Source organism: Acipenser ruthenus, chromosome 10 (assembly GCF_902713425.1).
Source record: "Acipenser ruthenus chromosome 10, fAciRut3.2 maternal haplotype, whole genome shotgun sequence".
Classification (NCBI taxonomy): domain Eukaryota; kingdom Metazoa; phylum Chordata; class Actinopteri; order Acipenseriformes; family Acipenseridae; genus Acipenser; species Acipenser ruthenus.
This window is the reverse complement of record NC_081198.1, coordinates 164346-305010: the sequence shown is the minus strand read 5'-3', so window position 1 is coordinate 305010 and position 140665 is coordinate 164346. Positions and strand designations below refer to the sequence as shown.

Below are 140665 nucleotides of genomic sequence, written 5' to 3'. Positions count from 1 at the left end.
TGCACTCCTAGCAAGGATCTAGCCCAGCACACTGCGAGGAGGTCATTCACTATACTGTCTAGGGCATAGGAAAGGATCTGGATGTGCGGGATATAAAAGGTGTACTTCAGGAACAGCTGGAATGTTGTAGGGCAGGGATAAGAATCGAGAAGTGCAGTGGAAGTATAAAAAACAGCCCCACCTTCTGGGACTTTTTTTGTTTTGTTTTTTAAGCACAACAGCTGCTGCTCCCAACCCACCCCCGCACTCTGTCACTCTCTCACACACACACACACACAGCTCCAGAGCTCCCACACACACTGCTCCACAGCGCACACACACACTGCTCCAGAGCTCACACACACACTGCTCCACAGCGCACACACACACACTGCTCCAGAGCTCTCCCACACACACACACACACACACTGCTCCAGAGCTCTCCCACACACACACACACACACACTGCTCCAGAGCTCTCCCACACACACACTGCTCCAGAGCTCTCCCACACACACACACACACACTGCTCCAGAGCTCTCCCACACACACACACACACACACACTGCTCCAGAGCTCTCCCACACACACACACACACACACACTGCTCCAGAGCTCTCCCACACACACACTGCTCCAGAGCTCTCCCACACACACACACACACACACACTGCTCCAGAGCTCTCCCACACACACACTGCTCCAGAGCTCTCCCACACACACACACTGCTCCAGAGCTCTCCCACACACACACACTGCTCCAGAGCTCTCCCACACACACACACTGCTCCACAGCTCTCCCACACACACACACTGCTCCACAGCTCTCCCACACACACACACACACACACTGCTCCACAGCTCTCCCACACACACACACACACTGCTCCACAGCTCTCCCACACACACACACACACACTGCTCCACAGCTCTCACACACACACACTGCTCCAGAGCTCCCACACTCACTGGCGTAGTTGTTCAGGTCGAACTGTGACAGCGCGTCCACCTTCTCCTTGAGTTTCTTGGCAGCCGGCTTGGCCTCCTCCTTGTGCCTCCCGGACGGATCCTTCCCGGACCGCTGAGCCGAGCCGGAGTGCTGGTCCAGATGCTGGGATACAGTTCTGCTGGTTGGATCAAGAGCAGTGATTCCCTGAGCGTGCTCTTCGAGCAGCTGAGTTACAAAAGCCAGCCGAGGGAAGCGACAGAATACAGGAAAGCTATCCACCATCCCCCCGACACACACACACACACACACAAACACACACACACACACACCTGCACCCCGGGCAGACTCAGCACATGCAGGGCCAGAAAGAAAGAAAGTCAAAGAACAAGTGCAGGATGCAGAAGCAGAGCATTAAGGTCTCTGATATACTGGTTTGATGGAATCCCAAGCAATTGGAAGGGATGCAGGACAAAAACAAAACACATCACTTAACAAAAGCTACATTTCAAACCAAATCAAAACAAACACACACTGCATAAAACTCTCAAGGTCTGCAGACTCCAGAGTGGCCTCAGTATGCAGACAGGCACCCCTCTCTCCCTCTAGTTACTCACCCTCTGCGCCCTGGCTTGCCCCCGGGTCCTCTGCGCTCTCCCCTTCCCCCGCCATAGCCCCGGGCGGGTTTGGGCCCGCTGTTGCCGCGCCGGTTCTGCCGATCCACTCCGGGGCGCTGGCTGGAGAAGCTCCTCTTGGCTGCCGCGGCAAGGGCCTCTCGCTTGGGTGCGGCCCCCCCCTCGGAGCCCGTGCCCTTGGGCAGGGCCCCCTGAGAGGCCATGGCCGCCTCGCCCTTGCGCTCCTCGCGTTCTCTGCGCTCGTTGAAGTCACTGCTCTCGGAGGCCGTCTCCCACTCCTCGTTGGCCTGGTCGGAGGAGTTCTGATTGGACAGGTCGGGGGACTTACTCCCTGCTGCCTCGGAGACCCCCGCCGCCGCCGCTGTGTAGTCCGGGGGGGCGCTGGGCATGGCCCTGCCGGGCCCCCCCCCTGCCTCGACCGCTGCCGCCTCCCTCTCCTTCAGCCTGCGGAAGCGGGGTGGCTTGTCCTGCCTGGGCGGCCGGGCTGGCCTCTGTCTCCTGGGCCTCTCCCGGCTGGGCTCCGGGTACTTCTTCCCCTCGAACCTGAGTGGCCGTCGTTCCGAGTGCAGCCCCTGGCCGTGCTCCAGCCTCTCCCCCTCTGGCCGGAACGTCTCCATGGGCTTGGAGGGCCACTGGCAATCCTTCAGCCCCGGCCGTCTCATCGGAGCCGACCTGGGCGGACCTCTCTCCCTTCCAGCGGCCCTCCTGTACATCCCTGCTCCCCTGCCCCGCCTGGAGGGCTCCACTTTGGGGAGGAAGCCTGGCTTGAGGCGCCCCCAGTCATCCTCTCGAGGCTCCCTGGAGCCGGGCTGCGCGGTGTGGGGAGGAGAAGGAGGAGGAGGAGGAGGGCGGAAGGAGGCTGCTGCTGCTTTCAACATCCTCCTGGGGTCCTCTCTGCGCAGCGGCCTGGCCTTGCTGCTGCTCTCCCTGTCGGAGGCCCCAGTGTCGCTGGCCGTGTCCCGGGCCTCGCTCTCCGAGTCCGTGTTGGAGCCGCGCCGGCGCCTCCTCTTGGGGATCACCTCGAAGTCGGAGCTCTCGCTGCGCGTCTCGCTCTCTTCCCGTCGCCGGAACGAGGCGGCCGAGCCGGGGGGCAGGTCGGACCGTGGCCGGGGCTCCCTGTAGGGGTACTCCCCTCTGCTCCTGCCCCTGCTAGCCCTCGCCCGGCCGCCGTAGCTGCCCCTGAAATTGCGGCCACGAGAGTAGTACTCCCCTCTGCCGCGGCCCCGAAAGCCTGGCTCTGGGCCCCAGTCTCTATCCCGGTCCCTGTCCCTATCTTGAATCCGGTCCCTGTCCCTACCTTGAACTGGAGCCCGGTCCCTGTCCCTATCTTGAACCCGGTCCCCGTCTTGAACCCGGTCCCTGTCCCTATCTTGAACCCGGTCCCTGTCCCTATCTTGAACCCGGTCCCTGTCCCTATCTTGAACCCGGTCCCTGTCTTGAACCCGGTCCCTCTCCCTATCTTGAACCCGGTCTCGGTCCCTGTCTTCTCTCCGGTAAGCCCTCGGGGGCAGGTTCGATTCTTTTCTGGAGGCTGGCCTGGGTGTCTCGGGGTGGGGTTTCTCAACGGCAGGTGTTGGCTGCTTCTCCTGTTTCTCCTCGGGGGCTGCCTGTCCCAGTGGTGGCCCCAGAGCCCCCCCAGGTTTCCTTGTGCTCGCTGTATCCCAAGTATCAGGGGCCAAGGCTGGGGGCTCCCTCCTCACCCCCTCGCCAGCAGGTGCTTTCTGGTTCTCTGTTTTGGGTCCCTCCTTCCTCCCCCCTCCTCCTCCTCTCTCGTGCCGCTCCTCCTTCTCCTTCCTCAGCTCCCTCTCCTCCTTCATGTCCCGCAGGATCGGCTTCTTGATGGGCCCCGATCTGCGGAGCGGCCTCTCTCCACCGGGCCCCTCCCTCCTGCTGACCCCCGGCCTGGGACCCCAGCGCGTCTCGGATTTCGATTTGGGTGGCTTGTCCGCTTTGGGCAGGCCCTCGGCTGGTGGAGTGGTGCTGCTGCCGCCCAGAGAGAAGGGCTCCTTCCTGGGCTTGTCCTCCGGGCGGTTGGCCGTCTCCTTGGCTTGTGGTTTGGAGGCTGCCTCATTGCTGGGCTCCTCCAGCTTGACAGAGTGGCTGGAGCCCTGAGACACGCTCCTCTTCAGCGCCCGGGGGCTCTCCCCCGGCACACCCAGAACCTCCTCTTCAGGGGCCAGACTCCCTTCCTTGGGCTCAAATCCAGGCACTCTGGGGCCTCTCTCAGCCTGCAGGGGTCCCGCTAGGTCCTCGGGGGCCCGGCTGCTGAAGCTGCGGCCCTCATGCTCCATCGGGTCTCTGAAGCAGTCTGTCTTGGTGCTGGGTTCGAGGGGACTGGTCTCTGTGGGAGTGCTCCTCTCCAACTCAACCCCCACTTCCGGCCTAACAGGAACAGAGCAGACAGGAGCAAGAGTCAGAGGCACGGTTCTCTCTAGCAATGCGACACACAGTATAATATTGAGGTCAGGCCTTTGCATTTAGTGTTAAAGGTTACATGTAACTGAGACCAAAAGTTTGGAAAGGATGACTGTTGCGCATGTCTTAATTTTAACCCTGTAAATCTATGGACATGTGCCATTACAAGACAACCAAATACAGAGTCTACCAACTCATTCTACTGGGCAGAAGTGTTCCTTCATGCGGCACTGTTCACACTCCTTTCATCTCTTCTGTTCCTCCCCTTTCTATTTTATGTTTCAACCCCCCCCCCCCCCCCCCCCCCCCAAGTTCCGTTCATGCACCCCACCAGCACCTCGTACCTGGGCTCCTTGGGATCATCTTGTATTTTGGGGGGTATAGCAGAGGACTGAGGCTCTGTTTGGGGGTACGGCTCAGACCCCCACACCATGCGGGGCTCCACGGGTAGCCCGTGGTCTCTGACAGGCCGTGCCAGGTGATCAAACAAGTCGGACCCAGAGCCTGAGCCCTCCACCTGGTCTCTCCTAAGCAGCTGCTTGTGAGGCATCCTCCCTGAGAGAGAGAGAGAGAGAGAGAGAGAGAGAGAGAGAGAGAGAGAGAGAGAGAGAGAGAGAGAGAGAGAGAGAGAGAGAGAGAGAGAGAGAGAGAGAGAGAGAGAGAGAGAGAGAGAGAAAAGAAAGAAAAAGGATAAGCCTACAAGGTTTTACAAGAAACATACGTTTGTAGGTTATAAAGAGACAGGTCTGTTACAACACTAGTACTTTCAGGACTGCACACCTGAGACCTGCAGAGCAAATGGTAGTGCACACACAGGTGAAGAATGAAGACATCATTGTTAACGACCATCACTGTACAGCACATGGACCGGTGCACCTGCACTGTGTAACTTTACAGAGTCCCCTTCAGTCACTGCCTGTGCAACTGGACCACATTACCTCTCCTATCTAAGATCGATTTCATAATGTAGAGATGGGGTTTTCTTTTTAGTTATGGCAGGGCAGCTTCTCAAACTCCATGGAGTTCACACACCGCGTTGTAAAAGGTCTAAAATGTGTGAAGCGCGCGACCGGAGGGGGTACACAGCTAAGATTCATTGTGATCTTGTCAGCAACGGACACTGTACGCAGTGTTTGGAAGAGGTCCTGTGTGGCTTGTCTGTACCTGGGTGCATGGGGGGCATGTCCATAGCAGGGGGGCGCCCTGACATCATGCGGGGGTCCATGTAGGACTGCATCATGAGCCAGCGGGGGTCGAACCCCATGGAGGCCAGGTGCTGCTGGTGTGGCCCCAGGGGCTGGTAGAGGGAGCGGTGCTGGGGAGGGGGGGCCGGGGCCCCTGGGGAGGGGGGAGCTGCTGACGCTGCCTGCTGCTGCTGCTGCCACTGCTGCTTCATCTGCTCCTGCAGGACACAGACAAACAGACAATGCTGGTTCAGAGTAACACAAGCAGAGGTCAGATGACCTGCACTTACATTCATTTGACTGGTTTACTGTTTCAGCTCATCCAGCTGGACTATTCCAGAGTCGAAGAAATAAACTCAAAAAAAAAAAAAAAAAAAAAGAGGAGCATGACGTTAGAACAATAGGGTTTTATGTTAGGGCTGGGTTTCAGAACGTTACTGAAACCACCAGGATCCAGGGGAGAAATCAGGCCCCTCCTCCATGTGCTCTGAACCGACACGTCTGGTAGGAATTGTTCACGCAGCTATAAAAGGAAGGAACGTTAACGTCAAACATTTGGCTTAAAGTGGGTTGTTCCGAAACCCAAGGCTGGGTGCAAATCTCTGTTCGTTTCAAACTCTAACGTATCGTATTTGAGAATTTCACACATTGCCATACCTGCTGTCTCAGGAAGCGTGGGGGCAGGGACTTCTGGAACTGTTTGGAGTATCCGGAGGGGAGGGCGGGGCGCGAGTGGCCAGACTCCCCCTCCCCACTCTCGGGGGTCAGGGTTGGGGGGTCCAGAGAGGGCAACACAGGGGGATCCTCGGCTGGAAACAAACAAAACTAATAATAAAACTAATAAAACACAACAGCGATATACACAGCTTAGAAAAATAATCCATCTTTTTCAGGATCTTAAGATTTTTTTGGTCATTGAATTTTCAGATTCTTTGTACCTACCCGAGCAAGCGCCTACCTCTTTGTTTAAATACTCTCCTCCCCTCCCTCCCACAGCCTTGCTACCCCTCTCCTCTCCTCTCCCGCACCTACCTCTAGTAGCCTCCTCGCTGTTGAAGCCCTCTCTCTCTGAGGCCGTCTCCTCCGAGGCAGGAGCCTCGCTCTCCACCTGCACCTCCCTGCCTCCTGCCTCTGGCAGTGGGGGTGCAGTCACTATCACCGCCCCCTTCTCCTCCTCCTGCTCTTCAGGCTGGACTCTCTCCTGAGAGCGTGGCCGGGGTGGAGGCTGGGGCTGGGGCTGGGGCTGGACGGCGGTCGCCATCGTCGTCTTCTCCGCGCTCTCTTCCGGAGCGGGCGCTGGTTGTGCCACCGGTGCCTGGCTCTCTGGAGATGCTGCCGTGGTGGTGGGGGTGGCTGGGGTCCCGAATTTCTCGTTGAGCCTCTTGAGTTTCTCCGCGCAGGCTGCCAGCCGCTGCTCCTCCATCCTCCGCTCCTCCTCCTCGCGCCTGCGCCGCGCCCGCTCCACGGCCTCGCTAGACTCTGTCTGCTTCTTGCGCTTCAGCCGCCAGGCCTCCAAGTCCTCAGACTCAGGGGCCCCTGTCACCGGCTGCTGCTTCCCCCGGGACGGTGCTCCGGGTCCTGCTGCTGCTGCTGGGAGGCGGCCTGCAGACTGTGCCTGGGAAGGGGAGAGAGACGGAGAAAGACAGAAGCACTTCATTATTAAAAGAGTAATCTGCTTCATCACTCTACTCAGACCTGGTCACCATGTGACAAAAGCACCTTACTCTTTAAAAACTTTCATTCTAACCCACCTCCTCCTCCAACACAATATAATGAATCTCCATGCCATTCACTTTCATTGGGCCCCCGATTCCTGTTAAACTACACGGCACAGTTTAGAAAGCACAAAACACTTCCCCACCATGAGCTCCGACTGTCTGGTGAGCTGCTGAAGAGGGCAGTGCTGTCTGCCTCCTCTCCTGAAGACCACAGAATAATACAATCTAGTTCCAGCCACAGGCTCAGTCTGTCTTGGACATGGCCTGCCTGCCTGCCTGACACCCATCTCTTGTTCTATCATTCTGGCAAACTGTTTTTATTATTATCCATTTATTGATTAACCTGTGCCTGATGTGACTAACAAGCAAGAAGGAACTATGCAAAAGTTATGAATGTAACCAACAACAGAGGTGTGAGGGGTACTGTGTGTCTCACCTGGTACTCCGGGGGCTGGCTGGTCTTGCTGTGCTGCCCCCTGCTGTTGGGTGAACGGGGTGTGAGAGCAGCACTCTCGCCCCAGGACCCCTCTCCCTCCTTCCACCCCTCGGAGGACTGCGAACTCCGAGCACGCATCCACTCCCTGCAGAGAGAGGAAGAAAGGAAGGGAGAGACGGACAGAGGGGGGAGTTAGAGAGGTACAGTGGACCGTCGCTGACCATGCAGAGAGAGAGAGAGAGAGACACACACAGAGACAGACAGAGAAACAGTGAGAGAGAGAGAGAGAGAGAGAGAGAGAGAGACAGACAGACAGACAGAGAGAGAGAGATGGACTCACCAGTTGTCTCCCTTGTCTTTGTTGGCCTGGTTCTCCTCATCATCGCTGAAGTTGAGCTTCTCTGTGTAATCCACCTCCATCTGGGCTCCTGACCATGCAGCACAAACAAACACATGCCTGATTTAGTCAGGGAGAAAACTCAACTCTGTGCACAACACTGACTGAGTCTGTCAAACTGGGCTGTAAAGACTTGAGTTTATACATACTGCTCCAATACACTGTACAGTACTATATTATTATTATTATTATTTATTTCTTAGCAGACGCCCTTATTCTGGGCGATTTACAATCGTAAGCAAATACTAAATACTAAATACAAAATACTACAGGTTAAACACTTGCAGATTACAGTATTCTGAAGTACAGGATTAAATGCAGTAAAATAGGGGGCAGATAAGAGCAAAATAAAGCACATTTAAATGAAGGGTGTCATTTCTTGTGTCCCAGGATACAAACAGAGGAGTTCTACAGGTGCTGTAGTTCAAATGCAGGAATGGAAATAAGGCAGTGAGTTTAATACGATACCTGACCTTGGTACCCATACACTGGGGTTACATATTAAAACCTGGAACGGTGAAACTGCTGTGCAACAGGAGTCTGTTTCCACCCCTGACTCGCCAAATGCACAAGCAATCAGAAATTGCTGTAAAACCTAATTTTCAAAATGTAAGGCATATCTGTTTAACATGCTTATACGGTTACAATAACCACCACACGCTGCGGGATGCCGCGGCAGGAAGAGAGCTTACAAGAGTAAAGGTGTTGCTGTAGTGTAAGGTAATCAAGACTTAAAAACAATCGGTCCATCACTGAAGGCCCCACGCTTACCAGCCCAGCCCTCGTCCACATCTGTGTCCAGAACGTCCAGCTCCTTGAGCTCCGTGGCACTGATGATGGAGGGCCTGTCCACCCCGTCCTGGGGCCACGACTGTGGGGGCCGACCGGCAGCCCTGGGGCCTCTTCAGATGTGGAGGGAGGGAGAGAATTTTAAAAAATTCAAAAGCGTTCCTTAAAAGGTCCTCAACTCCAGCTGGACCAGAGATGCATGGTTCAGCCACAGAGGGAACATAGAAAGAGAGAACTTACTTCCCAGCTTCTTGTGGAGGGAGCGGGTACCTGCAAGGGCCCTGCATCAGTGGAAATGGCATGCGGGGACAGGCGTGGAACATCTAGGGGTGGAGAGAAAAACAGCTCCATTACTATTTGGCACATTATCTGTATTTAGCATCCGATTTCACCCAAAAGCCCCTCAATTTATTCTGTCTTTCCAAACTCCACCACCACGTTCCAGGGATGGAAATAAGACTCCCATTGCATAGCAGTTTGATCTATTCCTGGTTTTACTAAGAGTTTAATGAGAAACACCCAAGCTTGTTACCTATACACACTGTGGCTACTGAAGCTCATAGTAAAACCTGGAATGGGTGAAACTGCCATGCAATAGGAGTCTTCTTTCCATCCCAGATGTTTAGACCTCCAATGGGCCAGTGTCTTCAAACTACAAGTGTCTACAACTAAAGAAAACAAAAACAAAGAGAAGCCGAGCCATTTAGCTAATCCACCTAACAGAGTAAACGTTTCCTATCACACCTTACAGTACAGTTACTACGACTGGACAAAGGCTCTCATCTATATTCCACGTGAACATTTCTGATAATACTTAGACAATCCTAAACCTTTAACATTTGGAGAACGTCTGAACTCAACGTCCCTATTCACAGGAACTCCAGTAGCGTGTACCCCTGGAAGCCCTAGGTCCCCTCGCTGTACTCACATAGGGGGGCATGATGCCTCTGAACTGGGGGTGGAACTGTGGAGGCACTCCCGACGGCAGCGGCTGTCCCCCGTTGAGTTTGACCTGGCCGAGCCCCTGCGGAGGAGGCTGGGTGCCGTAGGGGAGCCTCTCCCTGCCCTCCCTCTTCCCCTCCCGCTGCTCGCTCGCTACCCTGCAGGGCTCGGTTTGCTCCAGGGGGGGAGAGGGGGTGCTGCTGCCTCCCTCCTCCGCCGAAGGGGCTCCGACATCAGGCTCGGAGCCGGCCATGCTCAGGTTCCTTCCACCGCCCTCCCTCCAGCTGCCAACATCTGCAGAGACAAGAGCAGCAGCAGCAGCAGCAGGGTCAGGGAGGCGCACTGCAAGTACACTGCAAGGGTTGCACAGACAGACAGGCACATACAGAGACAGTGTGCTCCGCAGGAATGCAAGCACCCATTTTAAGCTTCAGAGGTATTTGGCCGGATAGACTGGGAGGGACTGTTTGCATCAGACTGGGAGCAATTAGTTGCTGTTCTCAAGCTCTCTATACAGCAGTGTGGTCACTGAGCTGGCTGTGTGTTCAAGCTCTCTATACAGCAGTGTGGTCACTGAGCTGACTGTGTGTTCAAGCTCTCTATACAGCAGTGTGGTCACTGAGCTGGCTGTGTGTTCAAGCTCTCTATACAGCAGTGTGGTCACTGAGCTGGCTGTGTGTTCAAGCTCTCTATACAGCAGTGTGGTCACTGAGCTGGCTGTGTGTTCAAGCTCTCTATACAGCAGTGTGGTCACTGAGCTGGCTGTGTGTTCAAGCTCTCTATACAGCAGTGTGGTCACTGAGCTGGCTGTGTGTTCAAGCTCTCTAACAGCAGTGTGGTCACTGAGCTGGCTGTGTGTTCAAGCTCTCTATACAGCAGTGTGGTCACTGAGCTGGCTGTGTGTTCAAGCTCTCTATACAGCAGTGTGGTCACTGAGCTGGCTGTGTGTTCAAGCTCTCTATACAGCAGTGTGGTCACTGAGCTGACTGTGTGTTCAAGCTCTCTATACAGCAGTGTGGTCACTGAGCTGGCTGTGTGTTCAAGCTCTCTATACAGCAGTGTGGTCACTGAGCTGGCTGTGTGTTCAAGCTCTCTATACAGCAGTGTGGTCACTGAGCTGGCTGTGTGTTCAAGCTCTCTATACAGCAGTGTGGTCACTGAGCTGGCTGTGTGTTCAAGCTCTCTATACAGCAGTGTGGTCACTGAGCTGGCTGTGTGTTCAAGCTCTCTATACAGCAGTGTGGTCACTGAGCTGGCTGTGTGTTCAAGCTCTCTATACAGCAGTGTGGTCACTGAGACGCACTCTGGGGTCGCAGGCTGGGCCCCGGTCCGTAGGGCTCCTCTGGCTGCTCCTTGTCCGATCCGGGTTTCTCCGGCTCCCCTGCTGCCTGCAGACTGGGAAACTCCTGCTGGAAGTGGCTGTTTATCCGGGGGCCACCTGCAACAGAAAGGTCTAATTCAATTTGTAGTGCCGTAGCAGAGGGGGAGAGGTTTGGTAATAACCTAAACTAACATTTAACTAGTCATTGGGGTGGTTTGGTTTTTGATGAAAGCAGCTTCTGTTGATTGAAACACACTGATTGGTTACATGTTGGTGACTGATCGCTGGCATCCTGTGCACTTCTCAGTCCTGTTTATCGACATTTTCCTTTTTGTTCTGGCTGCTAAAACCTGCTTGGTTTGCTTGAGTCAAAAAGCCACGCTTCTGCTCCTGCTGCTACTACAGTGCTTTGCTGCATGAGAGTTTACAAAAATACACCTCTCTAAACTCCAGGCAGACCATGTGAGGGAACGGACAGAAGAAAGTTAGAAGAAATCATCATTTAGGGATTCTCAATTCCCAAGACAATTTCTCTAATATAATGGAATGTGTTTTAATTAACATATACTTTTATAACTTCGAGCTATACCACTTCCAAGATTATATACAACATATACCTGCACTACACACACACACACACGTCTGTGTGGCGGTTCATTGTATGAAGTAAACTCTGTTACAGTCCTCTTGTAGAGGTATTGCAGGTGCAGCCCCACACTCAGGCTTCACCCTACACTCTGTTCTGTGGTTGCGAGCAGTAACCTACCATCTCCCTGCCCCGCCTGCTTACTGCTGCCCCAGGACCGGCTGGCCCCACTGGCTACCTCCTGGGGGGCTGGGGGCCCTGGTTTGGGAGGGGGTGTGGGTATCTCCGGGGGCCTGGAACACAGACACAACAGCAATAAAATAAGCCTGCTTAGAAAGTGCCACTGTTCAGTGTACACACACGCACACGCACACACACACACACAGGTGTGATGACATTGACACTGCTAAATTAGTTTCATACCCAGTTTAAATATTTAATAAAATATGACTTCATTTATCGGAGATGGCCTGTGCAAATGCTAAGGTGCTGGTCCCTGATAGACACATTGGCAGTGATGGGTGAAGCAGTGAAGGACCCCCAGGACCCCATGCCCCCCTTACCGCTCCTCCCCGGGCTGGTCTTGCCGCGACGCCCAGCCGCTCCCGTCCTTGGGAACGATGTTCACGTTGGGATCGTTCCCCTTGTTCTCAGCTTTCAGGCTCGGCAGGTTGGCTGGAGGTGGCATGCGCCGGTTGGAGGCCACCTTGCCCAGGCTCTGGAGCCCATGCCTGGCAGCCACTGTGAAGAGAGGGGGATCCGAACAGAGTCAGCACAACAAACCTGCCTTTCAATTACTACAAAATTACCTGCAGAACCAACTCTGCATGTACAAAGATGGAAACAAGACCCCTTGCATAGCAGGTTAATCCATTCCTGGTTTTACTGGGAGCTTAATAAGACACAGCTGAGCTTGTTACTGATACACTGGGGCTGATCAAGCTCCTAGTAGAACCTGGAACGGGTGAAACTGCTGTGCAATAGGAGTCTTATTCCCAACACTGCGATCATGAAGACATTCCCTGGGAGAGGACGATCAGTACAGGACAGCACTGGTCAGTAGGATGGCCCCACAGTTAACCTGTGCGGGCCCTGGCCAGTGACCCTCACAGTCAATAGTGTACAGTATATTCCAGCAGAGCAGCGTGTGCAGTACTGACCTGCAGTCTTCTGGGTCTCCAGCGGCTTTCCCTTGTACGTGTTAAAGAGGCTGAGGCTCGCGTACTTGGTCTTCCCATCCTTTGCCTTTGTGCTCTGGCCTGACTTCTCGGACATGTCGATGGCAACTCATTGAGTCTGGTACCTCCGGCCTCACCCGCAGAACCAGCCTCCTGGGAACAGGACAGAGGAGGAAGCAGGGCGGTCAGTCAGGTCAGTCTGTCTACCACGTCACTGCAGCCAGAGAGACAGCAAGCCCTCACTCCTCACTGAAACTTCTCCTCTGCAGCACAGAGACAAGCCCTCACTCCTCACTGAGACCTCTCCTCTGCAGCACAGAGAGACAGCAAGCCCTCACTCCTCACTGAGACCTCTCCTCTACAGCACAGCACACTAAGGGGAGAGGGTTAAGGTTTCTGGAGTCCCTGATGGGGGAGGGAGGAGGAGGAGGGTTAGGGTTTTTGGAGTCCCCGAGGGGGGAGGGTTAGGGTTTCTGGAGTCCCCGAGGGGGGAGGGTTAGGGTTTCTGGAGTCCCCGAGGGGGGAGGGTTAGGGTTTCTGGAGTCCCCGAGGGGGGAGGGTTAGGGTTTCTGGAGTCCCCGAGGGGGGAGGGTTAGGGTTTCTGGAGTCCCCGAGGGGGGAGGGTTAGGGTTTCTGGAGTCCCCGAGGGGGGAGGGTTAGGGTTTCTGGAGTCCCCGAGGGGGGAGGGTTAGGGTTTCTGGAGTCCCCGAGGGGGAGGGTTAGGGTTTCTGGAGTCCCCGAGGGGGGAGGGTTAGGGTTTCTGGAGTCCCCGAGGGGGGAGGGTTAGGGTTTCTGGAGTCCCCGAGGGGGGAGGGTTAGGGTTTCTGGAGTCCCCGAGGGGGGAGGGTTAGGGTTTCTGGAGTCCCCGAGGGGGGAGGGTTAGGGTTTCTGGAGTCCCCGAGGGGGGAGGGTTAGGGTTTCTGGAGTCCCCGAGGGGGGAGGGTTAGGGTTTCTGGAGTCCCCGAGGGGGGAGGGTTAGGGTTTCTGGAGTCCCTGAGGGGGGAGGGTTAGGGTGACGATGTGTGAAAGTAAAGAAGCCCATGTGATGTGATGAAGCCACCCTACATGTGTTTCTAAAGCCAGGTAGGCATGGAAATGCGGGTGTGTTTTTGTATTTATCAATACATCTACACAAGGAAAAGCTGGCATTCGGATAGGGATTACACTGCAGTCTGTCTATGCACATGCATTCCTGTTGTTTCTATTTCACCTTAATAAATGGCAGGTTCTATAAAGTCAACTGTACCGGACCAAAGACATTTGTCCCACATATTAGTACTTCAAAATGTAAAGTACCCTCCCAAAAAAAAAGCAGTTTCCCCACTTACACAGCAGCTCAGCGTCATCCAGTGTGTCTGAAGCAACAGGCTCAGCTGTGTCTTATTAAACTATGCAATGGGATCATTATTATTATTATTATTATTATTATTATTATTATTATTATTTATTTCTGAGCAGACGCCCTTCTCCAGGGCAACTTACAATTGTTACAAGATATCACATTATTTTTACACTTTTTTTTTTTTTTTTTTTTACACACAATTACCCATTTATACAGTTGGGTTTTTACTGGAGCAATCCAAGTAAAGTACCTTGCTCAAGGGTACAGCAGCAGTGTCCTCCACCTGGGATTGAACCCACAACCCTCCGGTCAAGAGTCCAGAGCCCTAACCACTACTCCACACGGCTGCCCCTTATTTCCATGCAACTAAAAGTTATACTTGTTTAAAAGCTTTCTTTCTCAACATAGGAATAATATGCTTATGTACTGTTCTATTCCACATGCCACGCGTTTGAGGAAACGTGTTTGAGAAATGTTGAAGCTGACACCCTGGGATCCTTCAAGAAGCTGCTTGATGAGACTCTGGGATCAATAAGCTACTAACAACCAAACGAGCAAGATGGGCCGAATGGGGCCTCCTCTCATTTGTAAACTTTCTTATGTTCTTATGTCATGGCACGACTGGCCGAGCATAAATCCAGCGTGTGTTACTCACATGGGCTTCGGAACAGTGTAGCGCCGATAACAACATGCTGTAGAGGGACCCACAGCACCGGGATAGTGAAAGTAAAAACTAACACACACACGCACACACACACTCACTCTCACACACAGACACTCTCACTCTCACACACTCACTCTCGCACAGCGGTGCCAGGGTAACGCAGAAATACACCTGCGGCCTGGACTGAAATAAACGCCAGTCGAGGCCGGCCTGTCCAGTTCTCACGACACGCACAGACACACAGTCCGTACTAATACAAGTGAGCATAGTTTAATCATTATTACTCTAGTAGCATCGGGATCAAAAGCGAATAACTACCATTTAACACGCTGATGGTGGCGAGACCAACAAAAAAAAACGATGTATTTGTTCAGGATAAAATACCACTTCAGACAAACGATGCAGTTACCAAGCAAAGACTATTACAAACTCGCCTTTGTGTGCAGCACCGGGCAGGCGGATAGACCAGCGAAGTTCCGCGGCGGTAGCTACCTAGCTATCGGTATAGATAAAGAGATAGATAGATAGATCGAGATAAATAGATAGATAGATAGATAGATAGATAGATAATCACACAGGGCCCCCGTTTTGTGAAGACCAGACGGCGGGTGGGTCACAATAAAAATACCACTAGACAATATGGCCAAGGCCCGGTACCAAACCCACACACCCCAACCCTCCCTTCTGTCGCTCTCTCTAAGCCCGTATCTACCATCTCTCCCGTCCCCAAGCGAAGACAAAGAACACCACGTCCATCCACACGATCCCCCTTCCTCCTCTGCGCAGATAATGGCAAGTCTCCATCCCTGCCTGCCTGCCTCTGTGTGTGTGTGTGTGTGTTGGGGATGGTTTCTCGCGTCTCCCAGCCCTATCCCAGCCCGCTACCTCTCTCTGCCGGTCCCTCTCCTCTTCTTGTCCCGCTCGGCGTGGTGAAGTCTCCCCCAGTCCAGGCAGGTGTCACCCCTCAGTCTGCCTTTGTTTCTTTCTTGTTGTGTTTGGGAGGGAGTGTGAGTGTAGGGGCACGAATTACAAATGTGACTGCAGTGTCTCCTCAGCCGCCCTCTTTATCAATGTCTCCCCCTTCCTCTGTCGAGCTGAAGCGCTCGGTAATCCTCTCCTTCTCGAGACGTGTCTTCGTTTCGTTCTTTTCTTTCCTTCACTTTATTATTATTTCTTTATTTCTTTCTCAGAGACCGAGCGGCTCCCGCTGCGGCCTATAGCAGAATCAAAGATGCCAGGCCGCCAATCCAGAGACGCGCTACGTCATCACGTCACGGCGGCGGCACACGGAAATCCCGCCTTTCGTGCAATCGGATGGGGAAATAATACATTAATAGCGCGTAATGTGACATAGTACCAGTGTTTGGATGGGTTGATTTGCTGGAGATGTGGGCTTGAGGTCGTGCTTCAGCTTTTACAATGCAATACCAGTGTGTTTGCTTTTTAAAACGTAATACCATTAATAAAACACACGCATCTCAAAGCATTTGTACCTCCGTGCTTGTGATACGTTACAACAGTGTTACTACTTCATTGCATTTGACTGAACTTGCAGGACACACTGTATAAGTGCAACAAAGGGCGGGGAGGTGCGGAAATCATACAGCATGAATAGTACAAAAAACAAGAACAGTGTCTTGGTGAATCCAGTGCTTTGTGTGGTTGAGGGAGGATGCACGATTTATAATGTTTAATAATAATAACGAGCACGCGGAAAGGCTGCTGCTGTGTTTCCATGCGCGAGCTAGCAGTCCTCGTGCAGCGGCGGCTTCTTTAACGGTCGCGCGTCAGTTAGTTACCTCAGACTCCGAAACAGCTCAAGACAGTGAAGTCGCCGCCTGAGTTTTAATGAATTAATTTAAAAAAAAAATCTTCAGTTATCAATACCAGCATACCTAGGTAAGTTTAACTTAATTTAATCTTTGGTTTTTGAGGGATAATTTGAGCCTTTTCGTTTCTCTGAATGTAGAAAATAGGGTTCGTGTATATTATGACAACAAACCAAACGAATGTTACCCAATGTAAGACGTTCTCTGCTGTCCACATTCTTCATGGGAGTGAAACTCTGCAGACATCACTGAGAGCGGTGATAGACACTCAGTTTAGGAATCTTTGAGTGAATTGCAACAAACTAAAAGGCTTTCAGCACTTTTATATGATCTCAACTCGGTTAGGGTTTGGGTTTGGGTCTAGGAGAATGGTTTGGGTTTGGGTTCGGGTTCTAGGAGAATGGTTTTGGTTCGGGTTCGGGTCTAGGAGAATGGTTAGGGTTTGGGTTCGGGTTCTAGGAGAATGGTTTGGGTTCGGGTTCTAGGAGAATGGTTAGGGTTTGGGTTCGGGTTCTAGGAGAATGGTTAGGGTTTGTGTTCGGGTTCTAGGAGAATGGTTAGGGTTTGTGTTCGGGTTCGGGTTCTAGGAGAATGGTTAGGGTTTGGGTTCGGGTCTAGGAGAATGGTTAGGGTTTGTGTTCGGGTTCTAGGAGAATGGTTAGGGTTTGTGTTCGGGTTCGGGTTCTAGGAGAATGGTTAGGGTTTGGGTTCGGGTCTAGGAGAATGGTTAGGGTTTGTGTTCGGGTTCTAGGAGAATGGTTTGTGTTCGGGTTCTAGGAGAATGGTTAGGGTTTGTGTTCGGGTTCGGGTTCTAGGAGAATGTTTAGGGTTTGGGTTCGGGTCTAGGAGAATGGTTAGGGTTTGGGTTCGGGTCTAGGAGAATGGTTAGGGTTTGTGTTCGGGTTCTAGGAGAATGGTTAGGGTTTGGGTTTGGGTTCGGGTTCTAGGAGAATGGTTAGGGTTTGGGTTCGGGTCTAGGAGAATGGTTAGGGTTTGTGTTCGGGTTCTAGGAGAATGGTTAGGGTTTGGGTTTGGGTTCGGGTTCTAGGAGAATGGTTAGGGTTTGTGTTCGGGTCTAGGAGTCAGTATTATGGTTGACATTTCATGGCTCCCAGTTACTCATTTGTGCAACTTTGAACTTTTTCTACCTAATAAACTGGGACTGCTTTCAGTGCTATATTTTTTTGTCAGCATGTTTTAAATGACTCAAGGTGATACAAGTGTTCTGTGTATATTTGTTTTAAACAGATTCAGATAGGCCCTAATTGTACACTTATTGTAACTGGCTCTTAGGTATGACTGGGACAGATTTTAAATGTATCACAGCCCACACTTATTGTAACTGGCTCTTAGGTATGACTGGGACAGATCTTAAATGTATCACAGCCCACACTTATTGTAACTGGCTCTTAGGTATGACTGGGACAGATCTTAAATGTATCACAGCCCACACTTATTGTAACTGGCTCCCAGAATGCACCAGATCACTCCACTTTTAAACACATTTTACAACACGTTCTTCAATAAGCCCTCCCTCGCAATGTGTCATTCAAAACAAGGCCAGCAGTTCAGTGTCTCAGAGCCACACTGTGGGTTACCCTAACAGCCCCCTCCCCTCTGTGCAGTCTCGCAGAGATGATCCTGCTTATCAGCGCCGGTCTCGGCAGACTGGAGGCGCCAGGCTCGCCACTAGGTGTCGCTCTCGACTGTATTTATTATAATCTTGTATTCCAGGCATCTAAATTACAATAACCGGCCACTGTAACTAGAAAAATAAAGCGTAGCATGGCGTATTGGCGACTGTCAATCAAAGCAGAAATTCACAAATCAGAGCGAACAGATTGCCTGCCTGTAGGCGGGATGTAAAAGCGAGGGCTCTGACAATAGGGCGGTGTTAAGGTCATGTGATCGCTCTGCAGCGTGTTCAGTATTAATACAATTACAATATGTCCAATCTGCTACCAAAGAATACGTTTTACAAAGTATAAAGAACAAGAGTTTGAATGCATTTGTACCGTGGGCTCAGTTTTCATACTAACTTTTGTACTTGATAAGATTCATTTAAAAATTCAACTGATGCCAATATATGATGAGATTAATGTTTTTGTTACTAAGTAGCTATTAACATTTAAAATGTTGAGTACTTTGGAGTAGTGGTCAGGGCTCTGGACTCTTGACCGGAGGGTCGTGGGTTCAATCCCAGGTGGGGGACACTGCTGCTGTACCCTTGAGCAAGATACTTTACCTAGATTGCTCCAGTAAAAACCCAACTGTATAAATGGGGAATTGTATGTAAAAAAAATGTAATTGTATGTAAAAATAATGTGATATTTTGTAACAATTGTAAGTCGCCGTGGATAAGGGCGTCTGCTAAGAAATAAATAATAATAATGTTTCAATATTAATTAAATCAAGTTATTAATCAAACTGATAAGTCTTGTTACACGCCGGTAATTGATTTATTAAAATGTTTGGATATACTGCTATTTTATTGATTACTGGCTCGTTCACAGTTTTCTTAAAATTACACTAGAATATGTTTGGTTAGAAAATAATAATAAAAAAACCCGTTTTTTGACGGATTCAGTTTTCGTTGCAGATGGATTTATTTTCGTACGTTTTCTTTTTATTAATTAAATAATTTTGCAAGTTGTATTTGGTTGTATTTGGTTGCATTTGGGTGTACAGAGTAGTGGCGGAAAAAGTAACTTATGCAAGGCTCTCGTTTCCTTCTCTATTGTCCGCATTCGTTTTTTGTGCATGACAGTTCAGCGTGAGAGGTAACGTTCAGAAATTAGGATTTAAGAGTTCTGATTTTGTGCACGTTGTACTGGTTTTACTCAGTGTTTTCTCTGCAGGTATTTATGAATGGGAATAATAAGAGACATGCACTTATTTGTTTGATGGCCAAGAAAAATAACTGCATTTCTAAAATGTTCAATTATACAAGGTACCTAATTTAAAGGGTTGATAAAAATTTCTGTTTAGTTTTTGCAATTTATTTTATTTACTCAAATTAAATATATATATATATATATATATATATATATATATATATATATATATTCTCTCAGTGCATATTCATATATATATATATTCTCAGTGCATATTCATATATATATATATATATATATATATATTCATATATATATATTCTCAGTGCATATTCATATATATATATATATATATATATATATATATATTCATATATATATATTCTCAGTGCATATTCATATATATATATATATAAATATATTCTCTCAGTGCATATTCATATATATATATATATATATATATATTCTCTCAGTGCATATTCTATGTGATTTCACAATATTTATTCAAATGAATAAAGCACAGTTTAGATTAGGTATATTTATAATGTTACAAGTTTAAATATATGAAATGTTTTTAATTTGACATTTCCTCAAGGAGTGCTAATAGAGGGCCGCAGTGGCTAATGCAGCCGAACAGGTGGGCCTCAGGTAAAAAAAGTTTGTGAACCCCTGGGCTAAAGTATAAGTGCAATCATATAATTTATGATTATTATATCTTCATTACATTTTTTTAGACACCCTTATCTTATGAATTAATAGAAGTTAGTTTAAAGGGAAGTTTTCCAATTAACCAAACAACAAACTACAGCACAGCAATATGATTGAGGTTAAATTTATTCAATTTTATAACAAAACACCAATTACAAAATGTGACACCTTTTACAACATGTTGTCATGTTGGCAATTTCTCTTTGTTAATTCAAAATACAGCTGATGGTCACCAAAGTCCCGGGTCAGGGCGAGGTAACGGGGACGGTAACTGAAGCAGACAATGGAAAGTTCTGAATTGCATTTTCTGCCTAGCTGGGTAAGAGTCCCCAGATTTCCAAAGCTCAGGACCGGGGCACATAGATTAAGAATAGTTATAAAACGACACTTTTTTAAAGCATGCTTCTTATTTGAATATAGTGCTTTTATCACTGTTACTGTTTTCACATTAAACTAACAAAAAACAACGAGCTCTGTCTGCTGCACAACCACGGCACCTTCCCTTTCCAGCTCCTGGCCATGTTGAACTACATGTTCTAATCATATGGATTGCTGTTTTTACTGCTGCTTTTGCACATTCAGAATTTAGTACACTAACCTATATGAAAAATATTATTCATGACCCATTAATATGATCGCTGATTATTATGTATTTAACAGGAGGAGTTCTATCTAGCTCCTTTGCAAACTGGGACTTTAAGGTTTTGGGAAAAATCTCAGGACATAGGGACATTTGATGGGAAAAGGGGATGGTCTCTGTAAAACCGGGACATCTGGTCACCCTAAGTTGGGTACAAATCTCTGGATAAAGGGGGGAGGGTTCTGGATAAAGGGGGGAGGGTAGCGGTGGATGTAAAGGGAAGCTGCAGTGCACAGCAGGCAGGCAGCAGACAGTTTGAGCAGCAGAGGCACCGCGGAGGGGCGGGGTGTTTCCGGGAGCACACGTGTTCTCAGCGGCTTGGCGACGCGGTCCCACTGCGTGAGGATGGCACGGCGAGCCCCGGCCCACTGCCCTGGCCCACAGAGGCGGTACTGGTATGGGGTGCAGGGTCCCAACAGCAACTGCAGACCCAGCCTCGGGTCCCTGAGCAGCAGCCAGCCCAGCCTGGGGCGCACGCCCAGCTGTGCAGCCAGCTCATCCATGTAGCGGATATAGTCCACCTGGATGGTGTGGCGCTGGGACAGCACGTACCTGCATTGGGGGAGAGAGAGCGTCAGTGCAGCCTCCAGCTTTCACTGTTTTATCCCTCACGAGATGAAATAACACATATATATATATATATATATATATATATATATATATATATCAGATGATATGTTTTTGTATCTTTACCTTTTGGCCATCGCCTTTTTCTTATTCTCAATGTCCTTCAGCATAGTTTTCTCCAGTGGCAGCTTTTGTAATTCTGAGAAGAGGACAGAAGACAGAGACATGGTAAAACAATACCCCCGCGACACCAGCCTGCCGCTGCACACCACCACCACAGCTCTCAGCTACTGTACCGTCTCCCTCCCTCATCAACGTGGCAGCTGTCCTTGTGAAGCAGTCTTCACCAGTAATATTTGTAGAGCTTTTTAACTGAACTTCAGTTCGAATAAATCTTTCTAAGACTAAGGCTTAGAGGGTAGTGGCATTGCCCGCTCCCTCCGAGGGTCTGTGAGAGGTTTGTTCGGGTGAGGAGGAACAGAATTTTTTTTTATTTTTGACTGGCTTTCTTCAGCTCGGCAACTTTTTGGAAGACTAATGCTCAGTCTGGTTTTGGCTTGCCCAATCCAGGCCGAGGGTCTTTCAAGATTTTGTTGACTGTTGAGAGCAGTTTTTTCTTTTTCAGGCGGTTCCAGTTTTTTTCTTTTTCAGGCGGTTCCGGCTTTTCCAGACGTTCCTGGAGTTAGAGAGAAGGAGGACCTACCATCCAGACGACCTTTTAGGACCCTTTGATGACCTAGACGACCTCATCCCCAGCCCTTGATTGTAATCGAGATCCAGACCGAGAGAGCAGCAGGCGCCCAGCAGAGGGCGCCATCTGGGAGGAGCAGAGGGCGGCCCCGGACCCCGAGGAGGCGTCACAGCCACGATTCTTCCTACGTGGTCTCGGTGCCAAGCAGCGCCCCCTACTCCGCCAGGGAAGGACACCGTTCACCTGGGGAGGGGGTCCCTCTTGCGAGGCGACCATCTCCTCAGGGACTAAAGTAATAGTTCCTTCAACTGCCCAGATTTGCTGCTTACGTTGTTTCTTTTCCGTAGAGAGAGACAACCCGGACGTCCAGAGGCTTCTCCCACCCCAATCGGAGGAGCCAGCTGAAGGATGGCGTTCCGGCCAACCCAGGAGACTAGGAGGCACAATGCGGTGCGCTTCACAAGGACCCAGCAAGAGGAAACGGAACCAGGACTGACGAGACTGGAGTTCAGCCGGACCATTCTTCAGAGGGGTATGGGTTTTTCCCCTTCTGACTTGAATTGTTTGGTGAAATTGCCAGGGCTTAAGGAAGTGTTTGAGGTCAGTTTTAGGAACCCCCAAAAGTTACAAGAAATGTGGTCCTTTTGGGGGGAGAATAAATATCTCGCTCCATACAAAGAATTTTGTGTGGATGCACTGACAGACAGAGAAATGAAAGTTGTTACTGTCCAATTTTTCAATGAGGCTGTTAGCGACTATGATATTACAACATGGCTTAACCGCTATGGGAGGGTGTCATCAGAAGGGAGGAAAATTACAGATGAAGATGGGGTTTGGACAGGAGCCAGAAAGTGGCTGGTACGCCTTAATGTTGATCCATCGGGCATTGGAGGCGTCCGCCACATTCCAAACTCCATAGTGTTAGGGCCCAACAGAGGGCTGGTATTCTATAATGGGATGCCAAAACTCTGCAGGAAATGTGGGGAATTAGGACACCTGGCGGCCGCATGTACTGTAGTCAAGTGCAGGAACTGCGGCGCCCCCCACGAGACCAGCCACTGCAGAGAAGAGAGGCAGTGCAATTTGTGTGGAAAGAAGGGGCACCTGTTTAAGGACTGCCCCTCTTCCTATGCCAACATGGCCAGAGCCAGCAAGGCAAATACGAACAAGCCTAGGCCTGAGCAGGAAGAGGGAGCAAGTAACAAAGATCAGTCCACATCACCACCAACAGTATCCAAGACCCAGACTCCAGCACCACCATCATCACCAGCACCCCCCTCACCCCCCCGCCCCCGAGACATGTCCCGTTTTACGAGGACCCCTTCCCCCAGCCCAGAGAGAGAGTACAACAGCTACTCCACTAGCTCCTCCAGTAGCTCCTCTGATGCAGAACACGAGGCAGGGAGGGAGCCCGGACCCAGCAGCGGCCCCCCCCTGAGTAGGGCCCTCTCAGCGCCAGCACTCCCCCTCGGCTCTCGTTATGACGCCATAAGGATTGAGTCCGTGGGGGAGGAAAGCGAAAGCGACAGTGAAAGTGAGAGTGAGAAGGAGGGGAAGGGAGTGAAGAACCTGCAGAGGGTGGGGAAAAGAAAGGGTAGAGACGAGGGGGGGAAAAGAAAGAAGATCAGGATCAAAGACAGCAAGTTGCAGGTGGCCCCCATAGATCCAAAACCAGCTAATGTCCACACAAAGTCCCCAGTCTTGCCCTCGCAGGCAGAGACGGAGGCGAGTGGGACGGCTACACTGCCGCCTAGTGGGCAGGTAGCAGCCAGCCAGGGCATCCCCAGCCAGCCTTCCCAGTCGTTGGCACAAACCCTAGCACACCTCGCAGAAGAGGTGTTCACTAATGCACCGAGGGAGAGGTCGGGGTCAACACCTTCCCTGACCAGCAGTACCTCGGTAGCAATGACCCTCTTCAAGCGAAGGGCCTCCCTTCAAAGCATCCTTGACCCCCTCCCTTGTATGGGCAAAACCAGGGGCCCCCTAGAGGTCCTCCTAGATACAGCACTGGAGGACATGGGAATACCCCTGGACGCGGTAAGCCAGAAGTCTGCTAACAGCTCCAATTCAACAGACGGTAACAGCCAAAGAATGCTGTCTGTCATAACCCCCCCCCAGGACAAAGCTGACCCACACGTTCCGAGGGGCCCTGAGCAAGTTCCACCAGACTTACCTTGTGGGGAGTTGAATAGCCCCAACAACTCCAAGTACTGTGCATATAAAGACGGTGCCTTCTTGGACGAGGCAGCAGTGAGTACCTTCTCAGGGGTGATGGGAGTTGCAAATAAGCCCAAGCCCCCTCGAAGCAAGCGTAGAGCTAAGAGTAGGAAGAGTGTCCCGACCTCCCAATCATAGTCGCTATGGGGTGGACGCAGCGACTCCTTTTCTTGTTAGCTACCCTGATGGCCCTGATATGTGTGTCTGTTAATGTCAGGAGCATCAGGGAGACACAAAAAAGATTTGATGTACTAAACTATCTAGCTAACTTGAAAGCAGATCTCATCTTTCTGCAGGAGTGTGGTATTTCGTCGAGCCCTGATTATAGGGACCTGAAGGAGAGTTGGACCCTGGGGGACTCCTTCTGGTCGGGCTCCAACATAGCCAGAGCCGACGGAGTAGGTATCCTGTTTAAAAACCCATTTATTACCTCCCGCAGCAGCAGGGAGGTAGAACCTGGTAGAATTCTGAGCGTGGATGTGACATACAACAACACTCCCCTCAGACTGGTCAATGTCTACGCACCCACTAACCAAAACGAAAGAGTTCAATTTTTTCCACAGCTGCGTCCACTCCTGCTGGGGAACGTACCCGTCATCGTGTCAGGTGACTTCAATTGTGCTCTGAGGGACGTAGACCGGAGCAGGCCACGCAACGACCGCTCTAGTAGAGTTTTGTCCTCCGTAATATCTGATTTCTCCCTGTGTGATGCAGGTAAGGACCTGGTGCCTCCCTTTACCTGGGTGAGCTCATCTGGGACCTCCTTCTCCCGTATAGATCTCGTCCTGCATACCAGCTCCCTTACGAAGACGGCAGTAGACACCCAGGCCGTCTTCTTCTCTGATCATAGGCTCCTGCAGGTAACATTGCAGGTCCCTCAGACCTCCCAGATGGGGTCAGGGGTCTGGAAATTAAACACCTCCTTACTCGATGACCCCTCCATAGCTGCAGCCTATAAGAGCAGGCTTGTTGAGTGGACCACTTTGCGTGACCTATTCAACTCCCCTATAGAGTGGTGGGAGATGGTCAAAATGAGAACTAAGGGTTATTTCATAGCAGCAGGCAAGAGGAAAGCAAAAGAAAGGAGGGCCAAATATAAATACCTGAATGCTGCCCTCCAGCGTCTGAGCCTGCTTCAGCTTCGGGGGTTCCCTGTAAGCGACGAGATAGCCCAGACCAAGCTAGATCTTTCAGTGCTTTGTAGGGAGGAACAACGAAAGGTCATGCACAATGCAAAAGTGCAAAAAATGGAGGAAGACGAAAAGTGTACTCGCTTCTTCTTCCAGAAAACGAGGGAGAAGCGGCACTTGATGTCCTCCATGCTCGACAGCAGGGGGAGGATAGTAGAGGATAGTGAGGGAGTGAAAAAAGTGGTAGAGAACTTCTATAGGGACCTGTATAACATCAAAGCTACAGATGACACCCTGATAGAGTGGTTCCTGAGCCAGTTGGAGCCTGACTCAGTGCGGGACGAGGAGGAGGAGGAGAAGGACCCAGAACTCACGCTGGAGGAGCTCACCCAGGCGGTTAAGACCATGAACACCGGTAAGACGCCAGGTCCAGATGGCATCCCGGGTGAGTATTACCATCTTTTTTGGGACACGCTAAAAGTCCATTTAGCGGAGGTCTACAGAGCGGTCTACAGGGAGAAGCGGTTGGGCCCTTCTATGCGGGAGAGTGTAATTACTCTCCTTCATAAGAAAGGGGAAGTTAAAGATCTACGGAATTGGCGCCCAATCAGCCTCCTTTGCGTGGATTACAAGATACTAGCCAAAGCTCTGATGCTCCGGCTACAAGTACACCTCCCTTTGGTCATTGGCCCTGACCAGGCTTGTGGCGTCCCAGGGAGGTCCATCACGGATATTTTAATGTTAACAAGGGACATTCTGGCTTATTCTAGAGAACGGAACCATCCCCTCTGCCTGTTCAACCTTGACCAGGAGAAGGCGTTCGATAGGGTAAGCCATGAATATATGTACAAAGTGATGGACCAGATGAAATTCGCTCCTGGACTTAGGGAGTGGGTTAAAACCATATATACAAACATTAGTACCCGAGTCTTGGTGAACAGGCACCTGACTGGTAAAATATCTATCCAGTCAGGGGTCAGACAGGGTTGCCCACTATCCCCACTGCTATATGTCGTGTGCATCGAACCCCTCCTGCAGGCAATTCGTAGGGATACCAATATAACTGGTTTCCAGCTGCCTGGATCCAACGGGGTCCAGGTCAAAACAACAGCATATATGGACGATGTGTCACTCATTTGCACCAACACATCGTCGGTACCTCGGATTAGTAATATCCTTGAGAAGTACTGCACGGCGACCGGGGCAGTGATTAATAAGTCCAAGAGCGAAGTCTACGTGTCTAAAAATTGGCAGGTAGATAGGGAACTGTCGGACATGTACCCTGTCAAAAAGGACAAAATCAAGATTCTGGGCCTCATTTTCGAGAACAATAGCTCGGGGGCCCAGAGCTGGACGGCGGCCATTAACCAGGTCCGTAAAAAGATTGGCGGATGGAGCACAAGATCCTTAACAATGACGGGTAGAGTATTAATAACCAAGTCTATACTGTTCCCCATCCTCTCTTATGTAGGAAAAATCTTTCCCCCAGACAGGACCACCAAAAAAGTGGTGGACCGCATTATCCACCGCTTTATCTGGGGCAGCAAGATGGAGAGGGTAAAGCGAGCCACTCTGAGTAAAGCCGACAAGAAGGGAGGTAAGGGGGTCCCGGACGTTGTGCAGCTCACCCGAGTGCAGGGGCTCACGCAAACTATCAAGAACATCCAGGCCCTGGACAGGAAGGTATGTTACATGAATCGTTTCTATTTTGCCACCTGTCTCAGGGCCTTGGGCCTCTGCACTATTGATAACACCGTGCCGTACTCCTGGGACCCCCCATTGTATTATAGAACCTTAAGGGACACTATATATAAATTGGGCTTAGATAAAGCAAAATTGGCCTCCTGGGAATACAAGGCTGTAACTAAATATCTTGCCGGTTCCCAGGAAATTGAAAAAGTAGCTACTTTCTCCCTCACCCAAAGCCAAAAAATCTGGGAGAATGTGTCTCACAGCTGCCTCAGTAATGTCCAGAAGGATATAGCATGGAACACCGTCCACAGTGCACTCCCCACTCGAGCGTTCATGTTCAGGAGGGGACTAGCCCAAGTAGAAACATGCCCCTATGCAAAGTGCCGCAAGAGAGAAACACCAGCCCATATCTTCTGGGAGTGTGATGTGGCTGGCAGTGTCTGGCTCTCTGTCTCTGTCTTCCTAAACAGGTTTGCTGACACGGCCAAGATGACCGCTGAGACTGTGCTCTATGGGCCTGCGGGAGGAATCACTACCAGCACAGCTAAGTGCGTTTGGCGTGTCATCAATGTTGTCAAGCAGATCCTGTGGGAAGGCCGTAACGTCTGTGTCTATCACAAGCAGGAGCTAGACACTATCACCACGACCAGAAGGGCACAAACTCTTATCAAGGACTTTGTAATTCTGGACATCCGGACCCTCGGGAAGGACAAGGCCTGCGCGGAGTGGAGGATCGCCGGACTTCAGGACGTGAAGATGGAATAAAGGAAAAAACTGGAACCGCTAGCTCCTAGGAGCGGGACTACGGGGCACCGCTAAGCCTTTTATTTATTTTGTCATGCCAGCATTCCGCCCTTTTTAGCTGGCATGACCGTTTTTCAACGGTGCCCTGGTTTTATGTAGTCTTTTTGTTTCAGTTTTATGGACTTTTATTTGATTTATGTTGAATGTTTTATTTGATTTTGTTTTGTTTTGTTTTATGTATCTTTAAGATTTTTAATGTAAACTATTAAAAGTTACATTTTAAGTGTTTTAAAATTTTAGAATTTTAACTCACTGTTCCACACACTGTCCCTTTTCCCCTGTCCCTGTTTTAGTAATATAGTTTTATGTTCACTTTTGAACTTTTAGAGAGCACTCCCCGGCCCTCACAAGCACTGGTTTTTTATAGATGGTTCTTTTTTTCCAGTCACTTTTAAAACAGCACAGGTTTTTTTCATGTTGATTTTAATCTGTGTCTGTTTTAACCATGTACAAAGCACAATTGTCTTGGTGTTTTTAAATGTGTTTTAAATGCTTTTAAAACAAAATGTATGTCTGTATGCATGAATGTCATCTTTAAAAGAAATGTAAAATGAATGAAAAAACGAATGGGTGTAAATGTAAAAAAATGTAAAATCTCAATAAAAGAGTATTTTACAAAAGAAATGTAAAATGAATGAAAAAACGAATGGGTGTAAATGTAAAAAATGTAAAATCTCAATAAAAGAGTATTTTTAACTGAACCAAGACTTTGCACATATACAGCAATGTATCCGGAATACTCTAAATCTTTAAATAAACTTCAAAAGATAGACTGCTCATTTAAAGATAAGAAACAAATGTAATATAATTACGCAGTTCATGTCATGTTAAAAGACAGCAATACGATTTTCTTGTTTCCATTTCGGTATGGCTGCTTTGGACCTTCATTCCAAAACTGTCATATGACTCCACAACTATAAGACAATGACGTGCACAGAAAATCTAAATTCTGTCATGTTAAGTACTTGGACTGACTACACACAATTACATTTCAGGCCAAGACAGATGTAGAAAAAATTCTAATTTTTTAAAAGTGTTCAGTGCATCTGTCATGCCCAAAACCTTTAACCATCTAAACCGCATCTCAACCCCATCCCAGCAATCCACTGTTAATTTGCAAGCTTCAATCACCAGCTCCTACCTGCAAAGACCCGCGTTGCCCACCGCGCCTGCAGCTCCGAGATGGGCATGATGGCTCCTACAGGCTGTATGAGTCCAATGACAGCCAGTGTGGGGCGCTCCAAGGCAGGAGGGAACACGTACTTGTACAGAGACACCTGGTTGTCGGCCACTGCGAGGACAGAGTCGTCGAGGAAGGGGAAGGAGAAGGTGTATCCTGTGGCGAAGACCACCACGTCGATTCTGTCCTCCACGCTCCCGTCCTGGAACACCACGCTCGCACTCCTGAACTCGCTCACGTTGGGTTTGACCTGAACCCTCCCTGAGAGGATGCGGTTTGGGAGATCGTCGTTCACCGTGGGATGCTGGCTGAAGAGCCTGTGAGGGAGGGAGAGGAAACACGTGGTGATCTCTTCAGGGTCTTACTGTTCACCTGGTCCCTTCAGGAGCCATGCCTGGATATTACCTGTGCTCGGGCTGGAGTCCGTACAGGCTGTGGTCAAAGCGGGTGTTGATCTTCCTCTCCCCAATCCAGTTCAGGAGGCTGAAAGGCAGGTATTTCCAAAGCAGGGCCATGACGCGCGTGCCGTACATCATATCGACAGGGAACCCGTTATCTGAGACACGATTCAGCACCCAGGAGCCTCGCCTCGTACTCAAGAACACCTGCAGAGGATTGAGATCCTGACTTACACTCTCTGAACGTTCGTTACTCAGCTGTGTTCTGTCATTAGGCTCACTTTTCTAAAGGGTGCATGAACAGCGTTTGAACCGTGGGCTGGTCATGGTGCTTCTGAACTCTAGCTGAAGAAACAAACTGTCTCTGTTCAGCTGTTTATTTGTGTGCATTGCTGGGGCCCACCTGCTCTGCGACTCCGCTCATCTCCACAGCAATGTCGCTTCCCGAATTCCCAATCCCAATCACCAGGACCCTCTTCCCCTGGAATTCTTGGGGACTCTTGTAATCCCGACTGTGGAAATACTGCCCTCCGAACTTCTCGATCCCTAGAGGGCGTGAAGAAAGCGTGTTTAAATTCAGGTCTCCAGATTGTGGAACTCATTGCCCTTTTCTATTAGAGATGCTGCCTTGGGCAATATTTTTCAGTCAAGATTAAAGACTTACTTTTATAGCCTTTTTAACTTGACTTACAAACATAATTGTTTGTATCTCTTTGATTTATTTATTTTTGTGATTGTTTTGGGTTTTATTGTTCATTCTTATTCATTTCTTGTTTTCTTCAATTGTTTTATTTGTATTTTATTATGGTGGTATGAAAGGTGCTATATAAATGCAAAGCAATAGAATTGAAAGTAAGAGTAAATTGAGAGTAAAAGAGTGACCTGTTGATGTATGCCGGTGGCAGTGTACTGTTGTATTAATGTACATTAACCCCATTATCAATAGACAATGTTGCTGTTAACCCAGAGTCCAGTTCAGCCCCTCAATGTTACCCCTCTTGCACACAGCACTTGTGTGGGAGTCCCTACCTGGGAAGTCGTGCAGAGGCATGTGGGGGTGGGTGTGGTGTCCAGTGCAGACCATCACCCCGTCAAAGGTTTCTGATTGCTCCTGCCCCGCACTGCTCACACTCACCACCTCCCACTGTCCCGAGCGGGAGAAATCCGGACGCTTCTTCACACTGCGCACTGCGGTCTGACACACACACACACACAGGGGAAAGGAAACAGTCAGTAAGCAGATTTACACAGTGCAGTCATTTTCACAGAGTGCGACAGGGCAAGGGAAACGCACACTGACCTGGAAGCGAACGTGGCGCATCAGGTCAAAGTGCTGGGCGTACATGCGGAAGTATTCCAGGATGCGGGAGTTGTGCATGTAGTTGGGAAAGTGATCAGGAACGGGGAAGTCGCTGTAGCACATCATCTCTTTGGAGGTGTTGATGATGACAGAGCGGTAGATACTGGCTCGCTCAGCCTCCGCTTCCTCCTGCAAACGAGAGACACAATTATACAGCTGACTGGAAAGGGTAGTGCAAACTGTGTGCTGTTCACACACTGTACGGTACACTGGGCTCCTAATGAGCTGTGGAATGGATGAAGATTTCTACGTATATATGTTTGTAAAACCCAGATGACTCGTATACTTGTAACATATTGAAATAAAACCTGCCTGTACAATGCTGAACAAAACCAGGACATCTCAACGTGCTTGAGCTTGAAAGATTGGGGGTGGGGGGCTATTAGCAAAGAAATGCTGAAAAGATGCATCGTTTGTGCAAGCCACTTACAATCGAGGCTGAAACTGCTGTGCAATCGGAGGCTTACATTATCCCCTGGCAGCAAGACACTCATATGTACAGGTCATGTTTTTTTGGACTTGATCACTATGAGATTCTTGACACAAAGCATGAAAGCATTTGTGTGTAACAAAGCAGAGGCCGTGCGCGACCCTGTGCACTGCAAGCAAGTGTCTTAACCACAGTGCAAAAGAGCCAGGCTTCTCTGCATGCGTGGCTTTAGAGCTTTTAACCTCCTCTCATCGACGGGACAGAATCTGTAACAGCAGTGCATCACACAACACTGCCTGTTACATGTGGGACAAAGACTCTGCAGAGTTGACGTGAGGTTTTATGATATGGGCTCTCTTTAAAGGAACAAGCAGAATCATTATTAATTAAAAGCACCCCCTCACCTTGAACCTCCAGAGCCCCCCGATGTCCTTGCTGCGTTCGAAGCAGACCGGCTCCAGCCTCTCGTCCAAACAGCTCTTAATGCAGGTGAGCCCCGTGGCTCCGGCCCCGATCACAGCTATCCGCCGCCCCATCTCACTGCCGCTGCCGTGGGGAAGAGGGAGAAGGGGCGCTTACTGCACATTGATATGCACTTCACACATCGACGGCTAACACACACCCTTATCCAATACATCCCACCCGAGAAAACACATAGCAATATTTATATAAACATCAGTAGCAACTTTACTAGTTACAGCACAAGGTTTTTTCAGCTGTCCTTACCTGCTCCGTTTCAGTCTCAATTTGCAAAGCTCTTCCTAGCCAGTCTTAATAAGAAAACACTGACATACACTGGAACACTCCACTGCCAAGAAGGCTAAAAGCTAAAAAACAGAGGCTTTATCAATGTGTGCAAAAACCAAACAGACTTTATCAGTGTGTGCAAAAACCAAACAGAGGCTTTATCAGTGTGTGCTTTGCAGGTATTACTTGGTTTGTTTTTTGTTTGTTTAAACTTTTTTGGCCACCACTAGTTTCAATGCTACATGCTGCCATGTAATGCACAGCTATAGAGCGGGACATTCGTTATCCATTTATTTACTCCAACAAATGAGTTTCTGCCAGCAGCACTGCAAGAGAGGTACAATGGGCTGGGAATTTTTGGCGCACCCTTTATTTGTTCAATATTCTGAACCAAGTTCTAGACAAAGGGACTTTCTACTCTTTATCAGTGTTACTCTTAACATACCTGCAAGACTGTGACCAATCTGAGCTTTCTTTAATCAGGAATGTTTTATTGTTCATAACTACTGTATTGTCTTTTATCTCTCTTATTACATGTTATACAGCAGGTGAGGCAACCTCCACAGATCCAGTCCAGGTCTTTGTTCCAACCAGTTTAACAGCTGACTGAGTCCTAAAGTACTTGACAACTTTTATTTAAGGCCTGCGAGACCTGTAATGGAAACGGCGCTCCGGGAACAAAGTGGTCTGCCCCTGGTTTGGAGAACCAGAGAAGTCACAAAATAAAACAAGTGTTCAACTTATCAACATGTTATATTTATTTAAAAAAATATATAATCACAATAATATAATCACAATATGGCCACATCAGAATAAATCTCAATTTCAAAGAGTCTCATAAGTAATACATGAACACTCTGTATATGCTCTATCTTTATATAGCTGGTGAAGTGACGTGACATGCATTGCAGAGACCTGTACAGCAGTGATATCCACCTGGGCCCCAGTGAGGGTTCCCCAGGGTGCAGCAATGCAGGAACTCCAATAAGGGCTCAAGAGAAGGCTTGTGGAGTTCTCATCCCCTTCGAGGTGTAATTAATGACTTGAGTGGACCAGCATTCAGAAACAACACATTGCTTAAAGGCAGTCTCTGATTCTTACTGGCAGTAAAATAAACAAGTTAGCTTGTTTGATAGAGGGGGAAGAACTTGTACACTCCCTGGCAAATACCTGAGGGCACCAGAGGAGGGCGCCCAGGTGCTTGATAATGCCACCTAGTGAGAGACGAGGGAAGCAAATTACTTTGAGTACAACGGGTATAAACTGAGTGCCAACAATGAAAAAAAAAGCAATACAAAAATAAATGTATGTAACTGATTGAAGCTTTATATGTGTGAATGCCTGTGATGGGCCAGTCAGATGACAAGCAGCAAAAACAGAACCCCATGCACAGTGGCAGGGAAGAGGAATACCCAGCCAGCGCGTATCAATCTGTTTGCTAGCAGAGAGACAGCCCCCGTTATAACCAGGTGAAACCCAGGGAGACATGGCTGTCGTTCAGAGCGGAGACTGGAGCGGGGCTTTCCAGGGCTGGAAATGCTAGTGTGGAGCTCCTGCAGAGCTGCCAGTTTGAACCCTAACCCCAACCCTAAAACACAAGAACATTTCAAAGCATTACACATCTAACCCTAAAACACAAGAACATTTCAGAGCATTACACATCTAACCCTAAAGCACAAGAACATTTCAGAGCATTACACATCTAACCCTAAAACACAAGAACATTTCAAAGCATTACACATCTAACCCTAAAACACAAGAACATTTCAAAGCATTACACATCTAACCCTAAAACACAAGAACATTTCAGAGCATTACACATCTAACCCTAAAACACAAGAACATTTCAGAGCATTACACATCTAACCCTAAAACACAAGAACATTTCAAAGCATTACACATCTAACCCTAAAACACAAGAACATTTCAAAGCATTACACATCTAACCCTAAAACACAAGAACATTTCAGAGCATTACACATCTAACCCTAAAACACAAGAACATTTCAAAGCATTACACATCTAACCCTAAAACACAAGAACATTTCAAAGCATTACACATCTAACCCTAAAACACAAGAACATTTCAGAGCATTACACATCTAACCCTAAAACACAAGAACATTTCAGAGCATTACACATCTAACCCTAAAACACAAGAACATTTCAGAGCATTACACATCTAACCCTAAAACACAAGAACATTTCAGAGCATTACACATCTAACCCTAAAACACAAGAACATTTCAAAGCATTACACATCTAACCCTAAAACACAAGAACATTTCAGAGCATTACACATCTAACCCTAAAACACAAGAACATTTCAGAGCATTACACATCTAACCCTAAAACACAAGAACATTTCAAAGCATTACACATCTAACCCAAAACACAAGAACATTTCAAAGCATTACACATCTAACCCTAAAACACAAGAACATTTCAAAGCATTACACATCTAACCCTAAAACACAAGAACATTTCAGAGCATTACACATCTAACCCTAAAACACAAGAACATTTCAAAGCATTACACATCTAACCCAAAACACAAGAACATTTCAGAGCATTACACATCTAACCCTAAAACACAAGAACATTTCAACAAATTACACGTTATGATTTGACAGCATGACAGATATAGGTATTATTGCTTTTTTCTCTTAATATGACAGTGATAATCAGTTGTTTTATGTGAGTGTTAGTTGTGTTCCCATCCTGCTCTTAACAATGTAAACACATACAAAGCTCTTTTCTATTATTCCCAGGGTGTCCTGCACTCAGCAGGCTTGGGAGGGAGACACTGTGAGCAGGTCCCTGGCGATCGAAGGTCTCATTTCCTGCTAGCCCACACACTTGCTACGATCTCTATAGAGACACTTGAGGTGAGGCACCTTACAGCTCCTCCAGACCATTCCATTGCAGGACCTCCAACCAGGTCCTTCATATTTTAATTGACCCTGCTGCTGAAGGTCAGTGAAAACAGGGGTGTCCAATCCCAGTCCTGGAGGACCGTTCCACTCCAGGTTTGACCAGTAAAATTAGAGAATGAACGACTTCATGGTCTGGATGGGGGTGTAATTGGTTTAATTAAACAATTTAAAACCGAGAAGGACCAAACGTAGACACTCCTGAATTAGAAAGTTATGTTGGATTGGTTGGAACGAAGTCTTGCAATGAAATGGACCTGAACTGGAGGTCTCCCACAACAGCTTTCATCCAGCGCACTCCAGCGAATTTGTTCTGAAGGCAGCTGGTCGTTTAGGACAGGTAGTCTTCTACACAGGTTCTCAGTGCCGTGGATCAGTGGTACTCACCTGTGGCTCTTTCAGTCCATTCAAAACAAGGACCTGCACTGCTAAAATTCAATAAATAAGTACTGGTTTCAACAAGGCCCTGGGCTGGAATGGACTGAAAGAGAAACAAGGTCCTCTCACTTACTGCAAGATGAGAGTTACTCCTCAGAAGCTACCTGCCCATGTATTACGAGGTCAGCATTAGACTCCATGCCTGTCCTACTCTGTCACTGCTCCTCTTCATGAAGGCATGACTGTAGTCTGAAACAATACAGTGAGAGACTTACTGATGAAATAAAATAATTTAAAAAAAGTATCAGTGTTAATGCCTGCCCTGCCAAACTAACAGGAAGTGCTTGGAGCATGTCGGTGCTCTGGAGTAAGTGTCCCTGAGCGCTGTTTCAATTCTGTTAGCTGCCACTGCAGCAGAGGCAAGCTCAAAGTGCTGTCGGCACCCCTTAGTGAAACGAGACTGCTGTGTTCCTGAGCCAGCCCCTGGCTGGAAGAACGAGGCGACACACAGCAGCTGCTGAAGCGACTTTGCTGTTGCTGACATTTCCAAGGAATTATCCATGAGTGGATAATTCCTTGGAAATTTTTTTCTGCTAAGAAATTATTTATTTCTTAGCAGACGCCCTGGATAAGGGCGTCTGCTAAGAAATAAATAATAATAATAATAATGAGTGAAAAATGTGAGCAACAAAAATAAACGCGCTTTCCATTTGAGCAACTTGGTGAGGTGGGGAGGCTTGCGAATGTCACCTACAAGCTGTTGTTTCCACAGTTGCCTGAAAAGGTTTCCTCGTGATACAGCCAGCCTAACCAACGTACAGCCTCGCCCGCTTCATCCTGCCCAGTCCCCTGGAGGAGTGCCGACGATCAAACACCACCGTAGCGCAACCGGACACCAAAACCAAGCTTCCAGCGGGACAGCTGGGAAACGTTCCTCTTAAACGGCATGCGGGTGTTACGTGCAGGTGGCCTTCTTAAAACTGTGGAACTCCACTGTGTTCTGATATTAGAACACCACAGAGCTTCTCTCTCAGGAACACAGCAAGCATGGAGCTCCCCTCTGTGAGAGTCAGTGCACTAAACAAGACACGCCAACCCCACAGACACTAGCTTCGTTTGAGTGCCCACCCATGGGCCGGTCTGCTCCTTACACTCATTTGGGCTTTTTGGGAGAATCTGAGTAATCTGTAGTTGTTTTTTGCAGCATGGGGCGTTCTTTAAGCGTGTTGAGCCCCATCACACACAGCACAGTGAAACTTCATGCGTTTGCCCTTGCACTCCTCACGTCAGAGAAAGTCGCTGCATTGCAATGAATGTGTGGAGGTGCTTATGGAAACGGTACAGCTAGTGTTCACAAACGTATCAAACACAATGTACATTTACAGTAATAATCTCATTACCAGAGCCTCTTGTGACCACTGTTTTTTCAAACAGCTTCTCTGTTTTTTCTTGAGAGTCAGTGCTGTACAGGTTCTTTTGCGAGTGTATTTCCTGCAGGTAATGGACGCCTGTACATGCAGTTTTCTTTTAATTACGCCTCGAATTATTCTTTGTATATCAGCAAGAATAGCTACAGTAATATCAGATGTTTGAATAAAAGCAGACAGTGAATCTCACTTGCTGGAGACAGAGTTCAGGAGACCCTTTTCTTTCAAATCCCAGCTTCCTAGCTGGACCTTCCTGGGGAAATGAACAAGAATCGCTGGTCCAGTGCTGCAGGGAGCAGAGTGCGGGTCATCAGACACCTCATCTACCAAGTCAGGCCCCTTTCCTTCCTTCCTTATCCCTTCCCCTCCCCTAAGTCCCCCTCTACCCCGACTTCTCTCCCCATCAATTCATCCCAGGTCCTGCAGCTACACCAGTCCTTTCTCCCCCTGAGCTCAGTGCCCCTGCCTATCCATCCTTTCCATACCCTCCCCACCCCCCCTCAACCCTTCCCTATCACCCCAAGACTCCCAGCAGCTTCTGCAAGCTGGCGGTGGAGACCCACAGCGCCTCCACCAGGCTGTACTGGAAATAGCCCATGAAGAATCCGAAGGCCACGTCGGTGACATTGTGTCGGCCTAGCATGACCCGGGACAGCCCGACCAGCACGGCCCAGAGCAGCACCAGCACGCGGACCGGCGCAGCCAGCACCAGGTGCGTGAGCAGGAAGCGCGCCCCCATGGCCGCCCGCGTGGCGTGGCCCGACGGGAACGAGTACCGGTCCACGGAGAAGGTGGCGAACATGTCCATCCGGTTGTGAGAGGGCCGGCGTCGGCGCACCAGCGCTTTGACAATCCCCACGAGAACCACGTCCAGGAGCAGGGCTGTGCGGAGAGGAGGAGGGGAGGAGGAGAGTAAATACCAAGCCATCATGCCTGCAAACTAACCTACTGCAATAGTTACACCAGGGATAGAAATAAGACTGCCATTGCACAGCTTTACAGAACAGGGATACAGAACACTACAGCACACACAACACTTATCACAACAGGTGCATTTCAATCGGTTTCAAAACTGGATGATAAGACTCCTATTGCACAGCAGTTTCACCCATTCCAGGTTTTACTAGGAGCTTGATTAGCCCCAGTGTATCAGTAACAAGCTCAGGTGTGCCTCATTAAACTCCTAGCAAAACCAGGAATGGATCAAACTGCTATGCAACAGGAGCCTTATTTCCATCCCTGGCTTACATCTAGTTTCATAACACATGTTATCTTACCTGAAGTGTTTATCCAACTAGAGACGGAAATAAATAGATTGCTCAACCAAGAACATTTTAGGTCATATGCTAGCAAAGGCAAAACAGTAACCCAATGCAGAACAAAGTCCAACGCATGAGGACTGCTGATTCATACTATAAATAAACCTTTATGGTTTAAAATCACACAGCTTGCAAGAAATACACCTGTTCTGATAACTGATGTGTGTGCTGTAGTGTTCTGTAAACAGCTCCCTTTCCAGACAATAAGTGTGGTGTGTAAGCTGTCTCATAGGAAACACATTGCTATACCTGTGAGTGTGGTGTGTAAGCTGTCTCATAGGAAACACATTGCTATACCTGTGAGTGTGGTGTGTAAGCTGTCTCATAGGAAACACATTGCTATACCTGTGAGTGTGGTGTGTAAGCTGTCTCATAGGAAACACATTGCTATACCTGTGAGTGAGGTGTGTAAGCTGTCTCATAGGAAACACATTGCTATACCTGTGAGTGTGGTGTGTAAGCTGTCTCATAGGAAACACATTGCTATACCTGTGAGTGTGGTGTGTAAGCTGTCTCATAGGAAACACATTGCTATACCTGTGAGTGTGGTGTGTAAGCTGTCTCATAGGAAACACATTGCTATACCTGTGAGTGTGGTGTGTAAGCTGTCTCATAGGAAACACATTGCTATACCTGTGAGTGAGGTGTGTAAGCTGTCTCATAGGAAACACATTGCTATACCTGTGAGTGTGGTGTGTAAGCTGTCTCATAGGAAACACATTGCTATACCTGTGAGTGTGGTGTGTAAGCTGTCTCATAGGAAACACATTGCTATACCTGTGAGTGTGGTGTGTAAGCTGTCTCATAGGAAACACATTGCTATACCTGTGAGTGTGGTGTGTAAGCTGTCTCATAGGAAACACATTGCTATACCTGTGAGTGTGGTGTGTAAGCTGTCTCATAGGAAACACATTGCTATACCTGTGAGTGTGGTGTGTAAGCTGTCTCATAGGAAACACATTGGCATGAAACCCCTTTTCTGTAAATGAACTGTATAACAGGGATCAGCATCTCTATAGAGTGCCCTACTAGATTATCCTATAGGAGTCTCCAACAGGACATAATATAAACACACAAGGATGTGCACATACTGGCATGACAGGAATGGAGATAAAACCAGCGGCTATATGTAGAAAGTGCTGGGCTATTTTCATACCCACTTCCAGGAATAATGCAATGATCCAAATACATTCTGCTATTTGAGCCATGTTCCCACATCCATGAAATCCTGAAGACTACTGTCTCCTCCACTGGACAGGAAAACTAGTCTTTATCACACCACTTACACAGGCAAGGAGAGAGGCTTTACAATTAGAGAAGTGTCAATAATAATAATAATAATAATAATAATAATAATAATAATAATAATAATAATAGCAGTAACAGGCAATGTTCATAATAAAATACCATCAGTCTCCTGTGGGGCTTTGACGGAGCTGCAGGTAAAGTGTGAGGACGGATGGATGGATGGAAGGAAGGAAAGGGGGCGGCTCAGGTAGGGAACGTGCCGCCGGTGTGGCCTCGGGTTACACAATACACAGAAAGGACGGAGGCGAGGAGAGGGGAGCGCAGATCGGCAGGGCATGGAGATGAGGAGAGAGAAGCCGGCTCTGTGGAGGCGGGCGGGACTCACCCAACAGCAAATTCAGCATGATCTCCTGCCCGGCGGCGCTGTCGCTCTTCCACATGCAGTACAGAGTCCCGGCTATCCAGGGGATGCCGTGCCCGGAGATCTCAATGATCTTCATCAGCGGCCGGACGCTGCCCCAGGAGGAATCCTCCTCGGCACACACCCCGAGCCGCTTGGACATCCACAGGTCGATAGCGAGCAGGGACCTCAACGCGATCCCCGCGAACGACGGGTTCAGCCGCATGCAGTCCTCCTCCGGGAGCTGCTGCTGTGGGCAGGTGGCGGAGGCGCTGGCCGAGTTGGAGCCGCGCCGCCGGGTTGGGCTCTCGGAGGCTCTGAGCCGGGCCGAGGTCGGGTCCGAACCCTGCCTCTGCAGCAAGTGCGGCGACGGGGTTCGGTTCGGAGACCGTCCGGCGTTGTTTTTTGCTTTGGGAGAAGGCATGTCCTGCTGTCGCTCGCTGTACCGCAGCCCTGTCTGCGCTGGGAACACAGTAACAGAACAGAAACCTCAGATCCTACTTCATTGCTTTCCAGGTGAGCGCGTCTCTCTGCAGATTCGTGTTACTGGCACCACGGCGTCATCTTCCTGTTCCAGCCAAGCGCAGGGCACAGCAGAACCACGTGACTATGTGAGGGCACGCGGCCATTGCAAGTGAGGGCAAGCGCTCCCTGAAATAGGAATGCAGAACTGTACGAGTACAAATAGCAAAGCTAGTCGTATGTGGTTCTGTCAGCCCATCCCGTCCAAATCACTTGACTGGACACCCATGACCCGTATAAACCGCTCAATTGAACAGTTACTGACACGGTTGCAAAGTCCTAGCAAAAACAAGACTTGCATCCTGTTTGTAAGTCTATGTTTGTCTCTCATTTGCCGAGCACGCCGAGTCTCCGCCCATGATTGAGTCATATTAGTTGTGCTGTGGCCCGCCTGTCTGCCCCAGTCTCAGCGTAGCGGAGTGCGCCTGTCTTCCGTCTCTCCTCTAAACCGGTTTAACTGCAGCTATGCCGGGGGTACTGCTCGGAGACGTGTTCCCCAATTTCGAGGCTGACACCACCACCGGGAAGATACAATTCCACGACTTTCTCGGCGATTCGTAAGTTGCATTTCAGCTTGTTTGTATTCGAAATAAAAACGAACGATCACACGCCTGGATTGCGTTTGCATACACAGCAGCAACACAACACAACAGAAACACAACAGCAACACAACACAACACAACACGCTGCCTGGCTGGACTGCATTATACAACGAGAGAGACAGACAGACAGACACCACTGGGGTTCCCATGCTGTTAACTGCTGTTCATTTTATTACTGTTATAAATCTCATTGCATTGTTGTTATTACTGATATGATTATTTATTGTTGCTGTAAATATTATTTCCTTTACCATTTAAAGGAAAGTTTTTTTTTTGTACGATATGTTGTTTCACATGTCATGTACTGTAAATGCTTTGGCAATACTGCTGATGTTAGACATTATTATTTATTATTATTATTATTATTATTATTATTATTATTATTATTATTATTATTATTATTATTATTAAAACGATCAGGAGTTTCAGCAGGGTTGTTGTTTGTACACGGTGTCGATTCCACCTTTTAAAATGTGGGACGGAAGTGGAAACATCCCCCCCGCCTCTGCAGAAATAACTGGGTTGGTCCTGCCCTGACTCACTGACCTGGTTTGTTTGCCAGTAAATAAACCCAGTAGTTAAAATGTAGAACAGAAGTAGCAGAAACCCTGTAATAAATGTGACTCTCTGGTTCCCTTATGAAGGTTTTCCTCAGTATTTTCACAAATTCACTGCCATGCTTTTCTCATGGTTCTGTTTTACCACAGCTTACCCTGGTTTGCCATTTGTTTTTTTAACATGCTTTACCAGACCTCTCTGTGCTTTACAATGCTTCCCTACGCTTTACCAGACCTCTCTGTGCTTTACAATGCTCCCCTATGCTTTACCAGACCTCTCTGTGCTTTACAATGCTCCCCTATGCTTTACCAGACCTCTCTGTGCTTTACAATGCTTCCCTATGCTTTACCGCACCTCTCTGTGCTTTACAATGGTCCCCTATGCTTTACCACACCTCTCTGTGCTTTACAATGGTCCCCTATGCTTTACCACACCTCTCTGTGCTTTACAATGCTTCCCTATACTTTACCAGACCTCTCTGTGCTTTACAATGCTTCCCTATGCTTTACCAGACCTCTCTGTGCTTTACAATGCTTGCCTATGCTTTACCACACCTCTCTGTGCTTTACAATGCTTCCCTATGCTTTGAGACCTCTGTGTGCTTTACAGATTACAATACTTGCCTATGCTTCCACTGTGCTTTATTCCACTGTGCTGTGCTTTTCTAAGGGTCACAGTGCAGCAGGTTTGCAGCTGGAGTTAACAGGTTACGTTGCAGATGAGTAACCTGCAAGTGGTTTGAAGTAACTGCGGTGTATACATAGTAAGGATTGTGACCAAAGAAGAGCTTTTATTAATAGTGTTCCCCGAGAGCCTGCTGCCCTAGTTAGACACCAGACTGGGACGCTGACTCGCTTGTCTTCCTGTGCGGTCGATCTGTGATTCTGTGTGGTTAAGCGCTCATTACGGAGGTGAAGAGAAGTTCTCTAGAAATTGAGAGTGAGGCTCGCCGGGTGTACTGTTGTATAATAAAAGCAGGTGGACTCTGCAGGGCGAGGTGTGTGTGCGTGCGTGTGGTGGGTGGGGCGTGGGTTCAGATTCCACAGCTCGGATACAGAGAGCTGAGCAGGAGACAGGAGATCCCGGGGCTGTGGAGCCTCGAGGAGATTCTGTGTCAGTAACGATTGTCCTGGAAGCCTTTCATCAGCTCCAGTAATTCAATATGAGAACAGCTCTCAGGCCAGGCGCTGCAGAACCACTTTAATGAACTCTCTGACTCGGAACAGAAAAAGACCGGTTTTGTTTCTCGGGAATCGCTTGCGTTTCATGAAGTCTAAAATCTTAACCATCAATAAACCAGAAATGAACAAGAAACATCAATGTGCTTATCAGTTCATGAAGTGTTCACCAGGGGTGGGAATAAGACTCTTATTGCAGAGCAGAGTCACCCATTCCATGTTTTGCTACGAGCTTGATCAGCCCCAGTGTGTCTTATTAAACTCCTAGTAAAACCAGGAATAGATCAAACTGCTGTGCAATGGGAGTCTTATTCCCAGCCCTGTTCAGTATTTGTAGCTAGTAGCTTGTATTGTATTTGTCGCGCTGTGCAGCTATCTGCTCCAGTGCTGTTCTCAGGGCAGTGCCTCCTGCCCCCTGCACGGTGCTTCACACAGGGTCTCTGTTTGTTTTGATTGTAAGCAGTCCCATGATCAGTTTGTCCCGCTTGTTCAGGGATTATTCTGACCCGTGTGGCTCAGGCAGCTGTCAGTGTTACACAGCTGAGAGGCACGAGGCAGCTGGCCCTGCAATGGGGCTATTGTCTCTTGTCTGGCTGGTTAGTGTGACTGTCTCTGCTGATGCACAGCGCTGCACTGACCACTGTGTCAACTTTACAGAACAGCAGCTTTCTGAAACACACCAGCCCAGGTCTCTGAACTATCATCAAGGAAGTGATTGAGATGATTCAGTATCCAGGAGTTTGAGCAGCCCCTGTTAAACATATTGTCTCTTCCATTCCAGCTGCATGAACACCTCCTAACAGTCAACCTGCAGACTCACAGGTGAGGCTCATTCAAGGGTGATCAGTTCATTCAGAGCACATTTAGCAGGGAGGCTGGCTGTTCAAACTCCTGGCTCCTGTTGATTTCAGTAATACACCTGAACAAGGGGAGATCTGAACTCAGGACTGGCTGCAGGACGAGTAGAACTTTCTATCCCTGCCCTGTTATACTTAAACCACTATGTGCCTGTGTGTGTGTCTCACTCCGTGTGTGTGTGTCTCACTCCTGTGTGTGTGTCTCAATCCGTGTGTCTCACTCCGTGTGTGTGTGTGTCTCTCGCTCCCTGTGTTTGTGTCTCTGTGTGTGTGTGTGTCTCACTCCTGTGTGTCTGTGTGTGTGTATGCATGTTCCACTCCTGTGTGTGTCTCGCTCCCTCTGTGTGCGTGCATGTCTCACTCTTGTGTGTGTGTGTCTCACTCCTGTGTGCGCATGTCTCACTCCTGTGTGTGTGTGTCTCTCGCTCCCTGTTTGTGTCTCTGTGTGTGTGTCTCGCTCCCTCTGTGTGCGTGCATGTCTCACTCCTGTGTGTGTATCTCACTCCTGTGTGCGTGAATGTCTCACTCCTGTATGTGTCTCACTCCCTGTGTGTGTCTCACTCCTGTGTGCGGGTGTATCTCACTCCTGTGTGTATCACTCCTGTGTGCGTGCATGTCTCACTCCTGTGTGTGTATCACTCCTGTGTGCGTGTGTGCTTCTCACTCCTGTGTGTGTGTGTGCGTGTCTCACTCCTGTGTGTGTTGCAGGTGGGGTATCCTGTTCTCTCACCCTCGAGACTTCACCCCGGTGTGCACCACAGAGCTGGGTCGCGCGGCCAAGCTGTCAGGAGAGTTTGCGAGGCGCAGCGTGAAGATGATCGCTCTGTCCATCGACAGCGTGCAGGACCACCTGGCCTGGAGCAAGGTAGGGAGCAGAGCGACCGTCCTTCTGAAAGGAGAAACACTCCATTCATGATGTACATGCACCAGAAACTAATACAGAAATTACAAACAAAATACTGACAAAGCTGCCATAACGCTCCCCTACCCCCCCAAAAAAACACAATCATCAAAGAAGGAAAGAAATCTGAACATGTCAGCTTGATTTCAGAATGGAATTCAGCCCTGCATTGACTGGCACTCGACCCCGCAGATCTGCATCACTGTTCACTGGTGAGTGGGCTCGGTATTGCAGTAGTTTACCTGCCATGCTTCTCCACTCTGCATGCTGACTTCTGCAGCTGTGTGTTTACAAAGTCATTACTCATTACCCAGGATTGCACAAGTCACTTCCATTGCCTGTATTTTCAACAGTTGGATGTTGACCCCGTTGCCATGGCGACAGGTTTCTTGGGAATGATACAGCCACACAGAGCAGCTTACTAAAGACACACAAAATAAGAGTCCCTGCCTGACTCTCCCTCCCTCTCTCTCAGGACATCGTCGCCTATAACGGAGAGGCTCCCGACTCCACGCTGCCTTTCCCGATCATCGCGGATGAGAAGCGGGAGCTGGCCGTCCAGCTGGGAATGCTGGACCCCGATGAGAAGGACAAGGACGGCATTCCGCTGACCGCTCGCTGCGTGAGTGACACGACCCCCAACCCGCTGTCTCGCTGCAGGGATGGGAGTAAGACTCCTACTGCACAGCGCTTTCACCCGTTCCAGGAGTTAGTACAAGCCTGACTAGAGTCAGTGCACATCAGTGTATAGGTAACAAGCTCAGGTGTGTCTGTTTAGGAGTGGATCACACTGCTGTGCAATGGGAGTCTTGCGTTACTGTTTTGGCAGTCATGAAGATCGAGGCTGAAGAATATGAACGAGTAGACTGGAAGTAGACTCTCCTCCTGTGTAGAGAAGCAAATGAGAGCGTGCTGGCTGTGTGTGTGTGTGTGCGTCTGTCTGTCTTAACTATTCCCCACCCCCCAGGTGTTTGTCATTGGCCCTGACAAGAAGCTGAAGCTGTCGATTCTCTACCCTGCCACCACGGGGCGCAATTTCGACGAGATCCTGCGCACGGTGGACTCTCTGCAGCTGACTGCGCAAAAGCGCGTGGCCACGCCCGTGGACTGGAAGGTGAGAGAGAGCGAGACGGGATCTCTTCAGCAGCACAGAGAGCTGCGCGGTATAGATTACACTACAGGGATGGAAATAAGACTCCTGTTGCACAGCAGTTTGATCCATTCCTGGTTTTACTGTGAATTTAACAAGAAACACCTGAGCGTGTTACCTATATACACTGTGGCTGACCAAGCTGTTAGTAAAACCTGGATTGGGTGAATCTGCTGTGCAGTAGGAGTCGTCTTTCCATCCCTGCAGAGTATGTGTGGTGCGCTGATTTCAGGCAATGCCTCGCACACAGAGCTGGGGACGGATCGCATTGCGATGCGCTCCTGTTCTAACCACGCGCCCGTCTCCACAGCTTGGTGACAGCTGCATGGTGCTTCCCAATATTCCCGAGGACGAGGCCGCCAAGCTGTTTCCTGCCGGCGTTTACACCAAGGACCTGCCATCAGGGAAGAAGTACCTGCGATACACCCCGCAGCCATGAGGGGGCAACGTGGGACAGAGCTGGACTCCTGACAACCTGCCGAGGAGAGAGAGAGAGAGAGAGAGAGAGAGAGAGAGAGAGAGACAGAGAGAGAGAGAGAGAGAGAGAGAGAGGCGTAGGGGTGGGGGTGCAGAGAGTACATCACTACAGAGACAGTTCAGATACATCCCTACAGAGTTCTTCTCTTCCCTCACAGTCCTTTTCAAGTCTCTCTCTCTCTCTCTCGTGTGGACGGTGTATTCTTGATAATCAAGCTGAACTCTATATTCCTCTTTGCCTTTCCACAGGGTGTGCACTAGGTAGACTGTCTTGATATTTTTTGCTCTGTGAATGAACATCATTTCAGTTTTGAATTAAAATAAGTTGATTTAAGAGACTGAGCGGTCTTGGCTTGTTATTTCTACCCCCACTCTGTCCCGAGTCCGTCTCACTGTGTCCTCCTGCTCTCTGCACTGCGTCTGTCTCCACTCCGTCTCACTGTGTCCTCCTGCTCTCTGCACTGCGTCTGTCTCCACTCCGTCTCACTGTGTCCTCCTGCTCTCTGCACTGCGTCTGTCTCCACTCCGTCTCACTGTGTCCTCCTGCTCTCTACACCGCGTCTGTCTCCACTCCGTCTCACTGTGTCCTCCTGCTCTCTACACTGCGTCTGTCTCCACTCCGGCTCACTGTGTCCTCCTGCTCTCTACACCGCGTCTGTCTCCACTCTGTCTCACGGTGTCCTTCTGCTCTCTACACTGTGACTGTCTCATGGTGTCCTTTTGCTCTCTACACTGTCTGTCTCCACTCCGGCTCACTGTGTCTTCTTCTTTCCCAGTGTATAATACATCCCCTCAGTACAATACCTACCAGTGTATAATACATCCCCTCAGTACAATACCAGTGTATAATACATCCCCTCAGTACAATACCGGTGTATAATACATCCCCTCAGTACAATACCAGTGTATAATACATCCCCTCAGCACAATACCAGTGTATAATACATCCCCTCAGCACAATACCAGTGTATAATACATCCCCTCAGCACAATACCAGTGTATAATACATCCCCTCAACACAATACCAGTGTATAATACATCCCCTCAACACAATACCAGTGTATAATACATCCCCTCAGTACAATACCAGTGTATAATACATCCCCTCAGCACAATACCAGTGTATAATACATCCCCTCAGCACAATACCAGTGTATAATACATCCCCTCAGCACAATACCAGTGTATAATACATCCCCTCAGCACAATACCAGTGTATAATACATCCCCTCAACACAATACCAGTGTATAATACATCCCCTCAACACAATACCAGTGTATAATACATCCCCTCAGCACAATACCAGTGTATAATACATCCCCTCAACACAATACCAGTGTATAATACATCCCCTCAACACAATACCAGTGTATAATACATCCCCTCAGCACAATACTGGTGTATTCGTGGGACCGATACCCTGTACAGGGTTAATTAAAAGAACAGTTTAAAATAAAGAACTAGAAAAGTGCCAGTACAGTGGAAGCCATTTCTCACGAGACAGATGATAATGATAATAATAATAATATTATTATTATGAATTTCTTAGCAGACACCCTTACTTACTTTGACAGATGCAGAGCCTCGAATAAAGGTGATCACCACAGAACTCTATGTGTGAACTTAACACTTTCCTTTTCCGACTGGCCCAAGTACAACGGAACTTGACAAAATCCCATGATTCTTAATAAAGAGTGAAGATTCACATACTGACCAGAAACTGACCTTCCAACAGAAAAGGGCTATAAAAGCTGAACACACACACACACAGCCTATTGCTGTTTGCTCTCGATTACCCTGCTTCTGACTTTCAGCTCTCAAGCGAAGGAAGCACAGGAGGCTTCACACCACTGACTCAATCACAAGCCTCTGGCTGCATCGACGGGCTGCAAGGAGCAACAGGACGAAGCAGGGCAGAGTCCCACAGGCTGCAAGGACCAACAGGACGAAGCGGGGCAGAGTCCCACAGGCTGCAAGGAGCAACAGGACGAAGCAGGGCAGAGTCCCACAGGCTGCAAGGACCAACAGGACGAAGCAGGGCAGAGTCCCACAGGCTGCAAGGAGCAACAGGACGAAGCGGGGCAGAGTCCCACAGGCTGCAAGGACCAACAGGACGAAGTGGGGCAGAGTCCCACAGGCTGCAAAGAGCAACAGGACGAAGCAGGGCAGAGTCCCACAGGCTGCAAGGAGCGACAGGACGAAGCGGGGCAGAGTCCCACAGGCTGCAAGGAGCAACAGGACGAAGCGGGGCAGAGTCCCACAGGCTGCAAGGACCAACAGGACGAAGCGGGGCAGAGTCCCACAGGCTGCAAGGACCAACAGGACGAAGTGGGGCAGAGTCCCACAGGCTGCAAAGAGCAACAGGACGAAGCAGGGCAGAGTCCCACAGGCTGCAAGGAGCGACAGGACGAAGCGGGGCAGAGTCCCACAGGCTGCAAGGACCAACAGGACGAAGCAGGGCAGAGTCCCACAGGCTGCAAGGAGCAACAGGACGAAGCGGGGCAGAGTCCCACAGGCTGCAAGGACCAACAGGACGAAGCGGGGCAGAGTCCCACAGGCTGCAAGGACCAACAGGACGAAGCGGGGCAGAGTCCCACAGGCTGCAAGGACCAACAGGACGAAGCGGGGCAGAGTCCCACAGGCTATTTTATAGACAGGTGTGTTTAGACCGTAGTGTTTCAGGTTGATAATCAATAGATTTACCCTAGAATCTGTACTCTATGAACAGGGTTTCCCTGCAGAGGGAGCTCAGAACAGCTCTTCAAGACTAGTTGCTCTTATTTGTTTCCAGTGATCTCGACACACCGTTTATTTATATTGTCAATTCAGCCTGTATCTTTATCAACAGCTTTTTATAAATCTATTCACTAAAAACACAGACCCAGAACCTTGTATCTTGATATAAATGGTGCTATAACGTCTAAACCACGGATCAATCAGATCTTTGATTAAACCCCAGTCAATGAGAAAGGCTAGCAATAGTGACACACACAGCACCCAGTCTGATATGTGCATGTGTCCACCAGAGGGGGCTGCAGCACTGCAGGTATTGATCTGGAGCATGGTCACCCTGCAGCCTGCACCTGCTGCCTGCCTCCACCAGGGGGAGCTCCAGCATTGCTATGATCACTCAGGGTTGGAACGCTTTGCTGTGACGGCAGTAATAGGACCCGATACACGTTTAGTGCTTTAATTAAGGGGTTAGTTAAAGTGATCTCTCTCTTTCTGGTTTGTATAATCACAGCACCTCATCTCTGAAGATTATTTGTAGTTTTTTTCACCCCCGATGTCTGCAATGATAATTCACCCTGCCTTTTTTTTTAGATTTAATAAGGATACTCTTTTAAAAATGCACCAGAACCTACACCAGCTTACATTCAACAGGTCTTCTGTCTCTGTCACAAGAAAACTGCCTTGATTTCCCCCAAGTCCTCTCCAAACATTAATCACAGCCTCCTGGAGACATCCCACACTGTATCTGGTTAGAATCTGATAAACTATTTATTTATTTAAATCACAAATCTTTAGTAGATTACACTACGTAACACAATTTTTGTTCCTGGGTAGTAAGTGTTATTTCCTAATTGCTTATGCCTCAAAAGTATAGAAAATGGCTATTATTCCCCACAAACTTTGCTTTTGTGACCAGGACAGTGATATTTTGAAATTTACCTATTTTCCAGAACATTCCAGATAGATTCAGTGCTGAGTAAACTTGGAGTAACTTCTAGAACTTTTTAGAACTTTCCAGTAATATAAATAGTAGTATAAATACAGGGGTCTTAAGCCCACCAGTTCAGTTTAGTTCCAGCTGCCTAAGTGGATACATATCTGCATTTTTCTGAGATGGCATCAAGGTCATAGGAGACTTCAAAATGGTGGCATTCCTGATGGGTCTTCAAGGCGGTTTTACCAAGTTTCCCTGCTATCTTTGCCTTTGGGACAGCAGGGACACCAAGGCGCACTACCACAGGCGGGACTGGCCACAGCGGACCGAGTTCTCTGTGGGGAGGAACAACGTCAAGTGGGAGCCACTGGTGGACCCCCGGAAGGTGCTGATGCCACCACTGCACATCAAATTGGGCCTTGACAAAACAATTTGTCAGAGCTCTAGATAAGGAGTCGGCAACCTTCAAGTACCTTCAAGACTTCTTCCCTAAGCTGTCTGAGGCAAAGGTCAAAGCCGGTGTCTTCGTCGGACCACAGATAAAGAAGATCCTGGAGTGCAATGAATTCCCCAAGAAGCTCACTAGTAAGGAGAAAGTGGCTTGGAACAGCTTTGTCGCAGTGGTTCAGGGCTTCCTGGGCAATCACAAGGCCGAAAACTATGTGGAGCTGGTTGAGACTCTGGTGAAGAACTACGGCACAATGGGCTGTAGGATGTCCCTCAAAGTCCATATCCTTGATGCTCATCTTGATAAATTCAAGGAGAACATGGGAGCGTACTCGGAGGAGCAAGGCGAGCGCTTCCACCAGGATATACTGGACTCTGAACGCCGCTACCAAGGACAGTATAACGAGAACATGATGGGAGACTACATTTGGGGGCTGATTCGTGAAAGTGATTTACAGTATAATCGTAAATCTCGAAAAACTATTCACTTCTAAATCTTTTGTAGTCATTTTTGTATTACTTTAGTATAAATACATGTTAATTTGGATTCATATGTTGTTTTTTTCTGACTGAACGAAAAGACACAAATTCGCCCGTTTTCTCATTGGAAATAGGTAAATTTCAAAATATCACTGTCCTGGTCACAAAAGCAAAGTTTGTGGGGAATAGCAGCCATTTTCTATACTTTTGAGGCATAAGCAATTAGGAAATAACACTTACTACCCAGGAACAAAAAAAAAATAATAATTGTTACACAGTGTTATGCAGTCTCTCTGCCTGCCTGAATTCTGGTTTAGTTTTGTGGTTCAGTTCAGCAGTGCTCTATAGTTCTGTGGTTCAGTTCAGCAGTGCTCTATAGTTGTGTGGTTCAGTTCAGCAGTGCTCTGTAGTTTTGTGGTTCAGTTCAGCAGTGCTCTGTAGTTGTGTGGTTCAGTTCAGCAGTGCTCTGTAGTTTTGTGGTTCAGTTCAGCAGTGCTCTGTAGTTTTGTGGACAGTTCAGCAGTGCTCTGTAGTTGTGTGGTTCAGTTCAGCAGTGCTCCGTAGTTTTGTGGACAGTTCAGCAGTGCTCTGTAGTTGTGTGGTTCAGTTCAGCAGTGCTCTGTAGTTGTGTGGTTCAGTTCAGCAGTGCTCTGTAGTTTTGTGGTTCAGTTCAGCAGTGCTCTGTAGTTTTGTGGTTCAGTTCAGCAGTGCTCTGTAGTTTTGTGGTTCAGTTCAGCAGTGCTCTGTAGTTTTGTGGTTCAGTTCAGCAGTGCTCTGTAGTTTTGTGGTTCAGTTCAGCAGTGCTCTCTGAGTTCACTGCTGTGATGATGTGTTTTTCGAAAACTATATATAAAGTCAGCTCCTCCACCTCTACCCTGAAAGCCAGCACTGTTCACAAGCTCTCTGTATCTAATCTGATTCCTGCTGTCAGGCAGGCCCTCCTCGTTTGTCTTCTGCACAACAGAACAATGAATCTGCGATTTAATCTCCAAACAGAAATGTTGGCTTCCTGTGCTGTGTGGGAGTGGGAGTGGGATGCATTGACCTTGGACAGGGAGGAAGAGCTGTTCCAGTATGGTCGAGAGCTGAGGGACTGGGAGGGAGGCAGAGTGTGTCTAGTGGTTAGGGCTGAGGGACTGGGAGGGAGGCAGTGAGGTATAGTGGTTAGAGCTGAGGGACTGGGAGGGAGGCAGAGTGTATCTAGTGGTTAGGGCTGAGGGACTGGGAGGGAGGCAGTGAGGTCTAGTGGTTAGAGCTGAGGGACTGGGAGGGAGGCAGAGTGTGTCTAGTGGTTAGAGCTGAGGGACTGGGAGGGAGGCAGAGTGTGTCTAGTGGTTGGAGCTGAGGGACTGGGAGGGAGGCAGAGTGTGTCTAGTGGTTGGAGCTGAGGGACTGGGAGGGAGGCAGAGTGTGTCTAGTGGTTAGAGCTGAGGGACTGGGAGGGAGGCAGAGTGTGTCTAGTGGTTAGAGCTGAGGGACTGGGAGGGAGGCAGAGTGTGTCTAGTGGTTAGAGCTGAGGGACTGGGAGGGAGGCAGAGTGTGTCTAGTGGTTAGGGCTGAGGGACTGGGAGGGAGGCAGAGTGTGTCTAGTGGTTAGGGCTGAGGGACTGGGAGGGAGGCAGTGAGGTCTAGTGGTTAGAGCTGAGGGACTGGGAGGGAGGCAGAGTGTGTCTAGTGGTTGGAGCTGAGGGACTGGGAGGGAGGCAGAGTGTGTCTAGTGGTTAGAGCTGAGGGACTGGGAGGGAGGCAGAGTGTGTCTAGTGGTTAGAGCTGAGGGACTGGGAGGGAGGCAGAGTGTGTCTAGTGGTTAGAGCTGAGGGACTGGGAGGGAGGCAGAGTGTGTCTAGTGGTTAGAACTGAGGGACTGGGAGGGAGGCAGAGTGTGTCTAGTGGTTAGGGCTGAGGGACTGGGAGGGAGGCAGAGTGTGTCTAGTGGTTAGGGCTGAGGGACTGGGAGGGAGGCAGAGTGTGTCTAGTGGTTAGGGCTGAGGGACTGGGAGGGAGGCAGAGTGTGTCTAGTGGTTAGAGCTGCAGGAATGGCTCTACTGATTAACCCTTAAACATGCAGGAAATAAAATACAGAAATATTAAAGATAAACAAACGAGTTGTCAAGCGACGCAGCACAGCAGCAGGTTGCAAACGGAGACGTTTGTTCTCGCTGAGCAGCTTTGGCGGGATTTCCAGTGTTACAGACACTCTTGTTTCTGCTTGCAGGGCATTCCTTCCTTCCCACAGAAAACCACAGACAGCTTCCCCAGCACCTACCTGCACCCACCTGCAACAAGTATTGGGACAGCAAAGTGAAACAGGGCGGCTTGGACTCCACAGAACTGCAGGTATCGGGACACCTTCACAGAGTAAAGCACGGGGGGGGGGGCACGACACGCCCAGCCCGGCGCAGACAGAAGCAGCGACCCAGAGGAACGAAAGGGCTGCATCCAACTGCTTCCTCATGAAACCTGATGATGAGCGGAAGAAATGCTATTTTTATAGCAGAACAAGAAAATAGAATAACTTTTAACCAAAAAAAAAAAATGCTTACAGCATAGAACTGGAGCAAAACCACATGCTGACAGGCAGGGAAATGTGTTGAGTGAGCAGAGAGCACAGCACAGCGTTCCACAGCAAGCAAACCAGCACTGGGGTGAAACGTGCACACAGACAGGGGCAAGCAGGGTTATTTATTGTGATTATTTGCAGTGACCAAATAACAGCAACCAATAAACTCATCACTGATCCAGAAGGAAAAGTCCATAAACATCCAGCAGGACCAGGTTCAGGGACTCCTCGGCTGAGCTCTGCACACACACAGCACCCCTACCCTACGAATCATCTGCTGTTCCCTAGCTGTGCTTCCCCTTCGCCATGACGACACTTTGAAGGTTCCACGTTGCCATGGTGATTCTCCTCGCTCAGCGGAATCCATTTCCTGGCGCGTGCCTCAGCACTGGAACCCACAGCTTCCCCTTCTCCCCCCGGTCTCCATGACGATCGGCAGGTTCTGGGATGTGGTTGCGCGTGGAAGGAAACTTCTAAAAATAAAGTGAGGATCCCACCAAAGGCTCCGAGAGTACAGTGAGCATTCCAACAAAGACCTGTGATGAGGGCGGCCATGTTCCCGTTTACTGTGGCACTGCATCCCAAGTCGTGAAACACAGCGTTAGACAGGCAGGGGAGTGCTGGAGTAACCAAGCCAGAGAGAGGGGTTACCTGGGGTCACTGAGACACACAGCACTCCCTGCTCAACGACAGCACAGTCCTGCTGGGAAACTTTATAAACCTAAAATACTCAATCAAAGCACACTGGCAATTATTTAGCAAATATTATTTATTTTTTTGCTACCAGATTCAATTTTTGGAAACACAAATTACAACAGAACAATATGTTAATACAAAAACAATTATATATTTACAAAAAGTATATACTGTATATATGTATAATATAAATATTTAATTTTTAATGAAAGCTGGTAATGGGTGATGTGCAGCCCTGCAGCAGAGAGCAAGAGTGAGAGGGGAGACCCGCGCTGTGCGAGAGGGGAGACCCGCGCTGTGCGACACGCAGAGTGAGAGGGGAGACCCGCGCTGTGTGACACACAAACCAAGGGATGGGCATCCCTGCTGGCTCTGCTGGGGAGACCATGAGAAACAAAACAACCAAGGGACTGGCTCAGGTTAACTAGGCAAGCTGGGACAAGACCCACTCCTCCAGGGCTGGGCAGGCACAGAAACACAGACATGAGGGATCGCTGACCAGTGAGGGAGGAGGGCTGCTAAAGAGTTCAGCTAGAGAGCCAGGCTGCTCTGCTGCTCAGCCCCGTGTCAGGACAGACACACAAAACAACACGGTGGTGAAAATGCTTTTAAAACCTGCCAACAGGAGGCAGCTCTAAATCACTTTTCCGTTGAAACCCTTCTAAATGCTTACCCCAGTATTTTTGCATGGTACTTTTGCATTTTTCCCCATGATCATACAATTAATTCACCACAGTTTACCCTGGTTTGCCATGCTTTTCAATATGCTTTACTTTAGCTCTCTGTGCTTTGCAATGCTTGCCTATGCTTTACCATGCTTTCACAGTGCTTGATTACACTTTTACTATGGGAAACATTTGTAAAGGAAGGTCTCGGTAGTTTCATATCATTTCACAGCGTCATCCTGCTGCATGCTGCCCGCAGAGGGCTCTGCAAACATGTGTTCAGTGCTGAAGAGTCAGAGTCTCAGAGACAGGGAGCTCCATGTGCTCAGAGCTGAAGAGTCAGAGTCTCAGAGACAGGGAGCTCCATGTGCTCAGTGCTGAAGAGTCAGAGTCTCAGAGACAGGGAGCTCCATGTGCTCAGTGCTGAAGAGTCAGAGTCTCAGAGACAGGGAGCTCCATGTGCTCAGTGCTGAAGAGTCAGAGTCTCCGAGACAGGGAGCTCCATGTGCTCAGAGCTGAAGAGTCAGAGTCTCAGAGACAGGGAGCTCCATGTGCTCAGAGCTGAAGAGTCAGAGTCTCAGAGACAGGGAGCTCCATGTGCTCAGTGCTGAAGAGTCAGAGTCTCAGAGACAGGGAGCTCCATGTGCTCAGTGCTGAAGAGTCAGAGTCTCAGAGACAGGGAGCTCCATGTGCTCAGTGCTGAAGAGTCAGAGTCTCAGAGACAGGGAGCTCCATGTGCTCAGTGCTGAAGAGTCAGAGTCTCTTTCTTTTACAAAAAAGATTTGAAGAAAAATATTGCTCTCTGCTATTTTGCCTTTTGTCACATTATTATAAACTCTTTTTTTTGGACACATTTACAAAACAAAATATTTCCGGGCTGGGTGGGGCACTAGGGTAGATCCATCCTCCCCTTCACCCCCCCTCTCCCAAAACAAGTGCACCTAACTCCACAGTGTGAAGAAGATCAACCAATCAGATCCTTCCTCTCTCCAAGACGAGGCTCTGACCACTCCCCCCGGAGAGAAACACAAACCAATAGGAAACCAGAGGAAGTGGATTCATTACAGAAGGAAACAAACAATAGGGCCCAATCAGCAGCCAATCAGAACACTTGTTACAAGCACTCGTCATCCAGAGGACTGGGGAAGGACCCTCATCCGTACTTTAGAAAGTGATGCAGGAGTCACTCGTCATCCAGAGGACTGGAGAAGGACCCTCATCCATACTTTAGAAAGTGACGCAGGAGTCACTCGTCATCCAGAGGACTGGAGAAGGACCCTCATCCATACTTTAGAAAGTGACGCAGGAGTCACTCGTCATCCAGAGGACTGGGGAAGGACCCTCATCCGTACTTAAGAAAGTGAGACGGGAGTCTTCTTCAGTCCAAGGCGGGAGTCTTCTTCAGTCCATGTGAGTCTCCCACATTCAGGAAACTTATTCATCACTTATTCCATCATTCAATACAATCCACCCCTCACTGTCCCCATCTCCTTCCACACACGAATGAAAACAACAATCAGGAGCAGCTTTCTCTCCTTCGTGTGCAAAACATTCCAAACATCTGACATATCAAAATATCAATCTCTGATCAGTCTATATCAGTCTGTGTGGAGCCCCTGCTGCGCAAGGCCGAGGACCGGGCCTGGGAGTCTGCTGGGAGGGCTGGCCAGGCCAGCTCTCCTCTGCGGGACTGGGATCCTGTCCCGCTCGACCCAGGAGAGAGGGAGCTCCGAGGGGAATGCGGGTCAGCTGATCTGGAATGTGTCGCTGGGAGTGTGTGTCAGCGAGTGGAGTGGCTGCCCCTCTCTCTCTTCCCGCTCACAGGGTCACCTTGCTCAGCCGGTTGCTCAGGCAGCCCCCCCGGCTGGCCCGTGGCAGCGTGGCACTCGAGTGGCTGCGCAGTTTCACCGCCCGCCCCCCCACAGCCCAGTCCTTGTGCCTCAGGAGGAAGTCGAAGTTGGCCGAGCTGTTCATGGCGTAGAACACATTAGCATTGTCCGGGATCAGCAGCTCTGTGGGAGAGAAGAAGAGCTTATATTATACTAGTTTACCCTGGCTTGCTGTGCTTATTGATACACCCTGGCTCGCTGTGCTTATTGATACACCCTGGCTCGCTGTGCTTATTGATACACCCTGGCTCGCTGTGCTTATTGATACACCCTGGCTCGCTGTGCTTATTGATACACCCTGGCTTTCTGTGCTTATTGCTGCAGACATTACCCGTGTGTATTATTATTCTTGTTCTTATTGTATTCCTGTGGGCTGCGTGGTGTTATTCTTGTTCTTATTGTATTCCTGTGGGCTGCGTGGTGTTATTCTTGTTCTTATTGTATTCCTGTGGGCTGCGTGGTGTTATTCTTGTTCTTATTGTATTCCTGTGGGCTGCGTGGTGTTGTTCTTGTTCTTATTGTATTCCTGTGGGCTGCGTGGTGTTATTCTTGTTCTTATTGTATTCCTGTGGGCTGCGTGGTGTTATTCTTGTTCTTATTGTATTCCTGTGGGCTGCGTGGTGTTGTTCTTGTTCTTATTGTATTCCTGTGGGCTGCGTGGTGTTGTTCTTGTTCTTATTGTATTCCTGTGGGCTGCGTGGTGTTGTTCTTGTTCTTATTGTGTTCCTGTGGGCTGCGTGGTGTTATTCTTGTTCTTATTGTGTTCCTGTGGGCTGCGTGGTGTTATTCTTGTTCTTATTGTATTCCTGTGGGCTGCGTGGTGTTATTCTTGTTCTTATTGTATTCCTGTGGGCTGCGTGGTGTTGTTCTTGTTCTTATTGTATTCCTGTGGGCTGCGTGGTGTTGTTCTTGTTCTTATTGTATTCCTGTGGGCTACGTGGTGTTATTCTTGTTCTTATTGTATTCCTGTGGGCTACGTGGTGTTATTCTTGTTCTTATTGTATTCCTGTGGGCTGCGTGGTGTTACTCACCTCTCTCCTCAGAGATGACCTGCACCAGTTCGTAGCGGTCGGACGCCTCGCTCTCCAGGTTGTGTTTGCTCATGGCTCTCGTGATCACTGCTGGGGTCTTGTCCTGACTGGTGAGCTGTGATAACAAACACCAAGACGATGAGTCCCACCCCAGCACACACACACACACAGCCCTACACACACAACCCCTAACCCTAACCCTGCACACACACACTGCCCCTCCCTCCCTCCCCTCCTGGTACAGGTTCCCGTTGCTGGCCTGTACCCCCCCCCCCCTCCTGGTACAGGTTCCCGTTGCTGGCCTGTACCCCCCCCCCCCCTCCCCCCCCTCCCCCTCCTCTCTTCTCACCAGGATGCTCTTGTACAGGTTCCCATTGCTGGCCTGCACGCTGACCCGGATGATGCAGCTGTCCTCGTTCTGCTGGTTGTAGACAGGCAGGGGGAGTGCGCTGGAGCCCGACACTGAGCGCCTGTGCGTGGGGGGGGGCTCCGGCAGCGAGGGGAATGAAGACGAGGTGTCCATGGAGTGGATCGAGGAGCAGGACGAGGACTCTGAGAGCTGGGGACAGATAAGAGGGGGACAGGACTGTCAGGAGGGGGGCGGGGCTGCACTGGACTGTCACAAGCACATCTGTCTGGCTGCCGTGTCTCACTGAACTGAGTTTTCAATCCCTGTGTGGTTAATGGACCTGGTTAAAGAAGTACCGTATGATCAGGATGTCAACATCTGCCTTTCCTGCACAAGGCTGTCTGTAATGAAGCTCCTCTCTTTACATGCTCTTTACATGCTGGGGGCTCGTTCTTTGTAAAGCCTCGGACGCTACTGTGCCTGTGACTGGCCCTGTGATTGAAGCGCTGGCTGTACCTTCTTCAGGGGTGCGTCGGGGGTCTGGCAGGCCACCTCGAGCTCCGAGGGGCTGGAGTCGCTGGACGAGATGCTGACCGAGTCCATGCTCTCCCCGGAGCTGCCACTAGGGGGCGACTTGGGGCTCTCCTTCACTGGCGTGCTGCTGGCCACAGCGTCCGTACCCAGGAACAATCTGCCAGGAGAGACAGGGGAGGGGAGGAGTCAGAGAGGGGCGTGGCGGGGAGGAGTCAGTCTTTGATGGGGTGTTTGCAGACCAGTCTCTCCATACCAGTCTCTCCAGTGAAGTGATACTCACAGGCTCAGTCTCTTCACCATGCTCTTGCGAGGCTTCGGGGAGGTGGGGCTGCTGTCTGTGACACCTTCGATCTCACAGGACAGGGTGTAGCTGCACGAGAGAGAAAGAAAGAAAGAAAGAAAGAAAGAAAGAAAGAAAGAGAGTGCGAGAGGGAAAGCACACAATAAGACTAGACATAGACCATACACTCCAGGCCCTCAGCTCCAACAGTGTGGCTTAGTGGTTATAGCTGAGGCACTGGGAAGGAGGCAGTGTGGTCCAGCACCCCACTCTTGTTAGGAATGAGTATTAAGAGCCTGAGACGCTCCTCACCTCTCCTCGTCAGTTAAGTGCTGCTGGCTCCTGAACCAGCGCAGGAAGGCCTGGTCGGCGCTCAGGCAGTAGCTGTTGCATGCGGACTGCAGGAGCTTGATCTGCGCAATGACCTCGAACTCCTAGAGACAGAGAGAGAAGAGAGAGAGACGGGCAGCAGCGTCAGGGAGTGCAAGACCCGGCACCAGGCCTTCCTTTCACAAGAGCAAAGATGTCTTCACTACTTTTAAACTCCTGACCTGCAGTGGCATATCAGTGCAAACTCACCCTCCGTCTCTTCTCAAAGTTAATCAGACCACCCTGTGGAAACAAAACCAAACCTGTGTTAATCCGAGCAACTCGAACCCAGGACCCCCCACACTGCAGGGACGAGTGCACATGAAGACACAGAACAAAGGATCAAGTGTCTTAAATAACCTGTCACGTGATCTATACACAGGATGATGGGAAAATCCTGAACAGTGAGTGGACGATTTGTCATACGTTATCAATAATGCAGGGCTGGGGAGAGAGGAGGAGATGAGAGAGGAGATGAGGGAGGACAGTGGAGGGGAGAGGAGGAGATGAGGGAGGAGAGTGGAGAAGGGAGGAGAGGGGAGAGAAGATGAGGGAGGATAGGGGAGAGGAGGAGATGAGGGAGGAGAGTGGAGAAGGGAAGAGAGGTGAGAGGAGATGAGGGAGGATAGGGGAGAAGGGAAGAGAGGGGAGAGGAGATGAGGGAGAATAGGGGAGGGGAGGGGAGGAGATGAGGGAGGAGATGAGGGAGGATAGGGGAGGGGAGGGGAGGAGGATCGACAGTGAAGAGCAGAGCCGGTCTGTACCTCCACGTAGTCTGGCAGCGCAGTGTCCAGCATGGTCAGGTCTGTCAGGAAGGTGCCCAGATAGGGGACAGTGCCCTGCATGGCTCCCTGCAGAGACACACAAACACACACAGTTCACAGCACAGTTCACACAAACAGCCCACTGACTACCAGGGGAGTCGAGCTGAAACCACATCAAGTAGCCATGAATTAAACTTTCAGCCAGGATCAGCCCAATCATTCACTCAGTGCGTTCATCCTTTACCTGGCTGTGGCTTCCTTAAACAGGTCATTATAGTGCATTCAGTATTGCTAGCATAGCTTTCTAGTACTGCTTACTGAATAGGGAGCCACTGTTTTAGAAATGTTTAGAGTTTACTAACACAAATTCAGAATGTGTGTTTTTTTCGTTGCCCAGGTTGTCCCCCAGAATGCGATTCTTTGTGAACTCTGGCTCAGTCAGGAAGTGTCTTAGTGCAGTACAGTGTAGTTCTCTGCAGTCAGCGAGCACGCCCTGCCTGGATCTCTTGTGTCTCAGTGCAGTACAGTGTAGTTCACTGCAGTCAGCGTGCACGCCCTGCCTGGATCCCTTGTGTCTCAGTGCAGTACAGTGTAGTTCTCTGCAGTCAGCATGCACGCCCTGCCTGGATCTCTTGTGTCTCAGTGCAGTACAGTGTAGTTCACTGCAGTCAGCGTGCACGCCCTGCCTGGATCCCTTGTGTCTCAGTGCAGTACAGTGTAGTTCTCTGCAGTCAGCGTGCACGCCCTGCCTGGATCTCTTGTGTCTCAGTGCAGTACAGTGTAGTGCTCTGCAGTCAGCGTGCACGCCCTGCCTGGATCTCTTGTGTCTCAGTGCAGTACAGTGTAGTTCTCTGCAGTCAGTGTGCACGCCCTGCCTGGATCCCTTAATCCCTGGATCTCTCCTCTCACTCACCGTGTCTTTCTGCAGCTGCAGCCTCTTCCGAGTGCGTTTCTGGTTTTCTTTCACGCAGCTCTCCAGGTTTGCAAACTTGGAAGTGCCTTCCTGTTGGGACACACAGGCAGAGTTACAGCAGGTCTAGATACACACACACACACACACACACACACACACACACACACACACAGAGTTACAGCAGGTCTAGATACACACACACACGCACACACACAGAGTTACAGCAGGTCTAGATACACACACACACACACACACACACACACACAGAGTTACAGCAGGTCTAGATACACACACACACAGAGTTACAGCAGGTCTAGATACACAAACACACACAGTTACAGCGGGTCTAGATACACACACACACACACACACAGAGTTACAGCAGGTCTAGATACACACACACACACAGTTACAGCAGGTCTAGATACACACACACACACTGCAACACTACAACACTACACACACACGTAGTTACAGCAGGTCTAGATACACACACACACACACACACACACACACACGTAGTTACAGCAGGTCTAGATACACACACACACACACACACACACATATTTACTCCTGCTCTCACCTTCATCAGCAGCTCTCGGCTCGTCAGGTAGTTATTGTTGTCAGAGAAGATATCAGAGAGCTCCTCAAACATCAGCATGCTGTCCCTGTGGGGGAGAGAGGGTAAGCAAGGGTCCCAGTGGAGGAGAGAGGGGCAGGGGGAGAGGAGCAGGGGGAGAGGAGCAGGGGGAGGGAGAGAGGAGCAGGGCGAGAAGGGGAGGTAGAGAGGGACACGGAGAGAAGGGCTGCAGACTCACTTGGGGACACTGGCCCAGGTCCTCTTCAGCCGATAGATGGGATTGGACTGGAGAGCCGAGATGATCGCTCGCAAGGAGGAGAAGTTCTTCCGGATCCGGCATTCCTGGGAGACACAGGATTCCAATCAGAACAGGGCTGGAATTCCCATGGAGGGGTTCAGTAAAACGCTGTGTTTGTTCTGTCTGTTGTAACACTTGGTAACAGACAGGCACACAGTGCTCCTTTACAGAGACAATTCCTACAAGAATCTGAAGTTTAACGTGTGCTTTTCATACGTCTCGTACACACACAGGCCCACTCTTCCTGTTATGTTAATGCTGGCAACACTCCCTCGCTCTCACATTCTTTCTTTCCGCTGGAACCCTACCTCCACAGAGCAGCGCAGCTGAGAAAATACACAACTTCAAATAAATAGGAGAAAAATAATAATACTGTAAAACTCCCCGGGCTCTCTAGCAGCGGGAGAGTGTTCTTCACCATGCCTCTCGCCAGCACCCCTGCCAATCCACACAGTCTGCAGCACAGCGCTGGCCCCCCGCCCCCCTGGGTCACTTCTCTATTTATAGATCTGCCGAAAGGAACACCTTCTTGTTACTCGTGGTGCAAGCTGTATTTGTTGGCTTATTTATTTGTCCAAACGTTTGCAAACGCACACAAGAGTCTAGATTCAATGCCGCTTTCAATGAATAGTGCATATGTGTTTCTAATGGACTCGTCTGGTATTTGAAATGCTTGACTGTGTTAAACCCTGATTTGTTTCCGCCCCTCCCTATACCTCGCCCTGGCTGCACGTACCTGCGCAGTGTTGATCCACTTCTCGATGACCCTGGCGCGGTGCTGTGGCTTCAGGTCCCGGCCCCTCAGCACGGTGCACACCACACACTTGGTGAGGGCGTTGAACTGGGTGATGGTGGCGCGGACGGTGGGCACGATGTGCTTGTTTTCCTTCTTGTCTCTCTGGGACCAGATGGAGCCGAGGCAGTGGTGAGGGATCACCTTCTTAAAGAGCTCCTGGGGAGAGAGGAGGGGGCGTTAGAACAGGGCTGAGCTCAGAGCTCCTCACTCCCACTGCAGCACTCTCTCTAACCACTGAGCTCCTCACTCCCACTGCGGCACTCACTCTAACCACTGAGCTCCTCACTCCCACTGCAGCACTCTCTAACCACTGAGCTCCTCACTCCCACTGTGGCACTCTCTCTAACCACTGAGCTCCTCACTCCCACTGCAGCACTCTCTCTAACCACTGAGCTCCTCACTCCCACTGCAGCACTCTCTCTAACCACTGAGCTCCTCACTCCCACTGCGGCACTCTCTCTAACCACAAGAGCTCCTCACTCCCACTGCGGCACTCTCTAACCACTGAGCTCCTCACTCCCACTGCGGCACTCTCTAACCACTGAGCTCCTCACTCCCACTGCGGCACTCTCTCTAACCACTGAGCTCCTCACTCCCACTGCAGCACTCTCTCTAACCACTGAGCTCCTCACTCCCACTGTGGCACTCTCTCTAACCACTGAGCTCCTCACTCCCACTGCAGCACTCTCTCTAACCACTGAGCTCCTCACTCCCACTGCAGCACTCTCTCTAACCACTGAGCCACTCTCCTCCCAGTTCCAGTGAAAAGTGCACCAGTTTCTGTGTGTCTCGTGAGCTGTGGTTTCTGATCCGGTGCTGAGGTAGTCATTTCATTTCACACTGTGTTGCTCAATTGTTTCCACACTCGCACATGTTCTTAGCAGTGCCAAAGCAACCCTTAATATAGACAATAAGCAACTTGTTAACTGAGCAAGTGGGCAAACATGTTTGTTTCTCCAGCAGCACTGGCACTCGCACAGTGTTTGAGGGCTTTGCATCCCCCCCCCCCAGTTCATATTCCTTATTCTAACTCTGAGGAGCATAGTCTGTTGAAGCGTTCCTGAGACGTGCCCCAACTCTCGGCCCGCTCTCGACTCCCCACCGCTCCCCCGCTCCACTCTCCACTCCCCCGCCGTTCCCCTGCTTCACTCCCCCGCCGCTCCACTCTCTGCTTCCCCACTCCACTCTCCACTCCCCAGCCGTTCCCCTGCTTCACTCCCCGCTCCCCTGCTTCACTCCCCCGCCGCTCCACTCTCCGCTTCCCCGCTCCACTCCCCTGCCGTTCCCCTGCTTCACTCCCCGTTCCCCTGCTTCACTCCCCCGCCACTCCACTCTCTGCTTCCCCACTCCACTCTCCACTCCCCAGTCGTTCCCCTGCTTCACTCCCCCGCCACTCCACTCTCTGCTTCCCCACTCCACTCTCCACTCCCCCGCCGTTCCCCTGCTTCACTCCCCGCTCCCCTGCTTCACTCCCCCGCCGCTCCACTCTCCGCTTCCCCGCTCCACTCTCCACTCCCCCGCCGTTCCCCTGCTCCACTCCCCTGCTCCCCTCTCACCGCGTCCATGAAGGTCAGCTGCTCTGCCACCAGGTCTTCCGGAATGCTCAGGAAATCCTCGGCAGCGTCAACCTCCACTTCCTCATCCTCGCCGAGGCAGAAGCTGCTGTTGCCGTGGAAACCACCTGGACAGGAAGCAAGAAGAATAAGAGCTGCCCTCACCCCAAGCAGGAGGGACGGTGCTTCTGCCTTCCTGCAGCTGCTCAGACACAGCCAGCGTGCGTATTCACATGGGGTCAGGGCTTACTACGGTTACACTAAGCGATACACACTGGGCTTCAATCTGTTCACTATTCCCAGATGAAAAAGAAACAACTTCACACATACTCACAAGCAGCCCCTAAATGAAACATCTCAGTCGTTTGTTTTTTGCTTTATTGGGAGCTGTAATGCGTTGGGAGTTGTAATGAAGATATCCTTGAATGAATTGGCATCTCATCCCACTGAACTGGATGCAGAGGCATGGGCTGGATATGAATCGCTAACTTCAGGGCTCAAAGAGCAACGCCTCACCATTCACCTGAAGAGCAAGCTCTGCAGTGGAGAGCTCAGTGCGGGTCTCTTATGCTGATGTCAGTATTACTAACTCAGCAGCCGCTAGGGGCAGGTCCGTTCCTGTGTGTTTGCTGTCTGCTGAGGACTGTGTGAGTGAATAGTTTTGAAAGTGTGCTGGTACTGTTCACACTCACCCTCGCTCTCTGGCTCGCTCTGGTCCTGCCTCTGCAGCTGCTCCAGCAGGTTCTGGGCTCGCCTCTCTGGGTCGGAGCCCGGCATGGTCCGGTGCAGGTACTCCAGAACCTTGTGCAGGCTGGGGTACTCGGGGGGCTGGTGGAAATCCTCAGGGCACTGATCCAGCCAGGCACGCAGGATGGAGGCGATGGCACTGCAGGGAGGGGAGGGGAGAGGAGAGGGTCAGGGGCTCACAGTAACACACAGGCACACGCACACGCACTAGAAGTCTCTTACTTGCGCACGGCTGCTCTGCTGTCGGGGGGGACGGTGGGGCTGCCAGACTCGTCACTGCCAGTGCTATCCAGGTCCCCGTACCTGAGTGGAGAGAGAGAGAGAAAGTTACACACAGAGAGGCAAAATGTCTTCCTGTGCTGCCCCTTCCCTCGCTCCCTCCCTCCCTCCTTCCCCCTTCCCCCTTCCTCGCCCCTCCCTGCCTCTCACTTGTCGAGCAGCAGTCCCAGCACGTCCGCGGGGCTGGCGAAGGCCCGGTATGTGGACAGGAAGATGCTGATGTAGGTGAAGTCGTTGTCCCCGAAGGCAGTCAGCAGCGTCTCCACCAGCCGCTCTAGCGTCCCGGCCTTGATGGAGCGGATCTTACACGTCTCTAGCTGGCTGACCGTGTGACCCGGGGGTAGCCGGTCACCATCCGCCTGGGGGGGCAGAACAGAGAGGCAGGGGTCAGAGGAGAGGGACAGGACAGAGACAGACAGGGGTCAGAGGAGAGGGACAGGACAGAGACAGACAGGGGTCAGAGGAGAGGGACAGGACAGAGACAGGCAGGGGTCAGAGAGGAGAGGGACAGGACAGGACAGAGAGGGACAGGGCTGGACACAGGGCACACTGTGGCAGATGAATGGGGACTCTCTCTCTGACAGCTGGAGAGGGATGAGGTTGCGTTCCCTGGGACAGGGCCCCCTGCTCTCTCCCTCCTCCTCGCTCCTCTTCCCTTTCCTTCCCTCTCCCAGATCAAGGATGTTGTGCTCCTGCTTTGCTCCCAGACCACTAGCAGATGTGTCCTGGCAGTCTTGGGAGAAAGAGAGGCATTGTGGGTACAGCAGTGAAGAGCGAGGCCTTGGCGTTAGCACGCTAGAACAGGAAACCATTCAATCTGGTTTTAATCAAAGCCTCTCTCTCTCTCTCTCTCTCTCTCTCTGTAAACTGGGTTGTAAAAGAAGAACAAAACAAAAACTTTTTTTTTTCTTTTCCTCCACGAGTACAAACTCTTGTTCCATTTGAAAGTGGTTCTGGGCTTGGCAGAAAAACATTTCATTCGAGGGAACTATCTGCTGACCTCAGGGAAAAGAAACAGACAACACAAACATCGCCTTCTTTTGAGTCCTGAGAGAGGAGGCCAAGGAGCAGGGAAGGGTGAGAGATCGGGGGAACCCTGCCCTCTGCTCCCACTCACCCTTAGACAAGATTCCCACAGTAAAAGCACAGCAAAGTGCAATAGAGGACAACGAAGGCCTGGCCAAGTATAGAAAAGCATTGTAAAGAATAGCGAGTTTAGGAATGCATATTAATAACATGGCAAACCAGGGGAAACTATGGTACTGTGAACTATGGGGAAAGCAGGGTAAGGTATCGCAGCCATTGCTATGATTCATTGCTGCGCGTCTTTCCTAAAAGCAGAGTCCTGTTTCCTCATCCTAAGCGACTGGGACTTGAACTTTGCAGGAGCTCTGGACGAGAGTCTGTGTGAGGGGAGCAGCGCTGTGTAAAACACACACTCATCACAGTCACTGAACTATTCACATGTTTCTTCCATGCTTTTAAATCCTAATATTTAAAAACAGATTCAACAAATCAGTCCGGCGTGACTTGGGGCGCACGGCCCTGTGCGACAGAGCAATATAGAAGCCGGCCCCCGCACCAGGGGCATAGGGGCGGGGAGTCAGAGACCGCCGAGTCTCTCAGAGCAGGAGAAAGCAAGCCAGCTGCACACTGTATCCCTGTATCCTGACATGCAGCTCGAAATTTTCATTTACTACTGAGAGTGGAGGAGCGGGTGGACAGGGGGTAGAGGTCAGTGATAGAATACACTATGGAGACAGTTAAAGAAAGAAAATACATTTAGTTGAAAATCAGTTGTTATAAGGGTTAGATATAAGTTACATACCGTCCCAGGGATGGAAACAAGACTCCCCTTGCATAGCAGGTTAATCCATTCCTGGTTTCACTACGAGTTTAATGAGACACACCTGAACTTGTTACTGATACACTGGGGCTGATCAAGCTCCTAGTAAAACCTGGAATGGGTGAAACTGCTGTGCAATAGGAGTCTTATTCCCAACATTGCAGTCCCATGTATGTGTTCCTCAGTCTAGCTGCCCAGCAGGGGCTGTATGAATGGGAGTGCAGCGTGTCAGTCGAGGGACTCCGGTGTGAGCGGAGCTGGGTGGAGTCCCTGCAGGGGCTGTATGAATGGGAGCGCAGCGTGTCAGTCGAGGGACTCCGGTGTGAGCGGAGCTGGGTGGAGTCCCTGCAGGGGCTGTATGAATGGGAGCGCAGCGTGTCAGTCGAGGGACTTCGGTGTGAGCGGAGCTGGATGGAGTCCCTGCAGGGGCTGTATGAATGGGAGTGCAGCGTGTCAGTCGAGGGACTCCGGTGTGAGCGGAGCTGGGTGGAGTCCCTGCAGGGGCTGTATGAATGGGAGCGCAGCGTGTCAGTCGAGGGACTTCGGTGTGAGCGGAGCTGGGTGGAGTCCCTGCAGGGGCTGTATGAATGGGAGTGCAGCGTGTCAGTCGAGGGACTCCGGTGTGAGCGGAGCTGGGTGGAGTCCCTGCAGGGGCTGTATGAATGGGAGCGCAGCGTGTCAGTCGAGGGACTCCGGTGTGAGCGGAGCTGGGTGGAGTCCCTGCAGGGGCTGTATGAATATGAATGTGAGCTGGGAATTCCAGAGAAAGAGCCGTCTGTCTTTTACAGTAAGAAAACGAGATCCGAGGAAAGAGGAAGTGAAACAGATGCTGGCTTTCCCCCCGTAACAGGCTGCAGAGAGCCACCCCCGCCAGAGATCTGCCATCGACTGCACAGAGAGAGAGAGCGAGAGACAGACAGACAGACAGGCTGCAGAGAGCCACCCCCGCCAGAGATCTGCCATCAGCTGCACAGAGAGATAGCGAGAGAGAGAGAGAGAGAGAGAGAGAGAGAGAGAGAGAGAGAGAGAGAGAGAGAGACAGACAGACAGACTGCACTCGCTTAATCACAGGGAAACAGTCAGCAGGCACATTTTCAGTATTAGAACAGCAGCAGCATCAGTGTTAGAAACTAAAATTAGAATCACAGAACTGCACTGGTTGCTAAAAAAAGAGTCTGAAACAGAAGCTACCCGTTCCTCAAGACTCAATACAGCTTGAAGTGAAACAGTGATTTAACACTCAGTATTTCTGGATGTTTCCTCACAGTCAAAGCTCTGGTCTGCAGGGAGGGACTGCATTGAAACTCAGCTGAATCCAGCTTCCCATCACACTCGGACTGGGCTTGTGCGTCTCCACCTGTAGCTTGCAGGTTGATTTGTCGTGTTTATTAATATGCTTTACTCCCAGCCAGCGCGCTCCCTTGTTCAGGCCTGTATTAAGCTGCCTTGCTGTTTCCTGGGAGGCAGGGTGCTCTGTACTCACCCCCAGCCAGCGCGCTCCCTTGTTCAGACCTGTATTAAACTGCCTTGCTGTTTCCTGGGAGGCAGGGTGCTCTGTACTCACCCCCAGCCAGCGCGCTCCCTTGTTCAGACCTGTATTAACCTGCCTTGCTGTTTCCTGGGAGGCAGGGTGCTCTGTACTCACCCCCAGCCAGCGCGCTCCCTTGTTCAGACCTGTATTAACCTGCCTTGCTGTTTCCTGGGAGGCAGGGTGCTCTGTACTCACCCCCAGCCAGCGTGCTCCCTTGTTCAGACCTGTATTAACCTGCCTTGCTGTTTCTTGGGAGGCAGGGTGCTCTGTACTCACCCCCAGCCAGCGCGCTCCCTTGTTCAGACCTGTATTAACCTGCCTTGCTGTTTCCTGGGAGGCAGGGTGCTCTGTACTCACCCCCAGCCAGCGCGCTCCCTTGTTGGCAGCCTGTTGGATCTGGACCCTCTTGAGTGTGACATTGTAGACGGCTCCCTCCTCCACCTCCTCTCCCCAGTCCTGGACGGAACTCTGCTGTGGGGAACAGACAGCGGTCACCAGCCAATTGAGAGACACACCCCCTAACCCAACCAGATATCTGAGAGACACTTTGAAACCCAAACAACATAATCAGTCATCTGAGACAGCACCCCACAATCCTCCCCTCCAACGCATATAACAACTCAAATGCATAGAGCATCCGAGACAGCACCCCACAACCCTCCCCTACGACACACATAACAACAACTCAAATGTACAGAGCATCTGAGACAGCACCCCACAACCCTCCCCTCCGACACACATAACAACAACTCAAATGTACAGAGCATCTGAGACAGCACCCCACAACCCTCCCCTCCGACACACATAACAACAACTCAAATGTACAGAGCATCTGAGACAGCACCCCACAACCCTCCCCTCCGACACACACAACAACAACTCAAATGTACAGAGCATCTGAGACAGCACCCCACAACCCTCCCCTCCGACACACATAACAACAACTCAAATGTACAGAGCATCTGAGACAGCACCCCACAACCCTCCCCTCCGACACACATAACAACAACTCAAATGTACAGAGCATCTGAGACAGCACCCTACAACCCTCCCCTCCGACACACACAACAACAACTCAAATGTACAGAGCATCTGAGACAGCACCCCACAACCCTCCCCTCCAACACACACAACAACTCAGATGTACAGAGCATCTGAGACAGCACCCCACAACCCTCCCCTCCAACACACACAACAACTCAAATGTACAGAGCATCTGAGACAGCACCCCACAACCCTCCCCTCCGACACACATAACAACAACTCAAATGTACAGAGCATCTGAGACAGCACCCCACAACCCTCCCCTACGACACACATAACAACAACTCAAATGTACAGAGCATCTGAGACAGCACCCCACAACCCTCCCCTCCGACACACATAACAACAACTCAAATGTACAGAGCATCTGAGACAGCACCCCACAACCCTCCCCTCCAACACACACAACAACTCAAATGCATAGAGCACCTTAGCATGCCAAAGACCAACCAACCAACCAACCAACCAAGAGACACCCCCAAACCCACCCAGCCAATCAGCGTGCAGTCTGCATGGTCAGTGTGGACCCCTCAGATTTCCTCGCTCTCTCCTCTCCAGAATGACCAGTCCTGGCTCCAGTCCCTTTCCTGGTTTCTGGTACAGCCAAGGGCCCTAAATATGTGTTTTTCCAATCTGTATTGTTTTCCAGCGCACACAACCAGAGACAAGGTTCTCTTTAACAGCTCAGAACTGCAGCACTGCTCCTTATGTTCAACAGACTACAACAGAAACTCAACAGATGAGAAACAAAACCACTAGACCTGCTTGAACCAAAAACCTGGAGTGACGCTGAGCCACGCCAGTCTATAGCCAAGCAACGCTCAAATATCTACTAAAAGGTAAGAAATCTCAAGTGGCCAGCGTGCAGTCTACCTCTCTGCTTGGACAGCCACCCTGTGCAGAACCCCGCTCCCTGTGTGAGTGGCGCGGCTCTGCTGAGAGGAGCGCTGAGCCCGCACGTCCTAAACTCAGCGCCCCGTTTATTTCAGGATACCCCGCACTGGCGATGCAACGTGAAAACAAGCACCACAGCCTCGCCTATCCCAAAGCATCTGGAGCCCGCTTACAACAAAGCGCACTAAACACTGACATTCCGGCCCATGCAACACAGACATCATGACATCACGCTATCGATTAAAAACATTCTCCGGATACCATGAGGTTATCAAGCAGTATAAAAACAATGCGTTCTATAATGAAGCACGCGCACATTTCTCTTGCTCTATTAAGTCTATGTGCTGAAGAATTACATATCGAACAACGTCATCACTCCCACTACACTGGACAGAATGGTATCGAGGTCACATTACATCCCGTATTAAAAACCAGAAACACATCTCAAAACGCAATGCCACCCACTATAGCATATAACTGTACTAACAGATCTGTATTTAATAAACACGCTGCTCTGATGGATGTATTTCTTTTAGAAATCAGAATAAACATCAAACGCGTATTAGAGCGCTCCGAATGCACTTCGAGCCGCTGTATGTCACGTGTCTGCAGTGTCCCGCAATAAACACAAGATTGATGTCAATTAATCCGCGTCAAAGAGCCGAGCGCCGTCACTCTGTCAATCCGATTCAGCGAGTTCAATCCACAAACACCTCGCAACCCACCGATAACCCGACATCTAAGAGCGTTACAATCAACAAAACGCAGCAAAAACGTGTTTAACAAAACTAATGATTCAGTAGAGAACTGAACTGAATCGTAAGCAGATCATCTCCAGCTACGAAAGTGTAATGAAGTAATGTTTGTAAAATGTGCAGCGACTGTCCTCTGCATTCAATAATCAACACCAATAATACTGATACTAATACTACTACTGCTAATAATAATAACATAATAATAATAGTAATGTGCAGCGACTGCCCGCTGCATTCAATAAACAATAACAACAATAAGAATAAGAATAACAACGTGTAGCGGCTGTTAATAATAATAATAATAATAATAATAATAATAATAATAATAATAATAATAATAATATTATTATCATCATTTATTTACATTGATTAAAGTTGTTTACAGCTTCGTTGTTAAACCGGTATTACGATTGTGGAATTGCGCTGTTGTTGAACCAAAAACATTTAAAAAAAGATGGTTCTTGTTAAATAAAATGAAGTTTGCTTTGTTATCGTTACCCCATGTGGAGGGCGTAAACCAATACAACGCAGACCGCCCGAATGCGAATCAAACCCGCAGCACGACTTGAAACACGGATAGCGGGGCAGAAAACCCCGGAGAGCGGGGCACAAAACCCCGGAGAGCGGGGCACAAAACCCCGGAGAGCGGGGCAGAAAACCCCGGAGAGTGGGGCAGAAAACCCCGGAGAGCGGGGCAGAGATCCCCGGAGAGCGGGGCAGAAATCCCCGGAGAGCGGGGCAGAAATCCCCAGAGAGCGGGGCAGAAATCCCCGGAGAGCGGGGCAGAAATCCCCGGAGAGCGGGGCAGAAATCCCCAGAGAGCGGGGCAGAAATGCCCGGAGCACCATCAACTCATTCAGTATGTAACGAACGGACCCGCTTTCCCGGAGTTACTCTGCTCGCTGATACTGCTAGACGCACACTTGTGTTGTACATCAGCGGTTTACAAAATGCAGCATGTTTGTATATCTGTGCTCGATGTGCAATGCAAGTCCAGTTATTAACGAAAGCTTTTTTATTTTTATTTTTAAAGTAGTGTGCGATAATAAGAGTACTAATAACCGAAGCACCGTGTCATTGTTTGATTTCTTCTCTCCCCCCAGCGTCATGGCACCGTGTTATTGTTTGACCCCCCCCCCCCCCGTCCTGTCCGTTACTTTCCTATACTAAACTAGAACGCCACCACCCATCCATCACAACACACTCACCCCATCGCACATAAAAACCGAACAAAAGCGTCAAAACAAAAAAAAACTGGCCCGCAAAAATACATTTATAAGTTGCATAAAGTTACCATTTTATCTTTCCAAGTGAATTTCATTGTGAGCGCTTCCCTCATGGTCCTGCCGCTGCATCTCAGTCCTTTACAGTCCGCTTTACACTGAGGCACTCGGAGGGTTTGGTTTGATTTTTCCTTCTCCAAAGAAAATCTCCAACTCCGATATGAAAGCACCGCACCGCTCTGCTCGGATCTCCCCTCTGTGTGTGTGTGTCTCCGCACAACAGACTCCGCCCCGCTATCCTGCGCACAGCACCCACCGCCCCTCTGCCTCTCTGTGTCTCTGTCTCTCCCTCACACACACACACACACACACAAAGACAGACGCAGATTCCTTCAGCCAGACTGTTCAATAGCGGATTGCACAACGGGAGGAATTCCATCAGTTGAGACACGATAGAGGAGAGAAGAGAGACGAGAGGAGAGGAGAGGAGAGGAGAGGGGAGGGGGGAGAGGAGGGGGGAGAGGAGGCGGGGGGGCGGGGGGGGGGGGGGGGGGGAGAGGTTCCCAGAATTGAGCAATAACCTTAAGTTTCAATTTACTATAAGCCAAGAGATACGCGATGATGCATTCATTATGATTCTTATTGAACACTGATTTATTACATACAATATAATGCATTTCATTGTATAAAATGTATTATTATTATTATTGTTATTATTATTATTATTAGTACGCATGTATATAGTCTGTGTGAGACTTGCTTTTCATTGTATAAAATGTATTATTATTATTATTATTATTATTATTATTATTATTATTATTATTATTATTATTTGTACGCATTTATGTCTGTGTGAGACTTGCTTTTCATTGTGTGTCTATTGTATTTTTCATCATGCTTTGTTTTATGGTATATGCTCGTCCTTCAGTGTTTTAATCATCTAAAAACAGAAGCCGGTCTAAATACCGGCGGCAGAGAACTCTTAACCGCGACGTCATGTGTGATGTCATGAAAGAGGACAACGGAGCAGCTCTGTGTGAGCACAGTGTGGGATTAATGCAATTAAAACACAGGGCTGCTGTGCAGATCATTGAAATAGAGGCCAGTGTTTCAGCACAGACAGTGATGTGCAGTTTGGGTTTGTCAGTGTTTCAGCACAGACAGTGATGTGCAGTTTGGGTTTGTCAGTGTTTCAGCACAGACAGTGATGTGCAGTTTGGGTTTGTCAGTGTTTCAGCACAGACAGTGATGTGCAGTTTGGGTTTGTCAGTGTTTCAGCACAGACAGTGATGTGCAGTTTGGGTTTGTCAGTGTTTCAGCACAGACAGTGATGTGCAGTTTGGGTTTGTCAGTGTTTCAGCACAGACAGTGATGTGCAGTTTGGGTTTGTCAGTGTTTCAGCACAGTGATGTGCAGTTTGGGTTTGTCATTGTCAGTAAGTGTGTGTGTGTGTGTGTTGGGGGGGGGGTCCACCTGTCGCTGTGTGTGTGCATGTTTGTCAGTCAATGCTTATCTAAGAGTTTTAGTTAAAAATACTTTCGTGGTTACTATTCATAGTCTTTTTGGGAAGACAACAGTTTATTTTTAAGAGGGTTTTTATACCTACAACAGTGTATGTGTGTGTGAGAGTGTGTGTCAGTATGTATGTGTGTGTGTGTGAGTGTGAAAGCACAACTCATCGACGCACAGTGATCAGTACAGCCCAGTGAAAGCATCACAACTCATCGACGCACAGTGATCAGTACAGCCCAGTGAAAGCATCACAACTCATCGACGCACAGTGATCAGTACAGCCCAGTGAAAGCATCACAACTCATCGACGCACAGTGATCAGTACAGCCCAGTGAAAGCACACTGGCACACCTGCAGACTCGAAACCTGGCCTGGACCCACACAGTCAGGCAGGGCCTCCATTAGCAAGGAGAGCAGCTGCTGTGTTGTTCCTATCTTTAGATTTGCTCTTTCTGTCTCAATATTCCTCTTGAAAGAGGGGGTGCTGGTGTCTCCTTCCCAGCTCGCACCCCACTCTTACCTGCCTCCTCTCCGGCTGGCCTGCTCTTGAAGGAGGGGGTGCTGGTGTCTCTCTCCCAGCTCGCACCCCACTCTTACCTGCCTCCTCTCCGACTGGCCTGCTCTTGAAGGAGGGGGTGCTGGTGTCTCTCTCCCAGCTCGCACCCCACTCTTACCTGCCTCCTCTCCGGCTGGCCTGCTCTTGAAGAAGGGGGTGCTGGTGTCTCTCTCCCTGCTCGTACCCCACTCTTACCTGCCTCCTCTCCGACTGGCCTGCTCTTGAAGGAGGGGGTGCTGGTGTCTCTCTCCCAGCTCGCACCCCACTCTTACCTGCCTCCTCTCCGACTGGCCTGCTCTTGAAGGAGGGGGTGCTGGTGTCTCTCTCCCAGCTCGCACCCCACTCTTACCTGCCTCCTCTCCGACTGGCCTGCTCTTGAAGGAGGGGGTGCTGGTGTCTCTCTCCCAGCTCGCACCCCACTCTTACCTGCCTCCTCTCCGACTGGCCTGCTCTTGAAGGAGGGGGTGCTGGTGTCTCTCTCCCAGCTCGCACCCCACTCTTACCTGCCTCCTCTCCGACTGGCCTGCTCTTGAAGGAGGGGGTGCTGGTGTCTCTCTCCCAGCTCGCACCCCACTCTTACCTGCCTCCTCTCCGACTGGCCTGCTCTTGAAGGAGGGGGTGCTGGTGTCTCTCTCCCAGCTCGCACCCCACTCTTACCTCCCTCCTCTCCGACTGGCCTGCTCTTGAAGGAGGGGGTGCTGGTGTCTCTCTCCCAGCTCGCACCCCACTCTTACCTCCCTCCTCTCCGGCTGGCCTGCTCTCAAGGTCAGGACTTTTCTTTTCCTTTTCTTCTTAAACTTCTGAAAGCAGCTCATGCTTGTTGTCACCGATCAGTAATAATAATAATAATAATAATAATAATAATTTAAAAAATAAAATCTCCCCCCTAAAAAGTTACGAATGTGAGTGCAATTCTAAAGAAGATTAAAGAATTTGACTTTATCTGACAATCCTACCAATAATAACCCTAACCCTGACAATCCTACCAATAATAACAAAGGAATCAGTCTTATCAACATTCCCATTATGATATGAAACTAGTGACATCAGAATGCCTCTCTGGGCTGGTTACAGCAACCCCCCTTGCAAGCTAGGGATGATGTCACAGCTTTGTGATGTCATTAAATGACACGTGTACTTTCATTGCCATTCACAGTCACTGGGATTCCAAAACCTCCAATCATATCAAGAGCCAGTACAGTTTGGATAAACCCACATCACAAAGGCTCTCTAGCAGAAGCGAACAACCAAGGATTGAGGGGGGGTGGGGGGGTGGGGGGGTGGGGGCAGGATTGAAGTCTTTAAAATCTTGAGCTGACACAATAATACTTAACCCTAGTTAACCCTAACCAATACTTTACACACAGCACAGAAACCAGAGGACACACGGATAGACTTAGGAGACAGAGGGATGGAGACACTTCTTCACAGAGTGGTGAGGGTGTGGAATGGGCTGTCTAGTCATGTTGTTGAAGGAGACTCTTCTTAACAGAGTGGCGAGGGGATGGAATGGGCTGCCTAGTCATGTTGCTGAGGAAGAATCACTTGGATCCTTTCAAACCAGACTTGACAGAGTTCTGAGATCAATATACCAGATGTATTGAATATCTGACTTGAATATCTCCACAATAATAACTATTCTGCTGCTGACTGATCCTTGATATAACTTCCACTCTCATGGTAGTTTACCCTACAGAATGGAAACGGGGATGTCTGTAGCCCAGACTATCCCCTTCATACAAACAGCAGCGCATCTGCTGCACTGTTTAGATCACTCCACCAGGGCTGTGTGTGGGTTACGGTTAGGGTTAGGGTTAGGGTACTTGTGTAGTGTTGCCTCAGAAGCACGCAGTTATTAAACAAGCACCTGGAATGCAGAGAGGCCGTAGCCCTGCAGCGACAGCTCCAGCAGGGCTCAGCAATGGTGAGCTGCAATTACAATGTCTACAAAGGGACTTTACTTGCAGTTTACAGCAGAGCTTGACAAATCTAAGGACTCTCTGGCTGTTTGCTCAAGTTCTGTGCTGTTTCACTGTGGCAGGCAGGCAGCTAGTGAGAGGGGCTGCCTGTGCTTTAGCTGTCCTTGTTATTTGTTTGGTTTGAGTGGCTTGTTTCAGAAGAGCGGCTGGAGGGAAGGCAGGCCGCCGCTTCACATCTGGAGTGCAGCTGGTTCTCAGGGTCTGCTCGTTGCCGTGACGTCACGTTCGGGGAGTCTGGAGTCTCCCTGGAGACTGAGGTGCGCAGTCTGCAGGATGGGAAAGGCCACGACCCCTCCAGCACCGCAGGGCTGGTCAGTCTCCAGAGAGACAGAGGGGGGGCGGTGATGTCACAGCACAGCTGAGGTGCGTCACTATCTCAGCAGGCAGCATTCCCAGGGTAGGGAGGGATACACCACCAGTTCTAAACTGCACACAGGTCTCTCTGGGTCTGGTTTATATGGACGAGTGCTCATGTGGTACCGGTAGGGAAGTGGTCTAAAAACAAGCAGGAGACCAGTTAAGTGACAGAGAGGGTGTTCAGGTCGGGGCTGAGCTGCACTCGCTCACTCACTCACTCAGGAGCCTCTCATAGTGCCTGCCAGGGCCAGTCCTTCACCTTTCATAGTCTATTCTACCAGCGCAACACAAATAAGAATCAGAGCACACCCCAGCTTTGCGGTGAGTTTCAATTCCTTGCGCAGGGATTGTGTCACAAGACTGTGAATGTCGTCGGAGGCTCCTGGTTTCACCTCCTGTAACCCAGCGCAGGGTCCCGAGGGATGAGAGAGCATCCCCCCAATGCAATGAGAGAGAGCGTCCTCTAATGAACCCTGCTGTCTACAGTCTGAGAGCTGCTGAGACCGGACTCCTAGCTGTCTGAGATTTCATTCTAGAAATCCTGAACCCACAATTCAATGGGATGCAGTCAGTACGCTTTTAAAACAGAAAGTAGCAGGAAGTGACTTAAGAGCTCAGCTAGTGGGATCTGTAACAGCATGCTGTCACTTAACACTGATAACATATCATTCTATTGTGATGTCACTTCGTACTGGTAACATATCATTAAAAGTGTCTCACGGAGGGGAGGGGGTCTCTTCAGCAGTACAATACACGGTAACTGTTTAAACAAAATAAACCAGCAGTGGCATGATTTTCTGTGCATGAGCAGTGTGTGAGTGTGCGTGTGAATTTGTGTGACAGTGTGCGCTACATCCTGAACGCTCCAATTCAAATATTAAATGTCCCCCCCGAGCTACATTCAAAATCCAAACTCTCGTCATGCACATACTTGTGGACCTCAGAAGTTACCGGACTGATTTACCTGTTGGAACTTTTCAAAGCACTTCTTTTCAACAGAGACCCAGGCAAACTGCAGATCTGTTAAACAAACAGTAACAATAGGAGAGAGATTGTACTGCATTATTTCAAATAAACACAAAGCGCAACGAGTCACAACAAAGCATAACGCTGACAAAACCTCATTCAGATCACAACCAGTTCCCAGCGAGAAACATCAGCCAGCCTTACCCCAAAACACAACCAAACCCAACCCTAACCCTTACCCTGGCTGATTCTTTACTTCCCTTCCTCTTCCCTTTGCAGATGTAGTTTTTTTTATTAGGTTTATAAACCAGATGCTGTGTCTCAGTGCTCTATCCAGCATGAATAATCCAGTGTATCTCCTAATGAGTGAGAATGGCTGCATTGTAATCCCAGACAGTGCAGTCAGTGACTCTGTCTCTCTTAAGAGACAGTAAGATTAGGAGCTTTTTTTTCTTTTAATAACAACAGGAGCCAGAAGAGGAGGTGGGGTCCAGAATCTACAAAATACCGTTTTTAGGGATTAAAGCCTCTCCCTGCCTGCCTGTCTCTGCCTGCCTGCCTGTAGTTTAAGTATGCAGGATTGCAGAGCGTGGGGCCTGGGACTCTTTCACTCGTGAGGAATCCTGATAAGCCCTGAGGGGTCCTGAGTGAGGGGCTGATACGACAGCATTCACACGGCTAGCTCTTGAACCACAGATTCAGCTCAGGGGGGCAGGAGAGTGGGTCATTTGTTTCCAGAATCCAAACAGAGCCCTAACCTCCTAATCTGTAGCCTCCACTCTCCACCTCCCCACACAGTAAAAGTGGGATTTCTTCATTGTGACCCTGAACTAGACCAGACTAAACCAACAGTTTGAAGAGACCTTGTTATCAGCCTGGTAATACAGGCGGGTAGCACCAGCAGCAAAAGCAACACCATTGCATTTATATAGAGCATTTGAACCCTTCAACCTGACCTGTGAGCGCAGTGCACGGCCAGGGATGTATGCAGATAGTAATTCAGTGAGATATCATGACCATGTAACGTCTTGTTGAGAAGGAGCAGGGTCTTAAAATCAGCTCTAGAGACAGATACATGAGCAGGGGTTCAGCTCTTCACATGAGCAGTGAAAGTGAGATCCTGCTCCTGCTCTCCCAGAGAGAAGGGGCTGCAGACAAGCTGTATGATTACAAACTGCACTGTACCTTTTACTGCAGGAGACACACAGTGGTGCTGAAGCAGCCAGACTGCAGCGGATTAGAAATGATTAAACTGCCATGTAGGTATGATTGTAATCATTTCCTTGAATGAAGTCAGTACTGCAGCAGTAGTAAATAACTGTATATTTAGCTTTATTGTTAAAACTTCCCTCCCTCCCCGGAGAGCTCAGCAGCTGACTGTCCTCATGATTAACCAGCAGCCCCCTCTCTCCACACCTCCCTGGAGGCCGTCCATTCAGAGTGTAAATTTGAACACACTAATGAGAAAGAGAGAGAATGGGAACGAGGAAGGTCTGCACCTTGAACAAACACAAACCTGGAACTCTGAATTGCTGTTAGAGCCCCCTTTTGATTTGTGTTGGACTTTAGCCTGTCATTCATAGGATACTTGGGACCTGCTGTCAAAGAGTTTAGCCAGTCTTTAATTAACTCCTGCTTTTTAAAGAGAACATTCCATGGAAATGATACAAAACTGAGAAGCAAATAGTTTTAGATTGCTAAAAGACCAGGTATAGTAGTACTTAAGTTGTTGGGGCTTTGTGTGTCTGTGTGTGTGTGTCTGTGCGTATGTGTGTGTGTCTGTGTGTGTGTGTGTATCAGTGTTTGTCTGTGTATAAGTGAGTGTGTCTGTGTGTGTGTCTGTGTATCAGTGTGTGTCTGTGTATCGGTGTGTGTATATGAGTGTTTGAGTGTGAGTGTGTGTCTGTGTATCGGTGTGTGTATATGAGTGTTTGAGTGTGAGTGTGTGTCTGTGTATCGGTGTGTATATGAGTGTTTGAGTGTGAGTGTGTGTCTGTGTATCGGTGTGTATATGAGTGTTTGAGTGTGAGTGTGTGTCTGTGTATCGGTGTGTGTATATGAGTGTTTGAGTGTGAGTGTGTGTCTGTGTATCGGTGTGTGTATATGAGTGTTTGAGTGTGAGTGTGTGTCTGTGTATCGGTGTGTGTATATGAGTGTTTGAGTGTGAGTGTGTGTCTGTGTATCAGTGTGTGTATATGAGTGCTTGAGTGTGAGTGTGTATCTGTGTATCAGTGTGTGTATGAGTGTTTGAGTGTGACTGTGTGTCTGTGTATCAGTGTGTGTATATGAGTGTTTGAGTGTGACTGTGTGTCTGTGTATCAGTGTGTGTATATGAGTGTTTGAGTGTGAGTGTGTGTCTGTGTATCGGTGTGTGTATATGAGTGTTTGAGTGTGACTGTGTGTCTGTGTATCGGTGTGTGTATATGAGTGTTTGAGTGTGAGTGTGTGTCTGTGTATCAGTGTGTGTATATGAGTGTTTGAGTGTGACTGTGTGTCTGTGTATCGGTGTGTGTATATGAGTGTTTGAGTGTGACTGTGTGTCTGTGTATCGGTGTGTGTATATGAGTGTTTGAGTGTGAGTGTGTATCTGTGTATCAGTGTGTATATGAGTGTTTGAGTGTGACTGTGTGTCTGTGTATCAGTGTGTGTATATGAGTGTTTGAGTGTGAGTGTGTGTCTGTGTATCGGTGTGTGTATATGAGTGTGTGAGTGTGACTGTGTGTCTGTGTATCGGTGTGTGTATGAGTGTTTGAGTGTGAGTGTGTGTCTGTGTATCGGTGTGTGTATATGAGTGTTTGAGTGTGAGTGTGTGTCTGTGTATCGGTGTGTGTATATGAGTGTTTGAGTGTGAGTGTGTGTCTGTGTATCAGTGTGTGTATATGAGTGTTTGAGTGTGACTGTGTGTCTGTGTATCGGTGTGTGTATATGAGTGTTTGTGTGTGACTGTGTGTCTGTGTATCGGTGTGTGTATATGAGTGTTTGAGTGTGAGTGTGTATCTGTGTATCAGTGTGTATATGAGTGTTTGAATGTGAGTGTGTGTCTGTGTATCGGTGTGTGTATATGAGTGTTTGAGTGTGAGTGTGTGTCTGTGTATCGGTGTGTGTATATGAGTGTTTGAGTGTGAGTGTGTGTCTGTGTATCAGTGTGTATATGAGTGTTTGAATGTGACTGTGTGTCTGTGTATCGGTGTGTGTATATGAGTGTTTGAGTGTGAGTGTGTGTCTGTGTATCGGTGTGTGTATATGAGTGTTTGAGTGTGAGTGTGTATCTGTGTATCAGTGTGTATATGAGTGTTTGAGTGTGACTGTGTGTCTGTGTATCAGTGTGTGTATATGAGTGTTTGAGTGTGAGTGTGTGTCTGTGTATCGGTGTGTGTATATGAGTGTGTGAGTGTGACTGTGTGTCTGTGTATCGGTGTGTGTATGAGTGTTTGAGTGTGAGTGTGTGTCTGTGTATCGGTGTGTGTATGAGTGTTTGAGTGTGACTGTGTGTCTGTGTATCAGTGTGTGTATATGAGTGTTTGAGTGTGACTGTGTGTCTGTGTATCGGTGTGTGTATGAGTGTTTGAGTGTGACTGTGTGTCTGTGTATCGGTGTGTGTATGAGTGTTTGAGTGTGAGTGTGTGTCTGTGTATCGGTGTGTGTATATATGAGTGTGTAAGTGTATGTGTATGTGTGAGTGTGGATGTTTTGCTTTGAAACTTGTCTCAGATGGTGCTGTAATAATAAGTGTCCATTAGTTGGCAATGCAGCTGAGCTGTCATAAACTCTGCTTGTTTTATATCTTACTGTACTTACTAACACTGCCTCCCAGTCTCTCAGCTCTAACCACTTCACCACACTGCCTCCCAGTCCCTCAGCCCTAACCACTACACCACACTGCCTCCCAGTCCCTCAGCTCTAACCCCTACACCACACTGCCTCCCAGTCCCTCAGCTCTAACCCCTACACCACACTGCCTCCCAGTCCCTCAGCTCTAACCCCTACACCACACTGCCTCCCAGTCCCTCAGCTCTAACCACTACACCACACTGCCTCCCAGTCCCTCAGCTCTAACCCCTACACCACACTGCCTCCCAGTCCCTCAGCTCTAACCACTACACCACACTGCCTCCCAGTCCCTCAGCTCTAACCCCTACACCACACTGCCTCCCAGTCCCTCAGCTCTAACCACTACACCACACTGCCTCCCAGTCCCTCAGCTCTAACCACTACACCACACTGCCTCCCAGTCCCTCAGCTCTAACCCCTAGACCTTTTGAAACGTTTGCATATATTTTGTATCAGTGGCTGCCGTCCGCATTGTCATGGGAACGCATGTCTGCTTGCGAGGGAACGTTCTGTAATAATAACCCAACAATCTCCACTAATATCTCGTTAGCGCTTTTGTGAACGATTCCATGCTGGTGTCAAACGTAACAAAATCCGATTCCAGTAAACCCAGTAAAGCTAAAGCAGTTACACAAGCGCTCCCTCCCCCTTGCCCCTCAGCAGATCTCTGGACCTCCACAATCTACAGTACAGTCTGTGTCTGAAGACAGTATAGTCTTTGCCCCGAGACCTGTAGAACATTTCTTATTGCACATTAACTTTCTCTACTACCAGATCTATTCTTGTTTTAAAGCTTCCTGTGACATTACTGTACACTGTGCAAAAGTTACAAATTCAACAGGTCTGCGTTAATCAGCTGTAACACCCTCCCCCCCCCCCCCCTCCACTAGCATTGATACATTTGCACTGTCACTTAGAAGTTTCCCCATGGTTATGCTATGCATTTACCATGTTTTGCTTTGTTTTGTAATATGCTTTATCATACCTGTCTGCGCTTTACAATGCTCACCTATGCTGCACCATGCTTTCACTGTGCTTTATTACACTTTGCAAAGCCCCTCCAAACTATGGCTTGCTCCTGACGCTCAGGGGTCTTGCTGTGGCCCCCTACAGTCCCCCCAGAGACAGGGGAGGGCACGCACAGGCTGCCCACTGCCCAGTGACTGGGCCCTGGTCCTCTGTTAAGCTCCCACACATGATCTGCATAAAGAGTTCTTTGTTCCAGAAAAATGGAATCGTCTTGCACAACCAGAGAATAGCCCTAATCTTATTCAGAAACAGGGCTGTTTACCGTACCAGAAAAAACACAAAACAAAATACTTGTAATCATATTAACAGTCATTATCACGTCCGCCACCAGCTTGAAAAACAACTCCAGCTCAGTGGAGAGGGTGGTTATCCTGCAGTGAGGCTAATGAGACGGAAACATCATGAAATCATCGGTTTGTGCTTATTAGATTAACTATGGAATAAAATCACCAGCTTTCTTGAAGAAGAGGCTTTTGAGGTCTTGAAAGCTAGTGCTTCTGTATCATAGTTAATCTAATAAGTAGTATTGCATCTTTAAATATATTATTATTATTATTATTATTATTTATTTCTTAGCAGACGCCCTTATCCAGGGCGACTTACAATCGTAAGCAAATACATTTCAAATTATCACTGTAACCGTGATTAACATGTCAAAAACAGGTCTCTTAAATCTTCTGAATGTGTGTTTAGTGGAATTGCCTGCTGTGTTTCACGGCTCCTCTAATGCCCTGTGATTGCCGTGTTTCACGGTTCCTCTAACGCCCTGTGATTGCTGTGTTTCACGGTTCCTCTAACGCCCTGTGATTGCTGTGTTTCACGGTTCCTCTAATGCCCTGTGAGTGCTGTGTTTCACGGTTCCTCTAATGCCCTGTGATTGCTGTGTTTCACGGTTCCTCTAACGCCCTGTGATTGCTGTGTTTCACGGTTCCTCTAATGCCCTGTGAGTGCTGTGTTTCACGGTTCCTCTAATGCCCTGTGATTGCTGTGTTTCACGGTTCCTCTAACGCTCTGTGACTGGTGTGTTTCACAGCTCCTCTAACGCCCTGTGATTGCTGTGTTCCACGGTTCCTCTAACGCCCTGTGATTGCTGTGTTTCACGGTTCCTCTAATGCCCTGTGAGTGCTGTGTTTCACGGTTCCTCTAATGCCCTGTGATTGCTGTGTTTCATGGTTCCTCTAACGCCCTGTGATTGCTGTGTTTCATGGTTCCTCTAACGCCCTGTGAATGCTGTGTTTCACGGCTCCTCTAACGCCCTGTGATTGCTGTGTTTCACGGTTCCTCTAATGCCCTGTGATTGCTGTGTTTCACGGTTCCTCTAACGCCCTGTGAGTGCCGTGTTTCACGGTTCCTCTAACGCCCTGTGATTGCTGTGTTTCACGGTTCCTCTAACGCCCTGTGATTGCTGTGTTTCACGGTTCCTCTAACGCCCTGTGATTGCCGTGTTTCACGGTTCCTCTAACGCCCTGTGATTGCTGTGTTTCACGGCTCCTCTAACGCCCTGTGAATGCTGTGTTTCACGGTTCCTCTAACGCCCTGTGATTGCTGTGTTTCACGGTTCCTCTAACGCCCTGTGATTGCTGTGTTTCACGGTTCCTCTAACGCCCTGTGATTGCCGTGTTTCACGGTTCCTCTAACGCCCTGTGATTGCCGTGTTTCACGGTTCCTCTAACGCCCTGTGATTGCTGTGTTTCACGGCTCCTCTAACGCCCTGTGAATGCTGTGTTTCACGGTTACTCTAACGCCCTGTGATTGCTGTGTTTCACGGTTCCTCTAACACCCTGTGATTGCTGTGTTTCACGGCTCCTCTAACGCCCTGTGAATGCTGTGTTTCACGGTTCCTCTAATGCCCTGTGATTGCTGTGTTTCACGGTTCCTCTAATGCCCTGTGATTGCTGTGTTTCACGGTTCCTCTAACGCCCTGTGATTGCTGTGTTTCACGGCTCCTCTAACGCCCTGTGAATGCTGTGTTTCACGGTTCCTCTAATGCCCTGTGAATGCTGTGTTTCACGGTTCCTCTAATGCCCTGTGATTGCTGTGTTTCACGGTTCCTCTAACGCCCTGTGATTGCTGTGTTTCATGGTTCCTCTAACGCCCTGTGATTGCTGTGTTTCACAGCTCCTCTAACGCCCTGTGATTGCTGTGTTTCACGGTTCCTCTAATGCCCTGTGATTGCTGTGTTTCACGGCTCCTCTAACGCTCTGTGACTCTGGTGTGTTTCACAGCTCCTCTAACGCCCTGTGATTGCTGTGTTTCACGGCTCCTCTAACGCCCTGTGAGTGCTGTGTTTCACGGTTCCTCTAATGCCCTGTGATTGCTGTGTTTCACGGCTCCTCTAACGCCCTGTGATTGCTGTGTTTCACGGTTCCTCTAACGCCCTGTGATTGCTGTGTTTCACGGCTCCTCTAACGCTCTGTGACTCTGGTGTGTTTCACAGCTCCTCTAATGCCCTGTGATTGCTGTGTTTCACGGCTCCTCTAACGCTCTGTGACTCTGGTGTGTTTCACAGCTCCTCTAACGCCCTGTGATTGCTGTGTTTCACGGTTCCTCTAACGCCCTGTGATTGCTGTGTTTCACGGCTCCTCTAACGCTCTGTGACTCTGGTGTGTTTCACAGCTCCTCTAATGCCCTGTGATTGCTGTGTTTCACGGCTCCTCTAACGCCCTGTGATTGCTGTGTTTCACGGTTCCTCTAATGCCCTGTGAGTGCTGTGTTTCACGGTTCCTCTAACGCCCTGTGATTGCTGTGTTTCACAGCTCCTCTAACGCCCTGTGATTGCTGTGTTTCACGGTTCCTCTAACGCCCTGTGAGTGCCGTGTTTCACGGTTCCTCTAACGCCCTGTGATTGCTGTGTTTCACGGTTCCTCTAACGCCCTGTGATTGCTGTGTTTCACGGTTCCTCTAATGCCCTGTGATTGCTGTGTTTCACGGTTCCTCTAACGCCCTGTGATTGCCGTGTTTCACGGCTCCTCTAACGCCCTGTGATTGCTGTGTTTCACGGTTCCTCTAACGCCCTGTGAATGCTGTGTTTCACGGCTCCTCTAACGGTCTGTGACGTGTTTTATTCCACAGGAAATAAGTGTTATAAAGCATAGTCTGCGTAGAGCTTTAAACTAATTCGCTGCATCTGAAAAACTACAGTGAAACTGCATTGGAGAAGGACTCCTATTTATCTACGAGTTCTAATCAAACTGCAGTGGAACTAACTGGAGCCCTCAGCGTGCAGATGAGATGAATGATACCTGCTCTGAACAGACAGCCTTGCCGTGCATTCCAGTAATGAGATCAGCAGGCTGTGGAATTGTTTCCAGGGCAGGCAGGCAGGCAGGCAGGGTGCCCCCCAACACACACTCACACACGCGCACACACACACATGTACACGCACACATACGCACACACACACTCACCACCTAACCCCACCCTGCAAGCTAAACTCTGCAAATCAGATTAAAACAGCCATCAAGAGTTATAGCTCTGGTGCCATTTTCACTGCCACCCCCTTCCTGCTGGATTTTATTAACTTTGAAACATGCTCAGGATGTAGACAGGGCAGCCCTCTCCTCCATGCAGGTTCATAGTCCTGCAGTGCTGACTTGCAACAAAACGCTACTCTTTCATGGAATGGCTCCCTGGCCTCTCCTGGCTGTTGTTTGCAGTTGAATCTCTTCTATGTCTCTGTGAGGGAGGAGGAGTGTTCGACAACCTTGAAAAGGTTTATTTTTACTTATTTTATCATTTTTTGTAGCTGTCTCACTGGACACAGTAACCAGCCCAGAAATCCCTGGTTGTCAGTGGAAGTGTTTGGAGAGGTGAGGTTTCGCACAGCAGGACTGATGACAATCTCTGGGTTTAAATCATTCACAGCACAGACCTTCTCCACTAAAACATCAGTCCATCAGCACTACTTATCAAATGACATTCAAAGACAGCTTTGTGTAGTTTCCTAATTTTTTGTATGTGTTATTTTCTTTTCCTATTTTTTATTTTTTTGTTTCCGGCAGGACAATCTTTCTCCACAGAAATGTTTGCGTTTTTTTAAAACAATGGGAAAATTCCGACAGTGGTTCTATTGATTGGTTCAGTTCAAAGATTCCCTTTACTGTCAACAGTCAGGTCTGAGAGCAATTAACCCTCCGTGTGATTGTGAAACAAGCTTCTTCTGAGAGCAGCGTGTTCCGGGCAAAGTTCAACAAACTGCAAGCGCTAGCCTTAATCAGCATCAGATACAAACACATACAGACACACATACATACATACATACATATACATACACACCGGTATATACAGACACATAATCCACGCAGTGAGCCTGCGTTCCTGGCACCACACAGGACAAAGAAAACCACAAGGAAGTTTTATAAAAGGCAGGTTTGCAGATTCTGCAACAGCAGAAAACTTGGCATCAGTCAGTTTCTTTCAGCACGGAAAGAAAAACTCTTCACTGTTGCAAAAAGATAACAAAAACCACTGGGAATGCTAGTGCAGGGTCTCCCACAGCCGCCCAGCGTGCCTCCCATCACCTCTTTACAGAACAATGAGGCAGCTTGGCTCTGGGGTGAAATACTGGGGCTGAGGGGCTGCAGTGAATTACACTGATAACCCCAGAGCGAGCCCATACAATGGTACATGGCATTTTTACAGTCTTACCATGCTTTCCCTTACCACAGTTTGCCATGTTTATTAATATGCCTTACTATACCTCGCAATTCTTTATTGCACTTTGCTGTGCTTTTACTGTGGGAGGGCAGACTCAGTGACTGCACAGGTCAGTGACTCAAGGAGTTTACAGTGTACCGGCAGTCAGGTTATTCAGTATTGCATGAAAGTGGTGGGGTTCCTCAGAGCTATCCTATGTGACTAACCTGTGTCTCATACTGCTGCTGGTCAGGCCTGTCCTGGACACCGAGGTGTCATTACAGGGCAGGGAGGGTTAGGGTCAGGGTTAGGGTCAGGGTCAGGCCTGTCCTGGACACCGAGGTGTCATTACAGGGCAGGGAGGCCAGCTCGCTCGCAGCTCACCCTCCTCACTCCTTTTGCCAGCGCTTGTTGTTCCTGAAGATTAGTTGCGTATTGAGTATTGATAGCTATTTACAAAGTTAAAAGCACTGCAAGGTGCTGTTGTGAAAGGTCTGTAATGCAGGTACGCATTGCAGAAAGACCAGGAAACCACTAGAAAAGGAAAGCAATCATAAACCTCGTAAAATAATCCCAGTCCATCTTCTTATCCTGCACACAGATGGGAAGGGTGTGCGTCACAGCGAGTGTGTTGTTAGAAAGCCCCCTGATACACTGAGGCATGTAAACTTGCTTTCTCTGAAAGCACATGATTTGCCTGCGTGTCGGAGTTGGAAAGCTTCCCCCAGACCAGTCTCGAGACTCACAGAACTGCTGAGCAGGAAACGCAGACCGGCGACCCTGAGCAAAGTCTGCACCGCTATACTACAGGAGGGGAAACAAGCTGCTAACAACACAGAGGCAGCAAGAAAGAGCAAACAGCAACTTTGAATCATTAACATTAACCTGCTTTTCATTTTAGAAAAATAAATGGTGTAAACTGTATACAAGAGAAAATGCAGCCCCAGTGCTCTAACCACTGACTCAAACCCACCGCAGCCCGGCACTCTAACCACTGAGCTACTCAAACCCACTGCATCCCACACTGCAGCCAAGCACTCTAACCACTGAGCTACTCAAACCCACTGCCTCCCACACTGCAGCCCAGCACTCTAACCACTGAGCTACTCAAACCCACACCATCCACACTGCAGCCTCAGCACTCTAACCATTGAGCTACTCAAACCCACTGCCTCCCACACTGCACCCTAACCATTGAGCTACTCAAACCCACGCCTTCCACACTGCAGCCCAGCACTCTAACCACTGAGCTACTCAAACCCATGCCTCCCACACTGCAGCCCAGCACTGTAACCACTGAGCTACTCAAACCCACTGCCTTCCACACTGCAGCCCAGCACGCTAACCACTGAGCTACTCAAACCCACGCCATCCACACTGCACCCAGCACTCTAACCACTGAGCTACTTAAAACTCTCTCCCCTATACACAGCTGAGACTCACGCACCCAGGAGCCGCTGTCTTCAGGGGGCCTGGTCTGGTATCTCTGCAGGGCCACGTTGGGCTCCCCCAGCAGCTCCAGCTCCAGGCTCTGCTGGATGTCTCTGATGACGGAGCGGCGCCGGTCGAAGAGAAAGGGGGGCTCTCCAGTGGGGCTCCAGGGGGGCAGCGCCCCTACAGGGCAGTGTGAGATCATGAGCGAGCCGGGCACCTCAGCAGCACTGCACCAGACAGAGAAACAGAGCAGCACTGCGGTGGATTCCTTTTCTTTATGTGCAGGTTTGCAGGGCTGCTGGCATGGTTCGGTACTCCTCCTGTCCTGCTGCTCTTTTAAATCTCTTCTTCGACACAGTTTTGTTGGTTGAAAGCGTCTCTGTCTGTGCTGATCAGCTCCCGATTTCTACTGGTTCTGGATTTCCTATTCCCAGTCTGTACTTGTTCAAAGTGCTCTGCTCCCAGTATATGCCAGTTTGTGCTCCCAGTTTGCCCTGCTGGGATTCCCTTGCTGTGTCACATGTGTGCAGGACTGTCCAGCACAGCTCTGTGTTTCAGCGATGTGTGTGTCTCTCTCTCTCTCTGGTGTGTGAGCAGAGCCTGCTGTTCACACTCAGCCACACTATAGACTAGGAGTGCAGCAGTGATGTCAGCGCTGGAGACGTGAGAGAAAGAGCTGGAAAACCTGGCCTGGAGCGCGTGGGTGGGAGTGGGAGGAGAGCGGATCCCCCCTCCTTTGTCACTCCGATCGCTCCTCAGAAATCTTAACATCACAACAGCAATATGTTTTTATTATAGACTGTGCCAGTGTGATGTTGGAGATGAGGGTTTAGACTTTGTGTCAGTCAGTTATAGAGCTTTATGGTCCTGTGTTAAAAAGTAACCACAGTGAGACCGCAAACAGCCCCCCGCAGAGGTGATGAGGGCTGCACTGCCAGGCGGCTCAGTGTCTAAATACACTATGGAGCCCTAGGTTCGAATCTCATATCAACTTAGCCATCAGCGGACCCCTCAGATCACAACAATACCACCCAGTTCAATTCATCCTTTTAAAAGTTTACCACAGTAAAATCGCCAGAGGGGTCCCTGTGAGCGAGGGGGCCCTAGCCTGGAGCCCTGTGTCTGTGAGCAGGGGAGGAATGTAAGCAGAGGGCCATGTGTCGGACCTGGTTAATCTGAGGCTGAATAAACTGCTCTGGGGACGCAGTTGTGTGTGAAATGCTGTTTTTCACTGAGGATTAGTCTGGACCAGCCAGTGCTCTGACACAGACCCTCTCTCTGCATTCCTGACGTGTCCTCTAAAGTGCAAGCCTGACGCCCCCACCCCGAAACACACTACCCCTGTCACTGCCGGCCACTGGGGGCACTAGTGACAGGACACACCGTGGTGTAGACAAAACCAGGGCAGCAACAGGGGAAGTTAGAGTAAAGAAACATTGTGCCAACTCTGTCATCTTAGTGTTCCTACCATACCCATTGCATTTCTGCAGCGTCCTTCATGTGCAAGCATCCCAGGGCAGCAAGCCAAAAGAGCTCCAAACTGCTAGCTAGAAAAAAGGCAAATCAAAAGAGATATATTTTGAGCTCAGATTTAAAAATACTGACAGACTCAGCGTTCCGGAAAGAATGTGGAAGTGAGTTCCAAAGTGAAGTAGCTTGAACACTAAAAGCGCTCATACTGCAGTTTATTAATCAAGTTCTTGGAATTATGCAGAGACCATCATTTGCCGATCGGAAACTACGAGCCGGTTTATTGGGCAGAAACCATTTTAAAAGCAATTTTGGAGCACTGAACAAATGAGCAAGACTGAGTGTGATTCTAGCAGAGCAAGCTCACTGACGAACACAGACACACAAACACACTGACTCACACACACACACACACACACACACACAGGCTCACACAGGCTCACACACAGGCTCTCTCACACACACACACACAGGCTCACACAGGCTCACACACAGGCTCTCTCACACACACACACACACACACACACACACACACAGGCTCACACAGGCTCACACACACACAGGCTCACACACACACACACACAGGCTCACACAGGCTCACACACACACAGGCTCACACACACACACACACACACACACACAGGCTCACACACACACAGGCTCACACACACATACACACACACACACATAGACACACACACAGGCTCACACACACACTCACACACACACAAGCTCACACACACACAGGCTCACACACACAGGCTCACACACACACAGGCTCACACACACAGGCTCACACACACACAGGCTCACACACACAGGCTCACACACACACACACACACACACGTTTGCATTCCTATATTTGTGGGGACTTCTCATTGACTCTCACTATATCTTTATTTACTATTTCTAACTCCAGTCAGACAAAACTCCACACAGGGTGAAAGTCGACAACAAAACTAAATATTTTGACACTTTTATTATTTTTTTTGAAGGTATATTTAGTTCTTAAAAACGTGGTTTACAAAGTGGGGGTGTCCCCACACATCCTTTTTTCAGGAGTTACTATCTTTGTGGGGACATTTTCTCAAATTATGTCTGCACTTTGATAGTAATACCTGCCCACATGCACACACACCCACTCATACACACACACACACACACACTCACACACACACACACACACCCACACACACACACACACAGGCATTGTGAAACGCAGACAGCAGTGAAGGAAGGAATCGTCAACTCAGCTATGCCAGTGCCAAGTCAAATTCTTTGATCACTAACGGCTCTAAAAATATGAACAGAAAAATGGAAGTAACCCTCTGGACTGTCCCCCCCCTCCCCCTCCCTGGACTCTTGGCATTGCCCTGGGCTTCCTGTGAGGAGGTAAGAGCAGTTAATAACAATCTTGTGCTTTGCATGGTTCACTCATGTATCTGTGGTTATACAGTATTTCCATCCACTCTTAATCACTGACCCGTCTGAGAGGTCTGTCCAAAGCTCGAAAATAACAGCGGTGGAGACGGGCTGGTCAGGAAGTGGCCAGGACTGGTGACTCCCTAACCATGCCCTGACCAGCGACAGTGAATACAGGACTAGTCCTAGTGACTCCCATACCACACCCTGACCAACAACAGTGAATACAGGACCAGTCCTAATGAATCCCATACCACACCCTGACCAACAACAGTGAATACAGGACTAGTGCTTGTGACTCCCATACCACACCCTGACCAACAACAGTGAATACAGGACCAGTCCTAATGAATCCCATACCACACCCTGACCAACGACAGTGAATACAGGACCAGTCCTAGTGACTCCCATACCACACCCTGACCAGTGACAGTGAATACAGGACTAGTGCTTGTGACTCCCATACCACACCCTGACCAGCGACAGTGAATACAGGACCAGTCCTAGTGACTCCCAGGTAAAGCTAAGCTGTCCCAAGACAGCTATAAACCTCGACTACACCACCCAGTGCACAAACAAGATTGAATGTCTTCTAAAATATGTTTTTAAGTGTTCGGTGGGTGGCTACCTCTAATCAATTTGAGAATGTATTTTCTCTTGCACTCTTTGTATGACACAGCCGACCCTGACACAGCAAACAGTGCATGAGAAATACAGTCTTGATTAGCGGTAGCCACCCACCGAACACTTAGGAATCTACAATACATACAGCATATATCTGGAAGTTGTATTAAAATGTTGTACATCTCGGTACAGTCACTGCACCCAGGGACTGTTTCTGACTGGCATACCACTGCCAAGCTATTATTGGGTTTAATACCTTACTTTTATTGCCTATAAAAATCTGTAAAAAAAGATGCAGACCAGGCGTTTTGTTGTGCGTGACCATGATGACCTGTTTGTAATTACAGTGTAACTACAGTGACAATGCAGAGCAGGATGTCAAAGTCTACCCAGGCAGTGGAGCTGCTCTTGTCTGAAGCTATCCTAGACATGCAGGGATCAGGGTCACAGCCTTCACCTGATCTAAAAGCAGAGCTGGGGGCTTCACTGGCCAAGCACTTCAAATGAAGGACAGAGAACTTCACTGCCAGGACAGCCCTGCACAGACTGTGCACAGCACGTTACACTCCATCTAGGAGACCGTGGCAGTTCCACATGACACAAAAAAAGAAAGCGATTTCTTATTGCGCTCAAGAATGTGCAGAGAAGGACAGCTTGCGACTTTACTGGAAACGGGTGAAGCCACTGGGGTCCAGAGAATTGCCATGACTGCTCGTTACCTTCATCATTATAACAGGGCTCTGTGTACCAAGGTTAAAATCAAACACCTAACAGTGCATGGGACTCTCATCAATGTACTGTGTAAATGGGGCTCCCGAGTGGCGCATCCAGTAAAGGCGCTCCGCGTGGAGTGCAGGGTGCACTCTATAGTCTGGACCGAGGACGGGAGCCTCCAGGGGGCGGCACTCAATTGGACGAGCTCCGCCTGGGGGAGGGAGGGTTAGGTCGGCCAGGGTGTCCTCGGCTCACCGCGCACCAGCGACCCCTGTAGTCTGGCCGGGCGCCTGCGGGCTTGCCTGTAAGCTGCCCAAGAGCTGGGTTGTCCTCTGACGCTGTAGCTCTTGGGTGGCTGCATGGTGAGTCCGCAGTGTGAAAAAAGTTTTTAAAAACACAAAAACAATAACAAATAAGCAGCGCTTTTATCCACGCTGCAAACAATAATACAAATAATAATAAAACACTGCACAAATATATATAGGGGCGGGACACTCCGCCACACCCCGTCTATGCTCAGGGTTACTCTGCCCAGCTGATAGCCCTTTCCAGGACCTCTTAGCTGGTAACATCCCAGTTAAACTGGATAATAAAGAAATAATGAAATTGCCAGCCAGTCTCTGAGGGAAGAGGCTCCCAGTTTAACCCCGCCCTGTGTTCACAGCGTTGTATCTTTAACAGCTCAATAAAGAGAGTCAATGACTTTACAGGAAGCTCCGCCAGCATGTTATCACTCTGTAAAGAGCTGCTATAATCAAAGTCTGCTTTTTAATGAACCTTTTCTTCATTTCAAATGTAAACAAGTATGATTAGAGCCAGTGGAAAATGAGAGACTGGCCCCCTGCCTGTCTGTCCGCCTGTCCTTCTTACTCTCTGTGTGTCTGTCCAGTGCTGGAGAACTACTCTCAGAGTACAGCTGGGAACTGTGCTGTTTCCAGTGGCACAGGGGCTTGTTGAAACAGGCACAGGGGAAGCCCAGAGACTGTAAACTGAGAGGAAGCAAAGCCCTCCCTGCTGTCAGTCTCGGGTTTAATAAGAACATGAGACGAGACTGTCCGGCCCCTCAGTGCTCCGTTCCTAGTAGATGATTGATCTGAAAACAAGTTGGGAGTGCGCTGTGCACAGCTGGCTGTAATTGGATACCAAGAACCAGGGAGAGCCCAGAAAAGTGTAGCAGAGCACAGTAAAAGCACAGAAAAACCTTCCAGTTTTACCATGCCTGTTTTTATGGGATGAAGGGTTGTTGTATAGGGTTAGTCATTATTGCACACACAGCTGCTAATAACTGGCAAGCAGGAAAGTGAACCACCAGTGATATTTTTTATCAAAAAGTTGATGGGAAACATATGAAAAGCACAGAACAGCACGGTTCACACACTGAATTCAGAAAGCTTATCTTACCCCCCTGCGCTCCCCCAACCCAGTTTGAGAGCCCTTGCACTAGGCTCTATACTGAAGTTTTAAGTATTGTAATTCTCCTCAAATTATTCCAGTGTGTGTGTTGAGTAGCTTTTTATGCAAGTGTAGAAATGTTCTGGGAAAGCATTGTGAAGAATGGGCAAACGCACATAAGCACTGGCTTGCTAATGTAATGTCTGGTAAAATCTGGGAAAACAAGCTATTGAAAAAGACACCAGTGTCGAAAGTTAATATTAGTTTTTCTCAGCATTTAAAGTTTTAGTCCGAAGTAATGAGAAAAGCATGGCAAACTGTAAAACAAGCATGGCAAACTAACGAGAGGACCCCCAGAGATTGCCTGCAGAACCAGTGGCCCGCCCTGCTGTAACCCGACCCGCGGGCCAGATCAGGAGCAGATGTGAGCAGCTGCAGAGCAGCACTCTGTGGGCAGCTTCCTGACTGAGGGCACCCCGGAGTTCAGAGGAGAAACAGCAGCAGCCAAATCAAACTGCGTTTCAGATGGAGCGGACCTGCATTAGTCTGGAGCAGAATGCAAGTTCAAAACCTCCAACAACACGTTCAAAATATTCCTACAGCTTCAGAACCAAAGACTTCACACATAGTGAAGTAAGACTACTTTATATTCTCAGCCTAGATCTTCATTAGGTACTCATTGGAAGACTGCTAGTCTTCTAATAAACTTCAGTAAATCGCTCCAAATGAATGCTCTGCCTGTCTGTCTGACTATCAACCGTAACTATCAAACACTAAATGGTGCTGAGTTTAGAAACCTAATTCCAGTGAAAAACGTTTCGACTTCATTGAAAGACATGGTAAAAAACTTCCAGCGGAAATGTTTGTCAATTTCTGTCTAACTATCTGCTCCATATTAACTCTGTCAGTCTGTCTGTCTGTCTCTTTCAGTTCAGACCTCCCTCCAGTCCCTATGGAGCTCACAAGCACAGCAGCGCTCTGCTCTAGGGGCAGTGAGTGAAGACGCGTGGAACTCTACACAGCTGCCCCACAGTGCCACTCACAGGTCACATGAGGGAAGGCACTGCCAGGCTGCCACTGAGGAAGCCCAAAGTCTGCAACTGTTTTCTAGTGGAAAGAAAACTGTCGATGGTTCAAAACTATGGCCAAAATACTTCCCAACTCCTGACTTCCAGGTGTCTCAATGGGATGGAGATAGTTGGTTTGCATTATTTTTTACGTGAATCACAGACTTGTTACACTAAGCAATGTGCATGTTTGTTACATTACAGCGATGGGAATAAGGCTCCCATTGCATTGAGTCTAATAAGACACAGCTGAGCTTGTTACCTATACACTGGGGTTAATCAAGCTCATAGTAAAACCTGGAATGGGGGAAAATGCTGTGCAATAGGAGTCTTATTTCCACAGCACAGCCACACCAGTCCCCAAGCCCCAGATTGGTGTTTAATTAACGAGTAATGACATAGGAACTCGTCCAGGAGCTGTCTAACCAGAGCCTTTACCAGGGTTAGCAAAATGAAACTTCTATTGCACTGTTATCACAGTGCTGTGTGATGCACTGTTGTTACGTGTCAGTGAGATGTCAGTGAAATGTGGTTAAAAGCTCTAAAACCATGAATGCAGACGAGCCCAGCGCTTTTGCATAGTGATTAAGATGCGTGTTTGCCGTGCACGCCCAGCCTCTGCCCTGTTAAGGACTTTTATAAACAGACTGTGAATGTGCTTTGTGCACAGGTACAGCATGAGATCGTTTCTCCAGATGTCCCTCCCCTGGCCCTGCAGTTCTGTTCTCATGGGCTCTGTCTGCTCAGAGAGACACTCTCAGAGGGAGTCCATTGCCTGTGCCAGCACTCTGCCAGTCCCAGGCCCAGGAGAGGAGCGTTTCTGAGGGAACAGATTCACTAACCTCTCCCCCGGGAACTCACACAAAAAACAGGACCTTTACGGCTCAGCGCAGAACTGCTGGGAAGGAAATAAATAAATACAAGACAAAAAGGGCTGGAGCTGGAGTGTTTGCCCAGGACGTGCAGTGCTAAAAACACAGGGACCAAAATGCCATTATAATCCCAACGCACTGTACTAGCCTGACAAACCCACAGCAGAGCCATTAGCAGCAGACCAAAGCATCCCCAGCCACAAACAACAACACGGCCTTTGTTATGAGTATAGGACAAAGGTCCTGATACATAGTGTAGAGCACAGTGTGTGAATGGAGAACCACATGGACAGGGTGTGAATGGTGAACCACATGGACAGTGCGTGAATGGTGAACCACATGGACAGTGTGTGAATGGAGAACCATATGGACAGTGTGTGAATGGAAAACAGCATGGACAGGGTGTGAATGGAGAACCACATGGACAGTGTGTGAATGGAGAACCACATGAACAGTGTGTGAATGGTGAACCACATGGACAGTGTGTAAATGGTGAACCACATGGACAGTGTGTGAATGGTGAACCACATGGACAGTGTGTGAATGGAGAACCACATGAACAGGGTGTGAATGGAGAACCACATGGACAGTGTGTGAATGGAGAACCACATGGACAGGGTGTGAATGGAGAACCACATGGACAGTGTGTGAATGGAGAACCACATGGACAGGATGTGAATGGAGAACCACATGGACAAGGTGTGAATACAGAACCACATGGACAGTGTGTGAATGGAGAACCACATGGACAGGGTGTAAATACAGAACCACATGGACAGTATGTGAATGGAGAACCACATGGACAGGGTGTGAATACAGAACCACATGGACAGGGTGTGAATGGAGAACCACATGGACAGGGTGTGAATGGAGAACCACATGGACAGTGTGTGAATGGTGAACCACATGGACAGGGTGTGAATGGAGAACCACATGGACAGGGTGTGAATACAGAACCACATGGACAGTGTGTGAATGGAGAACCACATGGACAGGGTGTGAATACAGAACCACATGGACAGTATGTGAATGGAGAACCACATGGACAGGGTATGAATGGAGAACCACATGGACAGGGTGTGAATACAGAACCACATGGACAGTGTGTGAATGGAGAACCACATGGACAGGGTGTGAATACAGAACCACATGGACAGTATGTGAATGGAGAACCACATGGACAGTGTGTGAATGGAGAACCACATGGACAGTGTGTGAATGGAGAACCACATGGACAGTGTGTGAATGGTGAACCACATGGACAGGGTGTGAATGGAGAACCACATGGACAGTGTGTGAATGGAGAACCACATGGACAGGGTGTGAATGGAGAACCACATGGACAGGGTGTGAATACAGAACCACATGGACAGTGTGTGAATGGAGAACCACATGGACAGTGTGTGAATGGTGAACCACATGAACAGGGTGTGAATGGAGAACCACATGAACAGGGTGTGAATGGAGAACCACATGGACAGTGTGTGAATGGTGAACCACATGGACAGGGTGTGAATACAGAACCACATGGACAGTGTGTGAATGGAGAACCACATGGACAGTGTGTGAATGGTGAACCACATGGACAGGGTGTGAATGGAGAACCACATGGACAGGGTGTGAATACAGAACCACATGGACAGTGTGTGAATGGAGAACCACATGGACAGTGTGTGAATGGAGAACCACATGGACAGTGTGTGAATGGAGAACCACATGGACAGTGTGTGAATGGTGAACCACATGGACAGGGTGTGAATGGAGAACCACATGGACATGTTGCCACTGGTCACCCCACTGTAGCTGCCCTTGGTAGACCAGTGAGCCACAGTACAGATCCGTTCCATTGCCATTGTAGTGTCACAGTCTCTGTGCTGAAACAACCTTGTACAGTAACCGGTATGAAGTGTATGACACAGAACTCAGTGCCTGCAGCGAGGGGCTAAGCTAACCCTCCCTCCCCCTGGAACCCGCACAGCACAGAGGCAATGTTAGGAATAAACCACTTTACGTCATGGAAATTAAAATGAACACTTCCGGCCACATTCGCGAAGCTCCGTATTTACTCTCCTTCTGGAAGGAAAGAAAGAACCCCAATCACAATTCTAAAAGGAAGAAAGAACCCCAATCACAATTCTAAAAGAAAGAACCCCAATCACAATTCTAAAAGAAAGAACCCCAATCACAATTCTAAAAGGAAGAACCCCAATCACAATTCTAAAAGGAAGAACCCCAATCACAATTCTAAAAGAAAGAAAGAACCCCAATCACAATTCTAAAAGGAAGAAAGAACCCCAATCACAATTCTAAAAGGAAGAAAGAACCCCAATCACAATTCTAAAAGGAAGAAAGAACCCCAATCACAATTCTAAAAGGAAGAAAGAACCCCAATCACAATTCTAAAAGGAAGAAAGAACCCCAATCACAATTCTAAAAGGAAGAAAGAACCCCAATCACAATTCTAAAAGAAAGAACCCCAATCACAATTCTAAAAGAAAGAAAGAACCCCAATCACAATTCTAAAAGAAAGAAAGAACCCCAATCACAATTCTAAAAGAAAGAAAGAACCCCAATCACAATTCTAAAAGGAAGAAAGAACCCCAATCACAATTCTAAAAGAAAGAAAGAACCCCAATCACAATTCTAAAAGGAAGAAAGAACCCCAATCACAATTCTAAAAGGAAGAAAGAACCCCAATCACAATTCTAAAAGGAAGAAAGAACCCCAATCACAATTCTAAAAGGAAGAAAGAACCCCAATCACAATTCTAAAAGAAAGAACCCCATCACAATTCTAAAAGGAAGAAAGAACCCCAATCACAATTCTAAAAGAAAGAAAGAACCCCAATCACAATTCTAAAAGGAAGAAAGAACCCCAATCACAATTCTAAAAGAAAGAAAGAACCCCAATCACAATTCTAAAAGGAAGAAAGAACCCCAATCACAATTCTAAAAGGAAGAAAGAACCCCAATCACAATTCTAAAAGGAAGAAAGAACCCCAATCACAATTCTAAAAGAAAGAAAGAACCCCAATCACAATTCTAAAAGAAAGAAAGAACCCCAATCACAATTCTAAAAGGAAGAAAGAACCCCAATCACAATTCTAAAAGAAAGAACCCCAATCACAATTCTAAAAGGAAGAAAGAACCCCAATCACAATTCTAAAAGAAAGAACCCCATCACAATTCTAAAAGGAAGAAAGAACCCCAATCACAATTCTAAAAGAAAGAAAGAACCCCAATCACAATTCTAAAAGAAAGAAAGAACCCCATCACAATTCTAAAAGAAAGAAAGAACCCCAATCACAATTCTAAAAGAAAGAAAGAACCCCAATCACAATTCTAAAAGGAAGAAAGAACCCCAATCACAATTCTAAAAGAAAGAAAGAACCCCAGTCACAATTCTAAAAGAAAGAAAGAACCCCAATCACAATTCTAAAAGAAAGAAAGAACCCCATCACAATTCTAAAAGAAAGAAGAAACAACAACTCTAGAATGCTTACAAGTCCCTACATTAAATACAGCAGTTTATTTCTGTGTTTGGGAACTTTAGCGGCTGCTTTTGTCCAAACAGTTTGCAGTACAGAGCTTTGAAATATAACCCTAAGAGTTGCCTGTTACTGCATGATTGCGTTTCCTGTCAGTAAAACAGTGTAGAGCAGAATGTATGTGATGTGTTAGTACAGTGCATTGAATATGTATTGTTGTGCAGCGTGGTTTCAGTGCAGCTCAGTGCTGATGAATCACAGTCTCTTTAATGAAGCTGTCAGGCTGCTAGTGAGAGTGGAGGAGAGGGAAGCATGACCCCTTTCCTTTCCTTGCTTATTTGAATGTACTGTATCATTACACACACACTGAGGCAGACTGAGCTCAATCAACTCCTTTCACTCTCAGAAATCACAAAACAACACTGCGAGAACACATGGCAAAGCAAGCTCTCAACCTCCCAGGCAGTCTGCTCTGCAGCTGCTCTTGGATGTCCTGCGGGGTCACAGCCTGGACAGCTCCGCTGCACCCCAATATCCAACCCCAATTCCAGAGCACAATGTATAATCTGTTCTCTCCATACCTCCAGGCAAACTGAAAATAAAAACAAGAAAAAACGTCCCTACGAAACCAAGTTGTTCACTGCCACAGTAGTTTGAAAACATGATCACTGGTGCTCTGGAGCAAAAGCTAGGATCCTGGGCACAAATCCCTACAGTCACTACAGCAGAGATACACAGCAGTACAACCCCAGACACTCACCAGAGCAGGCACATACGCCATGGTATTGGGCCAGAACCCGGGCCGGTGCTAGAACTGTCCATGTCGAGCGGCCAGCAGTGTGCTGGTCCTGCTGTACATCCTCTGAGACAGAACCGGGTCCAGAGATCCAACTCTCAGCAATCACTCAGCACACAACACAGAGCTGGGCCTCGACAGAGCTTTCTGTGCTGTGAGAGAGGGGAGACACACACACTCACACACTCACACGCTTCCTCCTCTTGCTGGGATTCACAGAACAATTCCTGGAAGTGTGGCTGCTGAGCTGTTTAAAAGAACCCCGATCAGACTGTCTGTCTCCCGCTGAGCAGAGCGGCTCTGCCAATATCCCAGCGTCAGAACACAGCCCCATATTAGGGAAGCTTCCTGCCAGGAAAGAAATCCTCGAAAACCCATTCCGACACAGCTTCCTGCTGGAGAGAGAGGAGCGTGGGGAGAGAGGGAAGGAGACAGACAGAGAAGGGGAGGAGAGCAGGGAGAGAGTGCGCGAGGGGGAAGGGGAGAGAGGTGGAACTCTGCTGTGTACCTCTATTACCTTTGTTTTTTCCTTTGACTGGAGCTAAAGCAGCCTGTCTGCCTGTCTGTAATGATAAGAGACAGAGCTGGGGTGAGAGCTCAGCTGCTGCTGGCCTTGTTTTGAATGACACATTGCGAGGGAGGGCTTATTGAAGAACGTTTTCGTAAAATGTGTTTAAAAGTGGAGTGATCTGGTGCATTCTCGGAGCCAGTTACAATAAGTGTGGGCTGTGATACATTTAAGATCTGTCCCAGTCATACCTAAGAGCCAGTTATAATAAGTGTGGGCTGTGATACATTTAAAATCTGTCCCAGTCCTACCTAAGAGCCAGTTACAATAAGTGTGGGCTGTGATACATTTAAGATCTGTCTCAGTCCTACCTAAGAGGCAGTTACAATAAGTGTGGGCTGTGACACATTTAAGATCTGTCCCAGTCATACCTAAGAGCCAGTTACAATAAGTGTGGGCTGTGATACATTTAAGATCTGTCTCAGTCCTACCTAAGAGCCAGTTACAATAAGTGTGGGCTGTGATACATTTAAGATCTGTCCCAGTCCTACCTAAGAGCCAGTTACAATAAGTGTGGGCTGTGACACATTTAAGATCTGTCCCAGTCATACCTAAGAGCCAGTTATAATAAGTGTGGGCTGTGATACATTTAAGATCTGTCCCAGTCATACCTAAGAGCCAGTTACAATAAGTGTGGGCTGTGATACATTTAAGATCTGTCCCAGTCATACCTAAGAGCCAGTTACAATAAGTGTGGGCTGTGATACATTTAAGATCTGTCCCAGTAATACCTAAGAGCCAGTTACAATAAGTGTGGGCTGTGATACATTTAAGATCTGTCTCAGTCCTACCTAAGAGCCAGTTACAATAAGTGTGGGCTGTGACACATTTAAGATCTGTCCCAGTCATACCTAAGAGCCAGTTACAATAAGTGTGGGCTGTGATACATTTAAGATCTGTCCCAGTCCTACCTAAGAGCCAGTTACAATAAGTGTGGGCTGTGACACATTTAAGATCTGTCCCAGTCATACCTAAGAGCCAGTTATAATAAGTGTGGGCTGTGATACATTTAAGATCTGTCCCAGTCATACCTAAGAGCCAGTTACAATAAGTGTGGGCTGTGATACATTTAAGATCTGTCCCAGTCATACCTAAGAGCCAGTTACAATAAGTGTGGGCTGTGATACATTTAAGATCTGTCCCAGTCATACCTAAGAGCCAGTTACAATAAGTGTGGGCTGTGATACATTTAAGATCTGTCCCAGTCATACCTAAGAGCCAGTTACAATAAGTGTGGGCTGTGATACATTTAAGATCTGTCCCAGTAATACCTAAGAGCCAGTTACAATAAGTGTGGGCTGTGATACATTTAAGATCTGTCTCAGTCCTACCTAAGAGCCAGTTACAATAAGTGTGGGCTGTGACACATTTAAGATCTGTCCCAGTCATACCTAAGAGCCAATTACAATAAGTGTGGGCTGTGACACATTTAAGATCGGTCCCAGTCCTACCTAGGGTTGCCACCTTTGAGATACAAAAATACCGGAAGCCCCATCCCCTCCTATTGTCTACTTCTTTATTTGTCTCTGCCATTGTGACTAACGTTACAGTATGCTACTTAATAGTTTCACGCTTCTTCATTCAAAGGGCTGTCAAACTTAACAGCAGCGCGCATGCTCACACCAGATAACACACGGCGGTGAGCACACATGAAAAACATCACGGTACAGCGTTTTGGTGGCTTAGGTTGTTACCTCAATTCTTTCTGGTGCATTTACACACCGCTGTGTTATAGTGTTTGAATTTCAACCATACAAGCACAACGTGTTATATCAAATTGTTTATTGTAACACATTTTTTAAGAACATATCCAATAGATTAGAATGCTTAGAATTATCGGACGCCTTCCAAAAAAAACTGACAAGGGCTCAAAGTACATAAAAATACCGGACAGTCCGGTAAAATACCGGCGGGGTGGCAACCCTAGTCCTACCTCTTAACCTGGCTGTAATCAACTCAATGGTGTAACACAACACCGACAGTTTTATTAACGTTCCCACTGCTCACCTTACCCAGTTGAACTTTTAATTTGTAATACGCCTTCCTAACTGTGAAAAACTTTAATTCAAGTGTTTTACTTCATACTTCAAACGGTAAACCACAAACCACTTGATTCTTGATGTATTTATTTTTTCTAGATTATAAGGTGAGTCAATTTACGTTTAAAAATTAAAACAAAAACGACTGGACAGAATATACGCAAACCTGCTTCAATAAGCTCGTTACAGTAACAGAGCATTTACCTACATGATTGTCTGTGTGTTTTCTACATGAAATCCCTTAAAAACCAAAGATTAAAATGAAGTTACACTTACCTAGGTATGCTGGTATTGATAATTTACATTAACGTGAAGATACTTAATTTTTTAAAGATTAATTAATTCAACTCATACACCGATTTCATTGTCTTCAGCTTCTGAGTCTCTGAGGAAACCAACAGAAAAAGCTCGAGGAGGGTTGAAGAAGCCGGGGTCTGCGCGAGAACAGCTCGCTCGCGCCGGGACGCAGTTGCAGTCTCTTCTGTGCGCTGCTTACTATTATGAAACTTCAGAAGAGAAACTTTTAAAAATGTTCTTGCAGGAAAACACTGAATTTATTGCCACTCGCCTCTTTGAAAGAAAAAAAAAACACACGACGGAAAACAGTTCAAAACATGACAATGTGATTCAACACGTCTTACTCTCATTTGACTTTATGAAGTTTCAGAAATACTGCAGCAAGTTTGTTTGTTTGTTTGTGTGCGTATGTATTATTATTATTATTATTATTATTATTATTATTATTATTAATAATAATTTCTCAGCAGACGCCCTTATCCAGGGCGACTTACAATTGTAAGCAAATACATTTCAAGTGTTACAATACAAGTACTACAATAAGAGCAAGAAATACAATAACTTTTGTTCAAGCAAAGTACAAGTGTGACAAACCACAATTCAATAATTTAAATGAAGGGTGATAGTGTCCCAGGATACAAACAGAGGAGTACTACAGGTGCTGTTTGAAGAGGTGAGTCTTAAGGAGGCGCCGGAATGTGGTCACGGACTGGGCAGTCCTGACATCTGTGGGAAGGTCATTCCACCACTGCGGAGTGAGGGTGGAGAAGGAGCGGGCTCTGGAGGCAGGGGAGCGTAGCGGAGGTAGAGCCAGTCTTCTAGTGCAGGCGGAGCCGAGAGGTCGAGTGGGGGTGTAGGGAGAGATGAGGGTCTGGAGGTAGCTGGGTGCAGTCTGGTCAAGGCATCTGTAGGCTAGTACAAGAGTCTTGAACTGGATGCGAGCGGTGATCGGGAGCCAGTGGAGTGAGCGGAGTAGTGGAGTAGCGTGGGCGAAACGAGGCAGAGAGAACACCAGGCGGGCAGCGGAGTTCTGGATGAGCTGGAGCGGACGGGTGGCGGACGCAGGGAGGCCAGCCAGGAGGGAGTTGCAGTAGTCTAGGCCGGAGAGTACCAAGGCCTAGACCAGGAGCTGGGTAGCGTAGTTGGTGAGGAAGGGTCGGATTCTTCGGATGTTGCTCAGGAAGAATCGGCAAGTGCGTGCCAGAGTGGAGATGTGCTGGGAATAAGAGAGGCAGGGGTCCAGGGTGACTCCGAGGTTCTTAGCAGAGGAAGATGGAGAGAGTGTGGTAGATTCCAGAGGGGGAGGAGGAGGGAAAGAAAAGGAGGTCAGATTTAGAGAGGTTGAGTTTGAGGTGATGCGAGTGCATCCAGGAGGAAATAGCAGACAGACAGGTAGAGATACTGGAGGAGATGGTGGAGTCAGAGGTGTGGAAGGAGAGGAAAATCTGAGCATCATCAGCATAGAAATGGTATGAGAAACCATAGGATGCGATGAGGGGGCCCAGGGAGCGGGTGTAGAGAGAGAACAGGAGAGGACCCAAGACTGACCCTTGTGGGACTCCTGTTAAGAGAGGGTGAGGTGTGGAGGTTGCTCCACGCCAGGTTACCTGGTAAGTGCAGTTGGAGAGGTAGGAGGAGAACCAGGCCAGAGCAGTGCCAGAGATCCCCAGGTCAGCGAGAGATGATAGTAGAGTAGAATGATCAACAGTGTCAAAGGCAGCAGAGAGGTCGAGGAGAATTAGGACAGAGGAGAGAGAGGCAGCTCGGGCAGATTTAAGTGAGTTGGTGACAGACAGGAGGGCGGTTTCAATGTAGGAGCAGAAATGTGTCTAAGATTTACAATTTTCACAACGAGGTATTAGATCAAAACCCCTTCCATTGGCTGTCAGCTGAATATGCCAGTATTACATGTCCAGGGTTAGAAACACATACAGTACACACAAACCAATCCTGTGTGATTGCTGCAGTAAATCAGTAATAAGGTCGTGAGCACCCCGCCCTCCACTGCACTGGGAGCGAGCACACTGTCCAAGCGTTGCCATGGCGCCGGCAACCCGATCACACAGCGAGGCAAAACAGAGAGAGGAGAGGAGAAGCAAGAGAGAGAGAGACCTGCTCCGGAGACTGCAATATCCTAGGACAGAAAACCTGGAAAAGGGCAATCCTGCAGGACACAGAGCCGTTCAGAGGAGGGAGACTCTACAGGGAGACAGTCGATACACAGACTGAGCCAGCTTGTCACAGAAAAGAGGCCATGATGGGAGCGGAGTAAAATTAAGTAAGGAATTATTGTTTCACACAGAGATACGTGGAATAGCCTGCTGGGTTAAGCAGTGGGATCAAAAATACAGTTAGGAACATAAAACAAATACAAATAGAAACAAAGTAAGTCTGTCCTGTTCAATGAGCACCGTGCTCTGAAGGACCGAGCCTCGATGGGCCACACAGGCAAGGAACTTCTCCTGGTGGGTATTACACTGGGGTGTGATTGTACCCCATTAAACGCAATAAAGCCTGAAGCACGCCCGTCAGTGTTAGCTAAAGCACAGCTTCCTGTAGCCAGGACTCTGCTGTGAGGAGAAGCGACAGCAGTGTGGAGTAGTGGTTAGGGCTCTGGACTTTTGACCGGAGGGTCGTGGGTTCAATCCCCGATGGGGGACACTGCTGCTGTACCCTTGAGCAAGGTACTTTACCTAGATTAAAACCCGTAAAAACCCAAACTATATAAATGGGTAATTGTATGTAAAAATAAATTGTAAGTCGCCCTGGATAAGGGTGTCTGCTAAGAAATAAATAATAATAAAATAATAATAATCATCAGTCTCAGACACAAACAGCCATCGCAGTCCGTCCCCATTGGACAGCAGCAGCTACTTCTCACTGCTACTGAGAGTGCAGATCTCACACTCACAACGACAAGCATTCGAAATGTGTAAACCACAGCAGCTTGTGTACAAACACATTGGGAATGTTAAATTCGTCTGCTCTTTATTTAGATTGAATGACTTACTATGAGATGTTTCTAAGTGTTCGGTGGCTGCTGCCTCTTATCAAGTTGAGAGGTGCTTTCACCTGCCCTCTTTATGACGTCAGGGGGACTGTCACACAGATAGTTCAAGAGAAAGCACATGGCGGCCACCGAACACTTCAGCTCAGGGAACTCAAAGCAACTTTCTCAGGAACAGAGGCTTGAAACCTGGTTCCAGGAGACCAAGTCTCCCCTGGTGTGCCACGCAGTGGCCTGAAACCCAGTCCCCAGAAACCAAGTTCCCTCAGCTTAAGAAACATACAGGAAGTGCACAAGACCTTCACACAGTCACTGTAACTGTATGCACTTAGACACAGTCACTGTAACTGTATGCACTCAGACACAGTCACTGTAACTGTAGATGCACTCAGTGGTGGAACGTGCTCTCAATGTGTTCCCTCCTGCAGCAGCTGTTAATGATGGCTGTGCTGAGCTGCTCTAGAAATACTAAAAGAAACCGAGACTAAGTGTTTTTCAGTGTCTCTGCGGTGTGGTGCTGCTCAATGGAATTGACTGAGCCCGTCACGCTGTGTGACTTCTTATCCAAACCATTCGTCAGGGTCTGAAAAGAGATCAGTGTTCTATACAGACAGATATGATTGAATCAGCATCATACCAGAGGCAATCAACAGCCTCTCCTCCAACACGACAAGCCTACAAGAGAGGAAATAGACACTGACACGGTGCAATGCTGACCCCCAGTGGCCAACTAATGTCATCACAGGAGGCTGAAACAAACAGCAGCGCTCTCTCAGCTCCGCGGGTGCTCTGGGTTTTGGGTGTGTTTTTTTTCATCAGCACTGTTTTCCAGTGTATGTAAAAGACATCACTCGCAGTCAGACTGATGTGAGTATTTCCATGGGGATTGCCCTGTGTACACGAGACAGCACATTGAAAATAAAAATAATGAAAAAGGAAATGATTTAAGAAGTTCAGCGACTCTCTGTCCAGGCAGGCGGATATGTGACCGCGCTGCCAGACCGCATCTCAGTCACAGCACAGTGAAGAAGGCTGCCAGAAAGCGTCCTGCTGTCTCCAGCTCCATTCACTCAGAGCGTTGCTAAGAGAGTGCTGCTGCCAGAAAGTGTCCCGCCGCCCGCCTCTTTGTTCTCTGACTGACAGCATCATTACATGACTCGGAGACAACGTGGAGGTCTCCTAGCAACCGTACGGACAGCGGACACGAGGAATTCCGGATCACACAAGACTATTTTTGTAAACAACCAGCAGAAGAGCAGTTAGTTAAAGTGGAGAGGCTGTAAAACAGAACCGCGACAGAGAAAAACATCTGTGTGTGTGTGAGGAACATTGAAACACATCTGTGTGTAAGGTACAGAGAAACACATCTGTGTGTGTGTGTGAGGAACATTGAAACACATCTGTGTGTGAGGTACAGAGAAACACATCTGTGTGTGTGTGAGGAACATTGAAACAGATCTGTGTGAAACATCTGTGTGTGTGTGTGTGTGGGTGTGAGGGACAGTGAAACACATCTGTGTGTGTGTATGTGTGAGGTACAGTGAAACACATCTGTGTGTGTGTGTGAGGTACAGTGAAACACATCTGTGTGTGAGGGACAGTGAAACACGTCTCTGTGTCTCTCAGTAAGGAGCTGGTGAATATTGCATGGGGCCCCGTCACAGTGCAGCCTGGGATTCAGAGGGAGTCTATCTGTCGCTGGAGACCTCGAGCACTTTATCTGCAGTGAGGAGGGAACTCGAGAGAGAGAGAGAGAGAGAGAGAGAGAGAGAGAGAGAGAGAGAGAGAGAGTGTCACACACACACACTGACACAGGCACAGTCACAGACACACACACACACTGACTCACACTCAGAATCCAGCAGTGGAAGCCATGACTGCATTAAACATTTATCTCTGGAGTTAAGGCTGTACTCTGCCAAAGCGTATCGGCACACATTTTAATAACAACTCTCTAATCAAACCGGAACGCCAGTTAGATCCAGAACATGCCTGAGCCTGGTGCAGTACTGAGCCTCCTTGCTGTGCGGGGCATGAACATCAACCAGACCACAGACTCCACTGCTTCCTACCTGAGCCGCTGAGAAGGTGCCATCCATCACTCTGGGAATGGGAAATGCCTGGAATTCAAGGAGGAATCTTCCCTCTCCATCTCCTCCTAACCACTCTCTAATCTCAGACACTGTGGCACACGTTCTGCACTTGAACTTGCTGTCTGTGCAGCAGGAGGGCGAGGGTCTGAGTGCTGCTTTATTGATTAGACAGTCAGCGCTCACCCATGGATACCTCCTGCTCTCTCTCTCTCTCTGCTGCACAGTCATGGTGACTCACAGTTTGCAGGAGTCTCCCTCAACAGACCAGTGAGGAGTCTCCTTCAACAGACCAGTGAGGAGTCTCCCTCAACAGACAGCGAGGAGTCTCCTTCAACAGACCAGCGAGGAGTCTCCCTCAACAGACCAGCAAGGAGTCTCCCTCAACAGACCAGTGAGGAGTCTCCCTCAACAGACCAGCGAGGAGTCTCCCTCAACAGACCAGCGAGGAGTCTCCCTCAACAGACCAGCGAGGAGTCTCCCTCAACAGACCAGCGAGGAGTCTCCCTCAACAGACCAGCGAGGAGTCTCCCTCAACAGACCAGCGAGGAGTCTCCCTCAACAGACCAGCGAGGAGTCTCCCTCAACAGACCAGTGAGGGGGCTTGTTGCTGCCTGGTTTGTTTGGTCACTGTAGGTCAGTGTAGCGGCTCAGAACTGACTTTTGTCAAAAGTTCAGTGGAAAGTAGTGTAATACACTTCAGGAAATCTCAAAAACAGACCAACGATTGGATGGGCACGGAGACTGACCTGCTCCCTCAAGTCCAGTCCAATTCCAGAGCAGGCGTGAGGCATGGAGACTGAACTGCTCCCTCAAGTCCAGTCCAATTCCAGAGCAGGCGTGAGGCACGGAGACTGAACTGCTCCTTCAATCCCTCCTCCCCTAAGAGAAAGTGAGCTCCCTCCAGGAATGAAAAGTACTTCCATCATTGGAATGGGCGCTAAACAATCAGTCTGGACTGAGAAAACATTCAATGACCACCAGAGGGCAGTCCTGTTCCTATAATTAACTAGTGGGTTCGGCTCCCCAGGGCATTGGGTTTCACTGCATTCCAGAGGGGTTCAACTGCATAGGGAAGCATTGTAAAGCACAGAGAGGTGTTGTGAAGCATAGGGAAGCATTGTAAAGCACAGAGAGGTGTTGTGAAGCATAGGGAAGCATTGTTAAGCACAGCACTCGGGGCTGAAGAGATAAAGACACAGTGCGAGGGTCTGTGCAGCAGCACTTTACTGAGACGGGCTGCACTGTCATCTCCGTGCAGCTCTGTAAACACAGTTCATCTGAACAACTCATCCAGCAATCATTACAGTAAAGGCATCACAATTATAGACTCATAAATTACTTCTGTTACAATTCATCACTATTTTATACACATCAACTTTCATTTCAGGTGTGGGCTGGACACACGATGGGGTGGGGCACAGACAGCTGTGATCTGAGCATTCATTCATACAGCAGGGCGGAGGGGCGGGGCCTGATCTGAGCATTCATTCATACAGCAGGGCGGAGGGGCGGAGCCTGATCTGAGCATTCATTCATACAGCAGGGCGGAGGGGCGGGGCCTGATCTGAGCATTCATTTATACAGCAGGGCGGAGCCTAATCTGAGCACTCATTCATACAGCAGGGTGGAGGGGCGGAGCCTGATCTGAGCATTCATTCATACAGCAGGGCGGAGCCTAATCTGAGCATTCATTCATACAGCAGGGCGGAGGGGCGGGGCCTGATCTGAGCATTCATTCATACAGCAGGGCGGAGGGGCGGGGCCTGATCTGAGCATTCATTCATACAGCAGGGCGGAGGGGCGGGGCCTGATCTGAGCATTCATTTATACAGCAGGGCAGAGGGGCGGAGCCTGATCTGAGCATTCATTTATACAGCAGGGCGGAGCCTAATCTGAGCATTCATTCATACAGCAGGGCGGAGGGGCGGGGCCTGATCTGAGCATTCATTCATACAGCAGGGCGGAGGGGCGGGGCCTGATCTGAGCATTCATTCATACAGCAGGGCGGAGGGGCGGGGCCTGATCTGAGCAATCATTCATACAGCAGGGCGGAGGGGCGGGGTCTGATCTGAACATTCATTCATACAGCAGGGCGGAGGGGCGGGGCTTGATCTGAGCATTCATTCATACAGCAGGACAGAGCCTGATCTGAGCATTCATTCATACAGCAGGGCGGAGGGGCGGGGCCTGATCTGAGCATTCATTCATACAGCAGGGCAGAGGGGCGGGGCCTGATCTGAGCATTCATTCAGACTCCTGCTACTACAGGCTGAAAGAACTGTCTGTTTAACCTGGAACAAAGAGGAATCAGGGGGCAGAACCTGAGCCAATGCTTTAAGCACAGAAACCAGGACCAGAGGAACACAGTGTGGAGACAGACAGAGGAGACAGAGGGAAGGAGACACGTCTTCACAGAGAGTGGTGAGGGGATGGAATGGGCTGCCTAGTCAGAATCACTTGGATCCTTTAAGACCCGGCTTGACAGAGTTCTGAGACCAGCTGAATCTGCCCCCCCCTTTAAATGAAATTCATTTCAGATGAAGATTACAGTTGACCAGTCAGTCTGTGGAGCAGCTGTAAATGTGTGTAGAGAGACGGACACATCTCGTCTCAGGACAGCAGGGTTGGGGTCCCTCACAGCTCGTCCCTGGCCGTGGCCCCTGGGCTGTCCACGTGGTTCTGCCCCGCGGTGCTGATGTGGCCCTGCTGCCTGGCCTTGCGTGAGCGTTGAGAGTGCTGCCGGTCCCAGTCCGTCTCCACCCCCTCGTTGTCCCAGATGGTGGAGGTCTCCGTGTCGCTCACGTAGCCGGCATCGCCCGTGTAGTGAGTGGGGAACAGCAGCAGGGGCTCCGCGGAGAACGCCAGCAGCTCCCTCGGCTCAAAGTGCTCCATGTACTTCTTACTGGAACACAGCATGAGATCAGAGAGGCAGAGTGAAGCACTTGAGAAAAGCACTGTGGTACATGCATAGTAAAACCAGGGGGGCTCATGCAGTGCAAATCTACTGTGAGAACTCTGCTAGGTACAGAGTCACAGAGCTGAGCTGCTCTCCTCTCACTCCAGCTCAAATCTACTGTGGGAACTCTGCTAGGTACAGAGTCACAGAGCTGAGCTGCTCTCCTCTCACTCCAGCTCAAATCTACTGTGGGAACTCTGCTAGGTACAGAGTCACAGAGCTGAGCTGCTCTCCTCTCACTCCAGCTCAAATCTACTGTGGGAACTCTGCTAGGTATAGAGTCACAGAGCTGAGCTGCTCTCCTCTCACTCCAGCTCCACGCTGCACTGCTCTGAGGGCCTCTGTGCGTATTCCATGCTCATTCCAAATATTCCAGAGAGGGGAGGGGAGTTAGGATTCCGACCTCAATCCCACTGGGACCAGGGGAGGAACAGAGAGCCTCATTGTCCGGCTGGATCACGGTGTTATTCCCATTGATCCCGGGGAACAATCCCGACTCTGTCCCTGGGTAGAGTCTAGGAGAGGCCCCTCCCAGTGAGGGGTGTGGTCACGACAGGGCTCTGGAGGGGGTGTGGTCTCTCTCCACTGACACAGTCAGACTGCATTAGCTGAGAGACTGACCAACTCTGTGTGATTGTCTCACTCTCTGTCTGCCTGCCTGTCTGCCTGTCTATAGACAACGTACAGCACAGGGATTCGATTCTGTCTGAATGCTGGAGAAAACTTTATTGCAATATATCTGCAGTTTTACCATGCTTTCCCATGAATATACTGTGCTCTGTATCCCTCCTGCTTTCCCATGAATATACTGTGCTCTGTATCCCTCCTGCTTTCCCATGAATATACTGTGCTCTGTATCCCTCCTGCTTTCCCATGAATATACTGTGCTCTGTATCCCTCCTGCTTTCCCATGAATATACTGTGCTCTGTATCCCTCCTGCTTTCCCATGAATATACTGTGCTCTGTATCCCTCCTGCTTTCCCATGAATATACTGTGCTCTGTATCCCTCCTGCTTTGCCTTGTTTATGCAGTATGCTGCAGCACACCTCTGTGTGCTCTGCCATGCTTTCACTGTGCTCCACTCTGCTGTGCATTTCCTATGGAGACCTGTCATCGGGGTGGTGTGGGGCAGGTAGGGAGTGAGGGGTGCTCTGGGCAGGAGACTCACACGGGGTGCTTGTTAAAGGGAGCGAGGGGTGCTCAGGGCAGGAGACTCACACGGGGTGCTTGTTGAACATGACGGGCAGAAACTCGTCGACGGGCAGCATCTTCCCCAAGGGCTCGGCCCGCAGCAGCTTCAGCGCCCCCTGCTGGGAGAGTGCGTAGCCCAGAGTCCAGTACGAGTAATCGGCCTCCACCAGGTTCGGCACGCCCGCCACGGCCTGCTCAGGACGCTCCAGCTGCATGCGCTTCCGTCCCACATAGCTGAGAGAGAGAGCGAGAGAGAGAGAGAGAGAGGGAGCGAGAGAGGGGGAGGGGGACAGGGGGAGGAGAGAGGAAGCGAGAGAGGGGGAGGGAAGAAAGAGGGGCGCGAGAGAGAGAGAGAGAGAGAGAGAGAGAGAGAGAGAGAGAGAGAGAGAGAGAGAGAGAGAGAGAGAGAGAGAGAGAGACAGGGTGAGGGGGGGGGGGTCTGTGCACAGTATACTGCAGCCTGCAGCAAGTCTGTCTATCTGTCTGTGTGTCTGTCTGTCACACTCACATCAGATCCCAGTCCAGCTGGGCCCCCTTAACGTTTGCCATCATTAACATCATCTTCTTCTTGAATTGGGGTTCGAATCTCACATCATCCTCCAGGACCAGCACACTCTGCAAGCCTCGATCCACTGTCTGGGAGAGAGGAGAGAGGAGAGAGGAGAGAGGAGAGAAGGGAGAGGGGAGAGAGGAGAGAAGGATACAGGGATGGAAATAAGACTCCTATTGCATAGCACTGTCATCCACTGAAGCTTGATTAGCCACAGTGTATAGGTAACAAGTACAGGTGAGTCTTATTAAACTCATAGTGAAACCAGGAGTGGATCAGCCTGCTATGCAGTCCCTGAGTGCTGTGTGTCGGCCCAGCTCCAGTGCCAGCCCCAGGCAATGGGAGTCCAGTTTCCACCCCTGAGTTCTGTGTGTTTGGGCCCTGGAGCTCACCTCCTTCCAGGTGTGGTAGTGGCTCAGGAAGCAGCCGATCTCCCCCCGAGTCAGCACCCTCCGGGAGTAGGGGTCCTCATACCCGGGCAACATCTCGATCCCCAGAGCCTGCAGCTGAGACGTGTTGAGAGCCCTGCAGGAGGGGGGAGGGAGGGGGAGAGGAGGGGAGATTAAAACACATATTGAAACATCCAAAGATTTGTTACTTAATTTATTGTTTCTTTTACTAACCCTCTCACCCTCACTCTCCCCTCCCCTCACTCTCCCCTCCCCTGCCCCTTCTCTTCTCCCCCCTCTCCTCTCCCCTCTTACTTCCCGTCCACAGCGTCAGTGACGGTGGCGCTGATCCCCTGAGCCTCCAGGCTGCGCTCAGTCCTCTCCCGCCGGTCCCTGCGGCGCTTCAGATTGATCAGGAAGATCTGGAGAGACACGCCCAGTCAGCACCGCTCCTCAAACAGGAGACAGGGAGGCAGGGAGCGGGATGAGAGGGAGGGAGGCTGGGGGATGAGAGAGGGAGGGAGGGAGGCAGGGGGATGAGAGGGGGAGGGAGGCAGGGGGATGAGAGGGAGGGAGGGAGGGAGGGGGGATGAGAGGGAGGCAGGGAGGGGGCACAGGTACCTCGTCGAAGCCCATCCGGTCCAGTCTCTTGGGGGGGAGGTGCAGGTGCTGTGAGGGCTCAATGGGAGGGCGGTCGACTGAAAGAGAGAAAGAGAAGCAGCTTGAGGGGCAGGAGGAGAGAGAAACCCTGACCCCTGACCCCTCCCCCTCTAGTATTATTATTATTTATTATTATTATTATTATTAAGATGCTGGTAATGACAGCGCTGGAGAGCTCAGAGAGGAGTGTTTAGATCAGTACTCATTATTATTATTAAGGTGCTGGTAATGACAGCGCTGCAGAGCTGAGAGAGGACTGTTCATTATTAGTGTGATGTTTGGCGAGGTGGTGTGAGGAAGACCTGGAACAAAGGGCAGCATTGCTGGAGGAGGGGGGGGGGCTGTATGTGCTCAGAGATCCCCGCTGGAATTTCGAGAGGGCGTGAGAGCTCACCCTGTCCCAGGCTGTCAAGTCAGGTGGGGGGATGGAATTGGAGAGGGGGGGTGGAATATGATTGGGGGTGTGGAGCTGTGACCCCGAGACCGCTTCATCCAGAACTACCTCTCTGTGGTTTACAATGCTTACCTGTGCAATATGCTGTCCTGTACCTCTCTGTGGTTTACAATGCTTACCCGTGCAATATGCTGTCCTGTACCTCTCTGTGGTTTACAATGTTTACCCATGCAATATGCTGTCCTGTACCTCTCTGTGGTTTACAATGCTTACCCGTGCAATATGCTGTCCTGTACCTCTCTGTGGTTTACAATGCTTACCTGTGCAATATGCTGTCCTGTACCTCTCTGTGGTTTACAATGCTTACCCGTGCAATATGCTGTCCTGTACCTCTCTGTGGTTTACAATGTTTACCCGTGCATTACCATGCTCTCGCTGTGCTTTATCACACTGCAATGCCTTTGCTATGGGATTGTTTTACTCTAATTGGCCTCTCCCCAGCAGGGAGACTCATCTGCAGGCTGTTCAAAGAGACCCTGAGTGGTGTGTCTGAAGACAGTCTGCAGGTGTCTGCCAAGCTGGCAAGTGGGAGAGTGAGGGGGAGGGATGGAAATAAGACTCCCATTGCAAAGCAATTTGATCCATAGGGAAAGGGAGTTAGCATTAGTAAAGCTGGTAGGAGTAGAGAGACTCACTCATAGCCTCGATCTGGACGTGGATGAAGCTGTCCACTTCATCCTGCAGGGTCTGCTGGGCCTTCAGAGGGATGGTCAGGTACCCATAGTGCTCTCTGTTAGAGAGGTACATCTGGATTCCTGGAAAAGAGAGACACACTAATGAAACCCCGATCTCTCACAGCCACACCGAGCGCACAGCCCTGCCCCGTCTCCGAAACCCCGATCTCTCACAATCACACCGAGCGCACAGCCCCGCCCCGTCTCCGAAACCCCGATCTCTCACAGCCACACCGAGCGCACAGCCCCGCCCCGCCCCGAAACCCCGATCTCTCACAATCACACCGAGCGCACAGCCCCGCCCCGTCTCCGAAACCCCGATCTCTCACAATCACACCGAGCGCACAGCCCCGCCCCGTCCCCGAAACCCCGATCTCTCACAATCACACCGAGCGCACAGCCCCGCCCCGTCTCCGAAACCCCGATCTCTCACAATCACACCGAGCGCACAGCCCCGCCCCGTCTCCGAAACCCCGATCTCTCACAATCACACCGAGCGCACAGCCCCGCCCCGTCTCCGAAACCCCGATCTCTCACAGCCACAGCGAGCGCACAGCCCCGCCCCGTCTCCGAAACCCCGATCTCTCACAATCACACCGAGCGCACAGCCCCGCCCCGTCTCCAAAACCCCGATCTCTCACAATCACACCGAGCGCACAGCCCCGCCCCGTCCCCGAAACCCCGATCTCTCACAATCACACCGAGCGCACAGCCCCGCCCGGTCTCCGAAACCCCGATCTCTCACAATCACACCGAGCGCACAGCCCTGCCCCGTCTCCGAAACCCCGATCTCTCACAATCACACCGAGCGCACAGCCCCGCCCCGTCTCCGAAACCCCGATCTCTCACAATCACACCGAGCGCACAGCCCCGCCCCGTCTCTGAAACCCCGATCTCTCAGCAGCTATTCCAGCCCTCGTTTAACCCCCCTGCGCTGCACTGCTCTCATGGTAATCCGCTGCCCTGCCGAGAGGCTGACAGGAAGCCTGCTTGTTGTTTTAATGACACAGGACTTGGTTTGTTTTATTGGTTTTTTTTATGAGGGCTGCCCGCTGCTTTCCTCTGCTCCTGAATGTTTAATCATCAGCAGTGTTGCACAGGCACACGTGGCAGACCCAAGCAGAGCCCCCCCTCTGGACTCTGCAGCATCGCAGCTATACCGTCTGCTGGGCAGGCAGCTGGGCTGGTATATCACAAGGGGCGATATACCTGCCCTCAGCCCTGATGCTTTCCAATCCTCTGGGGGCTGGTCTGTTTGTCATGTTTAGGCAGTGTCAGTCTCTCAGTGTGTCTCAGTGTTTCAGCATGTGTGTATCAGAGCGTCTCAGTGTGTGTGTATTTCAGTGTGTGTCTGTGTGTGCGTGTGTGTCTCAGTGTTTTTCAGTGTGTCTGTGTGTGTCTCTCAGTGTATTTCAGTGTGTGTCTGTGTGTGCGTGTGTGTCTCAGTGTTTTTCAGTGTGTCTGTGTGTGTCTCTCAGTGTATTTCAGTGTGTCGGTGTGTGTGTGTGGGGGGGGGGGGGGGGGGGGGGGAGGGTCGCTCGAGGGGTACCTGCTTGCCGCACAGAGAACGCAAAGACCATGATGTCATCGAAGGCCCAGGTGTAGTCGGGGTGGGGGGGGTGGAAGGCCAGGCTGTGCGTGGCCTCTCTCTGGAGGTGGATTAGGAAGGTGGAGTGGACCATCGGCACCGCGAAGCAGCCCAGCTTCTTCCACTCCCGGATCGGGAGGTAGTCCGGGGTGCGCTTATAGAAGCCCTGAGAGGAGGAACAGACACGATCACACAGGCACTGACAGCCGTCAGCACTGCCCCATAGAGCAGAGAGACAGCCCCCAGCACTGCCCCTATAAAGCAGGGAGATAGCCCCCTGTGTGTCCCCAGTAGAGCCCCCGGTCTCTGTACCTGGGGGGTGATCCCACACCAGAAGTTGGAGTAGAGGGTGCGAGAGTCCAGCATCGGAGCCACGATGGTCCTGTTTTCTGCGATCATCAGGTTCAGGACTTGCCGGTTGGTCAGCAAGTTATCTGCATCTGCAAACTGAGCGAGCATGGGAGCATGAGAGAGTGCGAGAGAGCATGTGAGGGCGTGGAAGAGAGCGTGAGAGAGATTGCAAGAGAGACGTGTAGCTGGCACGCACCCCTCATCAAAACAGCCGTGCCCCGTCCCACACAGCACAGCACAGCGTACGAAACAGCAGCCCTAGCCTCCCACTCCCAACCCTACCACAGCCCCCCTCTATCCATCACAACACATCCCATTACCACCCCCAGCCCCTCTCTGGTCCCCCAGCCCCCCTCACCAGTATGTAGTCTGCCCAACGCTGTCGTGCTGCTTTCAGTGCCGCCTGCCTCAGCTTCATGACGTGGTTGAACCGGGAGCTCGTCCAGTGCTTGGGACCCATCTCATCTGTGTAGGACCTGGGGAGGACAGGCAGGGTCAGAGAGACAGACAGGCAGGCAGGGGGGCTGGTGCAGAGACACAGGACAGCACTAACCTGTACCTCCCAGACCCTCAATATCCTGTACAGACTCAGCCCATAGTGGTGCAGCCCCTCCCTCCCTCCCTCCCTGCCTGCCTGTGTGTCTGTACTCACTGCGGCTCCTCCATGGGTCTCCACTCCACGTAGTGGTGCAGCCCCTCCCTCCCTGCCTGTGTGTCTGTACTCACTGCGGCTCCTCCATGGGTCTCCACTCCACGTAGTGGTGCAGCCCCTCCCTGCCTGCCTGTGTGTCTGTACTCACTGCGGCTCCTCCATGGGTCTCCACTCCACGTAGTGGTGCAGCCCCTCCCTGCCTGCCTGTGTGTCTGTACTCACTGTGGCTCCTCCATGGGTCTCCACTCCACGTAGTGGTGCAGCCCCTCCCTCCCTGCCTGTGTGTCTGTACTCACTGTGGCTCCTCCATGGGTCTCCACTCCACGTAGTGGTGCAGCCCCTCCCTGCCTGCCTGTGTGTCTGTACCCACTGCGGCTCCTCCATGGGTCTCCACTCCACGTAGTGGTGCAGCCCCTCCCTGCCTGCCTGTGTGTCTGTACTCACTGTGGCTCCTCCATGGGTCTCCACTCCACGTAGTGGTGCAGCCCCTCCCTCCCTGCCTGTGTGTCTGTACTCTCTGTGGCTCCTCCATGGGTCTCCACTCCACGTAGTGGTGCAGCCCCTCCCTGCCTGCCTGTGTGTCTGTACTCACTGTGGCTCCTCCATGGGTCTCCACTCCACGTAGTGGTGCAGCCCCTCCCTCCCTGCCTGCCTGTGTGTCTGTACTCACTGTGGCTCCTCCATGGGTCTCCACTCCACGTAGTGGTGCAGCCCCTCCCTCCCTGCCTGTGTGTCTGTACTCACTGTGGCTCCTCCATGGGTCTCCACTCCACGTAGTGGTGCAGCCCCTCCCTGCCTGCCTGTGTGTCTGTACTCACTGTGGCTCCTCCATGGGTCTCCACTCCACGTAGTGGTGCAGCCCCTCCCTCCCTGCCTGTGTGTCTGTACTCACTGTGGTTCCTCCATGGGTCTCCACTCCACGTAGTGGTACAGCTCCTGCACGTTCCTCAGCCACTCGCGCAGGAGCGCCGTCGTGTTGTCAATGTTGTGATCTGTGGCCGCCCTGGAAGGGAAAGCAAATAGTCTTAATCATTCACAAGAACATGAGAAAGTTTACCAACGAGAGGAGGCCATTCAGCCCATCGGAGTTCGTCCGCTTCCTAGAGGCTGATTGACCAGTGAAAGGGTGTGCAGGAGGGCTGACCCGTGTGGATCAGGGCCCAGGCTTGTTATTGCTTGTTCTGCACTCTTTAAATGAGAGACCAACTCGCTTCACTCACAGGCCTGATACAGCAAACCTGATCAGAGGGATCCACCCACCACTAGAGACATACAACACACTGGACAGGACAGCACACTGGACAGGACACTCCCTGCGTCCGCCACCCGTCCGCTCCAGCTCATCCAGAACTCTGCTGCCCGCCTGGTGTTCTCTCTGCCTCGTTTCGCCCACGCTACTCCACTACTCCGCTCGCTCCACTGGCTCCCGATCACCGCTCGCATCCAGTTCAAGACTCTTGTACTAGCCTACAGATGCCTTGACCAGACTGCACCCAGCTACCTCCAGACCCTCATCTCTCCCTACACCCCCACTCGACCTCTCCGCTCCGCCTGCACTAGAAGACTGGCTCTACCTCCGCTACGCTCCCCTGCCTCCAGAGCCCGCTCCTTCTCCACCCTCACTCCGCAGTGGTGGAATGACCTTCCCACAGATGTCAGGACTGCCCAGTCCCTGACCACATTCCGGTGCCTCCTTAATACTCACCTCTTCAAACAGCACCTGTAGTACTCCTCTGTTTGTATCCTGGGACACTATCACCCTTCATGTAAATGTGCTTTATTTTGCTCTTATCTGCCCCCTATTTTACTGCATTTAATCCTGTACTTCAGAATACTGTAATCTGCAAGTGTTTAACCTGTAGTATTTTGTATTTAATCACATCCTGATGTAACTATCACTATTTAATCATATCCTGATGTAACTATCACTATTATCTGCTGTATTATTGAATTTTAGTTTGTCACACTTGTACTTTGCTTGAACAAAAGTTATTGTATTTCTTGCTCTTATTGTATTACTTGTATTGTAACACTTGAAATGTATTTGCTTACGATTGTAAGTCGCCCTGGATAAGGGCGTCTGCTAAGAAATAAATAATAATAATAATAATAATAATAATAATAATAACACACTGGACAGGACACCACACTGGACAGGATTGCCAGTACAACACACTGGACCAGACTGCCAGTACAACACACTGGACAGGACAACACACTGGACAGGACTGCCAATACAACACAGTGGACAGGACAACACACTGGACCGGACTGCCAGTACAACACACTGGACAGGACAACACACTGGACAGGACTGCCAGGACAACACACTGGACAGGACAACACACTGGACAGGACAACACACTGGACCAGACTGCCAGTACAACACACTGGACAGGACAACACAGTGGACAGGACACCACACTGGACAGGACACCTTCATTAGAAATGAGTAGACCTGTTCCCTTCCACACTGGACAGGACTGCAGGTTACCCGGAGCTCTCCCTATCCAGATTCGTCACAGTTACTTTGTTACTATCCCGACGCCTTCAAGAGCCTGTGTGTCTGTCTGGAGGTACACAGAGCCTCCCTGCTGTGGATCAGGAGGCTGGGTCTCCTGCCTGCGGACTGACCTGACCCCTCACCGCAGGCTCAGAGACGCTTGTTTACTCCCGGAGCAGGACGGGATGTTTACAGGCTGGGAGCAGCATGATTTCTCCCCGAGACAGAGCCTTGTCTGTGGGCAGCTCAGGCAGGATGCAGTGGAAAATCACGAACTGCATGGAGAGCTGCAGCGCCTGGACTGGACTTGACTGAACTGGACTGGACTGGACCTGCTCTCCACCTCGGCTGCAAATAGGGACACCACATGATTCCATGTTCACGAGGGCAAGTCTGGCTTCTTAACTCCCACCCCAATGCATGCTGGTAAGTGTAGTCCTGCTTCTCAAAGGGAAAGGTATCTGAGACAGGTCAAATGCACCAGAATGCATTGCGATGCGTGTTGAAAAGCCTGCACTGTCCCAAACTGTCCCAGTGAATGCGGACCTGTATGGGAACTTCAGCTGCAAAGCCTCTGATCTGCTTCCTGTTGGGAAAGGGATTACACAGCTTCTCCCGCAGGGAGGGAAACAAGAGTCCTATTACATAGCACTTTCACATGTTCCAGGTTTTACTGCACGCTTCATTAGCCACAGTGTGTGCTATTACTGTAATATGGAGCGGGGAGAGGGGGAGCAGGAAGAGATGGAGTGTGGAGAGGGGGAGCAGGAAGAGATGGAGTGTGGAGAGATGGAGAGGGGAGAGGTGGAGTGTGGAGAGATGGAGCAGGCAGGCAGACAGACAGACAGACACCAGTACTGCCAGTCTTTCACACTTACTGGCATCAGGTTTATTTGAACTGCAACGCATCCTGTGCATATGAACTGGACTGGAGCGGTTTCCTCTGAGCTGTGAAGCAGTAAATCCAGACCTGCCCGTCACTGTGCTGAGGAGAGGATGTCCTGTACAGACAGCACTGACCTCAGCTCAGCACAGGGTTTTTCCACTGCAGGCTCCCCACACTTGGAGCTGAGAGCCCTGTTTAACACACTGAGAACACGCCTGCAATTACCCTGCAAGCCCTGAGCTGTAAACACCATCACAGCATGCCAGAGCAGCTCCCACTCCACAGAGAAGACAAGAATATCCAGGGCAGGGTCATTGCACCCTTTGTTCAATGTTAACCTTTGTAAAAAAATGTGTAGTTAATAGTTTGTTTTGTCTGAGGGGGAGGGGAGAGAGGAGAGAGAGGAGGGGTGAGAGGAGAAAGAGGGGTGAGAGGAGCAGGCTGAGAGGGGAGAGAGGAGAGAGAGGAGGGGAGAGGGGAGAGGGGAGAAGGCTGAGAGGGAAGAGAGATGAGGGGAGAGGAGAGACAGAGGAGGGGAGAGGGGAGAGAGAGGAGGGGAGAGGGTAGAGGGGAGAAGGCTGAGAGGGGAGAGAGGAGGTGAGAGATGAGGGGAGAGGGGTGAGAGGGGAGAGAGGAGGGGTGAGAGGAGAAGGCTGAGAGGGGAGAGGTAAGAGGAGGGGAGAGGGGTGAGAGGAGAAGGCTGAGAGGGGAGAGAGGAGGTGAGAGATGAGGGGAGAGGGGTGAGAGGAGAAGGCTGAGAGGGGAGAGAGGAGGTGAGAGATGAGGGGAGAGGGGTGAGAGGAGAAGGCTGAGAGGGGAGAGAGGAGGTGAGAGATGAGGGGAGAGGGGTGAGAGGAGAAGGCTGAGAGGGGAGAGAGGAGGTGAGAGATGAGGGGAGAGGGTGAGAGGGGGAGTGGGCAGGTAGGATTTAGAGTGCAGCTCCTGCCAGCTCCCTGTCTAATTGGACCAGGCTGAGCCCAGCGCTCTGAAGTGCTGCTGTGTGAGAGAGGCAGCTGTGATAATGAGGACTAACAAGCCAGAGTTCAGTTGTAAAAGCAGCAGAGAGGATTTAATTAAACTGACAGCAGGGCTTGTGTGCGGGTATGTGTGAAAATGCATGCATGTGTGTGCGTGTGTGTGTGTGTGTGTGTTTCAGTGTATGGTGTCAGTTCATGAGTGTGATCATACCCATCTCCCTTCCATCTGGAGCCCACATGGACCCCTCATGTGGTGGGGCGACTCGCAGAGACAGAGGCTCCAGGCAAGGAAACAGCTAGCTGAGACCAAGCTGCCCGTGGATGGGAGCGGGCTGCCAGAGACCTGGCCTGCACTGACCATTATTATTACTTCATCCTTTACTGGACTAGCCTGCCTGCAGCGCTGCCAGAGACCTGCCCTGCACTGAGACACAAGGAATCATAGTGCAGTGTAAAATTCAACAGGACTGAGAGACGGCAGCTTTATGACCATTTATAACCATCCTAAATAAAAAGCTGCTGCTAATAACAGCAGCGGGATCAGTCTGAGACTGCAGCAGAACAGCCACGGGGGGGGGGGGGGGGGGGGGAAACAGCCCACAGCCAGGGCAGTCAGAACAGCAACGGGGGGGGGGGGGGAGGGGAACAGCCCACAGCCAGGGCAGTCAGAACAGCTGGGGGGGGGGGGGGGGGGGGGGACTTCCATTTACACAGCGCGCTCCAGAAACGAACACTATGATTAGTGTGATAACTCGTGTTGTGAGCGGGCCGCGTGTCGTCCTTGCATTGCACATTACCTGTTGCCTCTACAGACAGCGCGCATGCCCCGGTTTAAACAGCACAGTAGCCAGCCTCTCCAAGCCCAGGCTGTGTCGGGTCTTTTTATTTGCAATGTAATTTGACACTGAGATGTCGGGTGCTTACTACTGAGTTCAACGTGACCTCGCACTGCCGTGTGAGAATTTTTTTATTTTTTTTACCTTCCAGGCCAGTGAGCTTCGGGCGCCTTTTTAAGTATGTATGAGAGGTGCAGCTGCCAGCTTCAATACAATCAGGCTCTTTGCAGATTGGAGCCGCCGATTAGAAGGGCTGTGAAGAACGTTTCATTGCGAACACGGTGTTTGTTCTGACCCGTGCGTGCAGCGCAGGCCCGTGTAAATATTCTTCAGAAACTGCATTGTTATTTAAATAACTTTTTGTTAACCATATTGACGCGCAATGCAAGTCACTGAAATAAAAACAACACATGCGCTAACTGCGATAAACGGGTTTTTAACTAATTATAGCACCCAATATATTCGTGTTTTCACCAGGTCTGCAGAACTCATTAGTGATTTTAGCAGCGGCTCTCGCTCTCCCACTCCACTCCACTCCACTCCTCCCCTCTCCTCTCCTCTCTGAAGTGTGGTGCTTGAGTCCACAAGGACACCCGGGCACCAGACTAACACAGATTCCTGCGCGCTCTCCTCTCGCTTGGACGCTCGGAGTGACAGCAGCATCGTGACAGCTCTCCAGCCTCCCGAGCCGGCACGGTGTCACCGCTGTCACGAACCGGCTAAAGGCTTCAGCTTGCCGGAGTTTATTTTGTACCCGACTCGATCAAACAGCACAGCAGGCGTAATCGTACAACTCTGCAAATGAAACGACCGAACCTGGATTCGTGCCAGTTCACGTGAAACTCCGGGTACAGCGTCAGACAGCATCACAGCGCTGTGCTGGTACAGGACACAGGGCAAGACCGTCCTAAACGTTTACCACAGTAAATGTGCAGCCAAGCCTCCACTTTCACAGTGCTTTCCTCATAGTGTGCATTTACCATAGTTTATAATGGTCTGCCATGTCTTTGAATATGCTGCTGCTTTTCAATGCTTGCCTATGCTTCACTGCTTCCATTGTGCTCTATTAAACTTTGCTGTGCTTTTGCTGCAGGAAGCTTTTAAAGAGGAAAGCTTGTTAGACTGCTCTGTTCCTAAGCCTCTCAGTTGGGTGTCAGGCTTATTTATTTGTGGTTCAGTGACAATAAGCCAGGGATTATTTTGAGAATGGAGCTAGCCCCATGTGCATTCAGTCCTGTCCATAGGCATGCTGGGTAAGGGAACCAGCATTTATGTATTGTGGATTCACACACAGTGTGTAACTGCACAGTGTGACAGTGGATTCACACACACTGTGTAACTGCACAGTGTGTCAGCGGATTCACACACAGTGTGTAACTGCACAGTGTGACAGCGGATTCACACACACTGTGTAACTGCACAGTGTGTCAGCGGATTCACACACAGTGTGTAACTGCACAGTGTGACAGCGGATTCACACACAGTGTGTAACTGCACAGTGTGACAGTGGATTCACACACACTGTGTAACTGCACAGTGTGTCAGTGGATTCACACACAGTGTGTAACTGCACAGTGTGACAGCGGATTCACACACAGTGTGTAACTGCACAGTGTGTCAGCGGATTCACACACAGTGTGTAACTGCACAGTGTGACAGCGGATTCACACACAGTGTGTAACTGCACAGTGTGACAGTGGATTCACACACACTGTGTAACTGCACAGTGTGACAGTGGATTCACACACAGTGTGTAACTGCACAGTGTGACAGCGGATTCACACACAGTGTGTAACTGCACAGTGTGCAGTTTCAGGGGGTGTCAGGGTGAGTTCACACACAGTGTGCAGTCTCAGGGTGGGTCAGGGTGGATTCACACACAGCGTGCAGTCTCAAGGTGTATTGCTGCTGCTGCTCTGGGACGCTGTCTCAGCTGCTCCTCCTGTCCAGCTGGGGGTGATAATGATCAGGTCCAGGACTACAGTCTAAGCCGTGAAGCTCAGCTCTGGTGTAATAATATTTACAGTACCTGGTATTAACATGTGCTCAACTCTAGTGATTACAGAGTTACTGTAAAGACTGTTTACAGCGACAGGGTCCGTCCCCTCCGAGAGAGGGAGAGACGCCGCTGTTTACAGTGACAGGGTCCGTCCCCTCCGAGAGGGAGAGACGCCGCTGTTTACAGTGACAGGGTCCATCGAAACAGTGTGTGTGTTTTATGATCATGTCTTTAATAAACTGTGTGTGTTTCATGATCATGTCTAATAAACTGTGTGCGTGTTTGATGATTGTGTTTTTAATAAACGGTGTGTGTGTGTTTGATGATCGTGTTTTTAATAAACGGTGTGCGTGTTTGATGATCGTGTTTTTAATAAACGGTGTGTGTGTTTGATGATCACAGTTTGAGAGGGGAGCCAGGTGAGCTCAATGGATCAGCCAGGATAAGCAGGATCCAGTTTTTATTATGGTGCCGCTAACTGTGTCCTTCCCGTCATTATTCAAAGCAAACCATTCCAAAGAAAAGCAGCGTCACAGCAGCTTGTACTGTCCTTATGCCGTAGCTTATAAAAGCTGCTATCAGGAAAATTAAAATATAATCTAGAAGACAGTGTGGCATTCCAACAGTACAGCCAACAGTACAATGCCTTTAGAGAGGCCAAGAACTCACTCCCAATCAAGAGATTCAACACAGCTAGAGAACTCACTCCCAATCAAGAGATTCAACACAGCTAGAGAGAACTCACTCCCAATCAAGAGATTCAACACAGCTATAGAGAACTCACTCCCAATCAAGAGATTCAACACAGCTATAGAGAACTCACTCCCAATCAAGAGATTCAACACAGCTAGAGAACTCACTCCCAATCAAGAGATTCAACACAGCTAGAGAGAACTCACTCCCAATCAAGAGATTCAACACAGCTACAGAGAACTCACTCCCAATCAAGAGATTCAACACAGCTACAGAGAACTCACTCCCAATCAAGAGATTCAACACAGCTAGAGAACTCACTCCCAATCAAGAGATTCAACACAGCTAGAGAGAACTCACTCCCAATCAAGAGATTCAACACAGCTACAGAGAACTCACTCCCAATCAAGAGATTCAACACAGCTAGAGAACTCACTCCCAATCAAGAGATTCAACACAGCTAGAGAGAACTCACTCCCAATCAAGAGATTCAACACAGCTAGAGAACTCACTCCCAATCAAGAGATTCAACACAGCTACAGAGAACTCACTCCCAATCAAGAGATTCAACACAGCTAGAGAACTCACCCCCAATCAAGAGATTCAACACAGCTAGAGAACTCACTCCCAATCAAGAGATTCAACACAGCTAGAGAACTCACCCCCAATCAAGAGATTCAACACAGCTAGAGAGAACTCACTCCCAATCAAGAGATTCAACACAGCTAGAGAACTCACTCCCAATCAAGAGATTCAACACAGCTAGAGAGAACTCACTCCCAATCAAGAGATTCAACACAGCTATAGAGAACTCACTCCCAATCAAGAGATTCAACACAGCTATAGAGAACTCACTCCCAATCAAGAGATTCAACACAGCTAGAGAACTCACTCCCAATCAAGAGATTCAACACAGCTAGAGAACTCACTCCCAATCAAGAGATTCAACACAGCTACAGAGAAGCTGTTCATTTAGTGCTACTGAACTGAGGGGGTGACTGCCATGGTGTTGAGCAGGGTTGGGGTCAGTTAGAAACAAACACACAGCACAGTCTTTCAAACAAACAAACAAACAAACACACAGCACAGTCTTCCAAACAAACAAACAAACAAACACACACACAGCACAGTCTTCCAAACAAACAAACAAACAAACACACAGCACAGTCTTTCAAACAAACAAACAAACACACAGCACAGTCTTTCAAACAAACAAACAAACAAACACACACACAGCACAGTCTTCCAAACAAACAAACAAACAAACAAACACACAGCACAGTCTTTCAAACAAACAAACAAACAAACAAACACACAGCACAGTCTTTCAAACAAACAAACAAACACACAGCACAGTCTTTCAAACAAACAGACTAATAAACAGCACAGTCTTCCAAACAAACACACAGCACAGTCTTTCAAACAAACAAACAATCAATCAATCAAACAGCACAGTCTTAATCTAACTCCTAAACGGTTGTCTTTGTCCACATCGGGACACGCGGACGCAGCAGTGATAACCCCTGCTGTGTAGGTACGGCCTGTCTATCAATCGGATTATAACACTGAGACCAGATAGCGCACAAGCAGCTACCATTAGATGAAGTTCCAGGGGTCTTGAACACAGTTACTGTATTGCTCCTGAAGTCATTGAGAAACTCCACCCGGGGCTGGCTGTGTCCGAGCAGACAGGCTGCAGCAGAGCCACTCTCCATCTCAAACACCCAGCTCTCTGGGTTCAATCAGAGCCACACTCTCCATCTCAAACACTCAGGTCTCTGGGTTCAATCAGAGCCACGCTCTCCATCTCAAACACTCAGGTCTCTGGGTTCAATCAGAGCCACGCTCTCCATCTCAAACACTCAGGTCTCTGGGTTCAATCAGAGCCACACTCTCCATCTCAAACACTCAGGTCTCTGGGTTCAATCAGAGCCACACTCTCCATCTCAAACACTCAGGTCTCTGGGTTCAATCAGAGCCACACTCTCCATCTCAAACACTCAGCTCTCTGGGTTCAATCAGAGCCACGCTCTCCATCTCAAACACTCAGGTCTCTGGGTTCAATCAGAGCCACACTCTCCATCTCAAACACTCAGGTCTCTGGGTTCAATCAGAGCCACGCTCTCCATCTCAAACACCCAGCTCTCTGGGTTCAGTCAGAGCCACGCTCTCCATCTCAAACACCCAGCTCTCTGGGTTCAGTCAAAGCCACGCTCTCCATCTCAAACACTCAGCTCTCTGGGTTCAGTCAGAGCCACGCTCTCCATCTCAAACACTCAGCTCTCTGGGTTCAGTCAGAGCCACACTCTCCATCTCAAACACCCAGCTCTCCGGGTTCAATCAGAGCCACGCTCTCCATCTCAAACACTCAGCTCTCCGGGTTCAATCAGAGCCACACTCTCCATCTCAAACACCCAGCTCTCTGGGTTCAATCAGAGCCACACTCTCCATCTCAAACACTCGGGTCGCTCTGTTCAATGGTGCGTGAAACGTAAAATCAGCCAAAACAAAAACCAAATACTAGGTGATCAAAGTCGATTACCCAGCCAGAAAGCACAATACTGTTGTGTTGCTACATTGGCGTTCGAGGGAAAGTTATTTTTGGTAATACAGCTTTTGATATTTGTATTGAAATTCAATACATACACATTTATACCCCATGCTCCCATTCTAAACTAAACTTACCTCCCCAGGGTTACTGCCACGCTATTAACAAGTCAGATACCTTCTATAGTAAGAGTGTTACAAGAAAGCCATTCATAAAAACAACAGCAGTAGCCCTTAATTAAAGCGACACGTGCTTTAAAATAGCCTCCAGTGTCACGATGCTCCACACCTTCACTTGAGCAATAAACATGTGAATCCGCGCGTCAACATTCCTCGTGTTAAAAACAATATTAACAAACCTCAGCGCTCAATACCCGAGGAACCCCTGAACCTCCAGAAGAGACAAATCACTTCACGATGCTTCTGCAAACCTCAGCGCTCAATACCCGAGTAACCCCTGAACCTCCAGAAGAGACAAATCACTTCACGATGCTTCTGCAAACCTCAGCGCTCAATACCCGAGTAACCCCTGAACCTCCAGAAGAGACAAATCACTTCACGATGCTTCTGCAAACCTCAGCGCTCAATACCCGAGGAACCCCTGAACCTCCAGAAGAGCCAAATCACTTCACGATGCTTCTGCAAACCTCAGAGCTCAATACCCGAGTAACCCCTGAACCTCCAGAAGAGACAAATCACTTCACGATGCTTCTGCAAACCTCAGCGCTCAATACCCGAGGAACCCCTGAACCTCCAGAAGAGCCAAATCACTTCACGATGCTTCTGCAAACCTCAGCGCTCAATACCCGAGGAACCCCTGAACCTCCAGAAGAGCCAAATCACTTCACGATGCTTCTGCAAACCTCAGCGCTCAATACCCGAGGAACCCCTGAACCTCCAGAAGAGACAAATCACTTCACGATGCTTCTGCAAACCTCAGCGCTCAATACCCGAGTAACCCCTGAACCTCCAGAAGAGACAAATCACTTCACGATGCTTCTGCAAACCTCAGCGCTCAATACCCGAGGAACCCCTGAACCTCCAGAAGAGCCAAATCACTTCACGATGCTTCTGCAAACCTCAGCGCTCAATACCCGAGGAACCCCTGAACCTCCAGAAGAGCCAAATCACTTCACGATGCTTCTGCAAACCTCAGCGCTCAATACCCGAGGAACCCCTGAACCTCCAGAAGAGCCAAATCACTTCACGATGCTTCTGCAAACCTCAGCGCTCAATACCCGAGGAACCCCTGAACCTCCAGAAGAGCCAAATCACTTCACGATGCTTCTGCAAACCTCAGCGCTCAATACCCGAGTAACCCCTGAACCTCCAGAAGAGCCAAATCACTTCACGATGCTTCTGCAAACCTCAGCGCTCAATACCCGAGGAACCCCTGAACCTCCATAAGAGACAAATCACTTCACGATGCTTCTGCAAACCTCAGCGCTCAATACCCGAGTAACCCCTGAACCTCCAGAAGAGCCAAATCACTTCACGATGCTTCTGCAAACCTCAGCGCTCAATACCCGAGTAACCCCTGAACCTCCAGAAGAGCCAAATCACTTCACGATGCTTCTGCAAACCTCAGCGCTCAATACCCGAGGAACCCCTGAACCTCCAGAAGAGCCAAATCACTTCACGATGCTTCTGCAAACCTCAGCGCTCAATACCCGAGGAACCCCTGAACCTCCAGAAGAGCCAAATCACTTCACGATGCTTCTGCAAACCTCAGCGCTCAATACCCGAGGAACCCCTGAACCTCCAGAAGAGACAAATCACTTCACGATGCTTCTGCAAACCTCAGCGCTCAATACCCGAGTAACCCCTGAACCTCCAGAAGAGCCAAATCACTTCACGATGCTTCTGCAAACCTCAGCGCTCAATACCCGAGGAACCCCTGAACCTCCAGAAGAGCCAAATCACTTCACGATGCTTCTGCAAACCTCAGCGCTCAATACCCGAGGAACCCCTGAACCTCCAGAAGAGCCAAATCACTTCACGATGCTTCTGCAAACCTCAGCGCTCAATACCCGAGGAACCCCTGAACCTCCATAAGAGACAAATCACTTCACGATGCTTCTGCAAACCTCAGTGCTCAATACCCGAGTAACCCCTGAACCTCCAGAAGAGACAAATCACTTCACGATGCTTCTGCAAACCTCAGCGCTCAATACCCGAGGAACCCCTGAACCTCCAGAAGAGACAAATCACTTCACGATGCTTCTGCAAACCTCAGCGCTCAATACCCGAGTAACCCCTGAACCTCCAGAAGAGACAAATCACTTCACGATGCTTCTGCAAACCTCAGCGCTCAATACCCGAGTAACCCCTGAACCTCCAGAAGAGACAAATCACTTCACGATGCTTCTGCAAACAGCTATGTTAGGGTCTATCGCTTGAATGCCTAAACAGCGAACGCAGCGTCTGTATTTGCAGGTGATCTGCGGTTTAAAAAGCCTCTAATAACATTACAGTATAGCGGCAGTTACAGCGTTTTACAAACCAGCTCTCAAACAGCGAGTCTTCCAGAGAGATACACCCCCTGCCAAAAGGTACCGTGAGACTGCGCTATATAAAGCGTTCACTTAAAAAAAACAACAAGATCAAAACAATGTGATTGGAAGCTGCTGAACATCTTTTACAAGATACTTGTTTCGCTGGGAAACTACACGAGACTGAATATCCACTGCAGAAATCAATGCATTCCAACACTGTGTGGAAACAGGTAAATCATACAAGACACATACAAAAACAACCTGTGTGCGTGTACGTGTGTGCGTGTGCGTGTGCGTGTGTGTGTGTGCGTTTCCTCACCAGATAGCGAGCCGGTCCTTCGGGTAGTCCAGCCTCTCGATGCAGCCCAGGTAGAAGGGCAAACTGTGGGCGCTGTTCCTCGCGATAATCGCTATTAAGATTTTGGGTTTCTGGAGCGCAGATTCCGGTACAACTTTCTCCCCCACCACGGTCACCAGCTCCGCACTGGTCCCGCACAGCAGGACCGAGAGAGAGGTGAAAATAGTCCCGAAAGTGAGAGCTGTGTGTGCAGCCATGTTCCCCAGCGCTCCGCTCGACTCTCTGAGTGCAGAGTGCGAGTGAGTCTCAGGAGCGCCTCTGAGGCGAGGGGCCGGCTTTACCCCCAGCAGGGCACTCTGCCGGTGTTGCTTCAGGAGGCGTGACACCTAACCTCATTAGCCTATTATTAGAATGGTTCGTTCGCGCGTTCTTTCTTACTTCCTTTCTTTCTTCCTTTTATTGTTTTATTTAAAAAAAAGAAAATCAATTAGTGTGATTATTATAGGCATGGCAACAGGCCGGCGCTCTTCAGAATCAGTGAATGCATGCGGTTTGCTGATTTCACATGTTTACAATTGAGTGTGATTGGAGACGGTGCCATTTTACGGGGGTGGGGGGGATTTTTATCAAGCAAAAATCATCCCATAGGAATTGGCCAGTACGTACCTGCTAGCCTCCCAACAGGTAGAGCAGGTCCAGCGCTTTAATGGACGTCTGATGTAGTAGCCGCTAGGGGGGCGCTAAAAAGCGGTGTTTAATAGTTTAATAGAAACAGCTAGGTTTAGGGGTAGAGATGAGGTTAGGGTTAGGGTTAGGGGTAGAGATGAGGTTAGGGTTAGGGTTAGGGGTAGAGATGAGGTTAGGGTTAGGGTTAGGGGTAGAGATGAGGTTAGGGTTAGGGTTAGGGTTAGAGATGAGGTTGAACACAGTGAACACAGCGATCAGGAGGCTGGCATCACTCTCTCAGTGTGTCTTACACAGTGAACACAGCGATCAGGAGGCTGGCATCACTCTCTCAGTGTGTCTCACACAGTGAACACAGCGATCAGGAGGCTGGCATCACTCTCTCAGTGTGTCTTACACAGTGAACACAGCGATCAGGAGGCTGGCATCACTCTCTCAGTGTGTCTCACACAGTGAACACAGCGATCAGGAGGCTGGCATCACTCTCTCAGTGTGTCCCACACAGTGAACACAGCGATCAGGAGGCTGGCATCACTCTCTCAGTGCGTCCCACACAGTGAGCACAGCAATCAGGAGGCTGGCATCACTCTCTCAGTGTGTCCCACACAGTCAACACAGCGATCAGGAGGCTGGCATCACTCTCTCAGTGTGTCCCACACAGTGAACACAGCGATCAGGAGGCTGGCATCACTCTCTCCATGTCGCACACAACGAACACAGTGACTCGTGATTCTATGACTCGTTACTCTATGACTCGTTATTCTATGACTCGTTATTCTATGACTCGTGATTCTATGACTCGTTACTCTATGACTCGTTACTCTATGACTCGTTATTCTATGACTCGTGATTCTATGACTCGTGATTCTATGACTCGTGATTCTATGACTCGTGATTCTATGACTCATCTTGAACCGAGGCTTAGCCCTCTGCAGGGACAGGCAGCTTTCAATTCAAGTTTAAACTGAGTCGGGTTAGCCTGGCAATTACGTGCAATGATGCGAGTGTGTTTTTCTTCATTGCAGATATCTGCTGTATAAATGTGTTAACTGTTTACTGCAGACATGAGGTTCAGTAAAGCGCACGTCCTGCACTGCGAAGCTGTAATTAAACCGGTAGCGGCGTGACTGGCAGTCTGCGGTTCGGCTCTCTCTGCCCCGGGCTGCTATCTGCTGGACGCGCGTCGGCACGCACACGGGTGTACTCCACCCAGCCCCCACACCTGTGCCAGAGGCCGGGTCAGGGCTCGTCCACACACGCCTCTTCCAGCTCGTTTCGCTCTCCTCTGAAAACGCCCTCGCTCTCTGAACACAAACTCGTGTTAGCACACAGCGGAGAGTCAATCATCCGAACCTCCGTGACGCAGCTCCGGTTAGCGGGACACTCGTTCCCTCACGTGTGTTTAACTGTGCAGTGTGCTCACTGAATGCCGGGTCCTGTAAATTAGCACAGTACATATATATTGTGATGAAATGATACTGCAGGGTAATCCACAGGGATCTGTATAGTGTTACGGACACTATGTTAGATATTCCTTCTAAAATCTATGTTTCATTAACCAGACTGTGTGATTATATGAAGTGGTATCTGCTAATACTATATTATTGATATTATGGACAGTTTCAAACTGAATGAATGATAAAGAAATTTGACCTTATTAAATGATTATTATCAGAATTATTATAATAGATGATATGTTTTCGAACTACTGATTAGTTTAGTTATTAAATTAAAGAAAGCTGCACCAGATGCTTGTGATTTTTTTCCATTCAATATGCCGCGCAGCAGGGTCACGTGAAGCAGCCCACGGCAGTCCCCGTGGGGTTAGTTGTGTTTTTATGTTCACTGTATTTGTCTTCATCCTGGTTGAGAGAGGCGGTTTGCACGGGTGATGCTTCAGTGCACTGTCAATGCTGTGGGGAGGTGGAACTCCGGCTCCCTCTAGTGGTAACACCCGCACTTACACTGACAGATCACTGCAAACTCGAACCGCAAGTACCTCTGCGGTGTATCAATGTACGCTATTCAATAATATTAGACTAGCGCAATACTGTACTGTATTTCATACATGCCGCGGTGTATTGATGTACGCTATTCAATGATATTAGACTAGCACAATACTGTACTGTATTTCATACATGCCGCGGTGTATTGATGTACGCTATTCAATGATATTAGACTAGCACAATACTGTACTGTATTTCATACATGCCGCGGTGTATTGATGTACGCTATTCAATGATATTAGACTAGCGCAATACTGTACTGTATTTCATACACGCCGCGGTGTATTGATGTACGCTATTCAATGATATTAGACTAGCGCAATACTGTACTGTATTTCATACACGCCGCGGTGTATTGATGTACGCTATTCAATGATATTAGACTAGCGCAATACTGTACTGTATTTCATACATGCCGCGGTGTATCAATGTACGCTATTCAATGATATTAGACTAGCACAATACTGTACTGTATTTCATACATGCCGCGGTGTATTGATGTACGCTGTTCAATGATATTAGACTAGCGCAATACTGTACTGTATTTCATACATGCCGCGGTGTATTGATGTACGCTATTCAATGATATTAGACTAGCGCAATACTGTACTGTATTTCATACATGCCGCGGTGTATTGATGTACGCTATTCAATGACTAGCACAATACTGTACTGTATTTCATACATGCCGCGGTGTATTGATGTACGCTATTCAATGATATTAGACTAGCACAATACTGTACTGTATTTCATACATGCCGCGGTGTATTGATGTACGCTGTTCAATGATATTAGACTAGCACAATACTGTACTGTATTTCATACATGCCGCGGTGTATTGATGTACGCTATTCAATGATATTAGACTAGCACAATACTGTACTGTATTTCATACACGCCGCGGTGTATTGATGTACGCTGTTCAATGATATTAGACTAGCACAATACTGTACTGTATTTCATACATGCCGCGGTGTATTGATGTACGCTGTTCAATGATATTAGACTAGCACAATACTGTACTGTATTTCATACATGCCGCGGTGTATTGATGTACGCTATTCAATGATATTAGACTAGCACAATACTGTACTGTATTTCATACATGCCGCGGTGTATTGATGTACGCTATTCAATGATATTAGACTAGCACAATACTGTACTGTATTTCATACACGCCGCGGTGTATTGATGTACGCTATTCAATGATATTAGACTAGCACAATACTGTACTGTATTTCATACATGCCGCGGTGTATTGATGTACGCTATTCAATGATATTAGACTAGCACAATACTGTACTGTATTTCATACACGCCGCGGTGTATTGATGTACGCTATTCAATGATATTAGACTAGCACAATACTGTACTGTATTTCATACATGCCGCGGTGTATTGATGTACGCTATTCAATGATATTAGACTAGCACAATACTGTATTTCAGTGGTATAAACCGCAATACATGTCCATCGCATCGCATAACTGAATCTTTTAACATTTCTATTGTAATAACGATGCTGGCAGTGAGCAGTCTGGAATCGGTCTGCTTGTTCACGTTTTGTTTGCGGGCACGCTGCTGTTAGTTTTCTATTGGTTTAATAAGAAAAGCGGGTATTTGAGCAGACGGCAGCTAGCAATGGAACCAAACAAGTAGACAGACCCTTCAATTAACACGGTGAAATATGATCAGTTTTGTTTAGACTTTGTATAGGCGGAAAAGGTCCATACAAATCCACAAGCCGCTTGTACTGTTTTACAAATCGTTTGACAGAGACGAGAGAAAACAGACAGGTCGCGGACCAAGCGATCCTGGAAGCGGAACTCGGTTTCCTTCGGCAGCAGTTTGTGTCCGGACTCGTTTGAATGATGCGTGAGCGAGACGTTCTTGCTGGTGAAAGAATAGAGCGTGCAAGTGAAAGAAATGAAAAACAAAATAATAATCATACATAAATAAATAAAACACAAGCAAGATAAATACATGTCACGTGAATCTGGAAGTCGGGAGTCCGCACTGAAATGATTCCATAAAGGAAACGAATTATTCGCTCTCCAGGAACGCTTTTAAAAACGAGATTCACTTGCAAACGGAAAGCCGGGAGATGGAGAGAGTGGGGGGCTCGGCTGAGGAAAGTGGGGACGTGGCGGAGACCGAGGGGTCCGGGGCAGGAGCATCGGGGACCGAGGGAGACATTCCCGGGAACTGGATCCTGCAGCACCACAAGGTAGGAGTGGAGCGGCGTCAGGACCGGGACTGGAAGCGCGTCTTAATGAAATCATTTCATGTGAATTGTTAATGTAGCCTTAGTCCATGAAATCCAGTCACGACTGACGCTGTTCAACCAGGAATGGATCAAACTGCTCATCAGTAGGAGCCTTCTTTCCATTCCTGCCGTTTTGAGCAGTATGTGGAAGCAGGCAGCGCGGCGCGTTTCTGTGTTGTGCCGCAGACCCGATCTGCACGGCCCTTTTTAATGAAACAATCGCCTTGCATGCGGCTCTGAAGTGAAGTGACCCGGGAGCCTTTCACAAGAGCAAACTGTGACACACAGTCATGCACTCACCCACCCCCCCACATCACTGTGTACGCTGCCTTCCTCCCCTAACCCCGCGGCACCCCTCTGTGTGTTTCAGTACCGGGAGCTGATGGCTCTGGATGTGGGTGACACTGCCCAGGTGTACGCTGCCTTCCTCGTCTACCTGGACCTGCTTGAAGGTAGGGCTCTCTGTGCTTCAGTACCACTCAAATACAGTTATTATTATTATTATTATTATTATTATTATTATTATTTTTATTCTTATTATTATATTCTGATCGATAAGACAAATACCATTTAATCAGGGCTGGACAAGTCCACTCTCCCTGCATTTTTCTCAAAGAGCAGCCTTGTAGAGGTCAGTCCAGGTATGTGAGCAGTGTTACCCCAGTCCCTGTGTCTATACCAGCGAGTCGGGGTGACAGCCCTGTGCTGTGTGTGTGTGTGTCAGTACCCAGTCCTGTGCTCTAGTCTGTGTGTGAGGTTGTTGAGGTCAGTGTTGTCTCTGTGTTGCTGCTGTAACGCTGCCCCTGGTCTCTGTGCAGAGCGGCGCTGGCAGGAGGTCACCAGCAGGGGGAGTGCGGAGCTGCAGCTGGTTTACCTGGAGGGACGAGAGTCCGAGAGCCAGCCCCGCCAACTCATCGTACCGCTGCCGGGTCAGAGGTCACTCAGCCACCAGGGGTAAGAGGGCATTCCATTCGGGGTGAGGGGTCAGCTTTGGACAGCACACAGGAAAGCAGAGAAACACCCCTCCTCTCCCAGTCTGTGTCTGTGTCTGCTGCAGTGTCTGTGTCTGTGTCTGCTGCAGTGTCTGTGTCTGCTGCAGTGTCAGTGTCAGTATCTGTGTCTGTGTCTGCTGCAGTGTCAGTGCCTGTGCTGCAGTTTCTGTGTCTGTGCTGCAGTTTCTGTGTCTGTGCTGCAGTGTCAGTGTCTGCTGCAGTGCCTGTGCTGCAGTGTCAGTGTCTGCTGCAGTGTCTGTTGCAGTGTCTGTGCTGCAGTGTCAGTGCCTGTGCTGCAGTGTCAGTGTCTGCTGCAGTGCCTGTGCTGCAGTGTCAGTGTCTGCTGCAGTGTATGTTGCAGTGTCAGTGTCTGCTGCAGTGTCTGTGCTGCAGTGCCTGTGCTGCAGCGTCAGTGTCTGCTGCAGTGTCAGTGCCTGTGCTGCAGTTTCTGTGTCTGTGCTGCAGTTTCTGTGTCTGTGCTGCAGCGTCAGTGTCTGCTGCAGTGTCTGTGCTGCAGCGTCAGTGTCTGCTACAGTGCCTGTGTCTACTGCAGTGTCAGTGCCTGTGCTGCAGTGTCAGCACCTGTGCTGCAGTTTCTGTGTCTGTGCTGCAGCGTCAGTGTCTGGCAGTGTCAGTGTCTGTGCTGCAGTGTCTGTGCTGCAGTGTCAGTGTCTGCTGCAGTGTCTGTGTCTGTGCTGCATTGTCTGTGTCTGTGCTGCAGTGTCAGTGTCTGCTGCAGTGTCAGTGCTGCAGTGCCTGTGCTGCAGTGTCAGTGCCTGTGCTGCAGTGTCAGTGCCTGTGCTGCAGCGTCAGTGTCTGCTGCAGTGCCTGTGTCTGTGCTGCAGTGTCAGTGTATGTGCTGCAGTGTCTGCTGCAGCGTCAGTGTCTGCTGCAGCGCCTGTGTCTGTGTCTGTGCTGCAGTGCCTGTGCCTGTGCTGCAGTGTCTGTGCCTGTGCTGCAGCGTCAGTATCTGTCTGGATAGACGTGTTTCCAGTGTTTCCAGTTGCCTGCTTGGAGGAGTTATTCCTTGAACACGATGCCAGCTGTCACATGAGTTCTAAACAAGACTGAACTCTTCTATAGTCTCTGTGAGCTGAGCTGCAGGCTCTGACACGTGCGTGTGTGTGATATTTGAGTGTGTGTGTGATATTTGAGTGTGTGATATTTGAATGTGTGTGAGTGTTTTAGTTTTGCTCTTCTCTGCTCTGTGTGTTTCTCTTGTGCTGGCTGGTCTCCAGGTTTCCATAGTAACAGGAACATTCTTTTTAAAGCTGTTCCTTGTAAAAGGTTTTAATGGATTAAGTCATACACAATCACATCAGCCAGACATTGGCATTAAATCTGAACTGAAACATCTGTGAGCTGCACTCAGGCTGCACTCGCCTTGCACTCAGGCTGCACTCGCCTTGCACTCACCCTGCACCCAGGCTGCACTCAGGCTGCACTCGCCTTGCACTCACCCTGCACCCAGGCTGCACTCGCCCTGCACTCAGGCTGCCCTCACCTTGCATTCAGGCTGCACTCACCCTGCACTCACCCTGCACTCAGGCTGCACTCGCCTTGCACTCACCCTGCACCCAGGCTGCACTCGCCCTGCACTCAGGCTGCCCTCACCTTGCATTCAGGCTGCACTCACCCTGCACTTGCCTTGCACTCGCCTTGCACTCAGGCTGCACTCACCCTGCAATCGTACAGATTTACTCCTCCTCAGTGCATACCTTTCACAACAACAGATAAGAAGTAATCGAGCTTCTTCACAGCTTCTCAAGATCATTGATCAAAGATAGAAAGAGCAGAAGTGCCCTGGATTCGTTCCTTTCCTCTGGCTTCTGTGAAAAAGCAGAGTGACCCCCAGCGCTCCCCACAGCTGCCTGTAATGTGTGTCTACGGGCAGCAGAGGGCACTGCTGCCCTGCAGTAACAGAGCAGCAGCTGTGTTGAAATGATCAGTCAGGGCTGAGAACAGCATCGTCCTGAGTGGATTCGTCTGTGACCTTTATGAGTCTCTGATAATTCAGGCACGCCTCCTCTATCCTCTCCTCTTCTATTTGCTCCTGTCCCCTGCCTTCTCTCTGGTCTGGGACGTTTCAAGGCCAAATTCAGCTTGCTTTCTATTATTATTATTATTATTATTATTATTATTATTATTATTATTATTATTATTATTATTATTATTATTATTTGTTTATTTAGCAGACGCCTTTATCCAAGGCAACTTACAGAGACTAGGGTGTGTGAAATATGCATCAGCTGCAGAGTCACTTACAATTACGTCTCACCCGAAAGACGGAGCACAAGGAGGTTAAGTGACTTGCTCAGGGTCACACAATGAGTCAGTGGCTGAGGTGGGATTTGAACTGGGGACCTCCTGGTTACAAGCCCTTTTCTTTAACCACTGGACCACACAGCCTCCTTTCTAGGGAGGACGTGAAACATTTGACAAGGTCTGAGCGGGTTACTCGCACTCAAGCCTTCGGATTCACTTCATTTCAGTTTGAAACGTGGCGTCACGCAGCTGTTACAAACACTGGAATCCTGCTGCAGGAGTAACGACTCCAACTCCAAATGTCAACACAATGTTATTTTAGAAAACAGAAAAACCCTCTTGAATGTGAAGTGATCTGGCAGTTTCTGTGTAACCCATTGTGAATGCTGTGCTTGTCTTTAATAATTCAAACCATAGCGTGAATGGTCAAGGTGCAGTTGTATTGATGCAGTGAGCACACTGTAGTGTGAGAGAGTGAGTGGGAGTGGGAGTGGGATTGTAATTGGTTTTCATTCTTCCCCTCAGTGTACGGTCGCTCCTCTCCCAGCCCGGCTCCGATGGGGCCCCCTCTCCCTCCCTGCTCCTGGCTGCCGTGGCCCCCGACTCCACCCTGGCGTATTACCGCTTCAGCCGCGGCTTTGTGGTGCCGGAGCCGCCAGACAGCATCCAGGCCCTGGAGTGCGGGCGCGAGCGCAGGAAGAGGAGGCGTCTCTGAGGGGTTCAGCGCTGCACAGTGCCGGGGTGGAGCGGGGTACCCAGGCTTCCCAGCGCAATCACTGGGACCCTTCCACACCCGACAGAGACCCCTCAGCTACTAGGACCCAGACCAGCACCCACAGGAAGAGGAGGCGTCTCTGAGGAGCTCCACACAGACCAGGCTTCCCAGCGCAATCACTGGGACCCTTCCACACCCGACAGAGACCCCTCAGCTACTAGGACCCAGACCAGCACCCACAGGAAGAGGAGGCGTCTCTGAGGAGCTCCACACAGACCAGGCTTCCCAGCTCTGCACTCATTATTATTGGAGATCTGGCCACACAGGGTTCTGTAGAAACCAAAGGGTTCTAAGTGGAGTCATTCTTGTTGTTTATAATGCAGACGCTTCACAATTAGGCGTTCCTGTAAATAAAGCATCGCATTGCTTTGTGCAGATTCCAGTGGTGCTGTTCTGAGACTGCACTCCGTGCTGCAGCGATGTCAAGCAGGGGGCGCTGTGTGTTTGTCAGGCTGACAGTATTAATCAGCCGTGTCTAATGAATCACATCCAGTGACACAGCCCGGTGTCTGCAGGGTGACAGAGCCTGACTGGAGGATAACTCTGAACCCAATTCCACCTGCTGCTCTGCTTTCTGGATGAGAGGCAGTGATTCGTAATAAAACGCATGCAAAGAAGCCTTCTCTTTGTTTTACTTCATTCCCACTTTCATTGTGTTTGTTTCCCATGTGCTCGAGTTTCCAGGAGTGCAGTGAATACAGTGTCAGTGTGCAGTGTGGTTTAATATAGAGACTTCATTAGTGATCTGAATACAGTGTGCAGTGTACAGTGTGGTTTAATATAGAGACTTCATTAGTGATCTGAATACAGTGTGCAGTGTGGTTTAATATAGAGACTTCATTAGTGATCTGAATACAGTGTCAGTGTGCAGTGTGGTTTAATATAGAGACTTCATTAGTGATCTGAATACAGTGTCAGTGTGCAGTGT

General features: G+C 49.4%; 7 protein-coding genes across 24 annotated transcripts in view; 2 read left to right on the top strand and 5 right to left on the bottom strand.

Moving 5' to 3' along the window:
• The window catches only part of LOC117973097 (protein PRRC2C-like), a 30985-nt gene extending 15148 nt beyond the window's left edge, over positions 1–15837 (bottom strand). For 5 of the 10 annotated variants that reach the window (XM_059031391.1, XM_059031392.1, XM_059031386.1 and 2 more), the window contains exons 1-16: positions 15419–15835; positions 12510–12680; positions 11913–12090; positions 11530–11642; positions 10746–10895; positions 9429–9736; positions 8741–8823; positions 8483–8613; positions 7655–7742; positions 7315–7459; positions 6193–6775; positions 5818–5969; positions 5141–5378; positions 4321–4531; positions 1544–3943; positions 950–1107 (exon numbers count right to left, since the gene is read on the bottom strand). In XM_059031391.1, the coding sequence (XP_058887374.1) occupies positions 950–1107; positions 1544–3943; positions 4321–4531; positions 5141–5378; positions 5818–5969; positions 6193–6775; positions 7315–7459; positions 7655–7742; positions 8483–8613; positions 8741–8823; positions 9429–9736; positions 10746–10895; positions 11530–11642; positions 11913–12090; positions 12510–12624 (5053 nt within the window). In that variant the 5' untranslated portion in view covers positions 12625–12680; positions 15419–15835. Of the gene's footprint in view, positions 1–949; positions 1108–1543; positions 3944–4320; positions 4532–5140; positions 5379–5817; positions 5970–6192; positions 6776–7314; positions 7460–7654; positions 7743–8482; positions 8614–8740; positions 8824–9428; positions 9737–10745; positions 10896–11529; positions 11643–11912; positions 12091–12509; positions 12681–15418 lie in introns of all 10 variants that reach the window. The other 5 variants (XM_059031389.1, XM_059031396.1, XM_059031394.1 and 2 more) reach the window with 4 other exon arrangements.
• Positions 15838–20012: 4175 nt separating this feature from the next.
• On the bottom strand, positions 20013–36967 carry LOC117973144 (flavin-containing monooxygenase 5-like). Of its 2 annotated transcripts, none has more exons than XM_059031397.1 (9): positions 35826–36967; positions 31418–31559; positions 30524–30712; positions 30253–30418; positions 29627–29769; positions 29231–29430; positions 28787–29142; positions 21238–21310; positions 20013–21096 (listed from the first exon to the last, which is right to left on the bottom strand). In XM_059031397.1, exons 2-9 carry the CDS (start codon positions 31547–31549, stop codon positions 20682–20684), a joined length of 1674 nt encoding a protein of 557 aa, XP_058887380.1. In that variant the 5' UTR covers positions 31550–31559; positions 35826–36967; the 3' UTR covers positions 20013–20681. The 2 variants fall into 2 exon arrangements, with proteins under 2 accessions (XP_058887380.1, XP_034780333.2); XM_034924442.2 differs by having other exon boundaries at positions 31740–36966.
• Positions 36968–36974: 7 nt separating this feature from the next.
• LOC117413640 (polyisoprenoid diphosphate/phosphate phosphohydrolase PLPP6) lies at positions 36975–40331 on the bottom strand. The gene is made up of 2 exons (XM_034022873.3): positions 39451–40331; positions 36975–37380 (listed from the first exon to the last, which is right to left on the bottom strand). The coding sequence occupies exons 1-2, from the start codon at positions 39887–39889 to the stop codon at positions 37013–37015; spliced, it is 807 nt and encodes a 268-aa protein (XP_033878764.1). The 5' UTR covers positions 39890–40331; the 3' UTR covers positions 36975–37012.
• Positions 40332–40359: 28 nt separating this feature from the next.
• Positions 40360–46044, top strand: LOC117413647 (peroxiredoxin-6). The gene is made up of 5 exons (XM_034022885.3): positions 40360–40544; positions 43891–44047; positions 44559–44705; positions 45051–45197; positions 45544–46044. Exons 1-5 carry the CDS (start codon positions 40453–40455, stop codon positions 45670–45672), a joined length of 672 nt encoding a protein of 223 aa, XP_033878776.3. The 5' UTR covers positions 40360–40452; the 3' UTR covers positions 45673–46044.
• Positions 46045–53616: 7572 nt separating this feature from the next.
• LOC117409859 (ral guanine nucleotide dissociation stimulator-like 1) lies at positions 53617–100225 on the bottom strand. 7 transcript variants are annotated; one of them, XM_059031384.1, is made up of 18 exons: positions 100010–100225; positions 68343–68456; positions 64759–64967; positions 64552–64632; positions 64275–64468; positions 63586–63710; positions 61970–62185; positions 61174–61277; positions 60939–61023; positions 60356–60445; positions 59443–59529; positions 58889–58921; positions 58622–58743; positions 58310–58399; positions 58012–58186; positions 57496–57705; positions 57147–57261; positions 53617–56238 (listed from the first exon to the last, which is right to left on the bottom strand). In XM_059031384.1, the coding sequence occupies exons 1-18, from the start codon at positions 100028–100030 to the stop codon at positions 56045–56047; spliced, it is 2265 nt and encodes a 754-aa protein (XP_058887367.1). In that variant the 5' UTR covers positions 100031–100225; the 3' UTR covers positions 53617–56044. The 7 variants fall into 7 exon arrangements, with proteins under 7 accessions (XP_058887367.1, XP_058887368.1, XP_058887361.1 ...); XM_059031385.1 differs by having other exon boundaries at positions 68343–68453; positions 100010–100224; XM_059031378.1 differs by lacking the exon at positions 100010–100225 and adding an exon at positions 88214–88803.
• Positions 100226–109258: 9033 nt separating this feature from the next.
• LOC117405040 (procollagen galactosyltransferase 2) lies at positions 109259–131256 on the bottom strand. Of its 2 annotated transcripts, XM_034007825.3 has the most exons (12): positions 130772–131256; positions 118409–118519; positions 117223–117340; positions 116826–116960; positions 116475–116679; positions 114887–115006; positions 113759–113835; positions 113453–113559; positions 113141–113273; positions 112707–112834; positions 112226–112432; positions 109259–110951 (listed from the first exon to the last, which is right to left on the bottom strand). In XM_034007825.3, exons 1-12 carry the CDS (start codon positions 131005–131007, stop codon positions 110684–110686), a joined length of 1845 nt encoding a protein of 614 aa, XP_033863716.3. In that variant the 5' UTR covers positions 131008–131256; the 3' UTR covers positions 109259–110683. The 2 variants fall into 2 exon arrangements, with proteins under 2 accessions (XP_033863716.3, XP_058887360.1); XM_059031377.1 differs by lacking the exons at positions 118409–118519; positions 130772–131256 and adding an exon at positions 117739–117930.
• A 3860-nt stretch (positions 131257–135116) lies between these two features.
• Positions 135117–140354, top strand: tsen15 (TSEN15 tRNA splicing endonuclease subunit). Its single transcript, XM_034021975.3, has 4 exons — positions 135117–135666; positions 136076–136157; positions 136524–136659; positions 139488–140354. Exons 1-4 carry the CDS (start codon positions 135544–135546, stop codon positions 139675–139677), a joined length of 531 nt encoding a protein of 176 aa, XP_033877866.3. The 5' UTR covers positions 135117–135543; the 3' UTR covers positions 139678–140354.
• Positions 140355–140665: the final 311 nt, after the last annotated feature.

Coding starts and splice junctions, on each gene's coding strand:
- tsen15 (XM_034021975.3), top strand. CDS start 135,544: ATGGAGAGAGTGGGGGGCTCGGCTGAGGAAAGTGGGGACGTGGCGGAG. Junction 135,667..136,075: donor GGATCCTGCAGCACCACAAG/GTAGGAGTGGAG, acceptor TGTGTGTTTCAG/TACCGGGAGCTGATGGCTCT. Junction 136,660..139,487: donor AGGTCACTCAGCCACCAGGG/GTAAGAGGGCAT, acceptor TCTTCCCCTCAG/TGTACGGTCGCTCCTCTCCC.
- LOC117413647 (XM_034022885.3), top strand. CDS start 40,453: ATGCCGGGGGTACTGCTCGGAGACGTGTTCCCCAATTTCGAGGCTGAC. Junction 40,545..43,890: donor CACGACTTTCTCGGCGATTC/GTAAGTTGCATT, acceptor TGTGTGTTGCAG/GTGGGGTATCCTGTTCTCTC. Junction 44,706..45,050: donor TTCCGCTGACCGCTCGCTGC/GTGAGTGACACG, acceptor CCCACCCCCCAG/GTGTTTGTCATTGGCCCTGA.
- LOC117409859 (XM_059031378.1), bottom strand. CDS start 88,402: ATGATCTCACACTGCCCTGTAGGGGCGCTGCCCCCCTGGAGCCCCACT. Junction 64,633..64,758: donor CTGGGACTGCTGCTCGACAA/GTGAGAGGCAGG, acceptor CTCTCCACTCAG/GTACGGGGACCTGGATAGCA. Junction 59,530..60,355: donor TGCAGCTGCAGAAAGACACG/GTGAGTGAGAGG, acceptor GTGTCTCTGCAG/GGAGCCATGCAGGGCACTGT.
- LOC117413640 (XM_034022873.3), bottom strand. CDS start 39,889: ATGCCTTCTCCCAAAGCAAAAAACAACGCCGGACGGTCTCCGAACCGA. Junction 37,381..39,450: donor CATGCTGAATTTGCTGTTGG/GTGAGTCCCGCC, acceptor CTCTCCGCACAG/CCCTGCTCCTGGACGTGGTT.
- LOC117973144 (XM_059031397.1), bottom strand. CDS start 31,549: ATGGGGCGGCGGATAGCTGTGATCGGGGCCGGAGCCACGGGGCTCACC. Junction 21,311..28,786: donor GGCAACGCGGGTCTTTGCAG/GTAGGAGCTGGT, acceptor TCCTCTTCTCAG/AATTACAAAAGCTGCCACTG. Junction 21,097..21,237: donor AAAAAGGCGATGGCCAAAAG/GTAAAGATACAA, acceptor CCCCCAATGCAG/GTACGTGCTGTCCCAGCGCC.
- LOC117405040 (XM_034007825.3), bottom strand. CDS start 131,007: ATGGCTGCACACACAGCTCTCACTTTCGGGACTATTTTCACCTCTCTC. Junction 116,961..117,222: donor GTTGGGCAGACTACATACTG/GTGAGGGGGGCT, acceptor ATGCTCGCTCAG/TTTGCAGATGCAGATAACTT. Junction 113,836..114,886: donor CGTCCAGATCGAGGCTATGA/GTGAGTCTCTCT, acceptor TCTCTCTTTCAG/TCGACCGCCCTCCCATTGAG.